This window comes from Podarcis erhardii (genome assembly GCF_964252035.2).
Source record: "Podarcis erhardii genome assembly, chromosome: 15".
NCBI classification, from domain to species: Eukaryota; Metazoa; Chordata; class Lepidosauria; order Squamata; family Lacertidae; genus Podarcis; species Podarcis erhardii.
Genome location: NC_138505.1, coordinates 10,897,725 through 11,039,956, shown reverse-complemented (window position 1 = coordinate 11,039,956; position 142,232 = coordinate 10,897,725). Strand labels below are relative to the sequence as shown.

The window sequence follows — 142,232 nt, the reverse complement described above, 5'->3', positions numbered from 1 at the left end:
AGCAGTAGTTGGAGATCAGGACCAGCTTCCCCACCAGAGCAGAGTGGGGGGGAAGAGTCCCAGGCATCGGGGCCAGTGCTTTCCCCACCAGGGAGAGGAGACGAGGCAGAGCTGACCACGCCTCCCTCGGAGAGTCGGGCGACGGAGGGGAGGTCAGATCCGGCCAGTGTCCCGGAAGAGGGAAGCAGTGACAGAAGTAGTGTAACGGTTAGGAGAAAGGTCACTGGGTTGGCGCGAGAGGCAAGTTCAAATGTACAGGAGCGCGGGACAGCAGAGAATGAGGATTGGGAACCGGGTCCTAAAGCACGCCGGAGGCAGGGGGAGGAGCTAAGCGACTCAGCGTCGGAAGAGTCCAGAAAGGGCAATGCCCCAGCGGGCAGGAGGACCCAGAGGAGGAGAGAGCAGCGGAAAAGGTGGAGCAGGGCTAGGATCTTAAACTGGTGTCAGAGGGGAGGAGACTCAGACGGGACTTCGCCGATCTAGGGGTTAAGACGTAGGGCTGCACGCTGTGGCTTTGAAATGGAAACTGAACTTCAATAAAGACTTTTATACATTACCACAGCCTAGCGTTGGTCCTCTGTGAGCTGGGACCTAGAGGCAGCTCTGACACATACGCTTCAGGTTACATACGCTTCAGGTTACGGACTCCACTAACCCAGAAATATTACCTCGGGTTAAGAACTTTGCTTCAGGATGAGAACAGAAATCGTGCTCCGGCAGCAGGAGGCCCCATTAGCTAAAGTGGTGCTTCAGGTTAAGAACAGTTTCAGGTTAAGAACGGACCTCGGGAATGAATTAAGCACTTAACCTGAGGTACCACTGTATATGCATTTAAAGGGGTTGATGAGATCCCCTAGGTCTTCTTAAAGGCATGGAGTTCTAAAGTTCAGAGGACAGCTGCAATTTAATTTGAAAGTCTTAAAGAAATGATGTGTAATCCTGATAGTTATTCAGACTCAGTTATTTTGCTTCTGGCTCCACCCAGCCCTGGCAAATGGCCCCTGGAAGATCGCCCAGAAGGGAATGTGGCCCTTGGGGTGACATCAATTTCCCCATCAATTAGCCCAAAGTGGTACAGTCCCCTCTCTGGTCTCCCCTTTCCGTGGGCTGTGCAGAGCCTACCCAGCGCTTTGAAAAGCGGAGACGGCTTGAAGAACTCGCTGCACGCTGCTGCCACGCAGGTTCCCTCCGGAGATTTTACGGCCCATATGTTTTCGATCACACATTCGAGATGTCCTGAAGGAGCCTGTGCAGATTCAGTTCTCTGAGCACAGATGGTAGGAAGTAAGAGTGGGACACGGGAGGGCGGCAGGGATGTAGGGGGAGAGGAGGGCAGGAGCCCCTGAACAGATTGTGACAAGGGAGCGCGCGACTCGCAACCAAAACTTTACCAGGGAGATGATGTTAATTAAGAAAATGTGGAATGCATTCTAAATTTAACCTGGGCTGAGTGAAATGGATACAGCCACACTTCTTGTTCATTAAATGGAAGGATAGAAAAGTGTGTGCGCATGTATTCGCTTGCACTTACAATAATAATAAAAATATAGTGGATGCTCGTGTTGTGAACGTGATCTGTGCAGGATGCACATTCGCAACCCGCAGCATTCGCAACCCGTAGTGGTGCGTCTGTGCATGTGCGGGTTGCGATTCGGCGCTCCTGCGCATGCGCAAAGCATAATTTAGCGCTTCTGCACATGAGCAACCGCCGAAACCCAGAAGTAACTCCGGGTTTTGGTGGTCCGGAGCCCAAAAAAATGTGACCTGAAGCATCTGTAACCCAAGGTATGACTGTAATAAATATGTTGTTGTTGTTGTTGTTATATAATACAGTGTGGTCTAGTGTTTAGAGCATTGGACTGGGACCTAGAGACGAGGATCCAAATCCTTCTCTGCTCAGCAAGGAAGCTCAGTGGGCGTGACTTTGGGCCAGTCCCTGCCTCTCAGCCTAACCTACCTCACAGGGTTGTTGTGGTGATTAAATGAAGGGGGAGAACCACCTTGGAAGAAAAAAACCCCGTGGGATATAAATGCAATTAATAAATAAATAGGAAAATAAATATTGTTATTATTTAGTCGCTGTACTCGTGGAAATGACTGAAAGCCACAGAGAAATGCTAAAACCAATTAGGATAAGCAAACAATAAAAAGCTCTAGAGGTCCTGTCCTACTAAAAAAGGCCACAAATACTTAAAAACCCTTAAAATGAAGGGCCAAAAACCTGGCTAAGAAGTATTTGGCTGGTGTCTAAAAATACATAAAGGTGATACCAGGTAAACTTCCCAGGGGAATGTGTTCCACGTACAGGGAGCCACCACTGAAAAAGCTCTGTTCTTGTATTGACACCCTCCAGAACTCCTTTTGATGCTGCAGATGTCAGACTGCAGCTTCAATCATCCCTGATCATTGGACCTGCTGGCTGGGGATGATGGGAGCTGGAGTCTAGTAACATGTAGAGGTTCACAGGTTTCCCACCCTCTCTTTATACCTCTGCAAGTGCAATTAATATGTGATCCCTGATTGGCTGGGGCCTGATTTGTCTGGGATAATAACATATGGATAATAATAATAATAATTTATTATTTATACACCGCCCATCTGGCTGGGTTTCCCCAGCCACTCTGGGCAGCTCCCAACAGAATATTAAAAACACAATAAAACTTCAAACATTAAAACCTTCCATATAGAGGTCTGCCTTCAGATGTCTTCTAAAAGCTGTATAGTTATTTATCTCCTTGACATCTGATGGGAGGGTATTTCACAGGGCGGGTGCCACTACCGAGAAGGCCTGGTTCCCTGCAACCTCACTTCTCGCAGTGAGGGAACCAGCAGAAGGCCTCCAGAGCTGGACCTCAGTGTCCGGGTAGAACGATGGGGGTGGAGACGCTCCTTCAGGTATACTGGTCTGGGGCCGTTTAGGGCTTTAAAGCTCAGCACCAACACTTTGAATTGTGCTCGGAAACATACTGGGAGCCAGTGTAGGCCTTTCAGGACCAGTGTTATATTGTCTTGTTGGAGGACGACAGATGTTACCCATCCATTCTATACCCCAATGGGGCCTCCACTAGAGGTGAGCAGGAAAGGGATCTTGAGGTCATGGGGCTTACTCAAGAGTGCAACTGCAGTGAGCAGATTCCACACCAGGAACTGTAAAGAAAGAAACAGAGAAGTAGACACTCTATTCTGCCTTGGTGAGACCACACCTGGAACACTGTGCCCAGTTCTGGGCACCACAATTTAAGAAGGATTTTGACAAGCTGGAAGGTGTGCAGAGGAGGGCAACCAAGATGATCAAGGCTCTGGAAACCAAGCCGGATGAGGAACGGTTGAAGGAGCTGGGTATGTTTAGCCTGGAAAAGAGGAGACTGAGATACGATGGCCACCTTCAGATATCTCAAGGGCTGTGACATATAAGATGGAGCAAGCTTGTTTTCTCCTCCTGAGGGTAGGACCCGAACCAGTGGCTTCAAGTTACAAGAAAGGAGATTCCGACTAAACATCAGGAAGAACTTTCTTACAGTAAGAGCTGTTCAACAGTGGAACGGTCTTCCTCAGAAGGTGGTGGACTTTCCCTCACTAGAGGTTTTTAAGGTTGGATGGCCAGCTGTCATGGATGCTTCAGTCGAGATGGTTGGACTAGATCAGTGTTTCCCAACCTTGGGCCTCCAGCTGTTTTTGTACTACAATTCCCATCATCCCTGACCACTGGTCTTGCTAGCTAGGGATGATGGGAGTTGTAGTCCAAAAACAGCTGGAGGCCCAAGGTTGGGAAACACTGGACTAGATGACCATTTGGGGAGGGGGTCCATTCCAACTCTACAGTTCTAAGATTCTATATCTGTGGTCTGGCTACATTTGGCATACAGTTCAGTCCCAGTGACCACATTTTGACAAAAGAAGATTGTGGAGCTGGGAAAGTTGCTGAAAAGAAAGACTAGTGGGATTTGTTGTGACAAGATGTGGCAATAGCCATTGGCTTAAGTAAAGGTAAAGGGACCCCTGACCATTAGGTCCAGTCATGACCGACTCTGGGGTTGCGGCGCTCATCTCGCTTTCCTGGCCGAGGGAGCCGGCATACAGCTTCCAGGCCATGTGGCCAGCATGACTAAGCCGCTTCTGGCGAACCAGAGCAGCGCACGGAAACACCGTTTCCCTTCCCACCGGAGCGGTACCTATTTATCTACTTGCACTTTGACGTGCTTTCGAACTGTTAGGTGGGCAATTGGCTTAGATTGTTATTAAAAGCGGGATCGGGCATGATAGGAAAATGGAACTCCCATGGTCAGAGGCAGCTACCCATAAATAACAGGTGCTGGGTATACAAAGGAGGACGCTGCTTCTTTATGCCTTGCTTGTGAGCATCACAGAGTGCTATCTGGTGGCTGGATACATCAATCTCATCCCTATGCATTCCCCTTCCTTGCTTTCCTCTTCCCTCCGCATCCCTTCTTCCTCTTGTATCATCAGAAAACAAAAAGAGCCTGCTGGATCAGGCCAAACACACAAATAGTCCAGCATGGTGTTCTCACACTGGCCAATGTAATTGTGTCTTCTTAGGATGGAAGCCTTTGGGCAAGCTTTCAACATTTTATCTTAGGGGAAGAAATGGAGACGGTGAGAGATTTTACTTTCTTGGGCTCCAGGATCACTGCAGATGGTGACAGCAGTCACGAAATTAAAAGACTCCTGCTTCTTGGGAGAAAAGCAATGACAAACCTAGACAGCATCTTAAAAAGCAGAGACATCACCTTGCCGACAAAGGTCCATACAGTTAAAGCTATGGTTTTCCCAGTAGTGATGTATGGAAGTGAGAGCTGGACCATCAAGAAGGCTGATCGCCGAAGAATGGATGCTTTTGAATTCTGGTGCTGGAGGAGACTCTTGAGAGTCCCATGGACTGCAAGAAGATCAAATGTATCCATTCTTAAGGAAATCAGCCTTGGGTGCTCACTGGAAGGACAGATCCTGAAGCTGAGGCTCCAAGACTTTGGCCACCTCATGAGAAGAGAAGACCCCCCTGGAAAAGACCCTGATGTTGGGAAAGATGGAGGGCACAAGGAGAAGGGGACGACAGAGGACGAGATGGATGGACAATGTTCTCGAAGCTACCAGCATGAGTTTGACTAAACTGCGGGAGGCAGTGGAAGAGAGGAGTGCCTGGCGTGCTCTGGTCCAGGGGGTCACGAAGAGTCGGACTAAACAACAACAACAACAGCATCTTGAAAACTTATCTTAAAAAACAAAACCAGTTTTATTTGAATCATCCAACAAAAAGGATGATACAGATTTTTTAAAAAGACCACACTGCCAAAAAAAATAAAAAATAGGAGAAGCCACAAACTCTTCAACTGCCACATACAGTTTGTTAACTGCTAATAATTGTTTCGACAAAAGAGGGGCGGGGTGAATGGAACTTCCTCGCGCGCATGCGCCCTTAAGAGGACTTCTTACCGAATGTACAGCGGGAACTCCGCCCCTTTGGAACAGCTGCGAGGAAGCAAGGAAAAAAGAGAGAGTGAAATGGATACATTTCCCGCCAATCAGCGCTCAAAGCCCTGAGCGCAGCCACCGTAGCAGCCAATGGGAGGCCGAGGATTGCAGCGCTGAAGGCTTTGAGGACGTGGCTTGGACTTGCGTCTCCCTCCCCCTTCCTTTTGATCCGTCTTCAAGTCTCCCTCCCCCTCCCCCCCCACTTTGATTTCAAGTTGATCACACTTTCAGAAGAGGGGGCCCCGTTTTGCAAACTATCGCGGGGAGCCATGGCTTATCCCCCTGGCTATGGGGGCCCAGGTAAGACCTTGAGGGGGACTCGGAGGGGGGAAACGGAAAGGGGGTAACAGGCCCCAGACGGGGCTTCAATGTTGGGGTGCCGATTCCTTCCCCCAAGCAGTTGTATCCAGACAGTGTGGAAGAGGGGTCTGCTGAGGGGGGGGGCGCTTGCCTCGGGATCAGGGCCTTAGCACCAAAAGACCTTTCTCTCTCCCTGCCCCCGATAATCCTGTTGCTTCCTAAGGGGAGCTAAGTGGAAGGGGCCTGAACTCGGCCGCAGAGCACGTGCTTTTTGGGCTCTTGGACCGTCCTGGGTTCAGTTCCAAAGAGACTTGTAATCATAATTAAAGCATCCTCTTTTTTTTTATATAAATATTTATTAGAGTTTTTAAATACAAATGCACCAATAATAAACAATCTTACTTCTATCACAACGTAGTTTCCTCACTTCTTTGGTCTCCCTCACGTCTCCCGCTCCCATTTACATCGTTAAAAGATTTTTCCAAGCAAATTATCAACTTGTTTACGATCTTATATCCACTCAATCAAGTATAATCTAACAATTCTCCATAAAATTTATGTTTTCTTTAATCTCACTTATCATCAAGTTCAAAATCTAATTTAGTGGTGGCCAATTTTTTATAATCTAGCATCCTTCTTAACATTCAACCAAATTATGTTTTTGTAAATACATCTTAAATTTCTTCCAGTCTTCCTCAATCCTCTCTTCTCCCAGGTCTCGGATTCTGCCAGTCATCTCAGCTAATTGCATGTAGTCCATCAGCTGCATCTGCCACTCTTCCAGTGTGGGTAGATCTTGAGTTTTCCAGTTTTTTGCGATGAGTATCCTTGCTGCCGTTGTTGCATACATGAAAAATGTTCGGTCCTTCTTTAACACCTTCTGGCCGACAATACCCAGAAGGAAGGCCTCTGGTTTCTTAGGGAAGGTATACTTAAATACCTTTTTCAGCTCATTATATATCATTTCCCAGAAAGCCTTCACCTTAGGGCATGTCCACCAGAGGTGAAAGAATGTTCCTTCATTTTCTTTACATTTCCAACATTTATTATCAGACGAATGGTATATTTTGGCAAGTTTAACTGGGGTCATGTACCATCTATATATCATTTTCATTACATTTTCCTTCAGAGCATTACATGCAGTGAAGTTCAGCCCAGTGGTCCATAACCTTTCCCAGTCCTCGAACATAATGTTATACCCAATGTCCTGTGCCAACTTTATCATAGCCGATTTAACCATTTCGTCTTGTGTGTTCCATTTTAACAGCAAGTTATACATTCTAGATAGTACCTTAGTCTTTGGTTCTAACAATTCTGTTTCTAACTTCGATTTCTCCGCCTGGAACCCTAACTTTTTGTCATTTAAAGCATCCTCTTTGCTACGTGTTCTGCCCTCGTGGATAAAAGAGAGAGAGAAAGAGAGATTTAGCCTCTTTCACAAATCCTTAGTAAAAGTAAATAAATGTTGTTGCCTTCGTTTTCTTTCTGGTGTGTTTTAAAATTATTATTACTAGTCCTGGGTTGTATCCCAACTCAGTTCCACTTGGGATTTAACTGCTGAAATTAATGGACCTAAGTTAGTCATGCTTTTTAATTTAAGTGGGTCTATTCCGAACTAGCATTGGATACAGTTTGTTGTTATTGCTAAGTGATGTGTTGTAAAAGTTGTGGGTGGGTGGGTGTTTTCCCTTTTCTGTTTTTAATTGATTTTCATTATATATTTAAACTACCTTGAGTCCCAGTCCCCACCCCTTTTGGAATTGGAAAGGCAGGACACAAATCTCCTTTCAAAAAAAAATCTAGTTTGTTTATTCTAATAAATTAATAAATGGTTTGTAGTAGTAGGCCATAATTTAGTAAAAATGATGAGGATTCCTGTGGAGCTTCTCAATGAGAACTTGGGAGCCCTGTCCAGCCGCTGCTGAACTACAACTCCCATCATCCCTTGCCATCGGTCACGTTGGCTGGGGTTGATGGGAGTTGAAGTCTAACTACAACTACACGGCTGTCAGAGCAAAGCATTGCAAGCTTTACTCTCTCCTCCCCCCACCCCCAGTCTCATATTGTAGAGTTGGAAGGGACCCCAAGGATCATCTAGTCCAACCCCCCACGCAATGCAGGAATGTTTTGACCAATGTGGGGCTCGAACCCACAACCCGGTGATTAAGAGTCTCATGCTCTACCGACCGAGCTATCCCTGTCTCCTCTGCCTTAGGCAAACCTCATCTGCCAAAACAAAAAATTCCTTCCAGTAGCACCTTAAAGACCAACTAAGTTAGTTCTAGGTATGAGCTTTCGTGTGCATGCACACTTCTTCAGATACCATAGTTTTGACTATGGCAGACCAACATGGCTACCTATCTGTAACTCATCTGCCAAGTCGCCTTTCTCTCAAGATTTCTACCCTCAGTCTTCCATCCCTCACCTCCCACTTGGTTCTCGCTTGGAAGACTCTGTCATGCTTAGCAAGAAACCACGTTGCTCCTTTCCTTCCGTACTCTCCACCTTTGGGCTCAGAAGCAGGGTTTCCTCCTGCTGGAGGCCTTCGCAGGAGCATAAACATTCTCGCTGGGCTTGCCTCTCTTGGCGACTGTTTTGTCGTGGCCCCAAAACTCTCCCGTTGGGCAGGGGCAAAGTAGCTTGGCCTCGTATCTAATCGGCAGCCACCTTCTTACAGGGGGATAGTAGTTTCCTTCCTGAAGGCGCTTAGTCCTCCTGAGATTCTTATCTACCATTGTGAAACAGAGCTGAGTGTCCCGTAAGGAAATAAACCATATATTGGCCTTTATAATAATTGTGCTCAGATAAGATCCTTGGGTGAGGGACACGGGTGGCGCTGTGGTCTAAACCACAGAGCCTTGGGCTTGCTGATCAGAAGGTCAGCGGTTCGGATCCCTGCGATGGGGTGAGCTTCCGTTGCTCAGTCCCTGCTCCTGCCAACCTAGCAGTTCGAAAGCATGTCAAAGTGCAAGTAGATAAATAGGTACCACTCCAGTGGGAAGGTAAACAGTGTTTCTGTGCGCTGCTCTGGTTCGCCAGAAGCGGCTTAGTCAAGCTGGCCACATGACCTGGAAGCTGTCTGCGGACAAATGCCGGCTCCCTTGGCCTATAGAGTGAGATGAGCGCTGCAACCCCAGAGTCATCGGCGACTTGACCTAAGGGTCAGGGTTACCTTTACCTAAGATCCTTGGGACGTTATGTAACCCATGGTAGGTGTTTGTTCTTCCAAGCTCTTGTAAGGGTGTTTCTGACCATCTGATATGCCTTCTTTTCTTTAAAAAAATTATCTCTCCTCCCTACTAAAACCCTCTCTCTTGTAGGTTCTAAACACAGGACAAGGATCCCTCCCGTGCCGCAGAACGCAGATGCCCCCCAGCTCTTTGACGACACCAGTGCGGCCTACGGCCCCCAGCAGCCGGGTTACCCGGCCCCAGGCATCGACATGGGTTTCAACCAGATCTTTGCCGACCCAGTGGCCAACGTAGCAATGGCCTACGGCACCACCATCGCATCTCAGGGCAAGGACATCATGCACAAGGAGGTAGGAAGAGGCATTCATCCTATGGACTAGGCTTGTACGTCCAAAACGCTGTTACACCTCTTCATAAACAGTTGTGGCTTCCCCCAAAGGACTCTGGGGACTGTAGTTTAAGTGTGCCGTGAGTCAGTAGCTCCCAGAGTAGTTTAGCAATCAGTCTCTGTTCCCGGGGAAATCTGGGAATTGCAGCTCTGCGAGGAGGCTAAGGGTCTCCGAACGATGTCAAACTACAGTTCCCAGGTCGTCTGGGGGAAGCCTGTATAAAGTGGTACGGTGCTTTTAATGTAGGGTGCACATGGGGCCCTAAAATCATTGTATCATAAGCTTCCATGGCTGCATATTTCCTTCAGTACCCCCAAAGATTCTTGGGAACTGTAGTTCACCTCTTGCAGAGCTACAATTCCAAGCGCCATTAGCAAATAATGGTGGAAGGGGGAAGCCATGACTGGATAAAGTACTTTAAATGTGTAATGCAGGTGGGGCTGAGCTTAGGGTTGGTTCATTCTCCCCTTCTGGGTTTTGTGCGCTTCCTGTGCTCTTAACTAGCTGCAGGTTTTGCCCCCCCCCCCTTCATGCTTTTGGGACCCCCTCTCTAATATAAAACACTTTTTTTGCCAGCATGCTACAAAACTGGTGGAGGGGAGGGATAGGGGAAGAGATATCATTATACAGTGGTACCTTGGGTTACATATGCTTCAGGTTACAGACTCCACTAACCCAGAAATAGTACCTTGGGTTAAGAACTTTGCTTCAGGATAAGAACAGAAATTGTGCTCCGGTGGCGCGGCAGCAGCAGGAGGCCCCATTAGCTAAAGTGCTGCTTCAGGTTAAGAACAGTTTCAGGTTAAGAACGGACCTCCAGAACTAATTAAGTACTTAACCTGAGGTACCACTGTACTTGTCCACACAAAGTCTGCACCTATAAGCAGTGTGTTCATAAGCTGTGATTGTTGTCGTATCTTCCGTCCATTGACTGAAAGGGGCCATAGATTTATATTCCCAGCGCATCAATACCAGTCTTTTGGGTGTAGTAAGGGCACAGTGAATCCATTTATCCTGTCCAGTTGTCAGATTCCTTACGGAATCGTAGAATTGTAGAGAAGGAATGGACCACAAGGGTCATCTGGTCCAACCTTCTGTAATGCAGGAATGTTTTGTCCAAGGTGGGGCTCAAACTCACGACCCTGAGGTTAAGAATCTCACACTCTTATTGGCTGAGCTATCTCCCAGGTATAGTAGGTGTGTAATTCAGAAGAATACTTTCCTCTGAGCTGGATAATTTTTCATTCTCGAATTTTGCTTCCATCAGATCCATCGTTTTATGTCCATGAACAAACTGAAATACTTCTTTGCAGTGGACACCACTTACGTGATGAAGAAACTCGCCCTGTTGGTGTTTCCTTATGTACACCAGGTACGGATAGGGAGGCAGCGCTTTGCCCGCTGTTTCGGTTTGGGGGTCCCGGTTTTATTTATTTACAGCTTTTACACCCCACCCTTCAGCTGGAAAAGGCGCTTCATAGTGGCATACAGTTCTGAGATGGCCCCTCCTTGCCCTCAGGCTAACCACCATAAAAAGATACGTCATGTGAGGAAACAGGGTGGAGGAGGGAGGAGGAAAATAGCAAGCTCAAGCACAGGTTTCCAAAGTTACAGTTCTTTGTCAGTGGCGGTTCTGGCACTCTTGCACTCTGGCACTATCAAGATAAAGAGCCGTGCCGTTCCCATGGATGAAATCCGAGAGCAGAGCAGGTGACAGACATCTAGTTCAGGAGGACGGGGCAGTTTCTGCCACATAGTTCTTTCCTTAGACTGCTAACTTGGCAGCAGTTAGGATAATCACAGGAAGGAACTTAAAAGGGTCATTATAGCAACTTAGAGACTACACTGCTGGATTCCATTCTCTGCTATTGGTGGGTGGGGGAAAGAATCTGGGTGCGTTCAAAAAAGAGAAGACATGTACTCACAGTATTTCCAGGCATGTACAGAGTGCCTTTCTCATGCCATTGGCCTGGGCCTCAGCAAGGGTGGTGGTTGGGGATAATAATAATAATAATAATAATAATAATAATAATAATAATAATAATAATAATTATAGTCAAAACAAAACAAATTCCTTCCAGTAGCACCTTAAAGACCAACTAAGTCAGTTCTTGGTATGAGCTTTCGTGTGCATGCACACTTCTTCAGATATCTTCAGTTCTTGGTATCTGAAGAAGTGTGCATGCACACGAAAGCTCATACCAAGAACTGACTTAGTTGGTCTTTAAGGTGCTACTGGAAGGAATTTGTTTTGTTTTGACTATGGCAGACCAACACGGCTACCTATCTGTAATAATAATTATAATTACTCATACTTTGCCCATCTGACTGGGTTGCCCCAGCCACTCTGGGTGACTTCCAACAAATTAAAAACTCAGCAAAACATCAAACATTAAAAACTAACTGCCCTGTGCAGGGCAGCCTTCAGGCATCTTCTAAAAGTCAGATAGTTGTTTATTGCCTTGACATCTGATGGGAGGGCGTTCCACAGGGCAGGCGCCACTACTGAGAAGGCCCTCTGCCTGGTTCCCTGTAGCTTCACTTCTCGCAATGAGGGAATCTCCAGAAGGCCCTCGGAGCTGGACTTCAGTGTCCAGGCTGAACGACGGGGGTGGAGATGCTCCTTCAGGTATACAGAGCCGAGGTGAAGTTTTACAAAATTATGCATGGTACAGAAGAAGTAGATAGAGGAGTTTTTTCCTCTCTCTTTCATAATAACTGGAAATGGGGGTCTTCCAATGAAGTGAAGTGGGGGTAGATTCAGGACAGATGAGAGGGAGGGCTTCTTCACACGGCGTATGTAGTTAACTATAAGGCAGGTTCCTATGTTTCTAGTTATGTCAGCCATTTATTTCAGAACCATGAGGACTGACATCTTAGAAGGCAGCTTCTTATGCTCCTACATTTTGTTTGAAAGGGACAGCTTGGGTGCAGGATACCTTAAGGATCACTTGAGAGACCTTGTATCCCAGCTCAATCACTGAGATCATTCGGAGGAGAGGGGCTTGCTATTCCCCCGTGTTACAGAGCCTGGCTTCTATTCGAAGTTGAGAATTTGGTTGTCGAACACGCTTCAGTCAGAGATGCGGCAGGCACCCTCGCTGTTGACTTTCAGGAGTCTCTTGAAGACTTTTTAATGCTGTCAGGCCTAGGCAGATGTTTCAAAACAAAATCTGTGGTGCTTTATGTTTTAACAGTGAACGCTGCTCAAATATTCTACAATACAGTGGTACCTCGGGTTACATATGCTTCAGGTTACATACGCTTCAGGTTACACACTCCGCTTGCCCAGAAATAATGCTTCAGGTTAAGAACTTTGCTTCAGGTTAAGCACAGTTTCAGGTTAAGAATGGATCTCTGGAACGAATTAAGTACTTAACCCGAGGTACCACTGTACAGAAAAATAAAAATAAAATATCTGCGCTTTTCCCACCTCATCTTCAGTGCCGTTTGAGAACAAATGTGAACCCCCCTTTAAAAAAATAATAATAGTGTTTTGAAACAGGTTTTGGGCAGCCAGCTCTCACCTGTGCCTATTATTGTTCCTCTACAGAACTGGGAAGTCCGCTACCACAGAGATGTCCCCCTCACGCCACGGCAGGACGTCAACGCTCCAGACCTCTACATTCCTAGTGAGTGGAGGCTCTCTCTTGAAAATAGGAGAGTTTCTTTACTTATTCCTTATTTTACCATTAGTAACAACTCAAAAGTACAGTAGCACAGTGTTTCATCATACTGTATTCAAAGCAAACAAGCAATCAGTAACAAGAGAAAGAAATGATGACACACCAGTATAAATCAGACCATCCTTATTTCCTGAGCTGGCGTGGAGGGTTAATGTTTAGCACTGGAGTACGAAGCACAGGAAATAAAATCTCATCCGATGACAAGAAAGCCTTCTGGATCCTCCACCATCTTTCTGTACCCCCAGAAACACAGTTTATTTTTTCCACAGTAGCCAAGGTCCACAATTTATTTATTTTTAGCACAAATGCGTATTTTTTCCCAAGGTTTTCCATTACTGGGCTGCTGAAATCCTAGCTAACGTCCATGCCAAAATTTATTTAGAGTGGCCAAGTTTTATGTTGCCTGTCCACATATAGTGGTACCTCGGGTTACAAACGCTTCAGGTTAGACGCTTCAGGTTACAGACTCTGCTAACCCAGAAATAGTACCTTGGGTTAAGAACTTGGCTTCAGGATGAGAACAGAAATCGTGCGGCGGCAGCGGGAGGCCCCATTAGCTAAAGTGGTACCTCAGGTTAAGAACAGTTTCAGGTTAAGAACGGACCTCCGAACGAATTAAGTTCTTAACCTGAGGTACCACTGTATTGATAGTTTTTGGGAAAACTGAACAGGTGATTCATAGCTGTGTTTCTTGATGTTCACCTCTGCCCTGGCCTAATACACAGGGGTTGTTAGTTTTAAAAAGCACTTTCTAAAGCAGAGGTTGGGGGTGGTTTTCAGACTGAGGGCCACATTTCTGTGTGCACAGCCTCCTGGGGGCCACATTCAGTTTGTGGGCAGGGCCAGAGGAATAAGTTTATTAGGGTGCTTTCGGAGACATCTCTATTCCTCTCACGGAGCTACAATTCCCAGTGTAGCTTAACAATCAATCCCTTTTCACAGGGAGCGCTGGATATTGCCGCTCTGTGAGGGGAATTGGGGGCGGTGTATTCTAACAACTCTCAGTACCCTTTACAAACTAGGTTTTCCAGGATTTTCTGGGGGACTCCATCACTGTTTAAAGTGCTGTGGTCCTGCTTTAAATGTGCAGCGTAGATGGGACCCAGTTTCCAAAGCAACAGTGTTAAAGAAATCGTTGGTCTTGCTTCAAATTTTTAGTGTATCTCTTAGAGCAGGGACGAGGAGCCTGTGTCTCTGCGGGTGTCATTGGACTCCAGCCCCCATCATCCCAAACCTTTCGTCACCTGGGCTGATGAGAATTACAGGCTCCCCGTTCTTGTTTTAGAGCTAATCTAGACAGGATAGCTAATTATAGTAGAAGCTAACTCTCTACCCTTTTCACCCCCCCCCCGGAAAACTGCAGTTTGTTCCATCAAAGTGGCTAGTTCTTATGAGTGTGATTCTTATTCTTCCCCTCTCTCCAGGTATGGCTTTCATTACGTATATCTTACTTGCTGGGATGGCACTTGGTTTACAGAAAAGGTAAGGAACGAGGTTTCCTCCCCACCCCCACCCTCTTAATTCCCACATCTGGAGGTCACAGATTCCTTATTCCTGCTTCATTTCATAAATTGCCCTCTGTAGTAATGATGCTAAATAATCATAGAGTTGGGAGGGACTACATGACCCTTCCAACTCTATGATTACAAGTAGGCAGAGATGCTCTTGTAAAACTCGACTTCCTTCCTCCTCTTTCTGTGGTTCCTTAAATTTATTTTTATCATTTCCTGCATATTACAAATTAGCTTACTCTTTTCTTCATCTGCTTTAATTATATACTCTTATGAAACTGCATGTTACTGAAGTAATCCTGCCAATGTCCTCATCTGTTTACATTTTGTTTTTTTAAATATTCAATAAACCATTTCCATGCTTTTATAAAAAAGTTTGTTATCTTGATTTCTTATTTTTCCGGTAAGTTTCGCCATTTCTGCATAGTCCATAAGTTTTTGTATCCATTCTTCTTTCGTTGGGACTTCTTTCCATTTTTGGGCAAATAACATTCTTGCCACTGAATAAATTTCTATGCTATTTAGGTACCGTATTTTTCGCCCTATAGGACGCACTTTTTCCCCTCCAAAAATGAAGGGGAAATCTGTGTGCGTCCTATGGCGTGAATACAGGCTTTCGCTGAAGCTTGGAGACCGAGACGGGTCGTGCGCATCGACCCCTCTCGCTCTCCAGGCTTCAGGAAGCTATGAGCTAGCCTGGGGAGCCTGCGGGAGTTCCCGCAGGGCTCCCTAGGCTGCAGATAGCAGCCTGCCGCCCAGCGCGCGGGGCGCCCTGAAGCAGAGTGCCCCTCCCGCCGGGCAGACATCCGCAGCATGGGGAGCCCTGTGGGAGTTCCCACAGGGCTCCCCACGCTGCGGATAGCAGCCTGCCGCCCGGCGCGAGGGGCACCCTGAAGCAGAGCGCCCCTCGCGCTGGGCAGACATCAGCCAGCCCCACAAGCTCGGGGGACAGCGGGGAGGTGGAGCGCCGCCATACCCCCCCCTTTATTTCCCCCCCAAAAAACTAGGTGCGTCCTATGGGACGGAGCGTCCTATGGGACAAAAAATACGGTAGTTCTACCCCTATAATTCCCAGAAGAAAAGCTTCTGTTTTTTTCTGTTTTTTTTTTTTTACAAATGTTACTTTAAACATCTTTTTCAATTCATTATATATCATTTCCCAGTAAGCTTTAACCTTGCCACAAGACCACCACATATGATAAAAAGTACCTTCTTTCTCTTTGCATTTCCAACACTTATTCAATTTTGATTTATACATTTTTGCCAGTTTATTCGGTGATAGATGCCATCGATATAACATTTCCGTATAGTTTTCTCTTAAGCCGTAGCATGCTGTGAATTTTATGTCCGTATTCCACAATCCTTCCTACGCTTCCATATCTATATTATAACTAGTATCTATTGCCCAATGTATAATTGAGGATTTTACTTGCTCGTCCTTTGTCTGATAATCCAATAATATCTTAGACATTTTAGACATTAACATTGCATTCCAACAGCCAGACTCTTCTTACATATTTATGTTCGTTCCTGACGTTCATTCTGTTCTGCTCTTTCCGCCTTGTTCCTTCCTAGGTTTTCACCAGAGGTCCTGGGCATGTGTGCCAGCACGGCGTTCGTGTGGGTCGTGATTGAGGTTCTTGCCCTTTTGCTGGGCCTGTACCTTGTGACGGTCCAGAGCGACCTGGGCACTTTCGACCTGCTTGCTTATTGCGGCTACAAATACGTTGGGTAAGTAGGCCTCTCCCTTCTGCCTTGTGGCCGGCACGCTGTTGGCCTAGCACACTGGGAAGGAACCGTAAGCCCTCTGAATATTGGATGGACTCCAGCTCCTAGCAGCCCAAGCCAGCAAGGCCAGTGGTCAGGAATGATGGCGACTGGGGTCCAGCAACATCAGGAGGGCCACATCTCTGGCCTAGCGGTCCTTGGGACCATAGGAGGCTGTGTTTACATGAGGTCAGACTTCTTGTTGCATGTTTCTCCAACTTGGCTCTTCCACTTGGGGTCTTTAGAGGTGTTTAAACTGACTGTTGTATTTTCTTCGTTGCGGCTTTAATGTGGCTCAGGACCACAATACCTCAAGGATTGCCTCTCCTCACATGAACTGAATCAGACCCTGCAATCACTCTCTGAGGCTCTTCTCTGTGTGTCCCTCTCTGGGATGTCCAGGGGGGGCAACATGGGGACAGGCCTTCACAGGGGACAGGCCTGCTTGTGGAATGTTCTCCCCAACGAGGCTCACCTGGCACCCTCTTTGTCTAGTTATAGGCACCAGGCAATAACTTTAATTTAGTGTGACCTTTTGGCCCTTAATTAGAGTACCTGCGGCCTCTTTTAGCGGAACTGGATCTATAAGACCTATCTTTTGTGTGTGTTTAGTTATGTTTTTCGTTTGTGTTTTGAAGTGTTGTGTTTGCTGTAATTGTTTGTAGTATTTACCTTGTGTTTGTAAGTTGCTTTGGGTCACTTTTGTGAGGAATATACAGAGTATTATCATCATCATCATCATCATCCACCACCAGCACAACTCCCTTTTTGTAATGACTTCACCACACACCTCCATGCAGTGTTGTGATGTGAGATGCAGCCCTCTGAATGTTCTTGGATTCCAGCTCCCATCAGCCTCAGCCAGCAGTGATCAGGGATGATGGGAATTGTAGTCCAGCAACACCTGGAGCACCACCCCCATTCCCCATCCATTCTAGGTCCTGCCACTCTCCAAAAATTCTCTATATTGTGCCTCTGGGCATTTGCCAAATACAGCCATCACCTAATGTCCCATCCATGTTCAGATGGGAAGCAAAGACTTCTGATTCAGAAGGTGAATGTACAGGCAGTCTTTTAAAAACACACGTGCACAGACATATTTATTTGGTTAAATTGGAAATTGTGATATACATTTAAATTTTATAACTGAAAAGATTGTTCTGGGGAAATTTCCCAACACAGTAAGTTAGCATTGATTTTTTTAATGCAAATTATGTGATTGATATTTGCAGTACAGTGGTACCTCAGGTTAAGTACTTAATTCATTCCAGAGGTCCGTACTTAATCTGAAACTGTTCTTAACCTGAAGCACCACTTAAGCTAATGGGGCCTCCTGCAAAGTTCTTAACCTGAGGTACTATTTCTGGGTTAGCGGAGTCTGTAACCTGAAGCGTATGTAACCTGAAGCGTATGTAACCTGAAGCGTATGTAACCTGAGGTACCACTGTATCTATCCAGAGAGTCTATATAGTTATGCTAGAGTTGCCACATTTCAAAAAGTGAAAATCCGGACACAAAAGTTGTTGAGTTCAAAAAAAAAATTGAAGTTTTTGAGCTGTTTTTAAGGAAAGTCGCCAAAATCTTGACTTCAGACATGGGTTTCCATACATCTGGATTTTCCCGGACATTTAAGCAAATTCTGCCCGGACACTGTTTCTGATGGCTGTATTCCGGACTTTGGCAACCCTAAATTATGCATACACATAAATGTCACATATAGGGAAACAGTTCTGCAGTTACCTTGTTTAAAAACTACAGTGGTGCCCCGCAAGACGAACGCCTCGCAAGACGGAAAACCCGCTAGACGAAAGGGTTTTCCGTTTTGGAGGCGCTTCGCAAAACGAATTTCCCTATGGGCTTGCTTCGCAAGACGAAAATGTCTTGTGAGTTCCTGCGGGTTTTTTCCCCCTTTCCCCCCCTTTTCCCCTGATCCGCTGATAAGCCGCTTAACAGCTGATCGCTAAAAGCCGCTAAACCGCTAATAGCGCTAATCTGCTAAGCTGTCAATGGGCTTGCTTCGCAAGACGAAAAAACCGCAATACGAAGAGCCTCACGGAACGGATTAATTTCGTCTTGCGAGGCACCACTGTACCACCATTTGCTTTTACTAATAAACAGAATTTTTGCCTCCCATAATGCTTCCAGTATTACTCCCCCAAAATTTTAAGTTAAACTTGTATGATTCCAGCACCGAATATATTTATGCCAACAATTTTAAGAATCTCCCCCCCCCCTGCCCCACCCTCACGATCACATCATTTCCCCAAAGTTTCTTTTTAATATGCTATGCGTAGGCACCTTTGTGTCCCGGCACCTCGTAAGCTTTAAAAAATTTCTATAAAGCTTTCAGTGCTGAGAACTGACATGCGTCTCGCCTGACTAAAAGGGGGTGATTGGCAGAGATCTTAACAACAGCTGTGAATCTCAGAATGCTGGGTCTGGATGACAGCCTTGACAGGAGGGGATTTAACAGCCATGATCACACTTGCCATTTCCTCCTCCTCCTCCAGGATGATCCTAGCTGTGGTGGGCGGCCTCGTGTTTGGCAGCAATGGCTATTATATCGCCTTGGCTTGGGCTTCCTGCGCTCTTATGTATTTCATGGTGAGTACTGGGATCTGGGCCCTGGCACTCCCAGGGTGCCGTGGGGCCGGAAGTCTCGTCAGCAGGCCTTTCCCGGGGACGTACAGAGTTCCTGGTAGATCAGACCAAAGGGAATGAGGAGCCTGCGAGCTTCTGCAAGCTGCTAGACAACAACAACACTCACATTTAAAACATCTATGGCACCACTTAATAATAATAATAATAATAATATATTATTTGTACCCCGCCCATCTGGCTGGGTTTCCCCAGCCACTCTGGGCAGCTTCCAACAAAGATTAAAAATACATTAGAATGTCACACATTAAAAACTTCCCTGAACAGGGCTGCCTTCAGATGTCTTCTAAATGTTAGGTAGTTGTTTACTTCTTTGACATCTGGTGGGAGGGCGTTCCACAGGGTGGGCGCCACTACCGAGAAGGCCCTCTGCCTGGTTCCCTGTAACTTATTGCAATGAGGAAACCATCAGAAGGCCCTTGGCGCTGGGCCTCAGCGTCCGGGCAGAACGATGAGGGTGGAGACGCTCCTTTAGGTATACTGGATCGAGGCCGTTTAGGGCTTTAAAGGTCAACACCAACACTTTGAAATGTGCTCGGAAATGTACTGGGAGCCAATGCAGGTCTTTCAAGACCGGTGTTATGTGGTCTCGGCGAGTCTAGCTGCCGCATTCTGGATTAGTTGTAGTTTCTGGGTCACCTTCAAAGGTAGCCCCACGTAGAGCTCATTGCAGTAGTACAAGCGGGAGATAACTTTAAACCGTCATGGCTTCCTGCAAAGCATTCTGGGAGCCAAGGACGTCTTAAGCATATGTGGCGCTGGGGTGCAAAGATCTGCCTGGCACCCCCCTCCCAGTTGCCCAGTCCCAGGTGCGCAGGAGGGCAGAGCCGTCCGCCCGCCCATCTCAGCATCTTGCTGGCTCGGTCACTCCCGAACCCGCGGTGCAGAGCTGCCCGCAGTAGAAGAGCCTGCTGTGGTGCTCCGACTGACGGGTGGGCTCTTCCCCGGATTCAACTCTCGGGCCCCGGACTCTCGGCCTGGCGCCCCTGAGAGCCCAGCGCCCGGGTGCCCTGCACCCCTAGCGCCAATGGGTAAGACGGCCCTGCTGGGAGCTGCAGTTTGTGTAAGGGAGCAGAGAGTTATCAGGCGACCCCCCCCCCGCCCCGCCCCTGAGCTTACAGTTATCACACAGAGTGGTTATACAATCTGTCCCTGGGAACTCTGGGAATTGCAGCTCTGAATGGAAAAGGGGGTCTCTCTGCAGAATTAGATAAGACGACAGGAAGGATTTGAAACCTGCGGGACCAGAGATTCTCAGAGGACTGGAATAAATATGTGAACTATTTGAAAAGCAATTGTAAACAACAGATTATGCTAGTAGGAATACAAGAAGTTTTGTACGGAGGGATATATGAAATATTGCAAGGAAGATTATGAAGAGAGTTATTAGTTAAGAAAATTAAAAGTAATAGTGAAATTAAGAAATGTAAATTAAGTGGGAAAGATTGGAAAATTTTCAGATGTGATTGACGGAAGTCAAAAAATTGTATAAGATATGAAATTGTGTTAAATGATTGCTGACAATATGTTAAAAAAATTATATATATATACACACACACACACACACACACACACACACACACACCGTATTTTTCGCTCTATAGGACGCACTTTTTCCCCTCCAAAAATTAAGGTGAAATGTGTGTGCGTCCTATAGAGCGAATGCAGGCTGCGCCGCTAAGCCCAAAGGCAGAACAGGGAGACGGAGCACTGCGGAGCGCTACGTCTCGTCGTTCTAGCTTGGGGACGGCTGTGCGCAAAGCCTCTCCAGGGCAGCGGGGCGCTGTGCTCCAAAGGCTTCAGGGATCTTTGAGGCTGATGGTGGGGGAAAGCAGCACTTCCCTCCACCACCAGCCCCACAAGCTCGGGTGAATGCACCTTGAACGCACCTTGTTTTAGATGGGGAGAACAAGGGAAAAATTTTTTTTCCCCTGTTCTCCCCCTCCTATGGTCCGGTATGTCCTACGGTCCGCTGCGTCCTATAGAGCGAAAAATACGGTGTGTGTGTGTGTGTGTGTGTGTGTGTATATGGAAAAAAGGGTCCATAACACCCCTCAGCGCCTTTAGCAAACTGCAGTTTCCAAGGTTCTCTGGGGGAAGCCGTGAGGGTTTAAAGTGGTATAACAGTGCTTTAAATGTGGCTGTGGCCTACAACTCCCACCATCCCTATTTGCCATGCTGCCTCAGGGCCGATGGGAGTTGAGGAGTCCAGCAACATCGCTCAGCAGCGTCAAGGTTGCAGGTTCAATCCCCGTTAGGGACAGCTGCTTATTCTTTCAGATCAAGGGGACTGGTACTAGATGAGCCCCAGGGTCCCCTTCCGACTCAATATTATTCTGTGAGATAGCAGGGTCACAAGTTTCTAGCTGCATGAACACCTAGGGAGGCTGCAGGTCGCCCACCCTTGCTTTTACAATAAAGGAGTGATTTGTGGGGTGGGGAGAGAGGCAAGTCTTCTTCCTTAACCTCTGATGTGTGGCATATTTCCTCCCTCTGAACCAGGTACGCTCCTTGCGGATGAAGATCCTTCCTTCAATGGTGCAGGAAGGGATGAGCCGGCCTAGCGGGAGAGCGCAGATGTACGTCACCCTCGCAGCCGCCGCCTTCCAGCCTCTGATCCTCTATTGGCTGACTGCACAGCTGGTTCATTAGGCGACGCGGAGGAGATGACCCATCCGTGGCAGCCCCAACGTTTGCCTGGGGGTGGGGCTGGCTTTGCAAGGACCCCTCTCTCTTCCTGCCCTCTTATTTCTCCCACCCACCGGCCCCAAATCCCCTGAAGTACACACTCCACTTTTTCCTGGCCATTCAATCCTGGGCCTTGCGAAGGAGGACGGGGGCTCCGCTGACGCAAGGAATGATGCCGAATAAGGGAGGTGCCACGTCTTCTCGAGGGGCTCCCTGCCCCCTACAAAATCATGAGAGCGGAGGGGAAGTGAGGACTGTCAAAACTATCCAGGCTTGACACTGCCTGCCCCCCCCCCCGCCCCGGGCTTGACTCCCAAATCTGTGGCCTGTTCCATTTCCACTGGTCGTAAACGTCTCCTTGCTTGGGGTGTTCATGGGGGCAGACTCAGATAGATAGGGTGGGGCAGGGTTGTTCCAAACACTTCCCCCCACCCCCTTGGTGCTCCTGGGAGCACTTTTGCTATGCAAAGAATTTTTAAGAACATGACTTCTGGTGTATTATTACCTTCTGGAGCAAAGTACCCTTTTTCCCTCTTCTGAAAATCAGCTGGTTTACTTTAAATGACTTCTCCTGCGTGCCCCCCGACCTGGTGGTCTTTTAACCCCCAGCACCACCAGCTGAGTATTGACAGTGGACCCCCCCCAAAAAACCCCCCCCCACCCTCTGCTGTTGTGTTGTCAGAGAGCGGACGCCCTCACCTCTCAAGGACTGTGTACTACTGGTCATAACACATCAGATGCTGTATTGTTGAGGTACTTTCAAACTCTTCCCCACTTGTTTTCTCATATATATATATAAATATTAACCTTTGCTGGGGGTTTTAAAAAATGTCTATACTGCCACAGATACAAGCCAGCAAAGGGGGGGGGGGAACCTTAACGAAATCTGCAAAGCCACTAAGTTGTGTCTTGTAGCCAACTTTCAGAGGAAAGACTTCGCATTTCAACTTTCCCCCCATCTGTTTATGGGAGAGTTCGTTCTTGGAAGCGATGATAAAAATGTGCTTGACAACTTGTGCGTGTGTTCACATTTCATCCGGCTGGGGGGTGGCTGCCAACTTTCTCCCTCCCCCAGCAAAGCGCCTGTGCTTCTTTATTTTAAGAATGGTGTGTGACTAAATAGGCTTTGCTTGATCTAGTACTGCCGCAAAAAGCAACCCCTCATGGTTTTCTCTTTGGGCACATTCACACCATAAAGTGGCATGATAACACTTTAAACTGTCATGGCATCCCCCAGAGAATTCTGGGAACTCCCATTCTAGGAACTGTAGCCCTGTGAGGAATAGGGAATTGTTAATAATAATAATAATAATAATAATAATAATAATAATATTTATACCCCACCCATCTCACTGGGTTGCCCCAGCCACTCTCGGTGGGTCCCAACAATATACTAAAAACACAGTAAAACAATCATTAAAAACTTCCCCGAAGAGTGCTGAGTATTGTTCACAGACTACCTAGCTCCTCACAGGGCCACAATTCCTAGAGTGATTTAATGGCCAGGGTTACTCTGAAAATTGTAGCTCTGTGAGTGGGGAATATGTAAGTCTATAACAACTCTCAGCACCCTTAACAAACTACATTTCCCAGGATTCTTTGGGTGAAGTCACAGCTGTTTTAAGTGGTACCCTAGTGCTTTTAAATGTGTGGAGCAAATGTGGGCCTTCACTTCACCGCTATCCTCTTAGCTTAGAATAGTTACTCACCTCTGACGCCAGGCGGCAGCAGACGCATCACGGACCAGCTGCAGAGAGACTGCTTTGGTACTTGGCTGTGTGTGGGATGTCTGTGTGCCCGCATGTTTGTTTCTCAGTGGCTTGTCTGAAGGAGCGTTTATTGGAGTGAAGGGGGAAAAAAAATTTGTTCACTGTTTGCAATTACGGGGGAACTTCACAGAGGAGCAGTTTTCTGTTCCCAGGAGGGGGTTGAAGAAGTTCTCTGGCAGCTGCTGGGCCCTGCCTACTCTCCCTTTGGACGTCAATTCACACAGGTGAGATTCAAAAAGGTGAGAGGCCAAAGCCCTCTGCTGCAGGGGGTCATGAGAGGACGCAGCTTTTAAGGAGATTTTCGGTGTTCACTCTTCTTATTTCTTGCGTTGTCAGCAGGTATAATAACTGCATAATGAGCACCAAGCCCGACAGAACTCTCTAGGACATAATTTGTGTGTTGAGTGTATTCACTCTACAGCAGAAGTGGGGAACCTCAGGGCCTCCAAAGTCATTCTCTCATATATATATGCATTTCTATATCTTACTATGTAACAAAATTTCTATATCACTCAACTGTAATAAAAAACCTTATAGCGGTTTACAAAAAAAGTTAAAACATCAAAATTATCCTTTGAAAAGAAGCTTGGCACATATTTGGAGACATTTAAAAGCTAAAGTCAACAATGCACACACACAAAAATGCACACACAAAAATACTTGTCTGTGTTCTTCTACGTGCCTGGATATGTATACCTGCAAGGGTATACAAAGCGGCCTTAGATGTCTGTGTGCCTGTACGCAGCCCTGTGGAGGCTGCATAACTTGCAACGCGAAACTGCGGTGTCCGGATTTAATCTGCCCAAAGCCTCTTTTCCGTACACTCCCTTCCATTCCAAACTCCCAGGCCCAGGGCTTCATCCTTTGCATCTCAAATGCCAGGTGCTCCAAGGCAGAAATTCAAAACCTCTTTAATTTTTGATTTTGCGCAGCGGCTGTTTCTTCGGTCCACGAGCGCAGAAAGCAACGGGGAGGGTGGGCATTGCTTGTGTGGGCAGAGGCGGCACGTTTGCGGCATCGCTAATGAAGTCGGGAGAGAAGGCAGGGGTGCAACAGGTGTACAGACAGCCCTGCTGGAACGGTTGAAGGAGTTGGGTATGTTTAGCCTGGGGAAGAGAAAGCTGGGAGGTGACACGATAGCCATATTCAAATATCTAAAGAGCTGTCACATTGGAAGATAGAGGAAGAGGGTTTCCTGCTGCTCCGTAGAGTGCAGGACCATAACCAATGGATCTAAATCACAAGAGAGTATTGACAACTCTCTCCTGTGGTTTCCAGCAACTGGTGTTCATAGTTGTCATTACTGATTGCATTTGTATCATACCATATCTTTTCCCCCTTATGGTTCTCTCTCCCATAAATACCCTGTGAAGTAGGTTAGGCTGAGAGACAGTGTCTGGCCCAAGGTCACCCCCAGTGTGAGCTTCATTCGTGGCCGAGTGGGGGATTCGAACCCTGGTCTCCCCTAGTCCCAACACCAGGCATAGGCAAACTCGGCTCTCCAGATGTTTTGGGACTACGACTCCCATCATCCCTAGCTAACAGGACCAGTGGTCAGAGACAATGGGAATTGTAGTCTCAAAACATCTGGAGGGCCGAGTTTGCCTATGCCTGCTCTAACCACTATACCAGCATGCACTGGCTCCAGCCATGGATTGGTCTAATCTTTTAAAGCCATCCAGTTTGGTGGCCATCGACTGCCCCCCCAACTGCTCCCCAGTTCAGAACATCACCCCCTTCTCACAAAGGCACATCTGTCCCCAATGTATGCAGGGGACGCAGAACGGTTAGCACGGCGTTTAAAATGAATCACGAAAGGAAACCAAATCATGGAGCACAATTACACTTTTGGCTTGAGGCAGAAGAAGGGGGGGAAATCCTAAGCAACAAGAGGAGAAAGGAAGACTGAAAAGAACTGGCTATGTTTAGCCTCGCAAGCAGAAGGTTAAGGGAGAGAGGGAGGGGAAGTGTGGAAGGATGGAGAGATGGGTCTGCTGACAGCCTTCAAACGGCTTCAGATTACATTTTTTTGCAGCCTGCAAGTGGAGATCTGCACACATTCGTGGATGTGGGGGCGGCTGTTTGTGTGTGTAATAGCGTCTCTATGGGTCCTGTCTTCCCTCCCTCTCGCAGACACCCCATTCACAGTACTTCTTATAAACTATGCCTATACAAAACACACATACGCATTTCACCCCTCTCCCCCAGAATATTCTCAGACACAGTCTAACAGCTGACCCCACTCTGTGCTGGGTTTTGCAGGGAAACAGCAGCCTAGGATTCTTTCGAGAAGAGGCAATGCTCGGGGACAGATCCTGCACCTTTACAAGCTTAGATCCTCAGGAGCCGTTGGTCATTTGCCCTCTTGTCACAATGCAGGTCACAAAAACCATATGTGTGTTTTCTTTTATTTAGGGAACGGTCTCTCAGTCAGTGAACACAGGTTTGCTGTTTAAAAACAGGCTGAGGGGCACTCACCTCACAGCACAATAACTGCTGCTGCAAAACGACAGCGCAGCTCGCCATTAATTCTCCAATTGTTGCTGAATGCCAGGCCTGTGGAACTAACAGAAAACCAATTCCTTTCCCCCCTTGTTCCGCATCCAGAGAGAGAGGCTGTTGCACACAAAAGGGCCCAGCTGCAGTCCTTCATTGTAGCTGCTAGTCACAGGAGACCAGGTGCACGTTTGGGTTGTGTGTGTGGAACAGCGGGACTTTTTCTGCCCTGGGGCAAAGCATCTGGGTTCTGTGAACACGGGAGAAGAGGGACTCACCTGGCTGGACGGAATCAATTTGTGCATTAGTTTCAAATCAAGCAAGAGGCCTCTGCACCGCTGCAGAAAAAGGAACGGCCAGGAGGCAGAGGATGTTTCCAGGTTGGCTGGCTCCTCTGGGGAGGGAAATTCTGCCGGGACTGCCGCTTTTCGAGAGAGTGTTGCTATTTCAAGAGGAATCCAGCTGCAGATGGCTCAAGCTCCATGGGATACATCTGTGAATTGCTCGGGTGAGAACAGTAACAGCCTCTGATGCCCTATAGGAGGGATGGGGTGGGGAGCCTGTGGCCTTCCAGTCTTGGTGTACTCCAGCTCAAATAATCTCTGACCATTGGCCACACTGGCTGGGGTTGATGGGAGCTGGAGCTCCACAACTTGGAGGACCTGATCCATAGTGAATGAGGTCACCTCAAACAGCTGCTGGGACATCCTAAAGGCCAGGTGAGGAAACTTCGGTCCTCCAATTGTTGTTGGACTGCAATTCCCACCAGCTGCAGTGATCTTGGCCAATGGGAGATGATGGGAGTTGTAGTCCACCAACAGCTGGGGTGCTAAAGGATCCCTACCTCTGTCCCAAACAGCCTTAAATTCATCCAGCCTCTAACCAGGGTTGAATAGCAGAAGGAGGCGATTGCACTGAAGGTCCTGCCTGATGGTTTCCTTCTGGAGTTTCGGTCCACTGTAGGAAGTGTGTTGCTGGATTAGAGAGGGAGGCCTTGTGGTCTGAGTCAGCAGGGCTCCGTCTTTCCCTCTTTGTTTTCTTCCAAATCGCTTCTCAAAACTCTTTTTTTTTTCTATTAAGCCCTTTGCCTTCCCTCTGTAATCCTTTCTCCCAAACGAAATGTAGCTTAAGCGCATCTGAGCATTTAAGCACACTGGTTGGTGGTAAGGCACGATGCTTTGCATGCAGAAGGGAGAGGCTGTTGCACTCGGCTTCCGCTTGTGGGCTTCCCATTGGTTGGCCACTGCGAGAACAGGATGCGGCCCCCTTTGGCCTGGTCTAGCTTTTCCTTGTACAGGGAGGCACATTTGGCATTGTGAGTTGGGACATAACTGCAGAGCAGCGATGGGCAACCTCTGACCCTTCAGCTGTTGCTTGGCTACAACTCGTAGCAGCCGTGCTCCCTGGGGACTGAGGGTTGCAGTTTCCCCAGCCTGGATACAAAAGCTGGTTGCTGTGGAAAACTGATCAAGCGGGTGCTTTCACTGCACACAAGCAGGCCTGGCTGGCTTTTCCTGGTCAGTTGGCAAACCACTTTAGAGGAGGGAACAGTGTTTGAAATTAGCCAGGCACATTTTGCACTTGACCAACGGCCAGGATGGTGCCTGACATCTTCACCATCTGGAGGTGAAAGTCTGGGGATCCTTGAACTGCTTTCACACTAATACCCCGTCCTGTAGAATTCTATCAGTTATCTGCACAATTGAAATGAATTTCAGGAACCAAAATTATTTTCCTGTGCAGCCTGAGCCAAGGGCAGTGAACAATGTGAAAGTGAATTGTTGTCGCTTCACATACCCCACCCCACTGCCCTGCTCACAGTTGTGAAGAATATTCTTACATTGTGAATGGTTCATGTCACCATTAAGAAAAAGAGGTCGGAATAGGCTAATATATATGTGGACTGTCCCTGGGTCAAGGAACTTTTCTTCTTTTAAATTCTCAAAGTTCTTAACCGAGCTCAAGATTGTCATCTGAACTAGCCAGATGTTTAACTGAGAATGCGCCAGTCCATCATTTGAAAAAAAAAGACTTTGGCGCCATCTTTAAAAGGTAAAGGGACCCCTGACCATTAGGTCCAGTCATGGCCGACTCTGGGGTTGCAGCGCTCATCTCGCTTTATTGGCCAAGGGAGCCGGTGTACAGCTTCCAGGTCATGTGGCCAGCATGACTAAGCTGCTTCTGGCGAACCAGAGCAGCGCACGGAAACACCGTTTACCTTCCCGCCGGAGCGGTACCTATTAATCTACTTGCACTAGTGTGCTTTCGAACAGCTAGGTTGGCAGGAGCAGGGACCGAGCAACGGGTGTTCACCCCATCGCGGGGATTCGAACCGCCAACCTTCTGATCGGCAAGTCCTAGGCTCTGTGGTTTAACCCACAGCGCCACCCGCATCCCATCTTGCTTGCCCCCAAATGCCAACTAAACATTCCACTTTGGCGACTGTAACCTTGGTTTAAGAATCCATTTGGCGCCTAGCTTATATTTATGAGTTTCTAACCCTGGGAGGGAAATGTGGTGTGCATGAGCCCCCACCCCCCAATATATCAGGATAATGGGACTATTCACCAGCCACAGTCAAATCGTTTCTTTTTTTATTTCCAACAGAATTTCTTTATACAACAGTCCCCTGGGGAGGGGGGGGGTCATCAGGTTTATAAAAGAGCGCAAGGAAGGGAAGGGGCTTAGGAATCAATAGTACCACGGTGAGGTGACCGTTCCCACCACCCCCACCCCCAAATCCTCTAGGACCAGACTTTCCAGATTTCATTTGCTGTCTGTCCCATTTGTTTCTGTTTTGACCACCCCTAAACTGGACACATCATAAGCAGGCTGGATCCAGACAAAAACATTTCTCCCCTAACGAGCTAAGAGGACACCGTCAAGGCAAGAAAATCCAAATAGAAAGCAGGTTGTCACAGGGTTATATCACACACACAAAAATTAACCAGGTCCCAAGAAAGGGTGGTCAACTTAATTAAGTGACAATTGCTCCGAAAACCCAACTTGAACTACAAATGTTAAGAAATGATAATACTCATCAACATGTTCTGGAACACATTCCCTGCTGGTTTCTGAAGGTCAAGCAAGTGTTCGATAAATAAATAAATAAAAATCACAGGAGCAGGCCAGGCCAGGTTTTGGGTTTTGTTTTTTTTAAATATTTTTTTTTTTTAAAACTGCCAAATTGGCAACACCTAAGCCCAGGACTTCCATCCAAGTTTCCATGTGCTGTAAATAATGCCGGCAGGTGGAGCCTCTGAGAACGCACAGAGTGCCTTTCACAGCCTTCACTCTTTCTCACACACAGAGAGAGAGAAAGAGAAAGAGAGAAATTTATGTGGGATTTGATGGAGAGGGTATCCAGATCAGTAATCAAAACTCACACATAAATATATGGATTTGAAAGGCCGTTTCCACCCCTACCAACTTTCTTGGGTGTACAGATCTACCGGGGGGGGGGGCAGGGGAGGCTATTTCGGCAGTTCAGGAAATGACTTTTTGAGAGAGGGCTTGCTCTGTGACAGCTCCCTGAATGGCTGGGCCTCACTCTGCACAGAGAGGTGTGTGTATATGGCATTGTCACTGCACAGCTTCTGCCGTATGCAGCAGAGGCACCTCTGTACCCCGGCCTCTAGCAATTAAAGGTATTTTGTTTTGTTGGATTTCATCTCTTCTGCTCTATTGGGAACAGTTTTGATGGTTAACCGCTTTATCTATTTGTTTGTTTTTTACAATTGTATTGCTGTAACCTGCCCCTGGGACCTTACTGCGGGTGAAGGATGGGTAAGAAATTGAATCAATCCATCAAAATTACTTGCAAGGTGGCCTTGCCACAAAATGCTCATTCCACATTTGTATGAAGTCGGTATTTAAGTGTGCCAGCTTTGGAATTCTCTGCCTATTAGCATCCAGGCAGGCACCTTTTGGGCAACTGCTAAAAACGTTTTTGTTTAGGCAAGCCTAACCAGATGCGTGGAAATGCTGACCTTTAATCTGGTTTTTATCTCATTGTTGATTTTCAATAATTTATTTGAAAAGGTTTTTATTTTATTTTTTTGCTAAGCATTTTATTGTTTTCTTTCTCTAAACTACTTTTGAGGTTTGTTTCTTCTTTTTTTTACAATCAAGCAGTATATAATTTTTTAATGAAAAAAATAAATAAGATGGTGTATTGCAGTACCTCTGGGCTGAGCAACAAACTGGCCTGGCAGACGATGTAACACCCAGCTTTGGTTCTGCTATTTCCACCTCTCGGTGATTACAAATATCATTACTTGTCTGAGGGAAAAATATTTTCCATACGTGTGTGTGTGTAAACACACACACACACAATATATATATATATATATTGTGCGTGTGCGTCTTAGACTAAGAGGTAAGAGTAAGAATAATTACCATGTTCAGGCCTCAATCCAGAAGAAATTATTTGTGTATAAATCTCAATAATTTCAGTAGTGCCTAAGGGTGACTATTTTTTTTTTTATATGGAATTTTTAGGGTAGAAAAACAGCTTCAAGGACTAGGGTATTAAAAACCAGGAAAAAGCCTGGTTTAAATGATTATTCATTAAAAGATTTAGGTATTTTACAAAAAATAATATCTGGATATCATTGATCTTCCACACATTTCACACTGTGGTTCCACACATTTTCGGGGGAGAAATTTTGTCGCAAAATCGCGCCAACCAAACCGGCTGGCACTTTCTCCAGATTAAAAAACTGGATGTCCCTGTTTTTCCCGGGACACTTGTGGGATATGTGAGTTTTGGCCCTATCAATAGGCAGCCCCCCCCCCTTTTCACTTAAACAAGTGCTGAGGACTACTGGGCTGATTTTTCTCTGCTGCTTACTGCTTTAATCTGTATTTTTCATTTAATTACACTTCTTTTAAACTGACTCCTAATCATCATCATCATCATCATCATCATCATCATCATCATAACAATAATTTTATTATTTGTACCCAGCCACTTATCTGATTTTACTGCAGTGGATCAGTTAAGTTTTGGATGAGGATTTTACTGTTTGTAAGCCGTTTTTATTGCAAAGTGGAGTCTTAAGCGCAATAAACAAAAACAAACATTCAAAAGGCTTGTTTAAAAAAATGCCGAATTGATTTTCAATTCAAGACACAGTGAGGGCCTTTAGGAACAGAGGAAGCCGGACCATGGGTTCATCTTAGCTTAGTGTTGTCCACACTGACTAGCAGCAGCTGCCTCTGACAGGAGCCTTACCTGGAGCTGCCAGGACTCAAACCTGAGACTTTCTGCATGCAAAGTAGATGCTCTCCCACTGAGTTATGGTCCTTCCTGGCTCACGTGGGCTTTCTCTTCAGATGGCTTTTAGAAAAGGATGAGGCACATTCTTGAAGGGGGTGGGGGTATAAGTCTATCAACAGCTGTCAGCTAGGATAGGTAATAGAGCCTCCATGTTCAGGAGCAGTTAGCATAAGCTGAGGGCAAGCAACATGAGAAGGCCCTTTCCTTTCCAGCCCTGCTTCCCATAAAACATCTGGCTAGCCACAGTTTGGGACGCTGGATTAAGAAGAACGTGGAGTCTGGCCCAGCAGGGCTATTTTTTTCTTATATAGGTTCTTATTTTGGATTTATCAACACCTGCCTTTAGGGGCAAGTGCTAGCAGAACCTTTTGCACGCAAGGCAGATGTTCTGCCACTGAGTTCATACCCTCCAACACCATGAAGCCAAAATCCAGGATGCCACCGGTTTTTTAAATCACGAGAACATGGCAGCCATTGGGGTTGCTGTGATCTTGCACACATTTTGCACTGTGGTTCCACACTTTTTCAGGGGAGAAACTGTCACAAAATTGCGCCAACCAAAATGGCCGCCACTTTCTCGGATTTTTCCCAGGACACTTGTGGGATATGTGAGTTTTGGCCCTATCCCCTAAAATAAAGGAAGATTCCAGTCCTCGTGGAAAGGCCTGGTTTTAAAAAAGACGCTGCCTTAGACTGAATCAGACCACCATCCATCTAGCTCAGTATTGTCAACACTGGCTTGCAGAAGCTCAAGCGTTTCAGGCAGGGAGTGATTTCTGGCCCTACCGAAAAATAAAATAAAACCAGGGTCCGTCTCCCATGAAAGGGAGGCCTCTCACTCCTCTCCCAGAAAAGCCAGGAGTTGTACCAAAAAGGAAAAGCGCCAGCGGGGAAGATAGGCCCGCGAGTTGCCATGACAACAGAGTGCCTCCACCACTTCCAGTCACAGCATCCCTTCCCCATCTGACAACATTCAGCAATTCAATTCAGAAGGAAATAAAGGAGAAGAAAAGGGAAACTGCGCTTGCTGAATAACCGCTTCCCATAGCAGACTGATTGCTCTTGTTGGAGCAAGAGGAGGGGAAACAAAAGCAGAAGAATTGGGGAGGGGGGCTTCCCCTTCCGAACCCCCGCCCTTGAATCTCCTCCGCTAGCAAGGGTGACAAAATGGCCGCCCAACTTTGCCACTGTGGTTTTGCTGAGGCTTTCCCTCACCTCTCCAGCCCTCCTCCTTCCTTCCACTGTGGAGAAGTTGTTACCGTCACCAAACCTACCAAAAAAATAAGGCGGGGGGGACGCGACATTCAACTATATCTCGAGGAACACCTCCCCAGGAGCTGGGGCCGTGGAAAGAAGTTGGGGAGTGGGGTGAACCACACACAGACCTTCTCCCCAGATTTATTTTTTTTAATATATAAATATCCCAAAGCAGTAGAAGAACACACACATACACACAAAAGGTTCCCTGTCCAGTAAGAGCTGGAGATAAATGCAGCTGGAGAGAGACCCTAATTCTGCTTTACACATAGTGCCCTGCACCCCAATACGGTCTGGACCCCTCAACAGAAAACTCCATTCCGGCTGCGGCCCTCCCTCAATGAGCTCCTTGCAACAGGGAGGTCCATCGGCGAGAGGCCGGCTCCGGCTTCCTTTTCCAAAATATAGAGCCGGCGGTCGTTATTTCTGGGGCTGGGGGGTTTGGTGGTGGTGGTGGTACGGCAGGCCCCCCTATCCGGTATGAGGCAGCAGAGTATCATTGTCCAAGGCAGCCAGGAAAAAGGACAGTCTTGCAGCGTGAATTGGCTTCGGACATGGGAGTGGGGTGGGGGGCCCTCGGGCCTGGCATGGGTCCGTCCCACCCCGCCACACAGTCTTGGCACGTTAACTTCGTAGTCCAGGTGAGGTGGGCGTCCCCCACCCTGCAAAGGGTGTCTGTTAGAAACTCACCAGCGTATAAACCATACTGGAATGCAGGAACATGGAACGAGGAAGGAAGGAGAGAAGAAGCCGTCACCAAAGTCAGGACTAAGACAGCAAAGATCACAGGTGTCCCGTCCCCCCATAATAATAGTAGCTAAGAAGCATTAGGATTAATAAGGAGCAAAAATTACCAAGCGTTAATATCAAGATGTGGAAAATATGGATACAAGAAGGAGAAGCAGGACTAAGATGCGGAGATATGCTCCAGAGATCCAGAAAGAAATTAATAAATACAATTTGGACTATAATTTGATCTTTTTTATTTTAGTTTTTTTAGTTTTTAATTGAAGCATTATGATTGCATATTTATTTGGATGTTTTTATTGGAAAATCAATAAAAACGATTAAAAAAAAAAAGGATTTATAAGGAGCATGGAGCTACCTCGACCCTTTCCCATTTAGTAACAACATTTGGAGGGTCACGGGTTCCAGACCTCTGGTGCGTTATTTTATTGATTCATCTGTAAACTGCTTTGAGGCCATTTATGGTGAAAAGTGCTCCATAAATACTGGAAATGAATTTTTAAAAACTGTATTTCTTCTACACTTGGCTACTTCTTATACACAACTGAACCAGTAACAACGACAATGCTTACAGTGACATAAAAATAATATGAGATTTCTGCCTAAAAATTATTTTTAGTAGCCGTCTTGTCCTCTTCAGGTAGCTGCGGACCTTGGAAGCAGTTTATTTCATCCCCAGTGGGGAAATTAGGCTTTTCTGAACTATAAGTTAAAAGCTGGGGTGGAGCTTGTGGACAAGGCTTTTGAAGCGGCGATTATCTGATGTATCCCTTCAAATGGACAAAGCAGCAACATCCATTTCTAAAATAGCAGCATTGTATAAGAACTCCTTTGGTGCTACCTTCTCATTTTAAGGATTTGCACGGAAACGGAGAGACAGGATCGCCTTTACTAAAGCCCATTTAAATCTGAAGCCCCGTGGATCTCAAAGATTGTGCTCTAAAGATCCTCTATACAGCAGATTGTTACTGTGCATAATGAGTCTGCAGCAGCCCCCCCCCCCCCGCCAACTTCCCAAAGGCAACGCCTCTCTAAAATCAGAGCTGACCACACAAAGCTCACCTGTACAGGTAATAGAAGAATGACACCAGGTAAAAGGCCAGTTTGCACCACGATTCTTTCTGACAGTAGTTTAGGATATCGGCATTCATGATGGAGACGGCGTCGTACATCACTTCTGAGCCATCTGCTGGGCGGTGGAAGTACCTGGAGGGCAGGTGGGGAGGAAAGAGCTGAGTGAAAATGTCCAATCTCTCCCCTAAATTTCCATCTCGTGGAGGTGGTGGTTGTCTTAAAGGAGATTTGCTACATTTGAGCCAGTTAATTGCTTAGATTCATTTACTGAAAACCTCTTGATAAGACATATGCAAAAAAGGTGTTCCCTGATCAGTTAGGAAAGGCATTATTTATTACTACAATTAACCCTGCCTTTCCTCCAAGGCTAGGGGTGAGAAACCTGTCACCTTGCAGGATTCTCAACTGTTGGCCATGCTGGCTGGAGCTGATGGAAGTTGGAGTCCAACAACTTGGAGGGCCCCAAAGTAGATTAATTGTGAGCTAGATGGATTAATAGTCTGGGTATATGTCAGTTTCCTGTTTTCTCAGACCCAGAAACATGGCACAGGTATGGTCTAATGGTACCTAATTTAAATATTTCATTTCTGCTGGCAAAGGGCAATCTTCCTTTCCCTCCTGCTTCCTGCATCCTGCCCCTCCCCCTGCACAAGTTTCTATAAGCATCAATTTCCTGGGCTTCAACTTCAAACCTACAGAGATGTACAGAAATAGACTATAATCTAACTATCCTTACAGGTTTGTCCCAGTGCAGGGAATGAGATGATACCCTAAAGCTATTTATTTATGTTTTGCAAACAGGTCAAGTTTCACAGCTAACACAATTTAAAAACCTGTGTCAGGTTTTATGGTATGTGTGTGTGTATTTTTGTTTTTAATTTCATCCAAACTTCAGTTCAGCACCCAGCACAATAAGTCATGGAATCCAGGTGCTATATTTCAAAAAACGAAAAAGTCAACTTTCCTTTCTTTTAACGTAAGTTATATATCGGCTACAGTTTACATTTGTAATTAATTGCAATTCATCTTGTGTTGTCTGAAACTGCCCAAACTGTCCCTGTGGTTTGCTTGAAATAAGCCAGCTTCAAATTATGATCTCTCAAGCTGGCTTGTTTCAAACAAATCTAAGTTAAAAAATAACCACAGTTTACGGTTTGGATGTACGGTAACACTAAACTGTGGTTAATTGAAAACAGAAGTGAAAGATTTGAGTGTCTTCCTGGCGGCTGTAGAAATTGATTCTGGTGTTAAATTACTTCCCAGTGCTGTAAACCAGGGACGACGAACCTCCAATATATTATTGGCCTCCAATTCCCGTCTCCCCCAGCCAGGATGTCCAACGGTGAGGGCTGGAGGGAATTGCAGTTTGACAACATGTGGAAGGCTACAATCTCCCTGTCGTGAACTGCAGCATGGAAGCACTGGGGCGTGTTTAGGCCGTGTTGGTGCTCAGCCTCACCTCCACAAGTGGTAGAAAAGCAGCGGGATATTAAGTCCCAAAGTCACCCATTCAGCTGCACAGAGAAACATCAGGCAGAAAAGGCCATGGATGGAATATTCGGGAACGACGAGCTGCAAGAGAAACCCTATGGTCAAAAAGTGAGGCTATTTTGGGCACATATTGCACTCAGTGCGACACACAGCAGATAAAAGGAAAAAACCTATTAAAAACAGCCTCCCCCAAAACTTGGTGTCCCACAAATGTTGTTGGGACTACAGTGGTACCTCAGGTTACATGCGCTTCAGGTTACAGACTCCGCCAACCCAGAAATAGTGCTTCAGGTTAAGAACTTTGCTTCAGGATGAGAACAGAAATTGTGCTCTGGCGGCGGCGGAGGCAGCGGGAGGTCCCATTAGCTAAAGTGGTGCTTCAGGTTAAGAACAGTTTCAGGTTAAGTACGGACCTCCGGAACGAATTAAGTGCTTAACCCGAGGTACCACTGTACAACTCCCATCTTCCCAAGCCTGTGGGCCAATTCCTCCCACCCTGCCCGCCAGATTTAGACCCTAAAGACCTTCAAGAAGTCCTTCAAACCTAGAACTGGAAAGTAGGGCACCCTGTCACCCTTCCTTTTGCTACAGCTCTTCTGGAAAGATGGGTGGGTTGTTAAACCACTATGGGAATTGTAGCTCTAGGAAGGGTGTCCTAACAACTCTTAGCAGCCTTAACAAGCAACAGTTCCCAGGGTTCTTTGTGGGGAGGGCATAACTCTTAAAGGAGCATCTCCACCCTCATCATTCTGCCCAGACACTGAGGTCCAGTGCCGAGGGCCTTCTTGGTAGTGGCACCCGCCCTGTGGAAGGCCCTCCCACCAGATGTCAAATAAATAAACAACTATCTGACTTTTAGAAGGCATCTGAAGGCAGCCCTGTTTAGGGAAGCTTTTAATATTTGATGAATTATTGTATTTTAATATTTTGCTGGAAGCCTCCCAGAGTGGCTGGGGAAACCCAGCCAGATGGGCGGGGTATAAATAATAAATTGATGATGATGATGATGATGATGATGATGATGATGATTATGTGGTATCATAGTGCTTTAAATGGGTGTAGGTGTGCCCTTGGTCTGGACAAGTGGGAACTGCATCTAAATGTTGCAGTACAGAGCCCTCCCTATTTTAGATTCCCTAGTCACTACATTCTATTCTCCTTCCATGTTTTTTTCTTTTCCACCTCCCCCCATCAGTCAGCATTCTGTAGCCACTGAATATACTCAGTCCTCACTGGACAGTTTTGGGGGGCTCACCACCCCTTTAGAGTATTCTTCCTAACTTTTTTTTTTGTAATCCTGCAAAGCTCCAGGTTCTTCCCACATATCTGCTGATAACCCCCTTGTTGCATGGGTGGGGCAGTTTTCACAGAGTCACAGAATTGTACAGGTGAAACTCAAAAAATTAGAATATCGTGGAAAAGTTCAGTAATTCAAGTTAAAAGGTGAAACTAATATATGAGATAGACTCATGACATGCAAAGCGACATATGTCAAGCCTTTATTTGTTATAATTGTGACGATCATGGCATACAGCTGACGAAAGCCCCAAATTTCACCTTTTAAGTTGAATTACTGAAATAAATGAACTTTTCCACGATGTTCTAATTTTTCGAGTTTCACCTGTAGAGTTGGAACCACAAGGGTCATTTACGAGGACCCTGTGCAACGCAGGAATCTTCTGCCCAGCATTGGGCTCAAACCCACCACCCTTCGATCAAGAGTCCCGTGCTCTACTGACTGGGCTATTCCAGTTTTGGATACGTAAACAGTAGCATGCATACCAAGAACATCAGAAAGAGGGGGGAGAACGGTAAAGTGGGAGCAATTAGATACTCATCTGATATGGCTCGTCAACTGACACCCTTGGGTGCCAGAGTTAAAGGTGCCTCTGGAGGATCATCCCAGGGTGTGGAAGGGGTGGGGGTAGAAATTTGACTCCATTCGCATTTAAAGTTGAATTACACTAATTAATACTTCCCAATATTTTGCGGCCCAAAACACAGTTCTCTTAACAATGTGTAGGAAAATGCCAACAGTGGTCCCCAAACTGGGCAGTGGCACCCTCTGGCAGGCGGTGGGATTATTTGGGGAGGGTGCTCAGAGGCAAGGGGGCGACAGAGGGGCACTGGAGGTGTGAATGACTACCAGACTTTGAAAAGCTGGTACCACTGAATCCAGCCCATCCATTTTGTTGAATTAATTAAACTAAAGAGTTTTAATCACATTTTGAATAGCTGTGCAAGTAATTGTTATTGTTTTGGATTTTATTGTGTTGTTATCTTCCTTAGTGGGTTGTGCAAACTGCTAGTCTGAATAATGCTTTTTATAGGGTAAGGTAAGGGGTGCCGAAGGGACACGGGTGGCGCTGTGGGTTAGACCACAGAGCCTAGGACTTGCCGATCAGAAGGTTGGCAGTTCGAATTCCCGCGACGGGGTGAGCTCCCGTTGCTCGGTCCCTGCTCCTGCCAGCCTAGCAGTTCGAAAGCACGTCAAAGTGCAAGTAGATAAATAGGTACCGCTCTGGCGGGAAGGTAAATGGCGTTTCCGTGTGCTGCTCTGGTTCGCCAGAAGCGGCTTCCTCATGCTGGCCACATGACCCGGAAGCTGCACGCCGGCTCCCTCGGCCAATAAAGCGAGACAAGCGCCGCAACCCCAGTCGCCCACGGCTGGACCTAATGGTCAGGGGTCCCTTTACCTTTACCTTAAGAGGTGCCAAGGATGAGGTGGGTGTGTGTGTGTGTGTGTGTGTGTACATGAAAATAACATACAAAATGCATTATATCTGGGGAAATACAAACATTATGGAAAACATGCTTTGCAAAAACATGTATAGTAGGCAAAAGTGCAAAAAATGTGCATATAAATGCATATATTAATGAAACTAACGTAGAAAAATGGGCTGTTTTAGGGAGAACTGCTTGCAAGAGCATAGATATATTGAGCAAAATGGCACAGAAAAATGTGTGTATTAGAAGAAAATTTGCACTAAACTTCTGGTGAATTTTCAAGAAATTTGGGGGATGGGGAGGAAATCACAAACTGATGTGGAAATGTGGACTGACCTTAACATCAGAAAGATGAGAAACCGAGAGAAACTGGAATTGACAGGTTTGCCCATCAGGGAGATGAGAGTGTCATACGGTTCTCAAAGGGAAAAGGTTAAAGATACCAGCAAACAAAGAGGCAAAAAGGCACTCACCTTTCTCAAGAGGCAACAGATGCGTTCGATGTTTTTCAACCTCTCTCTCTATGCAGAAGTACAGAAATAAAAAAAAAATGAAATAAACACTAGTCAAATTGCTAGGGGAGCAACTGGGTATGATGGAGGGAGGAGGGGGAAGATATGGGGAGAGTCGATGGATCCTCAGGAATGTAACCAGAGAACATTAAATATCTCTGTAAGGATTTGTATAGGGGGAGGTTGGGGGGGGGGATTTGAACAGCAACAGAATGTTGCAGCGCAAAGTCCTCCTATTGTGGATGCCAGCTAACCAGGCAGATCGGCCCATTTCCTGGATACTCCATTCCGTTCCTCCTCCATTTCCATTCCTAACCCCCAACAGTCAGCATTCCACACCCAGTGAGCCTGCTGATGAGTCCTTATTGGGCAGTGGGTCATGTCCTGTTCCCCATTCCTTTGGTCTTCCCACCCCCCTAAATGTTTTTGTGCTTCTGCTAAGATTGCCCTTCTGATGTGGGGAGTGGCCATAGTTCAGCAGCAGAGAATCTGCTTTGCCTGCAGAAGGCACTGGGTTCAACCCATGGAACTCTCCAAGTCGGGCGGCTGCCAGTCAGTGTCAACAAAACTGAGTTAGATGGACCAGTGGTCTGACTCAGTATAATGCAGCTTCCTGGGCTCCTTTTTAAACCAGCCCACCTAGAACCATGAGAAGGGGAATCTTCCTTTATTTTAGGGGGTGGGCCATAACTCAGCACCACAGCTTCTGCCTCACATGCAGAAGGTTGCAGGTTCAATCCCTGGCATTTCCAGGTCTACTTTTAATATGAGCATTTTAGGTTGGTTTTATCCTTCCTTTTTATCTATTCTTTATCTTTGTTTTCCACAAGTTGCTTAGAGTTTATTTGGGGGGGGGGGGTAAAAAGCAACACACACACACACACACACACACACACACACACACACACATAATGTTGGTCTTATTCAGAGTAGACTCCTATCACTAGGTCTACTGAGAGTAGGGGATATATATACAGTGGTACCTCGGGTTACAGACGCTTCAGGTTACAGACTCCGCTAACCTAGAAATAGTACCTCGGGTTAAGAACTTTACTTCAGGATGAGAACAGAAATTGTGCTCCGGCAGCATGGTGGCAGTGGGAGGCCCCATTAGCTAAAGTGGTACCTCAGGTTAAGAACAGTTTCAGGTTAAGAACAGACCTCCAGAACGAATTAAGTTCTTAACCCGAGGTACCACTCTATACACACACACACACAAACACAAACACACATTTATATCCCCCCTTTTTTCTTCAAGGATCTCAAAGAGGGTTACGTGGGTCTCTTCCTCCTCATTTAATCCCCACAACAGCCCTGTAAGGTAGGCTAGGCTGCCAAGGTGACCCCATGAGCTTCATGGCCAAGTGGGAATCTGAACCCTGGTCTCCCAGGTCCTAGTCTGACACTCTGACCACAGGGATTATATTTTTCCGCTGCCTTTACTCCCAAAGGAATTTAGAACATCATACAACTATCCTTTTCACTTTCTAAATACAGTGGTACCTCGGGTTACAGACGCTTCAGGTTACAGATTCCGCTAACTCAGAAATAGTACCTCGGGTTAAGAACTTTGCTTCAGGATGAGAACAGAAATTGCACAGCCAGTGGTGTGGCAGCAGCGGGAGGCCCCATTAGCTAAAGTGGTACCTCAGGTTAAGAACAGTTTCAGGTTAAGAACGGACCTCCGGAACGAATTAAGTTATTAACCCGAGGTACCACTGTACAAGAAGCCCTAAAGCAACGAGAGGGGGGGGCGGGGCCTGACCAACATGCACAAAATATTTTTTTCAAACCAGAGCAGGCATTTTTAAAATAAAAAAAGAAGAAGAAGAGAGTTGGATCCAGCTATTTTTTCCTCCCACTGCCGGAGCGAAAGATGCAAAGTTCTCCATGCTACATAGGAATCTGACAAGGCTGCTGACCCTCAGAGGCCGAATCCTGGCACCAGCACCGCAATCTGAACCGGAAGTGTGAACAGGCAGCCCATCGGGTTGCTTTTCTCAAAACGCAACACACCGTGTAATCCTCTGGGTGCGTGGGGAATAAATCTGCCAGCAAACGGGGATAATGAACCGTTCAAAAATCGCATTTATCCAGCGCTCTGTCCTTATCTGGTTTGCAGCCCCTTAATCCCAAAATTGTATTTTTTAACTAATTGGTGGTAATTATTTTGTAAGCCCTGGCGGCAGCCCTTCAAATCCTAACCTGCATCGTTTGGGAGGTCAAGAGCAGTGGCTCCACGCAGAGACACCCTTTGGAGCTGACCCATGAACCCTGCCTGAACCCCTTTTTCCGATCTAGCCAGCCAGTTCTGTTCCTGCCGTCTTGTGCTTTGAAAGGGGCTCTGCCGAGACTGATAGTCGGGCCTTGCAGAGGCCTTTTCAAAAAGCCCTCTTGCACAGGGTTTTGCAGGTGCCACCAATCAGCTCATTGCTAGTACTAGCAAACCCTTTGTAGGCCGCGCCATTGTTTTACCTGCCCCACAGCTGATTGTGGGGTGCTTTGCTGAGCCAACTCTCAAATAGCGTATCTTCCAAATGTCAGGTAATTCACATGTGAGGGTCGTGGCCCCCATCCCAAATATTGGCTGGGTGTCCCACTTGCCAAGCCCCGACAATCAGTTGAGGCACAAAAACTGAACCCGGTGTCATTGTGACGTCAGGAATGATTGGCAGTTGGCCGTCCCCACCCACCTGTCCAAATTAGCCCATGAGGCCATTTTGCCCACTTCCCAAAATCCCAGTTTCCTTCCCCTTAGGCCACATGGTGAATCCCAGGAGAGATATGGGACGGGGAACAAGAGATTAGCCTTGGCCTGCGCCATGAGTTCCTCTTCTGGCGCCTGTGACACGTGGAGAGAAATTGAGGTCAAACAAAACTATTTATACTTGCAGGAGGGGAGGGGAGGGGGCAACCCAGAAGATGTGCCACCTTCCTGGCACTGCGCCAGCGCTCTCTCTCTCTGTCTCTCTCTCTCTCTCTCTCTCTCTCTCTCTCGTGTTTGAGAGTTATCAGGAACAGCCCAGGAGCTAACCTAATATTTCCTTCCCTTGCTTCAAAACTTCCACTTTTGTTACCAAGCTGTCCTTGATCTTGCACCTCCTTTTCATAGAATTGTACACTTGGAAGGGACCACAGGGAAAATCCAGTCCAACCCTCTGCTATGCAGGAATCTTTCGCCCAAGGTGGGACTCGAACCCACAATCCTAAGATGAAGAGTCTCACGCTCTACCGACTTGAACTATCCTATGAAGTGGATAGCTCAGAGGATAGTGGACTTTACCCATATAATGCCGTCTCCTGGCCTGCTAGGAACCACTGTCGGTGCCAATTAAACGAGGGCCAAAAATGGCCGCAGAACCTTTGCACCAGGGCTGGGGAGGGGCGGGGGCCGTGGCCTTCCAGATGCTGTTGGACTATGGCTCCCATCATTCCAGGCCACTGGACAAAGCTGGCTGGGGCCATGGGGGTAGCCAGGAATTTTGTTGGGGGGCAGAACCGACGTGATTGGTCAGTTAGTTAAGTATTTCTATTGTTTTACTTGATGAGGGGCAGCTGCCCCCACTGGCAGAGAAAGAGAGGTGATCCCTGCCCCCAGAAAGCACCCCCCGCCCCCTGGATGCGTGCTAGCCCTGCCGCCCCCCCCCCCCGGTGCTGGAGCATGAAGCTCCGCCATTGCTGCCCCCCTGCCCTCCCTTGGCTATGCCCACGGCTTGGGCAGATGGGAGCTGGAGTCTGACAATAGAGAACTCTATCGCCCTCTTTCGTAGGACAATCCCTGCATCGTACCATCCTGTCCTTGCAGAGACACGCACAGGAGTTTGAAGTGTGCAAAGCTCCCATTCTGAAAACGTTAAGTCAACCTTGGGGAATGGTTTTCAGCCCCATGGGCCGCATTGCAACATTCTGGGGGCCACATGCCAATTGTGGGTGGGGCCAGAGGCAAAAAGCAATTAGGTGAAGCAATGGATATAATTTTTACTTTTGCACAGTAGGCAAGTTTCCCAGAGTTCCGATGGAAGAAATATTCATCCATTTATTTTTTAAAGGGTTCCCCACCACTGTACCTCCACCAGCACTATACATTTAAAAAAGCACCATAACACTTTGAACAATCATGGCTTCCCCCAAAGAATTATGGGAGCTGAAGCATGCTGGGAGTTGTTGGGAGGGCCCAATTCACCCTACAGAGCTACAACTCCCAGAGTTCCCTGGGAAGAGGGCTTCATTTTCAAACCACTGTGGAATGTGTAGCTCTGTGAGGGGAACAGGGGCCTCCTAACCACACTCTTCGCGAACTACAGTTCCCAGCATCCTCTGGGGGGGGGGAAACATGACTTTTAAAGCTGCTGAGAGTAGTTAGGAGACCCCTGTTCCCCTCACACAGAGCTATATACAGTGGTACCTCAGGTTAAGTACTTAATTCGTTCCGGAGGTCCGTTCTTAACCTGAAACTGTTCTTAACCTGAGGCACCACTTTAGCTAATGGGGCCTCCTGCTGCTGCCACGCCACCAGAGCACGATTTCTGTTCTCATCCTGAAGCAAAGTTCTTAACCTGAAGCACTATTTCTGGGTTAGCAGTCTGTAACCTGAAGCGTATGTAACCTGAAGCGTATGTAACCTGAGGTACCATTGTATTCCACAGTGGTTTAAAAACTAAGCCCTTTTCCCAGGGGACTCTGGGAACTGTAGCTCTGCGAGGGGAGGAAGCGTCTGCTCCTAACAACTCTCAGCACCCTTGACAAACAACACTTCCCAGAATCCTCTGGGGCTGTTTAAAGTGGTGTGACGCTGCTTTAGATGGAGAGCGCCGATGGAGCCAGATCTGTTGCTGCCATGCCAATGTCCCGCTTGTCCGACTCCCATCCACATCTGGTTGGGGGACACGAGATGCTAGACTGGACGGGCTTTTGGTCTGAGCACCTCCTGATATCTTCCCTCTTCTGATACTTATCTCTGAATGAACAGTGCTGGCACATCCGCCAGCCTGTCTGCGGCAGCGCGAGCGGGGGAGGCAGCGCGAGCGGGGGAGGGGGCAGCGGCTTCCCCCTGCTTCTGCGGGGAGGCTGCTGAGCGACACTTTCAGGGCGGGATTTCAAAGGGTTTCCTATGGCTGAATGTTCCCGACTCCTGCCATTCCTTTGTGCTCTTTCAGCGGCGGATGAAAGCCACCTTTTATCCTCCCAATTGCAGTACAACAGCCCTGCCAGCTTTCAAAAACAGCTCTTTCCTCACCACCCACCCACCTCATCTTCCCCCTCCGCTGCCTCCTTCTCCGGAGGGTCCAATGTCTCTGCTCTGAGAGTTCACCCTACAGACCCAGATTGGAGGGTGGGGGTTATCGAACAAATATATCCTTGTGATTTGATGATGCTTTAAACTGCACAGCTGCTATTTTTTGCTTCACGGTGGCCTTTCCTGTTATTTATTTGAGCGTTTCAGACAGGAGGTCATAGAATTGCAGGGTTGGGAGGGACCCTAGAGGGCAATCTAGTCCAACCCCCCCGCAATGCAGAAATCTAAACTTAAGCATCCATGGCAGATGGCCGGTCTCCCCTAGATCTGCTAGGAGATGCCAGGGGCTGAATCTGGGGCCTTTTCCAGGCATCTCAGCTTTTCTATCCATCCACCAAGATGCAGAATCATAGAACTATAAGGTGGGAAAGGATCAGTTGTCCAGCTAAAGAACCCCTGGCGGTGGCTGACCAACCTCTGCTCAGAAACCTCCAATCAAGGTTTCTGCCTCCTGGGGGAGTCCGTTCCACCGCCTTAAAACTCATACCATCAGAAAGTTCTTGCTAACGTTTAGTCAGAATCTCCTTTCCTGCAATTTGAATCCTCCCCTCCGGGGCAGTGGGAAGCGGGTGGCGCTGTGGGTTAAACCACAGAGCCTAGGACTTGCTGATCAGAAGGTCAGCGGTTTGAATCCCCGTGATGGGGTGAGCTCCCGTTGCTCGGTCCCTGCTCCTGCCAACCTAGCAGTTCGAAAGCACGTCAAAGTGCAAGTAGATAAATAGGTACCACTCCGGTGGGAAGGTAAACGGCGTTTCCGTGTGCTGCTCTGGTTTGCCAGAAGCAGCTTAGTCATGCTGGCCACATGACCCGGAAGCTGTATGCCGGCTCCCTCGGCCAGTAAAGCGAGATGAGCGCCGCAACCCCAGAGTCGGCCATGACTGGACCTAATGGTCAGGGGTCCATTTACCTTTACTTCCAGGGCAGCGGAAAATCAAGCTTGCTCCCTTTCTATGAGGTAGCCCTCCAGGTATTCAAAGACGGCTATCTTACTGCTTCCACTCATCCCCAAACTTTCCAGTGGATTTGCTTTTACTTATTTATTACGTTTATTTCCCACGGCTTTTATCCACTTTCCCTATTGTCCTCACAACCACCCTGTGAGGTGGGTTAGGCTGAGTTTCATGAATGAGGGGGGATCTGAACCACTGTCTCTCCCAATGCTCTAATCATTACTTTCCTGTCACTTTCCTAACCACAAAAAGTCCCGGATTCCCCTTGGGGACAACCAGACTAGGGGCCACAGGCAATGGCAGCCATAGCCAGGACAACACATGTGACTCTCTGTACTCTGTGTGCACTTATTTCCCTTGGAGGATATTCCAGGCTACTCCCTGAATCTCCATCTGTCGCTTCAAATGAAAGACAGTCTTGTCCTACCCCCACAGTTTAAAACCCCAAATTCCAACCTTTTTCTTCAGTCCCTTAGAACATGGTGGCTGGGAGGATAACACAGAGAGGGTGAGTACGCCATACTGAGGTCCGTGGAGGGAAGGTGGGATATAAAAAGCCAAAATAAATCACAATAAATTTAAAGTAGAGAGGCCGACGGGTAAGCTTGGGACCTTCTGAATGCCGAGCTTTACCACTGAGATGCGGGAAAGGACACTCCTAGAGAGGCACCGCCCCCCCCCTGCTCCCCCTGTAGATGCTTCCTGCCTGTCACAATGCCTTGCATTTCGCTGATTTCTGGATGTAAACCGGGTCTGGGTCTGCACAACAAGGGAAAGAGGAAGACAGCCGAAGGATGGGACTGGAGGCAGGGAAAGAGGAACAAATGGGACACAGAGACACCTCTGACACGACATGTATAGACTTACTGCCCTGGCTGGGTTGCCCTGGTCGATGGGGTTCTTGAAGTCCATGTGCAATTCGTCAAAGGCAATTATCTAAATGGAGAGAGAGAGAGAGAGAGAGAGAGAGAGAGAGAGAGAGAGAGAGAGATATTATTGAGAGGACCTGTCAAGCCATGAGATGCAAACATCAAACTGTAGCATCAGCAAGCGCCAACGCAGGTGTTTATGTAAATCAAGGATACGTTCCTGTCATTTATTGAATGGCTTCGCTTATATCCAGGGCTCTGCTTTTCTTCTGCAGTTTCCTTGCACAAGGGAGTTTTTCAATGCGAGGGGAAAGAGGAGATGAAGTAAAGGAGGAAGGACGCAGCTCCCACCAGTTATACATCTGGAGGCTGGGAACCTGCTCAGTCCTTCTCTTTTGAAAATAAAACAAATGTGGCTTCTTCTTTTTTTTACAGTTTTGCACTTGCCAGCGGCTTTATACTCCAGATGCGTTCATCTGCCACAGATTTCACTCTCTTTATTTTTATTCTTCATCTCTGGCATTTTGCGGAACTAGCACTGTTCCAGGTGCTGCATAATACTTGTTCTGCATTGATAAGAATTCAATCTTTTATAGCGTGGCAGCACCCAAAACTTTGGAACTCCCAGCCTCTTGACAACATACAGGCACCTTTGCTGTACTCTGTTCAGTGTTTGCTTAAAACATTTTTGTTTTGGCAACCCTCTCCAGACTTGTAGAAAACTGATGTGCTTTAAATCTGGATTTAGCTTATCGTTAACTTTAATTATTATTTGAATGTGCTAGACAAATGTATTTTTACTGATGATTTTATTGTTTTATTCTTCTTGTAAACTGCTTTGAGGTTTTATTGCAACCAAGCGGTAGATAAATCACGTGAAATAAAGACATTAATAAATATATTTTATGAGCTTGTGAACCGCCCATTGCCTCCTGAGCAATACAGAAAGGTAAATAATAAATAGATGGATTTTGGACATTACATTTTAAAAACAACCACAAGAGCCACCTGGACACTCAGCTGCAAGAAATGTGCATGAACCTGAACTGCCCATAACATTATCATTGTTTTAAAAATCAACTTGTTTTTAATGTCACTATTTTTTTATTAACGGTTTTAATACATATGTTACATTCTTTGCAAACTGCTTAAACATTTTATTGTTTACAGATGAAGCGGGCTGCAAATTTTGTTAAATAAATAGATAATCAATAAGGTAACATTAACATCTGTGTCATAGACCAGGGGTGGGGAACCTTGGGCCCAGGGGCCTAAATGTGGCCCTCTAGACCTTTTTATCAGGCCCTTGGGACTCTCCCCAGGCCACAACCCCTGTCCGGTCTTGCTTTTCACCCTAGGGTGTTTTTTGCCTGGCTGGAATGTGTCCTTGAACTCTGATCATGCATGTGCGCAGAAACTAGCCTCTGCGAGAGGTCCATCCGGAGGGTGGCAACACGAGAACGGGGCCTTTTCTGCGGTGGCTCCCTGCTTGCGGAATGCTTACCTGGTGCCTTTGTTACATATCCTCTTCTCTCAGACCTTTGGCTACTTAAACATTCTATGGGCTTTTATACTGGGGGGGGGGTGCGTGGTGTTACTGTTTTTGTTTGTTACTATGTTGTGCATTTTTGTCTTTTTATATTGTAAACTGCCCAGTGATCCTCGGATGAAGGGTGGTATAGAAATGTTGTTGTTGTTCTTTTTGGTGATGATGATGATGATGACATTGTTGTTGTTGTTGTTGTTGTTATCAGCCAAAGGGGAAATTTGCTTCCGTTGCTCCACCTGCTTTTTCTCTGACTCTTTCCATCACTAGCTTTTGGCCCCAGGAAAGTGGCCCAGAAGGGGGATCCAGTCCCCAGATTGAAAAAGATCAAAGGAAGATTTAGGGGAGCACAACCTGTTCACCCGCATGGGGTGCTGAGGCGAGAGGATGCTGCAGTAGTGATGTAGAACGGAGGGCAAGAGGTGTGAGAGCACCAAATTTTGGTATCACACAGGACGCCCTTGAAATTTGAAGTCCACCAATGCAATTTCCCACCCTCATCAAAGACAGATCTACTCAGTCATTTGCAAACTCTGAAGCACACATGAATCAGCTAGGGCCAGATCAAAGGGTGGAGGTTTCCGATGTGACTGTGTTAATCTCGCCTCTAAAACCACTCTGTTAAAATCTGCGTCCATAATCACACACCGCACACTGTAGTTGTTTTGGAAATTTCTATTTATTACTTCCAGTCTCTCTAATGACTGTGTTTTTCTGTACAATTGTTCACAACTCTTATAGGGGGCTGGGTGGAGATTCAATACAAAAAAAAAAAAAAATGTTTAAGAATAGCTCATAAAAATATCAACACTTGAACATGCAAACCACAGGTAGATTGTCACACAGTAACAGCACATTTGTAATTTTCACGTCCAGCATGTACCCATAGTCATTCATTCATAGAGTCGATTTATTGCATTAGCCGTGTGGCCATAGCATAATATACATAGAAATAACAACATAAAATGGGGGTGGGGAAATAAAAGTGGATGTCGTCCTGGGCAAAATACTTTGAAAAAAATGGGGATAACAGAAGTAACAGGGGATTTAAAACATCAAGTGACAGAGAGTACAAGAACAGGTTCGATTGTGCGGCGTGTCGACTACATCTGTGGTATTAAAGTCAATAAGATGCATATGTGATCTGCACATTGTTTTCTACACAGAGAAATAGCTGTGGTCTTTTTTTACCAGCACCATTCTTTTAATTAAAAAATAAATAACATTAAATTGCTTCTCTCAAATTTCCAGTCACTGGTTGCTACCCTGCCCTCTGGAGCGACGGAGAACAGTTAGCCTCATCTGGCACACAATAGTTCTTGCTGATATTTGGAGGCAGCTATCAGGTCTCCCCTGAATCTTAACACTGGAATTTATAACTACAAAGTCCACCACGCTTAGCCTTGTCTACACCAGGTGTGAGGAACCTTTGGCCCTCCAGATGTTGCTGAACCGCAACTGCCACCATCCCAGGCCACTAGTCTGATGAGGGTTGTAGCTCAGCAACATCTGGAAGAATTTGACATTTGATATTTAAAACAAAAACATGCAAGTAGTCATCAAGGAGAAAACCAGAACTGGGTTAGACTTCCTTACACTCTGCACTCTTCCCCATTTTCCTGCTTTTTTAAAATTACAGTGGTACCTCAGGTTACAGACGCTTCAGGTTACAGACGCTTCAGGTTACAGACTCCGCTAACCCAGAAATATTACCTCAGGTTAAGAACTTTGCTTCAGGATGAGAACAGAAATGGTGTGGCGGAGGCGCAGCAGCAGCGGGAGGCCCCATTAGCTAAAGTGGTACCTCAGGTTAAGAACAGTTTCAGGTTAAGAACAGACCTCCAGAACGAATTAAGTTCTTAACCAGAGGTACCACTGTACTTATTCCCACCTAAACTAGGACAGAGATTTTCAACCCTTCTGAGTCCACGGCTCCCTTGAATAACTACATTCTTCCTGCAGCACCCCTGTGGGGCTCAGGAGCCCAGTTATGTCACCCCTTGCCTGCAATGCTGGCGGCCTCTCACCCTTTTTTGAACCCCCTTCCCTTGTGGAGAGTTTCCTCAGCCTCCTCTCCTTGGACGTCCTCTGGGCAGTCACTGCTGCCACCCATAGTTTCTGAGCTGCCCCCCACCCCAAAGACAGCTGCCTCCTCACACTGCCCCACAGGGGCCTGGGAAGAGGATGCCCCCAGCCATAGTGGTCCAAAGGTAAAGGTAAAGGGACCCTGACCATTAGGTCCAGTCACGAACGACTCTGGGGTTGCGGCGCTCATCTCACTTTATTGGCCGAGGGAGCCAGCGTACAGCTTCCAAGTCATGTGGCCAGCATGACTAAGCCGCTTCTGGCAAACCAGAGCAGCGCACGGAAACACTGTTTACCTTCCCACCGGAGTGGTACCTATTTATCTACTTGCACTTTGACGTGCTTTCGAACTGCTAGGTTGGCAGGAGCAGGGACCAAGCAACGGGAGCTCACCCCGTCACGGGGATTCGAACCGCCGACCTTCTGATCGGCAAGCCCTAGGCTCTGTGGTTTAGACCACAGCACCACCCACATTGGTCCAAAGGAGACTGGCTAAAGGTGAATGTGAGGCCAGCACCTTACCTTGGGAGGCAGCAGTGGCAGCAACAGGTACTGCCAGGCCTGCATGAGGCAAAGGCTCCTCTTCAGCACTGGGCGCTCAGTTCCCAGGCTGGCACTGCACACAGCAAGCGCAAGAAAGGCCAGTGCAGTGCCTGCCTGCCTGCCCTCCCACTAGTCTGTCCATTCCCAACAGCAAGGGCTGGAGGACTGGCTGGCTGGGCTCCCTCGCCTGCTTGCTTGCTTACTCCGAGGTCGCCTCACCTTCTGGCAACCAGCACCCCCTGGCCAGCCCCACAGGCACCATTCGCCTGTGGAGCTTGTAGCCAGGGCTGCTGCAACAAACAGCTGTGCAAGCCTTTGGGAGGCAGAGACGCAAGAGGGCATCAGAGGAGGGAGGGAGGGAAAAAGGGACAGAGGCCAGTGTTGCCTGCGGCACCCCTGACCATAATTTAAGGCACCCCAGGGTGCCATGGCACACTGGTTGAAAACCACAGAACTAGGGGGTGCCCTACTAATGGAGGTTGAAATAATGCAACGAAATCAGATCCTGGATTGTTGAAATACAGTGGTACCTCGGGTTACATACGCTTCAGGTAACAGACGGCTAAGGGAGCTGGGCCTGTTTAGCCTGGAGAAGAGGAGGTTAAGGGGTGATATGATAGCCATGTTCAAATATATAAAAGGATGTCACATAGAGGAGGGAGAAAGGTTGTTTTCTGCTGCTCCAGAGAAGCGGACACGGAGCAGTGGTTCCAAACTACAAGAAAAAAGATTCCACCTAAACATTAGGAAGAACTTCCTGACAGTGAGAGCTGTTCAACAGTGGAATTTGCTGCCCAGGAGTGTGGTGGAGTCTCCTTCTTTGGAGGTCTTTAAGCAGAGGCTTGACAACCATATGTCAGGAGTGCTCTGATGGTGTTTCCTGCTTGGCAGGGGGTTGGACTCGATGGCCCTTGTGGTCTCTTCCAACTCTATGATTCTATTCTATTCTATTCTATGACTCCACTAACCCAGAAATAGTGCTTTAGGTTAAAAACTTTGCTTCAGGATAAGAACAGAACTCGTGCTCCAGCAGCACGGCAGTAGCAGGAGGCCCCATTAGCTAAAGTGGTGCTTCAGGTTAAGAACAGTTTCAGGTTAAGAATGGACCTCCGGAACGAATTAAGTAGTTAACCCGAGGTACCACTGTACATGTTTTATTATTATTGATGGATTCCATGCCCTTAGCTCAGCCAGAAGAGCAGAAGTCTCTTAATCTCAGGGTCGTGGGCCTGAGCCCGTCAGGAAAAAGATTCCTGCATTGCAGCGAATTGGACTACATGACCCTCGTGGTCCCTTCCAACTACCGGTAATTATATTCCAACTGATTCTAATTATATATCTCTACCTAGCTATCAATATTCAGTATATGAAAAACCTCAGAGGAGAACAATGTGCCTGGACACCCTTGATTCACTGTCCCTCCTTCGCGTGAAGCAGACGGGCATCTTTGAGTCAGCTTCAAACTTATTTAGAATTTTGCAGTCAGAAAACAGAGAAAGGAGTTATGGTGGTACCTCGGATTACAAACACCTCAGGTTACAAACACTTCGGGTTACAGACTCTGCTAACCTGGAAGTTGTACCTTGGGTTAAGAACTTCACCTCAGGATGAGAACAGAAATCGTGCGCCGGTGGTGCGGTGGCAGTGGGAGGCCCCATTAGCTGAAGTGGTACCTCAGGTTAAGAACGGTTTCAGGTTAAGAACAGACCTCTGGAAGGAATTAAGTTCATAACCAGAGGTACCACTGTATTTCAATTTAGGCATGCCTATAAGTTTTGTGTCGCTTCATCACAATAAAATGTTGTTTTATGGTTTAGCATTGGTTTTATTTTGAATTATATCTGGGTTGGGGGCGGCGGCACCATAATCTCCTCAGTGCTTAGGGCTTCTAAAGGTCTTTAATCAAACTCCGAGAAAGAGGGCAGTTTTTTCTTTCCATCCGAAGGCCTCATTCTGATCTGTGCTGCCATAACTCAGCATTCTCTGGTTTCCTGCTTCACCCCTCGCTTCCCACTATGCGTAACTCCCCTGCCCTTCAAAATCACAAGATCCTCTGCTCCGACGTTTCTTTTCCAGCATCTCGGAGGAAATTTCCAGACGTCATGCCTCTTTCACAGAGCTCAGGGGGCGGATTTAATTACCCAGAAGGTTCCCTTAACGTGCCGACCCCTGGTGCCTCCATTCCTCTCTTCAGCGCCATATGGTCTCCTACCCAAAGCAGCTTCTCAGGAACAAGGAGGCCTACAGGAAGCAGCCAAACCGGGTGAGTCATCCCAGATCTTCAGAGTGACAAAGTCTCCAGAGCGGGGATGGGGAAGTGGGGGGGGGGAGGATGTTGGCTCAGAGCCCCCAGGGCTCGGTTGGCATGTGCCGAAGCCGCCCACGGGGCTGGGTGTCTCCTCCCCATCATCACTAGCTGAGCGGCAGAGACTTTTCATCGAGGGTCTCTGCCCACCACAGAAAAGGCACCCTGAGAGCTGAGGCTCTTACGCAATTGCAACACCCCCTGGGACTCATTGCCACAAGAGGTGAGCTGCTGATGGCTGCTAGCTTAAGTCAGCGTTGCCGTATTTCAAAAAGTAAAAACCAGGACACCCCAAAAGTTGTTGAGCTAAAAAAATGTGATTTTTAGGGCAAAAGGCAGCCTTTCGGAAATCCCCCCTGGATGTCAATTCCGCCTTTAAAATCCCAGTTATGTCCAGGGAAATCTAGATGCATGGCAGCCCTAGCTTTAGAGGGCTTTTAGAAGGGGGGGGGGTATACAAAGTCAAGACAGCTATTAGCTTCTTGAGAATCTGAAATTAAAAAACGCTAGGTACCGTTAAAGACGTCAGCCTGCATTATCAGTGCTCTCAGAAGCCAGAGGGCTTGCTGAACAATGAGTTCAGTGGTTGGAGAACAGGAACAGGGTCCCAACACCACACACTGCATTAACCCATCATTTACTGCTCTTAAAAATCATTATTGTTCCTTGAAACATTTGGCACGGCCAACTGCTTAGTCTTCCACTGAAACTCTGCCAGAGTCCACATAAATAGAAATGCACGTCTTTCCCCTGGTCACCCTCGCCTCTGTTGTTGTCAGATTTTTGATTGTAAGCTCCTCAGGAGCAGGGACTTGCCTTCTGATCCTTTGTAAAGGCGTTGTGTCCTTTGGAGAGTGGCCCATTAGGGGCCTCAGCCAGCCTCTACCTGCCTGCCTTCTTGCTTACTCTAGGGAGTTGGCCCAGGTGGTCAGCTTCCTCCTTCTTAAGATCAGCGTTGAACTGTTAATTATGACAGCCCCCTTGAGAGTTCTCCTGGCAGCCTGGGCAAAGGAGCCCAACGAAAGCTTTTAGGTTATTTTTAATAACCTAAAGAGGAGGAGGATGGGGATAAAACTAGAATTAGCGAGGTCTGCCTGCCATTGGCTCTGGCGCCACCTGCTGTTGGGCTCCCTGCATTCTGCCGTACCGGTTCCAATGGTCGCCAGCCAACACTGACGATGGAATCAAACATTTATACATGGAATGAGGGCTACAGAAAAACCTGGGGAGGGGGCTGCCTGTGTGAGCTCTGTCTTCTTGGAGGAGCTGTAGCTCAGCGGGAAACCATCTGCCCAATCCCAAGCATCTCCAAGTAGGCCCAAGAAAGTATTACCCTGGAAAAAGTACCCTGGAGAAGGCTAAACCATGGTTTATTAAACTGTGATTTAGGAAACCATGGCTTATTGTTCTGTGTGAACCCAGCCCACCATCTTAACTAAGGTTCATTAATTATGGTTAAAAGCAGCTTGTTAACCGAGGTTTTCTAGTTGGCTTATCAACCATACTTAAGGTTAACCATGGCTTAGCAATACGTGGGGTCACCGACCTTGACCTCTTTAAGGAGCCATCAATGCCCAAAATCTACAGAGCTGTGAGAAAAGGGAGGCAAAAGTTCAGACGTCTCTCAAGGCTTAGTTGCTGTCGCTTTAAAACTATTCTGTGACACAATGAACCAAAGTTTAGGTAATTGTCTGCCAGATGCCTCACCTTTAACCATGGTTTACGTTAACCGTGGTTTAGCGTTAGGTGCAAACTGGACAATATTAAGCCACAGGTATGGATCGTCCAGCTTGGTATAAAGTCACAGCCTATGCTTTTTCCTATAACTAGTGGGGGAATATGGGTTGTATCCAATGTTAGTCCTACCCAGAGTAGACCTATTGAAAGTATTGGAGATGGCTAATGTACAGTGCCAGATTAAACCCGGTGGAGGCCCCTAGACAGTCAAAATCTCGCGGGCCTCTTTGCAAATTATCTCCTAATACATTTTTTATTTTCTTTCAAGATCAAATCAGTATTATTTTGATCCAATGTGGCGGGGCCTCTAAAAGGCAGGAGGCCCATAGGCCAGTGCCTACTCTGTCTGTTTTGTAATCTGGCACTGCTAACATAGGTCCATTAACTTTAATAGGTCTACTCTGGGTAAAACTTTGTTGAACACCCCCACATACACACACAAATTATACCACATGCAAACAAATGTGGGAGTATAGAGGATGATGATACAGATTTTCCTGCTCACAAACATGAAGGTGCACAAACCAACCCTTATCTGCAGCTGAATCAACATGCTTGCCTTGTGCAGCTCACAACTAAGTGGGGCAGCAGCCATGGGGCAGAGCGGCATGGGCCCCTCCCGAGAACAAGCCTGGCCTGCCATCTTTCTCTAGAGTGGAGAGCGTTGGGTTTGGGCCGAGAGGGGCTCTCCTGAGCTCCTTCAAGGGCTCCTTCGCCTCGCTCTGAAACTTGTCCTTGCAGCTGCCGGGTGCGTTAAATGGATTCCTCCTGCTGGGTCAGCTAATGCAATTTGCAAGTAAGTGGGGCAGCTGTGTTGTGGTGCTGGTGCCAGGACTCTCCAGAGACCAGGCCCAGTACAAGTGCCTCACCTATACCCTCCTTGATGGCAGCCCTGAGCATCCACAACAGCGTTCAGCCAGGAAGCTTTAACTAACTCTCATACAGTGGTACCTCGGGTTACAGATGCTTCAGGTTACAGACTCCGCTAGCCCAGAAATAGTACGTGAGGTTAAGAACTTTGCTTCAGGATGAGAACAGAAATCGTGCCGTGGTGGCGCATTGGCAGCGGGAGGCCCCATTAGCTAAAGTCGTATCTCAGGTTAAGAACAGTTTCAGATTAAGAACGGACCTCCAGAACAAATTAAGTACTTGACCGGAGGTACCACTGTATATACATACCAATTGCTGCCTCAATTTGTCTTACCCAAACATATAAACCCCTTTACAGCTTATATGCCCACTCTAAAGAACTAGCCCTGTTCCAGGTGCTGCATAATTCTTGTTCTGCATTTATAAGAAACCAATCTTTTATCGTGTGGCAGCACCCAACACTTTGGAACTCCCTGCCCACTGACATTTAGAAAGGCACCTTCGTTGTACTGCTTTCGGATCCTGCCAAAGGCATTTTTTTTTTAAGGCAGGCCTACCTAGGCATATAGAACATTGCATGTATTTTAATCTGGTTCTTAGCTTATCGTTGATTTCCATTATCTTTGGAATGTTCAAATGGTTGTTTTTAACTTTTTTAACAGATGATTTCATTGGTACAGTGGTACCTCGGGTTACAGACGCTTCAGATTAGACACTTCAGGTTACAGACTCCGCTAACCCAGAAATAGTACCTTGGGTTAAGAACTTTGCTTTTTGTAAACTGCTTTGAAGTCTCTTCTTCTTCTTACAGTCAAATGCAATATGCAATTTTTAGGATGAAGCACACAAATAGCTATCTGAGCGCTAGTCCTCAGGCAGTCAAAATGTTCTGGAGGTGCTGCTGCTATTATTTTATCCTGCTTCCGTTGCATTGCAGCACAAGAGAGCTCCCTCCAGATGGTAATCATAGAACTGTAGAGTTGGATGAGACCCCGAGGGTCATCCAGTCCAGCCCCCTGCAATGCAGGTAACATTATGGGAAGCACCGCAGAACAACTCCAAAGGCAGCATAGTGGATAGAGCAGGGGTAGGCAACCTAAGGCCCGTGGGCCAGATGTGGTCCAATCGCCTTCTCAATCCGGCCCGCAGACGGTCCGGGAATCAGCGTGTTTTTACATGAGTAGAATGTGTCTTTTGATTTAAAATGCATCTCTTTGTTATTTGTGGGGCATAGGAATTCGTTCATTATTTTTTTTCAAAATATAGTCCGGCCCACTGCATGGTCTGAGGGACAGTGGACCGGCCCATGGCTGAAAAAGGTTGCTGACCCCTGGGATAGAGTGTCGGGCTAGCAGCTGGGAGAGACCAAGGTTCAAATCCACAACGTTCACCGGGGTGGCCTTGGGCCAGTCCCTGCCTCTCAGCCTAGCCTACCTCACAGGGTCGTTGTGTGGATCAAACAAGGAGGGGGGGAACCACTTAAGCCACCTTGAGCTCCTGGGAGTGGGGGGAGTAGCGATATAAACACCATCAATAAAATGGAACAATCTGCAAAAATCCTCCCCTAGAAGAGGAAGAAGAGTTTGGATTTGATATCCCGCTTTATCACTACCCGAAGGAGTCGCAAAGCAGCTAACATTCTCCTTTCCCTTCCTCCCCCACAACAAACACTCTGTGAGGTGAGTGGGGCTGAGAGACTTCAGAGAAGTGTGACTAGCCCAAGGTCACCCAGCAGCTGCATGTGGAGGAGCGGGGAAGCGAACCCGGTTCACCAGATTACGAGACTCTTAACCACTACACCACACTGGCTCCCCTATTGCATTATGAGTGTGCCAATCGCATTGTTGCAGAACACACACACATAACCCACTGCCAGTCTGGAGGGACCATCTGAATAGGCCATCCCCCTTTGCAGTGGTTTTCCAGAGTCCGGCTGATGTTCTAAGCTCTGGCCAACAGTGTTCCCCGCACACCTACGGGCCGAGGAGAGAGAACGCCTCCCTGCTTCACTAAGGTCTCCCTCTTCCCTTTTCCGTTCCTCTGACAGCCATGACTGAACCGGCACTCGTCACCTGTCAAAGGCACACCGTGCGCTACAGGCGCCTGTAGTGGGTTGCCTAGCGACACTCGCACGCTGCGTTCTCCTCCATTTGGAACAGGAGAACATTCCACAGCCCTGGGTTCCTTCACTTCCTACCCCAACTTACTCTCCCAGCTTCCTAACCACCTCTGCTTCCTCCCTTTCTCCTTCACTGACCATCAAGTGCCCAAAAATACGGCCGGGGAAATGGGACAGGACAAGGCGAGGAGGGAAAGGCAAGATTCCTGAGGTCATCAGCCTAGACCTTGAAAGGAAATGATATAAAAAAGCCATATTAAGGACAGCAAGTAAGTTAAATGCAGGATCTTGTCCCACCCCCCACAAATCTTACGTTTTCCACATTTCCACATCAGTTTGCACTGGGGGAGGGAGGGGGAAATTCACCAGCATTTTAGTGTGAATTTTCTCTCAGTGTGCACATTTCTGCAACGCCTTAATGTACACATTTGTGCAAGCAATGGTCTCTAAAGCATTTATTTATTTACGCCGTGCCTTTCAACCTACAGTCTTGTTTTCTATATGTCATTTTCATTAATGTATGGATTTATACGCACACGATACCCTAATATGTGTGCTTTCGTACGCGTCGCATGCCTGGAGGACATACAGCTGCAGAATTTGGAGATGTGCAAATCCCAAAGGACGGCTGTTCTCCGGTTCGTTTATTGTTTCAGAAATTAGGAAGGACCGCCTGCTAAATGCCTCAGGTTAAGAACAGTTTCAGGTTAAGAACGGACCTCCAGAACGAATTAAGTTCTTAACCAGAGGTACCACTGTATTTGGATGGCAGGAAGACAGAAGAAGGGTTGTGGCTCAGTGGCTGAGCATCTGCCCTGCATGTAGAAGTTCCGGGTTCAATCCCCAGCATCTCGGGGGGGGGGGTGTTGGAGAGTCCCCTGCCTGAAGTTCTGAAGAGCTGCTGCCAGCCAGTGTAAGCAACACTGAGATAGGTGGGCTAATGGCTTGGGGCTCTGTATAATAAGGCTATAGTAAACGTCTTTGTCTAAAAGGCAACGGCAAGAGGAGAATGTACACAATGCACACCCTTTGCATTGAGTGCGGAGGAATGTGAGAATTGGGAGGGTAGATTAAATCAGGGAAACTGTGGCCCTCCCAGAGAGTGTGGGACTCCAACTCCCATCATCCCCGACCACTGGGTGTGCTGGCTGGGGCTGATGGGCGTTGAAGTCCAACAGCTTCTGAAGGTTCCCCCAAATTTCCCCATCCCTGGATTAAAGAATCCACAAGCCAGAAGGGATGCCAATCAGCATAATATTAGATTGGCAGGGAAAAACCAATTGTGTTTCTAATCGAACCTTGAATTTTGAAGCCCAAATTGCCACGAAACCCAAATATGTTTATCTAAAAGGTTTAATCCTTGGTGATGTTTTGGAAATGGTTATCCTTCTTTTCATTGCTGCTGGGAATAGTAGAGTGACCAGCTTTAGGAGTGGGGAACACGGCACCAAATTATTTGGTTTTTTTAAAAAAAAATACAGACTATAGCTGCCTAAATTGACATACTACAAAAGCAGGTCTGAAGATCAACAGCCAGATGAGTTTAGAGAGCGATGGAGTATTTTTCTGATGTTGTAGAACAATAAATTCCAAGACAATATTCAACCCCATAGTTCTTTTGCCTTATTGTCATTGAAAGAAAAGAACTTTTGTGTTGTGTTCTTGTATTTTTCCTATCCTGGTCCCTTAACGTCCGATGCTTCTTATGTTATTCATAAGTTATTTTTTAAATATCTGTCTATCTGTTTATTTATCCTATCTCCCAAAAAGAGCCCAGGGTGGCAAACACACTTAACGATAGGGCAGTGATTAAAAAAAGAAAGAATCACAATAAAATAAAATAACTGAAATGTTTAAAATACTGTTAAAAAAAACAAAACATTTGAAACAAATTGAAAAACAGATGTAACCAAATCACATGTTTGGATAGACCTCCGCTGAAATAGAAACATTTCCCACAAAAGTCTAAATGGGGATGGGGTCAATCAGCAGTGAGTTCCAAAGGACAGGCCACACTTAAGAAAAAACTCCGTATAAACATGGAATGATCATTGTATGACTCCTGAAGAAGGGCAAAGTCTGCAGATTGAAGTGATCACATCAGTACATATGGGATAGAATCGTAGAATTGCAGAGTTGGAAGGGGAACACAAGGGCCATCTAGTCCAACCCCCTGCAATGCAAAGATAAGGCACTCCCCACAAGTAAATACCTTTTATGGTTGCTCAAAAGCGGCATAAAAATAAAAAATAAAAACCTCCAAAAGCTAAAAAAATAAAATAAAAGAACAGTTCCAGCCACAGGAGAACAGTGCCAAAAATATATGGTTTATACTGATTATTAATACGATTTCCACTATCATTCGTTTTGATATGGGGGATTTAAGAACAATCACGTTGCATCTGTAATATTAGAAGCAGGTTTTGTTTTGTTTTGTTTTTAAGGATTTATTCCTAAAAGAAGAAATATTTTCCCCAAGACCTCACCTGCTGAAGAATTTCGTTTGGAGCTAATGCCATGCATTCTTGATCCTATTTTCTATTTTTATTTTTTTGATATGGTATACTATATTCTTAATGAGATAAGTTTCCTTAAGCTGCAGAGTTTAGAAGGAGAAATCAATTGGGAGCGATGAGACGCTTAAAGAGAGTGCCTTCACTTCATCGACGCCTTCTAATAAGACGACATTTTCGGTTTTGAATTTAATGGAATATTTTTAACAAACAATTTGCAAGAGACAGAGAAAGCCCCCTCCCCACAGGCATGCAGGCGGCGAAAAGGAGCAGTGGTGGTGCTGGCAGAACCTTTAAGCGGCTCTCTGCACTCCAGCGAGAAGGAGCAGCATGGGGCAATGGTCAGAGCGTTGGATTCAGAGTTTCCCGGCACACTCGCCATTTCTGTGATTCACTCGCACCATTTTCTCTCAGACAGCTCCCTCTTCGCCAGCCACAACACTGTCTCCTCACGTTCTCACAGAGAATTGTGGAGCCCAACCCTACAGAGAGGCAGGAATCTTTTGCCCAAGTTGGGGATCAAACCCGTGAGTCTCATGCTCTGCCGAATGAGCTACTCCAACTGTTTTTACACAAGTGGGCCCGGGCACACCAAAATGGAGGTGCCCTGGCCTCCCGTTCTCCTCCTTTTCCTTCACATTTGCACCCCATATAATTCTTACACACACCTCTCTTTTCCTCTTTCTCAACCCAACCTGTGTCTGTTCACACACACTGCCTTTCTCTGCACCTATCTGAAGAAGTGACGGTAGTGTGTCTCTGAGTGAAAGAAATAACTGTATGCATACACACACACACACACACACACACACACACACACACACACACACCGTATTTTTCCGTGTATAACACACCCCTGTGTATAAGACTCTTTTTGGGACTCCAAATTGAGAAAATGGGGGGGGGGGTTGCCCAGACTTGTTGAGCTTTTTTGGAGGAGGGGGTTGCCGAACCTCGCTCACCAGCAGGATCGCCACGGCCAATCGCACAATCGATTGCAGCAGGCGGCAGCAGCCGGCAGACCTTGACATACCCACCAATTCCCTGCAAAAATGGCGCTGACAATCTCCTGCTCGCAGCAGCTACCTCTCTACTATCCGTGTATAAGATGATCCCGAATTTTTAGCATAATTTTTTAAGAATATAACCTTGTCTTATACAGTGGTACCTCGGGTTAAGTACTTATTTCATTTGAGAGGTCCGTTCTTAACCTGAAACTGTTCTTAACCTGAAGCACCACTTTAGCTAATGGGGCCTCCTGCTGCCGCCATTGCACGATTTCTGTTCTTATCCTGAAGCAAAGTTCTTAACCCGAGGTACTATTTCTGGGTTAGCGGAGTCTGTAACCTGAAGCATATGTAACCCGAGGTACCACTGTACGGTGAAAAATATGGTGTGTGCGCATGTATACAGTACGTGTATATGTATGTGTGTATATTTATATGTGCGTGTGTGTGTGTGTGTGTGTGTATGAGAGAGAGAGAGACGCGCTGTGAGGAAACTTTGAATAGGAGGGTGTTGACTGCAAATATGTGTGAGAGATGGAAGAAAACACAGTTATGGATTTGGATGAGGAAAAGAAGCGTTAGGTGTGAGGAGAGACCAGGCACATCATAACACACAAACCCATTCCTTTCTTTCACACATATTTCCCTTTCATTCCTTCTGCCTAAATCCACTCTCAGACCTCTGCTTGTGCAACAGAAACCTCCCTTCCTCTCCCCTGAACATTCCCTCCCCTCAAGATCTGCTCCAGAGGAGCTGGAGGACCCTTGGTGCGGATCTTGACAGTGTGTGCGGAGAGGAACTCGTGTTGCAGGATGGGGAACCTGGTACACACAGGATTTGATACAATCGCTCGGTTCAAATAGGCAGTCACAAAGCTGGCCTTGGGCCAGTTACTATTGCTCAGCCTAGCCTACCTCACAGGGTTGTTGTGGGATAAAAGCAGGGACCACGGCTGTAAAGGAAAAGCAGTAGTTAATTCTTTATTTCTCGTACCCCGTTAAGGTGTTTACACAGTGAGCCACTCTGAGTCCACCTGGTGCAAAAAGGCAGGATGTACGCTTTGAAAGACAAACCAATCAATCCAATAAAATAAATTAGCTCTTGCATAAAAAATATATAAGCTACAGATTATAACAGGTTCTCCAGTCAACACAGTTTAGCAGTTTTGAATGCTGGATTTGGGCACAGAAGGCCATATCCAGTCTAACTCGTACTCAAAGTAGACCTATTGAAATTAATAAACAGGGCTAAGTTATGTCCATTAATTACAGTGGGTCTACTCCCAAGGAGAACTCAGTTGCAGACAACCCAGAGGATGCAAATCTAAATCCCTGCTCAGGGACAAAAGCTCACCAGAGCTTTGGCTGAATTGCTTTCTCTCCACTGAAGCCTACCTCACAGGTTGTTGTCAGGATAATTTGATAGGAGCCCCCTTCGCCATCACACACAGAGTCACCAACATTATTGGAGGAGGGAGAAGACAGAAATGCAGCAAACCAAGAAATCCAGACAGACAAATGATGGTCTGAGACAAGCAGACAGCGGAAGTCAGCAAAGAAATGCTGATCCCACCAAAAAGGAATAGCTCTGGGGCATACAGAAATCAGAGCAGGATGCCAAAAGGAAGCTCTCCCCCCCCCCAGGACTCCAGGGAAAGCAGGACATCAGTCAACCCCCCCCCCCCAAATCATTATGTAGTCACTGGCCCATTTTAACACTGACTACATGCTAAATCAGGGACGCGGGTGGTGCTGTGGTCTAAACCACAGAGCCTAGGGCTTGCCGATCGGAAGGACAGATCATGAAGCTGAGGCTCCAACACTTTGGCCACCTCATGAGAAGAGATGACTCCCTGGAAAAGACCCTGATGCTGGGAAAGATGGAGGGCACAAGGAGAAGGGGACGACAGAGGACAAGATGGTGGGACAGTGTTCTCGAAGCTACCAGCATGAGTTTGACCAAACTGTGGGAGGCAGTGGAAGACAGGGGTGCCTGGCATGCTCTGGTCCATGGGGTCACGAAGAGGCGGACACGACTAAACAACTAAACAACAACAACAACAATAGGCATTCCAGGGATGGGATGTAAAAATTCATTCAAAATTCACCAGGCACATTTTGTAACTTGCTATCAGCCAAGTGAAGATGCCCGTGAGCCAGGATGGCACCTGACTTCTCCACTATCTGGAGAGGATCCTTGGATCTGGACTGTTTTCACACACTACAGCAACACATCCTGCAGGATTCTGTCAGTTATATTTTATCTGCACAATCGGAATGAATTTCAGGAACCAAAAAGTCACATTGAAAAATATGACTCTTGAGCTGTCTGGCCTCCAAATGGCAACTAGGCATTCCGTTTTGGAGACTGCAACCCTGGGTTTAAGGAGCCATTTGGCACCTAGATTATGTATCCACAAGGACGCAGGTGGCGCTGTGGTTTAAACCACAGAGCCTAGGGCTTGCCGATCAGAAGGTCGGCAGTTCGAATCCCCGCGATGGGGTGAGCTCCCGTTGCTCGGTCCCTGCTCCTGCCAACCTAGCAGTTCAAAAGCACGTCAAAGTGCAAGTAGATAAATAGGTACCGCTCCGGCGGGAAGGTAAATGGCGTTTCCGTGCGCTGCTCTGGTTTGCCAGAAGCGGCTTAGTCATGCTGGCCACATGACCCGGAAGCTGTACGCCAGCTCCCTCGGCCAATAAAGCGAGATGAGCGTCGCAACCCCAGAGTCATCTGCAACTGGACCCAACAGTCAGGGGTCCCTTTACCTTTACCTGCTAAATAGTTCAGTCCATTGAGCACGAGACTCTGAATCTCAGGATCATGGGTTTGAGCCCCACGTTGGGCAAAAAGATTCCTGCATTTCAGGGGGTTGGACTAGATGACCGCCCTGAGACCCCCAGGTATAGGGTGGTATATAACTTAAATAAATAACAAACAAATAAATAACCCCTTCCAATTCTACAATTCTATGTTCAGATTAAATGGATTGTATCCAATGTTAGTCCTACTCAGAGTGGACCCGATGAAATTAATCAAGATGACTGACTTAGGTGCATTACTTCCAAGGGGTCTACTCTGAGCAGAATTTAGCTGGATACCACCCACTGATTTTATGTCGTAGTCTTCTACCTCCATCGGAGGATGAACTAAGAGCAGGAAATCACTTGAGCTCCGGCTGCATCTGAAAATTCAGGACTATGGACAGCTCCCCCGTCTATTACTGGAATGGGAGAACGATCAGAAGCTGCCTTAGGAGCCTTAGGCTACGGCTTCACCTAGCTCAGAATTGTTATCAATCATAAATTTATTGCCTGCCCTTCTCTAGCAGGTCCCAGGGCAGGTTAACAAACAATTTAAGATTCACTATTAAAAACAGCCAAAACAAATGACAGAGGAGGCAACCAAAAGGTCATTATACAAGCATTTAATTGGTGACTTATTAGTGGCAGCAAGAATAATATCGACAGCAAGGAACTGGAAAGACGCAAATGTACAAATGTACAAAAAGTACAAAAAATGGTATAATGTAATTTGGGACATAGCACTTCCTGTAAAACTGATGCAAAAACTTTGGTCAAAAACCCCTGAGGGACTGCCCATTTATTTATCACCCACAGAGCCGCTACAAGACAAACTGTACCTGCCTCATTCCGTGATATATGGTTGTGCTAACATTTTCCTTTGTATCAATATTAACAACTTTTGGACCCTATGCATGCCTGTTCCTTTGTAAACTATTGGTATTTCTATTTAAAGCTGAGCAATGTCTTCAGGCTGGGGTGGGTGGGAAAGAGTGGGGTGTTTATGTATTTCGGGCGCTGTGGGTTAAACCACAGAGCCTAAGACTTGCCGATCAGAAGGTTGGCAGTTCGAATCCCCGCGACGGGGTGAGCTCCCGTTGCTCGGTCTCTGCTCCTGCCAACCTAGCAGTTTGAAAGCACGTCAAAGTGCAAGTAGATAAATAGGTAGTTCCTCAATGCTACCACAACACTGTTGTCTAGAGAGGCTATTGCAAAGAAACACAACCTGCAAAACATTTGCGGTGCAGAAAGTTACAGGAGAGACACTGATTTTAAACCAAAATATTCACAGACACCCAAAACTTCCACAGGGAGAAATGTTGTTTTGTAATAGTCTTTATTTATAAAGCCTCGGCAATAAAGACAGATAAACCGCCTGGCTCAAAAGAACCTTCTATTTCCCATTCATTCCCTGTGCAGATATGTATCATTCGCAGAGAGGTGATTTATTTAACAAATCACGCGTAAAAATTGAGATCAATCACAGGCATTAGGTAATGTCACATTCATTGTCTCAGTAGATTACTCCGGAGATTTCCGAGAGTCGACGGAGATGCCCTTGTCCAAGACACAAATACTGTGGAAATGTGGCTTATAACTGCCCTGATACCATCAGGAGCACAAACCATCATGAATGAAAAATAAGAATGGATGCCTGGAAGGGGCCTGGCAGCGCAGAGAAAGGTACTTGCCATCACCTGCTACCTTATGGGAAGGGCCATAGCTTACTGGCAGACCATCTTTGCATGCAGAAGGTCCCTGGTTTGATGCTGGCATCTCCAGGAACGGATGAAAAAGACCCCTTGCCTGAAGCCCCGGAAAGCCACTGCCAGTCAGTGTAGGAAGCGCTGAACTACGTAGTTAGACCCATGGTCTCACTCAGCAGAAGGAATTTTCCTATGTTCTACAAATAGCTCAGGGTGCAAAACCTGCTTCCCAGGAGCCGGATATGCTTTGTGGCTTCCCTCCCTGTGCAACAATTAGGTTACCCCCCCCCCCAAAAAAAACCCCAGAAGGTTCTATAGATGCCCATGAAACTTTCCCACAAGCCTAATAAGCATTCTCCCTTGGGAGAAAAGCAATGGCAATCCTAGACAGCATCTTAAAAAGCAGAGACATCACCTTGCCAACAAAGGTCCGTATAGTTAAAGCCATGGTTTTCCCAGTAGTGATGTATGGAAGTGAGAGCTGGACCATAAAGAAGGCTGATGGCCGAAGAATTGATACTTTTGAATTATAGTGCTGGAGGAGACTCTTGAGAGTCCCATGGACTGCAAGAAGATCAAATGTATCCATTCTGAAGGAAATCAGCCCTGAGTGCCCACTGGAAGGAATGATCTTGAAGCTGAAGCTTCAATACTTTGGCCACCTCATGAGAAGAGAAGACTCCCTGGAAAAGACCCTGATGCTGGGAAAGATGAAGGGCACAAGGAGAAGGGGACAACAGAGGATGAGATGGTTGGACAGTGTTCTCGAAGCTACCAGCATGAGTTTGACCAAACTGTGGGAGGCAATGGAAGACAGGAGTGCCTGGCGTGCTCTGGTCCAGGGGGTCACGAAGAGGCGGACACGACTAAACAACTAAACAACAACAACAACAATAGGCATTCCAGGGATGGGGTGTCAAAATTCATTCAAAATTCACCAGGCACATTTTGTAACTTGCTATCAGCCAAGTGAAGATGCCCGTGAGCCAGGATGGCACCTGACTTCTCCACTATCTGGAGAGGATCCTTGGATCTGGACTGTTTTCACACACTACAGCAACACATCCTGCAGGATTCTGTCAGTTATATTTTATCTGCACAATCGGAATGAATTTCAGGAACCAAAAAGTCACATTGAAAAATATGACTCTTGAGCTGTCTGGCCCCCAAATGGCAACTAGGCATTCCGTTTTGAAGACTGCAACCCTGGGTTTAAGGAGCCATTTGGCACCTAGATTATGTATCCACAAGGACGCAGGTGGCGCTGTGGTTTAAACCACAGAGCCTAGGGCTTGCCGATCAGAAGGTCGGCAGTTCAAATCCCCGCGATGGGGTGAGCTCCCGTTGCTCGGTCCCTGCTCCTGCCAACCTAGCAGTTCAAAAGCACGTCAAACTGCAAGTAGATAAATAGGTACCGCTCCGACGGGAAGGTAAATGGCGTTTCCGTGCGCTGCTCTGGTTTGCCAGAAGCGGCTTAGTCATGCTGGCCACATGACCCGGAAGCTGTACGCCGGCTCCCTCGGCCAATAAAGCGAGATGAGCGCCGCAACCCCAGAGGCGGCCACGACTGGACCTAATGGTCAGGGGTCCCTTTACCTTTATATATCCAAATTTCTAACACTGGGTGTCAGTGGGAAGTCACGTCTGGGGAGGGGAGGGTTAATCAAAGCAGCCGCCTTCCTTGCTATCAGTGGTTGATCCCAACATCTGGTAAATCTGGCAAGCTGGAGGGACAAGATTATTATCTCCATCACACCTCTGAAGGTGAGGAGAGGCTCCATTTTCCTCTAATCACTGCCAAAAGCAGTTGATTCTGCAAAGTTGTCCAAGTCCTTTTTAAAAGGCCATCTCAGGTCGCTGCACTTCATGGACAACAAAGTCCCTAAGCTCATAAAGCATGATTATTTCACATGCTTCAGGAACTTGCATTAAAAGGGAGGGGGAGAACCAAATCCAGACCTTGAAGAGAATGCCCATGAGCCCTCACTCAAACGAAGCCCTGGGCAGAAATTATCTTATTTTTCCTCCCCTTTCCTCTGCAGCTAAGCTAAGCATATTCGCTCAGTTGTGCAGACTAATCAGGATTCCATAACAAACTCTGAAACGCGTCACCAGCCTCCCCACTGTGCACCACCCCCAATATCGGAAGACCAGTTGCTGCGAATCGCAAGGGGCGAGAGAGCGACTGCTGGGCTCAGGGGTCCTGCTTGCAAACATCCCGGTGGAGCATCTGGTCAGACACCGTGAGAGCAGGACGTTGGGTGAGATGGGCCTGATCCAGCTGCCAGACACTTCTGACTTTCTTAGGCCACCCACCCTAGAAAGATGGCTCATGCCACGTCAGAAAACTGGCTCATCTAGCTCAATACTGTCAATGTATGCATTTGAAGTATGCATTTAAAGCACCACTTTGAACAGCAATGGCTTTCTGCCCCCCCAAAAAAATCCTGGGGGGTGTTGTTGTTGGGAGACCCCTATGCCCCTCGCAGAGCTGCAATTCACAGAGTAGTTTAACAACTGGGAAGAGAATAGGGGGCAGCTCTCAGCACCCTCCAATTCCCAGAGTTCTCTGGGAGAAGCCATGGTTGTTTAAAGTGCCATGGTTCTGCTTCAATTGCATGGTGCAGAAGGGGCCTGAGAGGTGGGGGACATTTTGTCAGGCCAAGACCTGCATTGCCTCGTGGCGCACCCCCCCCCCAGGCCTGCCTGTCAGTGATGGGAAGAGCAACAGGTGCTACACTTTCCTTTTTTTAATTGCAGGCTAAGCTGCAGTCGGGACATGGGTGGCGCTGTGGATTAAACCACAGAGCCTAGGACTTGCTGATCAGAAGGTCAGCGGTTCGAATCCCCGTGACAGGGTGAGCTCCCGTTGCTCGGTCCCTGCTCCTGCCAACCTAGCAGTTTGAAAGCATGTCAAAGTGCAAGTAGATAAATAGGTACCACTCCTGCGGGAAAGTAAACGGCATTTCCATGCGCTGCTCTGGTTCGCCAGAAGCGGCTTTGTCATGCTGGCCACATGACCCAGACACTGTACGCCGGCTCCCTCGGCCAATAAAGCGAGATGAGCGCTGCAACCCCAGAGCCGGCCACAACTGGACCTAATGGTCAGGGGTCCCTTTACCTTTACCTTTTAAGCTGCAGCCAGGGGAAAAGCAGTGGTTTCTAAACACTCTCACCCACTGCTTTTCATCCAGGCAAGCAGGGCGTTTTATTACAGTTCAAGGACACAGTCTTCAAAGAGGGTACAAAGCAGGGCTGGAAAGGTGTTGCAGAGGCAAAGTGGGGGGTGCCCTGGGTGCACATTTTTTAGGGGGTGCCTCCGCAACAGGCACAGAGCCCTGGCAGCTGAGGCAGCAGGAGGGTTGGTCTAGTGAGCAGGTGGATGGAGGCAGTGGGCAAGGAGCTTGTTGGAAGTGGGCACCGTTCCCCCTCCCTGGCGTGTACCCCCAACCCCAGTTGCCCAATCCACTGGGGGGGAGCACAACACTTGCCCTGCCCCAGATGCCAGCAACCCATGCTACACCACTGAGGTGTTGTGACCTGGGGAAATTCCAGAGCGCTGGACAGAGAGGCTGGGAGGACAGAATGTGGCCCTTGGTCTTTAAGTTCCCCACCCCTGGTCAACACTGGCTGGCAGCTTGCTCTCCAAGGCTTCAGGCAGGGATCTCTCCCAGTCCTACGTGGAGATGCTGGGAATGAACGCAGGGCCTTCTTGACCTCTCAGCCTGACCTACCTCACAAGGATGATATTAGTATAGAATTTTTTTTGGAGGGGGGAGACACCCATGGACACCACCCAGAGCTCTTTTGTGAAGGCAAGTGTGTCCGACTAAACATTAGGAAAAACGTCCTGGTGGTTAGAACTGTTTGACGGTGGAACGGACTCCCTCAGAAGATGGTGGACTCTCCTTCCTTGGAGATTTCTAAGCAGAGGTTGGGCAGCCACCTGCCAGGAATCGTTGAGCTGCGATACCTGCATTGCAGGGGGTTAGACTAGATGACCACAGGGGTCTCTTCTGACTCTACAGCTCCATGAATAAAATTGACGCAAACAACCCATGAATGACCTCACACTTTCATGAGCAGTTCTACGCACGATTCCCCTTTTGCGTACGACAACCCCGGGAGCAAGTTTTATTATGAATCTCTGAGGCAGCCATTCCACCTCCTGCCTCTCCGGGCTGCCAAAGTTGCACAACCCAAAACCCCTTTGGCATTTCTTTCTTGAAAAGATGTCCCCCGTCATCTCTGCCACTGGTTTTTCAGCATCCGGGCACACAAATTTGCCTAGATACCTGGCATTTACCCCCACAAACCCTTGCTCTTTCCTCGCGAAGAAACCTCTCTCTCTCTCTGTCGTCCCCCTATCACCTCGCCGCTGAGAAATCTGGAGCCAAAGCGACCAAAACCAGGGGCGACGTGTGCCCCACGTATCATTACTTTCAGACTAAGCTGTTCCTCTCTCTCCCCCCCCCCCCCCGCCCCACAGTGAGAACGGATATCAAAGGCCTGGGAGCTCGATTGCTGTTCTACTTCCATCCGCCCCCGTAGAAGCACAGCTCCCCCCTGTTCCCACTGAGACAAGAACCTGCCCCCAATGAGGAAGGAGGGGGGAAGATGATGGAGGAGGGGATGGGGGGGAAATAAATACAGCCGAGTCTTTTTCACCTCAACCGCACAGACCTGGGAGGTATGGTTGGTTGCCAGGGCAACAACAGCTGCCAATTGAGGGGACCCAGCGAGTTAAAACCATACCCAGCGGGCAAGGAGCTCTCCAAGGGCACGTTCACAAGATCATTCCAACATCGATTTGCTACCCATTGCACAAGTACACACACACACACACACACACACACACACACACACACACACACCGAGGCTCTATTTTAAAACACCCTTTCAACAAAGCAGACCCTTCTGTCAAGTGAGATGGGGCAGCTGTTTACGCAGCCTGGCACGCAGGGTGGCAAAGCAAGAGGCTGGCATGGGCCTGACCCACTGCCCCCAACCGCCGCAGGAAATTATCCCACATGGGAAAAGCCCCCAAGTGAGAGCCGACAGAGGGTCTGCCGTTATGTGTTTAGACCTAGGTTTGCACATTTTGGTTTTTCAAGATTTACTGGTTTTTCAAAACAACAAATAAACAAATCCCACCAGATTGTTTCCCCCCTCCGTGGAACAGAAATTAACAATACGTTGGGATTTCCAGCGGAGAATGTTACCCCCCCCCCAAAAAAGGGTACCAAGTTTCAAAGAAATTGTCGGAGTCTTGCTTGCCAGCCAGAGCTCTTATTGTGTTCAAGCATACACACTTTGAACACCCTTTGTGCTTTTGGTCTTGGGACTGCTGGCTTTCTAAAAACCTATTTTTCAAACTGCTGCTGGTGGCGCTAAATATGCCGTATGTTTTTAGTTGCACCTGAGCATAGATGATAATTTATGTTGCATTTCGCGGGGGCCACACTGAGGAGTTTATCACTGGGCTGGCCTGATGCATGGCTTGGCGCAGCTGCTTATAGATGAATTGCTTATGGTGAATTGTATTGGTGCAACAATTTTTGTTTTGTTTTTTAAACGTTGTTTTACGGACATTATGCTGCGTACATGACACTATGTTGTTTACTATGCTACTATGCCGTAAACGGAATGGTGGGCTTTGCGAGGTGGGGGGCAGCCAATAAATTTCTGGAATAAATAGGGAGTCTCGTTTTAAAACGTGAACAAGAGCTGTTCTGGAGCTTCTGGGTACAAGTACTGGGAAAAATGGGTCCAGGACAGTTAAATGGGAGACAGGCGAGAAACCCTACACACCACATACCACGCAGAACACCTTCGTAGAAGATGAAAACACAAGATAAGCAGAGCTTCCTGTGTTCCTGGATCAGACCACGGCTCCATCTAGCTCAGAATTGTCTCTGAGGCTAGCTGTGGTTCTCCAGGGTTTCGTACAAGAGGCATTCCCATGCCTACCTGGAGATGCCGAGGTTTGAACCCGGGACCTTCTGCATGCAAAGCAGGTGCTCCACCCCTGAGCCACGCATGGCCCATCCACAACACAACATAGGAAGCTACCTTATACTGACTCAGGCCGTCGGTTCCACCGCAATGGGCAACCACAGACCTACCTGGACTCTCCTTCCGTGGAGGTTTTTAAGCAGAGGTTGGGTGGCCATCTGCCAGGGATGCTTTAGCCGAGATTCCTGCATTTCAGGGGGTTGGACTAGATGACCCTCGGGGTCCCTTCCAGCTCTGCCATTCTGTGACTCTATGTGTTGAAACCGGATACCTTGGAACCATGGCTAGCTTGTGTATTGTTTCAGGTGCAGACGTCTTGCCACTGTATTCTGCTCTGGTCAGACCTCACCTGGAGTACTGTGTCCAGTTCTGGGCACCACAGTTCAAGAAGGACACTGACAAACTGGAACGTGTCCAGAGGAGGGCAACCAAAATGGTCAAAGGCCTGGAAACGATGCCTTATGAGGAACGGCTAAGGGAGCTGGGCATGTTTAGCCTGGAGAAGAGGAGGTTAAGGGGTGATATGATAGCCATGTTCAAATATATAAAAGGATGTCACATAGAGGAGGGAGAAAGGTTGTTTTCTGCTGCTCCAGAGAAGCGGACACGGAGCAATGGTTCCAAACTACAAGAAAGAAGATTCCACCTAAAGATTAGGAAGAACTTCCTGACAGTAAGAGCTGTTTGACAGTGGAATTTGCTGCCAAGGAGTGTGGTGGAGTCTCCTTCTTTGGAGGTCTTTAAGCAGAGGCTTGACAACCATATGTCAGGAGTGCTCTGATGGTGTTTCCTGCTTGGCAGGGGGTTGGACTCGATGGACCTTGTGGTCTCTTCCAACTCTATGATTCTATGATTCTATGAAACCAGGGTTTGCCACCAAGAATCTGCTTACATTACATTTTCATTCACCCCACTTTTGCTCCAAGGGTTGGGCACACACAGTTCGCCCTTCTTCTTTTTTAAAAATTCTTCCAACCATCCTATGAGGTTGATGATGAGAGAGATCTAGCCGCAAGGTTACCCAGCATGGTTCATGGCTGAAGATGGATTTGCACTTGGTCTTCCAAGACCTAGAGAGACGCTTCTAACAGTCCATCACATCACGTTTGACTTTGTTCCATTACAAGCATGCCTACATGCGATAGATGGGCCTGCAAAACTGTACTTACCACATTCACTAACAAATAATTTTGGTGCCTGCTTAAAGCAGTTTTGCTTAAGCCTATCCAGACAGGCAGCTGATGACCTGTTTTAATCTCCTTTACTTCTAATTATTTTTCACTGCTTTTCACTGTTTTTTATTGATAATTTCAACACCGCTTGCGACCCATTTGGAGGTTTTACTACAATCAAGTAATGTATAAAGCTTCTTAAATAAAATAAAAACAAACATTTCACTCTTCCTTTCATTTTTCTTTCTACACCCAAGAAGAGAAGGTTTTTAAAGAAATCTGCAGAACTGAGACATAAGAGGGAGAGATATCAGCACGCTGGAGGGAACCTTGAGGGCTGAAGGAATGAAAAGAAATATTTAAACAAAGGGGGCAACCCGTCCCCAAAACACCCCAATGAAGAATCGAGCACCCTCATCACTCACAGAACTGGGGGGCGGGGTAGAAGACTGAAAACTCTGGAGGTGGGGGAAACATGCTGGACCAGGACCCGGGAGTCCCGAGTTCCAGTTTCCACGCATCCAAACGATCTTAGGCCAATCACCATCTCTCAGTCTAACCTACCTCACAAGGTCGCTCTAAGGATAACTAGGAGGGGTGAGAACCATATCTATCACCTCGAGGTCCTTGAGGGAAAGGTGAGATACAAATATTGTAATAACAAAAATGTTTGAGCTTATAGCATCCTGCAGGCAGCGGAGGCTGGTTCATAAGGGCAGGTCCGTTCAGTCTGCCCTGGGCCAGCCCTCACCTGCCTGCTCCCTTAGAATCACAGAATTGGAGAGTTGGAAGGGACCCCCACCCCCCAAAGTGCAGGAATCTTTTGCCCCATTGTCCAGAGGGTAGGCACTGTCTGTCACCTTCCTCTTCCTCAGTGTTGCCCCTTGAAGAACTCAACAGGGAGGGGGAGAAAGGGAGGGACTCCACCTGTCACTAGCTCTGGCTCCGCCCCCTTTTGGGCTCCCCTGCCCTCTGCCCCACCAACCCCAATGGGCACCAGCAGCAATGCGGCTTGGCAGGAACCCCAAGCAGAGGGGCTCTTTCTAGGAGGAAAGAACACACCTCAACCTGCTTCCCGCAGACAATGTAAAAAATGGAAATAAAGAAAACAGGGATTGACGGGGAAAGATGCAGATTAGTGAGCTACCTGCACACCTGCAAAAACCCTTAAATATTCCGGCAACGACTGCAGAGTGCAGGCTTCAAAGCTACCCCAATAAGGAAGACGTTTAGAACACATCCTCTGCCCACCCAAGAATCACGGGAACTGTAGTTTGCATCCCTCGCAGAGCTCCAGTTCCCAGCACCCCCTTAACAAACTCCAGTTCCCAGTGTCCTTTGGGGGGGGGAGGCAAGGGCAGGATGTGCTCCAAATGCATGATGTGTATTTGAAACGTAAGGATTTCCCCTACCTACTCATGAGGACTAGGAGCTTAAGGTGGCATTGAACGCTACTAGGCAGCCATTACTGCTTCCGTGGCTTAAAAGTTCAATGTGTGAGTGACGGAAGCAAGTGTTTTTGAAGTGGCAAAGGTATGTACACACGCCCGATGTGGGGGGGGGGTACCAATTGGATTGAGGAGGGGGTGTCTCGTCCATAAGCAGATATCCTTTCCCCGCCTCCCCCCTTTGTTGCCTTATCTGGCCTGCGAAGCAGCCCTCGCTTTCTGTTTCAGAAGCTGAAATCCGGCTTTTCTCGGAGTGTACCAGAGAATGTGAGTCGACTTGCCTGACCCTGTGGCTTGCGGTGAGCCGACTCGCTTGACTCCCAGGGCTCGCAAATCCCGAGAGGCAGCCCATGCTGACTTTGCAAGGGTGGAGAGGAAAAGGAGAGCCCCCGCAGGACACTTGCTCTCACCACCAAGCCAGCCGAGCACATGGCTTTTTCGTTTCTCCCCCTGCAACGTCTGCCAAGCCTCCCCCTTACTGGTGGGTCTAAGGCAAATGTATTGTAAAGAAGCAGGCAGAGGGCTGTGCCCACCACCGCTGCCGCCACCGCTTTATAATTCATTCCCAGACCACGGCACAGATTGCCGCAACTGGCATGTCACCGCGACCCGATGCTCCTCAAAATGAGAAACGGCGGACTTCAAACCCAGCCTCGCACATCGTGTACTCTGAGATGGAGTCCCTCCACAGTAATCACAGATGGGTGGAAAGAGATAGACGCACATAGGAGAGGCAAACCAGCAGTTCCACTGATCCCAGAATTCAGAGGTCCTTTTTCTATTTTTCTTAACGGAGACGGCAGGTCGTCAGCCTCAAAGCCTTTGCATGTCCAGCTAGCTGTCATCCCCGGCTTCACACACGAGGCTCCAAACAGTTCCTGCTTCAACGGGGGGTCGGGGGAGAGTGGGATAGTCTGGGTTGGGGAACCAGTGGCCATCCGGATGCGGCTGGACTTGAACCCGCACCAGCCTCAACCAGCACAGCCAATGGTCAGGGATGAGAGCTGGTGCACTGTTAGTGGGTAGAGTGTCGGGTCAGGACCAGGGTTCGAATCCCCCATTCAGCCATGAACAAAGCTCAAGGGGGAGACCTTGGAGTCAAGCACTGGCTATCAGCCTAATCTACCTCGCAGGGCTGTTGTGGGGATTAAAGGAGGAAAACTGTGCAAGCCAGCCCTGTGCTCCATGCGGAACTGGGGAAGGGGTGTATATTAAATGAATAAATGTCCCAGGAATAAATTGGTCAGAAGACTCGCTTGTGTTGCAACCCCACACACCCAACACACCTTATGCTTTCGGTTCTGCGGAAACAATTGATTTGGCTTACACAAATCACACAAGGCTTGAAGTTCGAAAAGCCCTTTAAGTCTCATCGGCAAACACAGGATGGAACACAGAGGTGTGTCTTATATACAAGGTTAGATTCTGTGACCTTTCAGCCCCCTGTTGTCTATTAGGAACGAAACATTAGTATTGCTTGATTAGAAACGCGGGAAGTTGCCTTAAGGCATCAGGCTATTGAGCAGCCTCTGTAGCTTCATCTAGTCCAGTACTGCCAACTCTGGCCGGCAGTGGCTCTCTAAGGCAGAGAGAGAGAGAGAGAGAGGTCTTCTTCGTCATCTTTCCACTGGAGAGGCCAGTGACTGAATCTGGGATGTTCTGCATGGAGGGCAGTTCTGCTCCCTCCCCCTTAGCAACAGAGGGAGATGCTTTATAATGAGCCAAAACACCAGTCTGTCTAGCTCAGTACTGTTTACACTGACTGGCAGCATCTCTCCAAGGTTTCAGGCAGGGGGCTCTCCCAGCCCTAGCTGAAGGGGCTGCGGCTTGAACCTGGGACCTGAAAGCAGATGCTCTACTGCTGCACTACGGGCCTTCCCTCAGTGGAAAAAGCAAATGCACTCTGCACATGCTCAATTACCCTTGGAACATCCTGCATAGAAAATAGTCTACGGCGCAGTTCTGAGTTAAGCTCCCTCTCCAAACATCCTCAGTGGGGGGAATGGACCAAAGGTGCTCTGCACATGCTTGATTGTACTTTTGCCTTTCAAACTAAGCCTGGCTATGACTTTAAAGCCATGCCAATCAGCTGTGCATATTATACCTGAGTGTAGGAGGCAGAGACAGAGAGGAGGGCGGGCTGGGATGCCATATTGTGGACGGCACACCTGATGCACTTGGTGTAATTTCATCTGAGAGAATCTGGTGCTGTCTGGGAAGGCCTTCTCAAATGCAGCAGGGGGTTGGGGGGTGGGCTGGCTTACCACATTCTGAAGTGTATTAAATAACCCCCACTTTCATCTAAGGAGAACACCAAGCCTCTTACAAGAACATTTAGTCCAGAATCTGAAATCGCCTAACCACATTACTGCCCGCCCACCACACAATTCCACGCACACAAGCACAGAACAAAATCCTGACCACCTATAAGCAGCCCCTAACATGACGGAACGGGACGCGGGTGGCGCTGTGGGTTAAACCACAGAGCCTAGGACTTGCCGATCAGAAGGTCGGCGGTTCGAATCCCCACGACGGGGTGAGCTCCTGTTGCTCGGTCCCTGCTCCTGCCAACCTAGCAGTTCGAAAGCACGTCAAAGTGCAAGTAGATAAATAGGTACCGCTCCGGCGGGAAGGTAAACGGCGTTTCCGTGCGCTGCTCTGGTTTGCCAGAAGCGGCTTAGTCATGCTGGCCACATGACTCAGAAGCTGTACGCCGGCTCCCTCAGCCAATAAAGCGAGATGAGCGCCGCAACCCCAGAGGCGGTCACGACTGGACCTAATGGTCAGGGGTCCCCTTTAACATGACGGAAGGGAGGCTACTCTGGTAGGGCAAAAGGGGGCACAGCCCCACCCCCTATACGAACATAGGAAGTTGCCTTATTATATACCATGCCAACCATTGATCCATATAGTTCAGGATTGCCTACACTGAGTGGCAGCAGCTCTCCTGTGTTTCGGGCAGGGACACTCCCATTTCTACCTGGAGGGGTAGGGAATCAAACCTGGATTTTGCATGCAAAACAGGTGCTCTACCACTAAGCTATGGCCCTTTCCTTTCCCCTCCCATGTTAATGTTTATTAATCCCCTGCAAAGCAGCTATGGCCCTTTCCTGAGCCTGCTCTCAGCCTACCTTCTTACTTACAGCCAGTCCAGAGGGTGGCCTGGACTCTCAGCTTCCTCCTCCTCCCCCCTTAGTCTCAGCGTTGCCCCTTGTATTATTCAGCAGGAAGGAGGAGGGTGGGGGGCAAACCTAGACTCAGCTGGCTCTGCCTGCCATTGGCTCTGGCGCCACCTGCTGGCGGGCTCCCTGCCTGCTGCCCAATCAGCCCCAATGGCAAGCAAACACCCCTGGGGGCTGCCTCCATCCCTAGGCCACTCTGGTAGGGCATAAGAAGACTGATGAAGCTTGAAGCTCCTGACGGTAACTGGACTGTGCTATGTGGTCTTATGCACCAGAGCTGCGGAAGGGTTTGCGCAGGGCGCTCTGTTCTAAACCGCACATATCAGGATTCCTTGCCACAGCTTGTCATTTTTGAGTCTCATTTCCCAAACTATTCCCTAACCTTTCAACGTATTGTTAATAATAAACAACTCTCACCCCACTGTGACTTATCGATGCCAACGAAGGTGTGTTTGTGTGTGGGTGCGCATGGGTGTGTGGGTGGCGGAAGAACACATCCAACGAGCAGAAGAAGGGAGAGGGAGGGAGACACAGGGCTGCAGCAGCCAAGGGGTTAAAAGACAGTAGCATTCGGATTATTAGTAGGGAGCATCATTTTGTAAACATATGTAGTTTCCATGGCAACCAGAGCCAGGTTCCTTGGTTACGGATGGAGGGTGGGGGGGGAGAGAGAAGGGAAAGCAAAATTAGGAGGGGATGGATGGAACAGAGGGAGGAAAATGTGTGTGTGTCCCCCCCCCCCTTTTCTTTTCTGGGATTCCTGGAAGCGTCACCGAAAAGGAAGGAAGGAACAAAAAAAGGGGGGGGTAGAGAGAGAGGACAGGGAGTCAGGTCGTCCCAGAAAAAAGCACATGAGGAATACAAACGGATAGATAACTAAAGCTATTTTAATACGAACCTCCCCTATTTTCTGTCCGACTCTTCAGGCAGAGAAAAATGCAATAATAGGAAGAACGTGTGGGGAGGGGGTGGTGGAGAGGATTCTGAACCCCACAAGAAAAAAAAAAGTGCATATTCCACCACCACCAATCCCAAAAAATTCTTCTACCCTCCTCACCACTGTCTTTCTTCTTCCTCTTTAACAAAAAACCCCCAGTTTTTCAATAACAATGGAATGGGCAAATTTTTTGAGAGGAAGGGTGTTAAATATCAAGCCAGAGGTGCAGTCCTGTGTGAGGTGCACTTCTCCCCAGCCACAACCCCCCCCCATACCTTAATAACTATAGGGAGAGCAAAGAAGATGAAGGAAGGGGAAAGAAACAGCAGGTAGTGGTTGGACTGAGCGAAAGTAGGATCTGCTGGCTTCTGAAATCCTCTCCCACTGTCCCCCTGAATGAGATTCTTTGCCCGGTAACAGCACCCCCCCCCAAAAAAAAAGAGTATCAATTTCCTCCAATAGGCCCAGAAATAATGCTGGATTTTGTAGCACAGAAACACTGGTTCCTGGTATACAGGATGCCGACTGCCCGACTTCCCAACCCAAACCCATGAAAATCTCTAGTGCCATGTTTACGGACCCCCAAACGCAGAGGGATCTCTACCTACCACACCTAATCCCCAACCATCCAAATAAATCCCCCCCCCACTCTTCAGTTTTCTCATCCACATGCTCCCCTCTTTTCAGAAACCCACCTGCGTTCCAGCAGGGAGAAGAAAGAAACCCCACAAACCGTCCCACAAACCCACAAACCAGATTTGCAGATAAGGCAGCTGCTCACAGTGCCCCACATTTGGGGGGCTATTTCTTTGGCTTTTAACCACATTGTCCAGGACCCCTTGCTATTGCCCACCTGAACCATCTACCCCCCTTGCTTTGTGACCCCAGCACCCACTATTTGAGATCAAGCAATTGCTGCCACCCCCATCCCAAAACCCTCTGGGCAACAGCCACTGGGCAACAGCCTTACGGAGTTTAACCCCCCTCTACTTCCTTCCAGACGGCAGACGGCTGGCTCTGGGTTCAAGGGACTGGGGAAGAAGACATGTAGCCAAGCAGGAACTGGGTGAAAACATCACTGCCCCACCACCAACCCTTTCAGAGATGAGCTCTCCCAACTTCCCCATCACCAAGCCTCCCTGTGGGGTTTCCTCCAGCCCCATCTTCACCTTCTCCAATCTCCCCCCACTGCCATCTATCGCCCCCCAACACACTGCCTGCCTGTGCTCCCCTCATTCCATTCCCTAGCCCTCCACTGCTTATCCCTTTTAATTGCCCCAGCTTGACCCCTCTCTCACCCCAATTGCCTCCCTACTCCCCCACCCCACTGCCTGCCCCACTGGAAAACTCTGCTGTCTCATATCACCCCCAACACACTTTGGCAGCTGCTGCCCCCTTCTTTGAGTCCCACTGAGGAGTCCCCTGCCCCCACCTCCCTAATCCCATTTAGTTCCTCAATGCCCCCCAATTTCCCGATCTCTCCACCCCTATTTCCCCCATTTTTGACAACATCCCAACCAACCGCTCATTCCGCACTTGCCACCCCACTGCCTCTTGCCCTCCCCAGAGACCCTGCTCCCTTTCTCCCCCCCCCCCTGGGGTACCCCAGATGTTCCCCTCCACGAACCCCCAGCCCGTCACAGAGCCCCCCCTGCTTGGATCTGCCTCAGCCCCCAGGTGCATTTAACCTCCCACCCCATTCCTGTTGCCTATAAATGCCCCCCACCCCATCCTGCCCCGCTTGGAACATCCCCTCACCCCCCAGCCCTCCCCACACACCCAGCCCAGCTCTTCACCCCCCACCCCACATTCCCCCCCCTTCCAGGGTGGGGGGAAGCCGACGACTCACATGCCAGATGACGAAGAAGATGAGCGAAGCGCAGAGGACCAGGGTGAGCATGTAGCAGAAGGCGGCAAAGGTGAAGGCCATGGCGGGGCGGAGGGGGCGCGCCGTCGGTGGTCGTCCCAGTAGCGGCGGTGCTGTCGAGGGAGGGGGCGGCCCGCGACCTCCCCCCCACTTTGGCAACCTCCTCCTCCCTCCCCCACCCCCCGCCCCCAAGGCAGCAAAGGCGGGCGCGCAGCTACTCCGCCATGGGGCAGAGCGGCAGGCGAGGAAGGTGCGAGGGGGCGGCTAGAGGAGCTGCTGCTGCTGCTGCGAGGTCCGCGACGACGCCCCCTTCATCCTGCTCCTTCGCCGCCGTCTGCCGGGAGAGGGAGAGCGAGGCGCCCTCGCCGACGACGACGGGGAGGAGGAGGAGCTGCAAGCGGCGGCGGGAAGGCAGCGGGGCGGCGCCACCGAAGAGAGTTTTCCTTGGCGGGGCTGCTTCTACCTGGAGGAGCTGCTGCTGCTGCTACTGGAGAAAGAGGGCGGGCGGGGAGGAGGGAGTCGCCCCAGGAAGGGTGCGCGTCCCGATCTCCCCCCCCCCCGGTTGGTGGGGGGGGGTAAGAGGGAGAGTCCCCTGCTCGGCTCCCAGGGAAGGAGGAGCACGTGGCGGGGCTGCGCTGGGGGGGGGGCGGGAGGCGCCCGGAGAGGAGGAGGAGCGAGGGAGCCTCGTGGGGCTCCAGTCGGAATAAGGCAGCGGTGGTGCAGTGGTTAGAGCATAGGAGCCAACTCCTAGGGGCCGGGGTCTCCCCAATAAAATAGTTGAGCATTGCCATTCAAGTGGCGCGCGTGCGCGTGTGTCGTGTGATTGATGGTGCGGGACAGGGCTTCCTTGCCCCACCAGATTTTCTTGGCACTCCTGGAGCTAGAGCATTGCGGGAGGACCGCGGAGAGAACAGGGTTGGGGTCCCCGCCCTCCTCAGCCACCAAGCTTCCATCTTGCGCCTTGCCTTCCCCGCCACTCTTTCAGTTTAACCTACCTCGCAGGGTTGTTGTTGTTGTTGTGGGGATTAAATGAGATGGGGAGGCGGAATGGGAGAAGAACCACGTGCCACGCCAGCCTTGAGCACCTTGGAGGAGTGGGGTGGGGAAAGGGAAAGGAAAGCAGAATATGAATGCAAGCATTAAATAAATAAATAACATGAGATCTGTAATATGGGATCTACAGTGCAATCATAGCGGTGTCTACTCGGAAGTAAGTCCCTGTGGAGCTTACTGTCAGGTATTAATAGCTTACATTCATACCTTTCCTTCAAGGAGCATACCCATGGTTCTCTGAAATTTTTTAGTCCTTCCAACAGCCCTGTGAGGTAGGCTAGGCTGAGAAACAAGCGCCTGGCCAAGTGTCACTCGTTGAATTTCGCGGTGGAGCGGGGATTTGAACCCTGGTCTCCGGCATCCCAGCCCAGCTCCTTAACCACTACACCTTTACACAGGGGGAGAAGGATTTCATACAGTAGCGTGGAGGTAATTAAAGGGGTCTTTCGCCTGCCCTTCGACACTATACATGTAGAGAGAGAGATATATAGGACCCGCTTTTCAAAGTTCTTTTAATGTTGTGTTTTATACCGTAACCCGCCCTGGGACCTTGGGTAATAATAATAATAATAATAATAATAATAATAATAAATGATGCGTAAAAGGAGATGTTAGGGCTGCGGTGCTGCGTTCAAAGGGGTCGAGTCTGCAGAGTGTGCGCGCGTGTGAAAAGGGGGCGTGGCCGTCGGCGATCGCTCGTGGGCGTCAAATGTGAGTCGGAGGAGGCGTGGCTCTGGGTGTCGGAAAGGGGGCGTGGCTTAGGGGGCGCTGCATACAGGCGCGTGTGAAAGCATCGAAGGCAATGTGGTTGCGCGCCAGTGTGTGGAAGCGAGTGTGGAAGAGGTCGTGGTTGTCCATATGGGGGCGGGGGCATGATACCGTATACACAAGCATACACTGAGCAGTAGCCCATCATGTTACATCTACTTAAGTGTAGCCACTTTGGAATAAAAGCTCATTTAGGCCCATTCATTTCAGTGGCTCTGCTTGTGAGAACTTACAGTAGTTGGAACCCGCACTTCCCCATTTATTGCTCTGAGCCCCGGAAAGTTTTATGTAGTGGCTAACAAATATAGATGATAAATGCATAATACAAAAAATGAGAGGGGGGAGGAAGGAAATTGGAGAGAGGTTTTGACTGTGTGGATGCATGAGGGGCTTGTGCGTGCATCAGTGGCGTAGCGTGGGTTGTCAGCACCCGGGGCAAGGCAAGTAATTTGTGCCCCCTAACCCATGGATTTGCGCCCCCTAACCCATGAATTTGCGCCCCCTAACCCTAACCCCCAGATGTTGCGCCCGGTGCGGCCGGCCCCCCCTGCACCCCCCACGCTACGCCACTGGCGTGCATAGAGGAGAGCGAGGGGGCAACTGGCTTGCCTACACGCCATACGCTTAAAGCACATGTCTCCCCACCACCAAATAAACTGGGAACTGTCGTTCGCTAAGGGTGCTGGGAATTGTAGTTCTGTGAGGAATAAGTTGCTGTTCCGAGGATTCTGTCTGTGTTTTAAATGCATTGCAGAGCTGTGTGTGTGTGTGTGCATCAGACAGACAGACAGGGCAGAATGGGGCACATATCCTGTCAGGAAAGAGTGAATGGGAAAGGCTTGTGTAGGAGTGTGGATTATGAGGGAGAAAACATGAAAGGGAAATGTGAGGAAGGAGTGTGTTTGTGCTACGATGTACCAGGCTCTTCCTCACACCTCATTCTTCTCTTTCCCGCCCAAATCCATTCCTATGTCTCCTCCTGCCTCTCACCCGTATTTTCAGTCAGCTCCCTCATAGTCACGGTTTCCTCGCAACGTCTCTCTCCTGTATGCAGTTGTTTCTTTCGTCTCTCTCTTATGGATGCAGTTCTTTCTTTCACTTGCAAGCTCTCTCTCTCTCACACACACACTCAGTGCCTTCACCACAGGCAGGACGTGTGAACAGACAAGGGTTGGGGTGGAAAACAAGAGGGGGTGTGCTTGCGTGTGTAAGAATCGCACGGGGTCTCCGTGTGAAGGAAAAGGGAGCCGAATGGGAGGCCAGGGCAGCTCCATTTTGGTGTGCATGGGCACACTTGTGTAAAAACATGAGGGAGACAGTGTTGTGGCTGGCAGGGAGGGAGGGAGGGAAAGTGGTGCAACTGATTGACAGAAGCGCAGTGTGTGAGAGGAATGTGTGGTGTGTTAGGACTGAAAGATGTTATGAGAACCCTTTTTTTAGTCAACAGATTTTTAATCCAACAAATATGTATGCATAAGATAGGTACACGGCGTGTTTTATTCAAGAATTCCTACATAGAAGTGTCTTCTGTAAGGTACAAGGGCAGCCAACATGATGCTGACTGGATGCTGTTGGACTAAAACTCCCACCAGCCCCAGCCAGCACAACCAGTGGGGATGGTAGCTTATTTAGGGGTAAACTACAGTTCCCGGGATTGTCAGGAGGAAATAATGTGTGTTCATATATGGAGCGTCCGCAGCCCTGGTCACTGTGTCTGTCTCTCAGTGTGTCCTTTCCCCCCATAACTCTTAAAAAAGACAGACGGCTCTTAATATACACATTCAGAGCTTCTTTCCTCACTTGCTGATGAAATCTGACAAAATGTTCTATTCTGTCAGAAGCATCGATCAGTTGTCAACAGGAGCTGCCAAAGCAAGCTGTTGGATCCCTTTTTGGAGATTTGTGTGTTTTTTTAATGGGGTGGTAGTGTCTGAGTGTTTGTGCACCCCCCCTCCTTCAACAGAACTTCAATAATGCATGGTATTCTAATTAAGATTATTGCTCCAATGAATCAGTGGGTAGTTACACACAATAATGAATATTTTATTCATTTAAGTTGTGATTGGAATGTGTGTGCCTGTGTGTCTCTCAAGGATATTCCAGGCTCCTTCCTGAACGTTTATATTCCATTCTAAACAAAAGACAAAAGCCTTGTCCTACCACAGTTTAAAATTCCAAATCACAACTTTTTAAAGTGGAGGCAGCCTTAAGAGGTATGTGGTATAGTGGTTAGAGCGCTGGACTCACAACCCCAACTTTGACCAGGGTTCAAATCTGCATCCAGCCCATGATTGTGGGCCATTCACTGTACTTCAGCCTAACCTACCTCACAGGGTTGTTGTGAGGATAACATGGGGAAGGGGGAGCCATGTACACCACCTTGAGCACCTTGAATGAAAGGTGGGGGCTATAAATGTTATAATAACTGAGGGCTCCTTCAAGATGCAGTTCTTTATTCCATTTATACCCCATCTTTGGAGCTCAAGGTTGTTCTCTCCATACCCACGTCTTTTACCCTTCAATCTTCCCAACAGTCTTGTGAGGTAGGTTAGGCAGAGAGTTGGTGCCTGGCCTGGGATCACCCAATGAGCTTTGTGGCTGAGCGGGGATTTGAACCCAGGTCTCCCTAATCCTATTTTGACCATTCCAGCCACCTGCCTCAGAACCAGGGTGATGCTATCGCCACATTTTAATAAATGGGGATGAAGCTTATTTCAGGGAGGCCATTTTGGTTCTGGTGTGTTACAGTCAAAAAGAATGGGAAATAGGAGGAGTATCCCCTGCAGCAGGCATGTCCAACAGGTAGATTGTGATCTGCTGGTAGATCACTGGACATCTGTGGTAGATCACTGGTCGATCACTGGCTCCCCCCAAAGAAGCCCATCAACTTTGGCTCCCCTAAAAAAAGCCCTCCCTCCTAAAAGAAGCTCAACAACTTTGACCTGAACCCCAAAAAGGGGGTAGATCACTGTCAGTTTTTAACTCTGTGAGTAGATCGCAGTCCCTTGGGAGTTGGCCATCCCTGCCCTACAGTAATGTGCATCAGCTTCTGCATTTCACTTGTACCTTCTCACACTTCTTTCCAGTACCAGGTTTCTAGAGAACGTTTGGACAAGACCCCATGGCCTGTCTCCTTCAGTGAGCCACTCCTTTACAGCAAGCCTTGCTCGGACTTCAGCCTTTGCAACTGGAACCTCAGCGTTCCTGAGGACTAGAAACCTGCTTTGAAAAACAAAATACCCAGCCATACCAACCATTGGTGCCAGCCTTGCAGCACTCCATTATATCAAAAAGCTACATTTACAGCTTGGGACCAGGATACCTGAAAGATTATATACCCAATCGATCACTGTGTGCAGTAGGAGAAGGCCTCTGGCAGATATCATCTTTTGATATAGGAATTGGGCCTGTGTTGTGTTGTGTTTTGTGGTAGCTACCCCTTTGGATCTCCCTCCCATTAATTATGGTCTCTCTTGCCATTCCAGCAGCTGCTGAAGACCTTTTAACAAGCCTTTTAATGTAAGATCTTTCCCAGTCTGCATCTGTACAGTACTGGAATTGTTTCGAAGGTGTTTGCTGCCCTGGACTCCTTCAGGAGGAAGGACCAGATGTAAACTTAAATAATAACAATAGAATCTCCCTCTTTTAAAGGCTTAGAAATGGATTCAGATTTTCTGCATGTGTGGGTTCAGATATTGCAAATGTTTCATCACAATAACAACAGCACTAATATATATATATTGGTTTGGGTGGTACACATGTGCATTTAGCTTTATTAACTGATTGATTAGCTGCAAGTGATCCAAATTAAGTCAGCCCAAAAAATGCCCTAATCAGTTGACAGGCCAGGGAGGTGGGGTAGGGCACACAGAAGAAGATGCAGTTTTCGGCAGATAACATACCTTACAAAAATATCAGCTCTAAACCCCATGCAAATCCCTGGAATCTGGGCTTTGTATTCTGGAGGCTTTGTCTACTTGTTGTTGTTGTTGTTCAATTTGTCAGAAACACATTGGGGCTCCCCCCCCCTTCCCCCAAATCCCTCAGTATTGTTAATTCAATTTTGAGCCGTTCTTTCACGCAGGTTTTAAAGGAACTAATCCCATCTCTTGGATTACACGATGCAAGAACAACATCGAGATCCACCCACCAGCCCCTTCTCTCTGCCCAGAGCGCCAAAGTGAGGTAAGAACCTTAGGGAAACAGCAGTCGCTGTGTGATCCTGGCTTTAAGACCATGTCACTAACCGAAAAGCGATGGGGTTGGGGGAGAGGAGGCTCGGTTTAGGTTGCCCAGGCAACTGAAATCCTCGACTTTGCAACCTTTATAATCTCACAGGCTTTGTTCACGCAGCCAAGTTCGTGCGGATGCATCCGATGTAAACAATGGTGGCTGGTGTGTCATGGGGACTTGTGGGGCAGAAGGCAGGGAGCCCCAAAGCAGGTGGAGCCAGAGCCAAGGACAGGCAGAGCCAGCTAATTCTAGCATTGCTCACAGCCTCCTCTTCGCTGAGCAATACAAGGGGCAACACTAAGACTAAGGAGGAGGAGGAAGGCGGCAGGCAGGACCCACCATCTTAGGGACTCCGGTTTCTGTAGGGTTTACTCCTTAGCCCAGAGGTTTTCAACCTTTTTAAGTCCACGGCTCCCTTGAATAACTACATTCTTCCTGCGGCACCCCTGTGGGGCTCAGGAGCCCAGTTATGTCACCCCTTGCCTGCAATGCTGGCAGTCTCTCGTCCTTTTTTGCACACCCTTCCCTTGTAGAGTTTCCTCAGTCTCCTCTCCCCTCTTATTGGGAGTCCTCTGGGCAGCAGCTGTTGCTGCTGCCGCCGCCTCTGGTCTCTGATCTTAAAGGTAGAGGGACCCCTGACCATTAGGTCCAGTCGTGACTGACTCTGGGGTTGCGGCGCTCATCTCACTTTATTGGCCGAGGGAGCCGGCGTACAGCTTCCGGGTCATGTGGCCAGCATGACTAAGCCGCTTCTGGCAAACCAGAACAGCGCACGGAAACGCCGTTTACCTTCCCGCCAGAGCGGTCCCATTATCTACTTGCACTTTTACATGCTTTCGAATGGCTAGGTTGGCAAGAGCTGGGACCGAGCAACGGGAGCTCACCCCGTCGCCGGGATTCGAACCGCCAATCTTCTGATCGGCAAGTCCTAGGCTCTATGGTTTAACCCACTGCGCCACCCACGCCCCTGTCTCTGATCTTACCCCACCCCAAAGAGATGTGGTGTTATGTATTCAGTGGTCTGTGTTTGCCTGAGCTTGAGTCTGGACTAAGGAATCTGAGCTCCTGTGTTCTGATTTGATACATTATGTCCAATTACAGAACATTTCAGGATTTGGGCCTCTTCCATTGGCCCTTGAAGTCATGATTTGCAGCTTGGAAGTTTAGTCAGCCAATCACATTGTGAGTGGGAGTGGCCCAGGCTTTTAGAAATGTATATAAGTGGTTGGGACACGGGTGGCGCTGTGGGTAAAAGCCTCAGCGCCTAGGGCTTGCCGATCGAAAGGTCGGCGGTTCGAATCCCCGCGGCGGGGTGCGCTCCCGCTGCTCGGTCCCAGCGCCTGCCAACCTAGCAGTTCGAAAGCACCCCCGGGTGCAAGTAGATAAATAGGGACCGCTTACTGGCGGGAAGGTAAACGGTGTTTCCATGTGCTGCGCTGGCTCGCCAGATGCAGCTTTGTCACGCTGGCCACGTAACCCGGAAGTGTCTCCGGACAGCGCTGGCCCCCGGCCTCTTGAGTGAGATGGGCGCACCAACTCCAGAGTCTGTCAAGACTGGCCCGTGCGGGCAGGGGTACCTTTACCTTTACTATAAGTGGTTGCTTTGCCCATTTCCCAGTTATGTAGTTCAATAAAGGCTCTTGCTGTTATCACTGTGTCTTGCCTTGTGGGAACCCACCTGCACTTCACATGCCTCACACTGTCCATTCCCAACAGCAACGGCTGGAGGACTGGCTGGCTGGGTTCCCTTGACTGCCTGCCTGCCTGCTTGCTTGCTTACTCCGAGGCTGCCTCACCTTCTGGCAGCCAGCACCCCCTGGCCAGCCCCAGAGGCACTATCCCCTTTGGAGCTTGTAGCCAGGGCCACTGCAACAAAGAGCTGTGCAAGCCTTGGGGAGGCAGAGATATGAGATGGCATCAGAAGAGGGAGGGGAAAAGGGACAGAGGCCTGTGTTGCCTGTGGCATCCCTGACCATCATTCAAGGCACCCCAGGGTGCCACAACACACTGGTTGAAAACAACTGCCTTACCCTTTTCTTCTCCCAAAGATATCTCGCAAGAGTCAGAGTTTTCCTTTTCCTAGATGGGCTACCTTCCCAGCCCCATCTGCCCCCCACTTCCCTCTACCATATTGGGCACCACATTGGCTACTCTAGAAGGAGTATCATGCTTCCCATCTGTATTCTTCTCTCAAGTGTCCAAAGCACTTCTCATGCCCAGGAGATGTTGTGCAGCAACACTTTCAGAGCCAAAGGTTCCCCAGCCCTGATAAGCACTGTGCCTGTTGATAACAGTAGTTGTATTGCTTTCAATCTTTCTAGTTTTGTTGCCATTAACATCCATAGCAGCTTCACTTATTTCATGGAAAATCTGCTGGGACTCTCGTAGCACCTTTACTTTTTTTAAAAAAAACAGCCAATGCTCTGGAACGTTATGCAGATACATAAGCACTGGCACTCAAGAGAACTGCTTATTAGCGCATATTACAGTATTCATTAGGGAACAACTGAAGTAGCAGTGCAGGGACGCGGGTGGCGCTGTGGGCAAAACCTCAGCGCCTAGGGCTTGCCGATTGCATGGTCGGCGGTTTGAATCCCCGCGGCGGGGTGAGCTCCCGTCTTTTGGTCCCAGCTCCTGCCCACCTAGCAGTTCGAAAGCACCCTTAAGTGCAAATAGATAAATAGGTACCGCTTTATAGCGGGAAGGTAAACAGCGTTTCTGTGTGCTGCGCTGGTGCTGGCTCGCCAGAGCAGCTTCGTCACGCTGGCCACGTGACCCGGAGGTGTCTCTGGACAGCGCTGGCCCCTGGCCTCTTAAGTGAGATGGGCGCACAACCCTGGAGTCGGATACGACTGGCCTGTATGGGCAGGGGTACCTTTAATGAAGAGGGAAAACACAGCTCTGGGACTACTTCTCCCCACCCGAGGAGCAAATGGTGTCACCTGCTGGTTGGAGTACTGGCAGTGTTAAATACCTTTTCTTCTTCTGGCAAGTGAGTGAAGTGTTAACAAAGCTTTCAAATTTGTAACAGATTAGAAGGAAACAAGAGGCTAGACACCTCTTTCCTTTCCTTTGATGAGGTTCCAGCTTCATGCCAGCAGTTTAGATAATAACGTCTATTTGCATTTCTAATTAAAAGCTAGAGGTTGCATTTCAGTGGGATGAAGACCTTTAAAAGATGCCTGCTTCATAAGCTGAACCCATTCAGTCAGAACTAACCAACTAACCAACACTCCTAAGAAGCTATTCATAGGATTGCAGTTGTTCTCATCCTAATAATGACTATATGGGCTACCAGAATAAGCACCTGCAATTCAAAATTTACCACTATGCCCTCCATCACTGCCTGATTGCTCAAGGTAAAGAAGGCAGCTACATAATATTCTTTCTAACAAATGTCCAGCTACTTGTTTAGTATTAGCTGGCATAGTTATAATCTGTAACAGAGGATTTTCCTACTATGCTACAGTCTAAATTTCCATATGGTAGTTTTTCTGGTTTGGTATTCTAACTGTTATATTACAATGTCATTAGACCATCATGAAAGTTGTTCTAAATGTTGTTTTTAATGATGGGACCTTAGAGTGAAAGGCAGGTAATAAATGAACAATAAGAAGTATTTATATACCTGCTAAACGAGGATAACCCTTTATGCAAACTGCTACATAAGCTTTTGCCATCAGAAGCATCTGTTATTTTTTAAGCTGCTACAAAACTTTTAATTAGTTTTGCTGTAATTCCTCTAGAAGGTTTTGCCTTGCAGGGTATGGTGTGTTTTGAGGGTACAGAAAATATAGTGTGGGCATCACTGTGGACATGTAGACTTTTCCCCTGTGTAGAAATGCTTTGCTGAGTCTGCTCCCATTGCCTTGAACTGACCTTAATACTTGCCGGCTGAGGGCTTAAAATAGAGACTTGGGGAGAAACAGGACAATAGCATATAGATCATTCACACTACCAAAGGCAGCAGAAACAGCCTGCTCCGCGGCGGCCCAGTCCCTCGCCGGCTGTTCTGAGCCACCCTGGCACAGGTCGGGCAGGCTGGAGGTTGCTGAGCAAAGCAAATTCTTATTCTCTCCCATATTCAGCTTTGTTTCCTACCCGAGAGCAAATTGGGTTCACAATGGGGCAATTAAGATTTGGTTGGAAAACGTTGCTGGTGGGTCAGCACCCTCTAGTGGCTCCTTTGGGGACAGCTTAGGACAACTAAGGCTGTGTACACACTGTACCTTTAAAGCACATTCCCGCCCCCCTCAAAGAATTCTGGGTGCTGTAGTTTATTAAGGGTTGCTAGGAATTGTAAGTTTGGGAGGAGAAAATTACAGTGCCCAGAATTCTATGAGGGAAAGTCTATGTTTCAAATGTGCTTTTAATGCCAGTGTGTACAAAGCCTATATACTGTTACAAAGGTTGCACACCACCCCAGTCGCTGCCAAGCGGTAGCAAATTTCCAGGGGGTTCCAGGCGCTTACCCAGGGTCCTGTTTCCGTTAGGAATTCAGGCATGTAAGAGACTGTAGCATTTTAAGATATATGGTTTTACACCTCTATACACCTGGATCTAGGTAGAGGAAGAGAGTTCACAGCATGGGGGGGGGGCTTGTTCCCCACAACAGCACATCATTGGAGCTCATGTCATCCGGCACACCATTTCCATGCCTTTTTCTCAGCCTGCCAATATGGTTCTGCCCCACCTGGAGCTCTGGCACCTCCTTCTCCTTCCCAATAACACTTGCTAAGCAGCCTCTCTGTTTTAAAAGGGGCACATTTTTCCTGTGTGGCAACTGCCCAAATCTCCTGTCTCTGTCCACTCCTCAGAGCAGGAGGGAAGGGTAGCTTTTTGCATTGCCAATGGCCCTTAATAACCCAGTACCTGACTCTCCATTGTTTCTCAAGGACTCTGCATTTAGCTAGCCCAGCAAGGCTCGTTTGCGTAAACTAACCCAGGAACTTCTATGTGTGGCCCATTTCAGGAGAACTGCTGCAGCCTGCATTTTCCCTTCAGTATCCCAAATAGTATCTAAATTCTACCATTTTACTAATTTCTGACATTCACTAACTCTTAGCAGTTATGAGTGCACTTGCATCCCTAAGCTCTGTTACCCCTAAATCTGTACTAATACATTAGGAGCTTTGTGGTACCCTAAAGGCTTTGGTCGCCTCCACACCATATATTTAAAGCCCATGGCTTCCCCCAAAGAACCCTGGGAACTTTACCTCCCACAGAGCTAAGTTCCTAGCACCCGTAACAAACTACAGTTCCCTCTAACTGAAGGCATGTGCAATAAACTTGGATTTAAGGGTAGTTCAACAACAGCACTCCAATGAAGGCTGATATAGTGCAATTGTTGCCTAGTCTAGGGGTGTCCAAAATCGTCCCTGAAGAAATCTAAGCCCAAGGTGATCCATTTGGTCAGAAACCCTGAAGGCGTTGCCATGTCGTCCTCTCAGTTCTAAGCATGGCCAATTTCTTCCAACACCCTGGCTGCTTCCATGAGATTCTCCTCAGCTACTTGGATGGCACAGAGCATTATGGCTCCTGGTTTGAGGACACCAAAGTCTGACTCGGCTGCAAGGAGGAGCTGGAGGTTTCCCATGCCACCTATGATGAGCTACATGAGGACCTGGAGGACTGTGCGGCACGACTGAGTGCCTTCCTGGATTCCACTTGGAGGCATTGCAGATTCATTAATGGTACACGCATCTCTCATGAGATGATCGATACAAGCAAGTGCCCGTTCATGAGGAAAGGCATTGCTGGAGACTGGAGGAACCACTTCTCCTGCCCACTGCAGGCTGAGCTCTTCAACAAGAAGCACCAACAGGTAACAGGAGACCACTGCCTAAATTTCATTGACAGCTGCATGATCAAGGAGTTTGACAAGTGGCTGGAGGTTCCCAGTGTGTTCTGACAGCCACATCCTGGACAACAAAATTTGCCAGAAGAGCAAACCCATTGTATGGAGGCTTTGAAAGCACCTTTTCCCATGCCTGATGACAGGTAAGTCCATGGCCCACATAACCAGAAACAGTCTACTTCATCCTTTCCTAGGCTGGTGTGCTCCAGATGTTTTGGACTGCGGATTTCATCAGCCCCAGCCAGCATAACCATTGGTGTCAATAAGGGTTGTGGTCCAGGGCTTCTGGATGGCACCGTGTGGAGCAGGGGTGGGGGGGGAGCCTACAATTTTTCTCTCGTTCACACACACAGGTTTGACATAGCTTTGAAGTCTTCCCAGCCCCCCAAATCCATTATACCACATTGGCTACAGCAATTCTAGGGTGCGACCTGGAGAATGGGCAGTGAGAACCTGAGCTCTCTTAATCCCACTTCATGAAAGGCCAGGCGCCAGCACAGTCAGCCTGAGCCACAGTTAAAAAGATAACCAGGTTTCGTTAGCAAAAGCCACAAATCTACAGATAACCTGGAAGTGTTTGCCTAATCCATCTTGCACAATCAGGCTTCCTGTGTTCTGCTTTTCAGTAGTTCTGTGGAATCATGAAAGAAAGCCCCAAGCCCCACCCTGGAGTATCAACTCTGCCTTGCACAATAAGATCACAGATGGAGGCTGCTTTTACCAGCCAGGATGAGGCACAAAAGCAGGCACAGCACTGGCTACAACAAGCTAAAAATGAACATTAAAAACTAGTGACCCTCAGCCGGAAGGCAAATCTGATTTTTCCTGACTGAACCAAGAAAGGGACACAAGACTCTTGTCTGGCATGCTCTTTCAGCTGACACTTATTTCCCTGCAGCCAGAAATGAGATGGCGACATTTTTTCAAATTCAGTTGATGGCTTTTCATCAGGGCAGCGAAAGGAAAGAAGAGGAGATGCCTGGGATTACCAGCATAGCTGTGGGAGTTAAGACCATTAACATCCGCCACTCCTTGGGTGCAACATTTCAAGAGTGCACCACCCCACCAATCCACAAGCACAGCTCAACCCTTTTGCATCCCTTGCAGGAAGGAAGATAAGGACTACACAGCCAAGCCTGAAAATCCCTCATTTTGCAGAGGCTGGTTATGTTTTATTGGATTTTTTTTCTCTTTTCCTCTCATTTGTGTTTTTTTAAATTTCACTTGTGGAAAAAGAAGAAGCTGACGAACAAAACCACCTTCCACCCACTTCCTGGCCCAGTGGGGTCCCTGACGTTCCTTAAATAAAGTGGGGGAAGGGGAAAGACAATGGGATGAATGTAGTAGTGAAGCAATATGGAAAATGCAGCTTCCTGGTGCTAAAAAAAAAAAAAAAAAAGACGATACAGCATTCTTGGGAGCCAGAGCCCAAAACCGGGGGTAGTAGGGGCGACAGGGTGGGACGGATGGGCCTTGGTTTGGTCATGATCCAGGGAAGGAAGGTGGGTGGGTGGAAAAGAATAGGGTTTGGCTACACGGACCTGCAATATCAACAAGGGAATCAATGGGTGGCGTGGGAGGAAGGTCAGGGCCAAAGCATGCCAAGATGGCCACAGGTGAGCGGGGCCCTGCTCAGACCACACCTGAAGCAGACTCACAGAGTTTGCCCAGCTGTCCAAAAGATACATTCATCGACTGTGGAATGCAGGAGCTGGGAAGCCCCCCGCGACCCACCTTCCTTCCTCCCAGTTCAGTCTTGAGGAAGGATTAAATTAGATCAATAAACCACCCGCCACTTGGGCAAGGGGAAGCAGCAGCAGCAGCGCTAGTGATGGAGGGAGGCCATATTACACATTTCTCCTCCCGCTAGAGGCCAGCATGTCTGTTCCTAGAGCAGGCTGGGGAAAATGGGGCACAGGAGGGAGACGACAGCTAGGAAAACGAGGGACTGTGAGACAGGGTGCCCTGAGAGGAAAGGTTTTAGGAGTGGCCGGGGCGGAAAGGATGTGGTGGTAGAAAAAATGGCAAGGAAGCAAGGGACACCAAGCCCTGCCCCAGGCAGAAAAAGAAAGCAGTTGCCACATGCAGGGGAATGAGTGCGGTGGGCCACACAGCAACTTGCCCAAATGGGGCCTGGAGACAAGGGGGGAGATGCACAGACACTTCAGCCCTTTGCCAGCTAAAACCTGCCTGCTGACAAACCAGTCAAATGCCAGTAAGAAGGACAGGACACAGGAACTCAGGCTTGCACTAGCAAAGTCCAAAGACTCATGGGGGCAGGAAGCAAAGGGAGACTGAAGCGAAAGATAACCAACGCTCTGCCCCAGATTAGAAACACAGTTTTGGAGGTGGGGGAAGAGAAGGGAGGGCAGCGTAACGAAACCAGCAAAGAGAACCATTGCCCAGGCCTTGCCTACCTTGGGGGGTGCGGAGGGGAAGGAGGGCCCCAAGGCAGACGGACATGTCATCACCCCCCACTTCCCCATGTTGTAGGGAAGCTTGCAACCTGTACAGAGCCCACCCTCAGCCCAACCCACTGCCTCCCGCAACCCCAATACCCCTCCCACACAAAATCCCCTACAGAGTTAAGTGACAAAACAAAACAAAACCCCAAAACCAAAATAAACAGGCCGAGGATACTCAACAGCACTTGGAGCAGCTGAGCTGGAAGGGGAGGGAGGTCCCGTCCCCCTCCGGCGAGGTATCATCCGGGAAAGCCACCTTCGGAGAAGAAAAAGAAGGAGGTGGGGCTGGACCAGAAAGGGAAGGGCAGGCCTCCTCTCCCCACAGCCTGCCCCCCAGGCTGCCCCCCGCCCCCCACCCACGCTATCCTCATGTCCCTCCTCCTCAGCAGCAGCCGCCGCCTCCTTGTTTGACCGGAGTGCTGTCGATTTTCAGGTTGGGTCTGTCGCCGCCAGCTGTGGCACCCGGGCCCATGCGTTTCTTGATCTCAGCCGCCATAGTCATGAACGACTGCTCCACATTGGTGGCATTCTTGGCGCTGGTCTCCAGGAAGGGGATCCCAAGTGAGTCTGCGAATTCCTGCATGAAGAAAAGAGAGAGGGAAGGTTAGGAAGGAGCAAAGAGTCCCGGGTTTTATTATATAGGTCAGAGGCTCCTTGCAGGACCTCAACTGCAAGGCCAGCAGCTGAACCATCTCCCATAATCCACGTGTACACTGAGATTGTTGCCTGAGGCCTTTCTTCACATTCTCCTTCAATTTGTTGATTTAATTTGCTGTATTTATACTACTACTACTATTATTATTACAATGTACTTTGCTTCTTACTATTATTGTTAGCTGCCCTTGGACAGTTCTTTGTTACAGTTCTTTTCCTCCAAGGAGAGTCAGGTAGCGTACATGCTTCTCTTCCGCCTCGTGTTATCCTCACAACAACCCTTTGGGGCAGGTTAGGCTGAGCATGTTTTGCTGAGCAGGGATCTGAACCCTGCTCTCCCAGGTCCTAATCCAACACTCTAACCACCATATCACCACTGGCTTTAGGTTGAAGGTGTGGGATATAAATAATGTAAATCAGCAGTAGCCAACATGGTGCCATCGATACATTGCTATACTACAACTCCCACCATCCTTAGCCTTGCTCACTGGGGCTGATGTGCTACAGTCTGGAGAGCACAATGTTGGCTATCCCTGATGCAAGCAAATGTTCCAGAGAAGGGCCGGGAGGTTCCCAAGGCATTCTGACATTCAAAGATATGATCTAGACACCTGTCTGTGCCATAAGATCAAGTATAGTTTGAAAAGCTAAAATAAACAGATCACTGCCTCTATTTGGAGCATCTGAAAGGCAAAAGTAAATAATAATTAATTTGCTGATCCAGGACAGCTGTTTACAATGGGGCGTTTGAACTGAATTGCTTTCCCTTCCTTCGCTGAAGTGTTACATGCAAGAGCCAAGCCTATAAAGAATTCTGTGTTTTTAAAAACATCTCCCCCACTAAACTATGCCTATGGCTGCTAGGTGTTTTGTTTTTCGTTAAAGACTATTTGTGCCTAAGCTGCCTGCAGGGTTATGCTGAAGGCCTTTCAACAACATTGTACTCTGTCACATGCAGACCAGGCCTTATGATGCAGTGGGGAACTTCAGGCCTGGAGTCAAATGTGCCTCTCCAGGTCATCTACCTGCACCACTGAATTCTCCCTAGGCTACACTTCTCTCACATCTTCCTGGAGTGCTTTTGCCTGGCTGGAATTGTGTCAAACTCTGATCACACTTGTTTGGATTGAGGATAAAGGAGGGAGAGTGCCTTGAGGATGAGAGAGAAAAGGTTGCTGGTTTGCAGGGCTTTCTTGCGCCTGCCTGAAGAACCTAAGAAAAGCCTGAAGAGCATAAGAAGAGCCAGGGTGCTAGATCAGGTCAGTGGTTCATTTAGTCCAGTGTCCTTTTCTACCAGTGGCCAACCAGATGCCTGTGGGAAGCCCTAAAGCACAACAGCCAACTTGCTATTCTTCCCAGCCACTGACATCTGCCTTGCCTTCGGCGGCTCACCTTGGCAGTTGTGTAGTCCACCACTTTTTTTGTGGTCAAGTCGCACTTGTTGCCCACGAGAAGCTTGTTGACATTTTCACTGGCGTAGCGCTCGATTTCCTGCAGCCACTGCTTCACGTTGTTGTAGGATTCCTGAAAGGTGGGAGCCCACAAGAGGGAAGAGGATGAGAGGCAGCAGAGCTCAGACTTCCAAGCCTGGCCACCAACCTGATTATCCCTTGGCGCTGGAAAGGGCCGCAGGCAGACTAGACAGCTTCATCAATGGAAAGAATCTCACAGAATACTTAGTGCAAAACTCAGGGCCCCCCAAGAACTTCAGCCTTAAGGAGAACTTAGGAAATTCTGAGCTCTCCGAAATTATGGCCCTAGGGTTGTAGGCAACTTTAGTCCTGTTCAGAGAATATCCACTGAAATTGATGAGCATGACAAACTTAGGTCCATTCATTTCAATGGGTTTACTCCAAGTAGGACATCATTGGATCCAACTCATGCATCAATTCACAAAATACATGAAGAAGAGAGGTAAAAATGTGCCGGAATGGAGCTTTGCTCACTCACTCCAGTTATAACTGTTCTGCTTTCATCATTTTGGGCGTTTTGACATTGCTCCTGTTAATCGGGGATAGAGATAATTGCTTCTCATGGTCTCTAGTTAGGCAGAGCTGCCTTTTGATTCAAGACACCGCTACCAACATAACCTCTGGAAATGGGAGCATTTGGTCCACCCTTCTGAACAGATGTCAGCCATAGACCATCTTCTGTAGAAATGAGGTGGGTGATTGCCTTTTGCACTCATGGTCCCTCTTTCCCACTGTTCCTCCTCACCCCCAGAGCTGGATGTCCTAAACAGACACACACAGATTTTTTCATCTTCCCCTACCCCATCTCCCACCCCTGCTCTAACCACCACAATGCAGCCGTTACTCTACCTGATCCGTTACGTCATACACCACAATTATTCCATGTGCCCCTCGGTAGTAACTGGAGGTGATGGTTCGAAACCGTTCCTGCCCGGCCGTGTCCCACTGGAGAGGGAAGAGATGATAACAGTTGTGGCTCAGCACCATTAGTTTACAACCCATGGATGAAACTGTGGACCTTGCAAAACTTTTAGACAGAGCTATAGGAATGTGATTCATCTTCTCCACAGAGGAATCAATCAACAACCCAGAATTCTGGGATTAGTTCCCACATCCAAAACTCCTCTAAAGACACTTTTGAAACCAAGAGATTTACAGACTCACAATTTGCAGCTTGATAGTTTTGCCATCCAACTCGATGGTGCGGATTTTGAAGTCCACCCCAATGGTGCTAATGTAGCTTTCTGTATAGGTGTCATCCTAGGAAAGAGAGTGTTTCATCAACAATAAGAAGTTGCAGACAGAAGTCACCGTTCCTGTTCTCAATTCTCTTTTTTCGGGTGGGGGAAAGGTGTATCAAAATGCAACCAACAATTCTAACACTCAAGATGTTCACACACATGAAACAAAAGCAGTGTACATTTTAGGTAACGGCATTCATATCCAACCAACCTCAGCCAGCACATCCATGCTGGGTGGGGTTATTGGGAGTTGTTGTAATCCAAAACATGTGAAGGGCACAGGGTTGGGGAAGGCTGGCATATGCCTAGAATGCCAACTGGCAAGGAACAACTGTAGTGTGAGACCACTGTATAAACCACACATTACACAGTAGAAGGGAAGGGGAGAAATCCACCAAACCAACTTTCCCCTTGTCTTCCTGCACAGTCTAGACCAATGATTTCTTGCCCCAGGACTGTTCCAAGTTCAGAGGTTCTTCAAGGTCCCATTATGGTTTCTCAATGGGAATAAGTTCAGCAGCAAGAACATCATAGTTAATAAAGGTTTTCTTGTGGCTTTCGACAATCAGTGTCTGAGTCTGAAGGCTGGGGAGGACTGCAGGCAGCTAGTACTGAAACTGCCACCCAACTCCAGTGCAATGGCTATTCATCCTGGCTTTCCCCAGTTTGATTCTCCTCCTGTTTTATTTCTACCTTCTGGCTGTAAGCCTGCAGGCAAGGCGGTATGTCTAATACAGCACTCAGAAATGGGAGATCTCTTGCTGGTAGTAGTACCATTGTGGTTGCCTTTAAATGTTTTTAGATAATTTTTCAAATGTTTCAAATAGATTGTTTTAAATTGCATTGTTTAAACTGTTTGATGTTTGCCACCCTGTGCTTCTTTGGCAGGAAGGGTGGGATAGAAATTTAATAAATAATACTCAGAATTTTTAGGCTCATGACAACTACTCGGTTGTGGGGGGAGTCTGTTTCTTAATCTGTGCTCAGCTCATGTGAGCAATGCATTTAGCAAAACTCTCTACACTGCAAACTAGGGTTCCTTGGCAGAACCAAGGGATTTCCTAAAGACCAGAAAAGTTTAAAAACTGTATCGCTATAGCTGCTCATCCTGAGGGGCAAACAGAGAAAACAAAGCTTCCTCACAATGAATGTTGTATTTTTGTGTGTGTTAAGGGGGGGGGGGGAGTGAGATAAGAGATTCCAAGGGGATTAGTCACAGGTCTTGTGCCTCTTCCGTTGGCTCAAATCTCCTGAAAAGCTTTAAGAAAACTCATCACCAAGAGGCAGCTCCAATCAGTTGCTTTCTCTTAGGCTCACTAACGATAGGCTAGGGCAAGGGTTGGGGAAACCCTGAGGACTGCATTCCCTTCTGGTAAAGCTTTTGAGGGTGACATGCCAGTGACGGGTGGGGAGAAAGGCCAAAGTGAGCAGAGTAGCCTCCATCCAGAAAAGAAAGAGGGATGTGCAGAGTCAGGGGTGGCCCATCCCATTTCACCACCTGAGGAGAAACAGGAAAGTGTCCTACTACTCCCCCTGCTGAAGCCTCAAACTCAGGTTCAAACTCAGATATATAAGCTAGGCGCCAAATGGCTCCTTAAATCAGGGTTACAGCCCCCAAAATGGAATGTCTAGTTGCTATTTTGAGGCCAGATGGCTTGAAAGTCATATTATTCAATACAAATTGTGTAGATAAAATATCATGGATAGAATATCATGGATATAATTCTACAAGATGCGTGTGAAAACAGGCAAGATCCAAGGATCCCCAGGCGTGCATCTTCAGATGGTGGAGATGTCAGGCGCCATCCTGGTGCCTTGGCATCTTCACTTGGTCGCAAGTGGCCAGTAGCCAGGTGCAAAATGCACTGCTGGTGAAGCTACCAGTGAGATCCTGCAGGGCTCTTGTGAGATCTTGCTGGAAGCTGTGGTAGTCAGCACAACTCTTCTCCCATGGTGGGGCACCACCACTGGAGAAACAAGGAGAAGAAGCAGTGGCTTCCGGCTAAATCTTGTGAACCTCTCAAAATGCAGCATTTGAAATTCGCCACACGCCAGGTGCATTTTGAGAGGTCACTGGCTCTTCTCCTTGTTTCTCCAGCGGTGGTGCCCCACCATGGGAGAAGAGTTGCGCTGACTACCACAGCTTCCAACAAGATTTCGCAAGAGCCCTGCAAGATCTCACCAGAAGCTGCAGCTTCTCCACCAGCAGTAGGCAAGGCACCATGCAACACCCATAGTGCCACCACATAGATTCTGCCACTTGAGGCAGCTGCCTCAAGGAGGATGTTATAGACCAGACAGGGAGCCCTGGAGGGTTGCATTTGCTCCCCAGGCTAGGAAGAAAGGTTGCCACTTAGGACAAAAGTAAATACTTACAGCAAACCGCAATAAGAGACATGACTTCCCCACACCGGAGTCACCAATCAGAAGCAGTTTGAACAGGTAGTCACTGGAAAATAGAAAGAGGAGAATAGACAAGTTTTGTATGGGTAGAAAAAGTAACCTCATCATCATCTGGACTAATTTGTTTCCTCTCCAGACACTGTACCTGACTCGGCAGAGTGAGGACATTCTTACATTAAGCTTGAATATTCTGAATATTACAGTAATATAGCACAGGATCTGGCTGCCCCAGAAATTCTAGTTCTCTTGTGAAATTGCTCGAGGGAGGTAAAAAAACATCTTGATTGTTATCTACTGAAGAAATCAGAAGCCAGAGCAGGCCAAAGCAGAAACCGTTATGTCCCAAGTGGTACTGCCCCCCACCCCCAATTAATCAGCCTCCTCACTGTTCAAGCTCATGTCCTTGATCATCCAACAGGAAATAGAAATCTGTCTTATACCAAGTCATGCCACTGGTCCACAGGGCTCAGTAGCATCTACACTGCCTGGAGACAGGTCTCCAAAGTTTCAGGCAAGGGAACGTTCCCAGCACTATCTAGAGATGTCAGGGATTAGACCAGGGACTTTCTGCATAAGAAGCAGATGCTCTAGCACTGAGATATGGATAAACCCCAGATTATCTGTGGCCGGCAGGTATTCTGTAAAGGAGCACCTCTACACAAAGTGAAACATGTATTTGACATGCAGCAAATTGCATTAAATACCCCACCACATTTGTTTCTTTGACAAGGTTATCATTTAGATGAGTTTGCTGTGTATGCACAAGCCTTGAGCAATGTTTGAATGTTCTGTTTGATTGTTCAGGTCTGACTTCACTATCCAAATAAATCATCTTTGTAGGAACTGTCACAATGCACTACTCATCGAAAGCAGATACTTCCTTGGAAAGTCATAGGGTAGGGCTCGGTGTATACACCATGATTATGTACTCTGCTGGGTTTTAGAAATGTTGCTTGGCCTCAGCAGTCACCAGAGACCCAGCCCTGCCCTTATCCCAAGGTGTGGGTTAAGGTCTCCACTCCAATTTTCCAGTGAGCATTGGAGGACCTGGGAAGGAGGAGGGGGACTTATAATGCTAGTTTCAGAAGTGCTTAGAACAGGGCAGGGAGCCTGTGTACTCCAACCCCCATCAGCCCCAGCCAGCATAGACAGTGGTCAGGGATGATGGGAGTTGTAGGCCACAACATCTGGTTTGACAAGGATGGGTTGTGGCGGAGGCACTAAAAAAGCAGTAAGAAGTTTCACTACTTTCTGAGAGACTGAACTCCTTCCCTTTTCCAGATTCGACAAGAGGGGTAGAGCCCCTTGCCCAATTAAAAGATGCAGTCGCCAGTGACAAATACAGCAGTGGATCTCTGGCACTATGTCTAATAATTCCTATGAATCAGTATGGTTAACTGGCACTAGGGACAGTAAGGCCCAGTAGAAACATAATTCTCTCAATCTCTTACTCATGGTTAAGCAACAGGGAGTGAGTCAGTGATTCATGCACTCTCCTCCCCACACACCCTAGTGAAAATTTATCCCTGCCTTGCTTCACTTTTGTCAGAGCTAACCTACAGCGACATCAACTCTAACCATGGTTAGCTTTAACCAGTGTTTGCAAACTGTTTCAAACACAGGCTCAATTTTAAATCATGGCTAACTTCTGCCACCTGGAGCAGCCTCCTCTAACCCGATGCCCTCCAGAAATGTTGGACTACAATGTTCTGGCTGGGGCTGATGGGAGTTGTGGTCCAAAATGTCTGGAGGGCACCAGGTTAGAAGATGCTGGCCTAGAGGTTTTACAACACAACTTCTACCACCTTATCTTCATCCTTTTCTAAAACAATACTGTTAAGCCTCCATAACAATTAAGAATGGCCATCTTTGGGAGGTGCTCACGCTAGTGTTTAAACCAACTTGGGCCCCAAATATATGAAAGATTGCTTCCTTCCATACAGACCTTCTCAGGTGTGAAGATCAGCAGAGGGGGTATTAAGAGTAGATCCTCTGCCCTCAGAAGCTCAGGATAGGGATGACCTGGGAGCCCCTAAGCGGCGGAACTCCCTCCACAGAGAGACATATCTAGCACCATCACTATACATCTTTCATTTGTGGGCTGAAGATGCCTGGCCTTTTTGCATTTGAGATATAGATATTTTATGACCCACACCTGTTGTGCTTGTAAATTGTTTTAAACTGTTTTCAATATTGTATTTTACATTGCTGTGACCTGCCCTGGGATTTTTTGATGAAGAGTGCATAATATATCTAAGCACCATCATGCTCCCAGCTGAGTCGCTGGGCCTTAGAATCAGAGAATTGTAGAGTTGGAACGGGACATCTAGCATCCATGACAGATGGTCATGCAACCTCTGCTTAAAAACCTCCAATGAAGGAGAGTCCACAGAGGGAGACAGTTCCACTGTCTTACTCAGGCCCTTTGTCTTACATCGTTCCTGTTCCGAAAAGCCCCAGAATCACTTCCCATTATCCCCCAACTCATCTGAAGTTGCAGCTCAGGGGACTACCACAGAAACCTTCTGGAATCTGTTTCACAACACCACCCCTTTGCCACACCACCAGCACTGCTGCCAAGGATCCCCCTACTCCAAAAGCACAACAGGGCACTTGACTATCAGGCTGTTCTCTCCCATGTACCAAACTGTAAGTATAGCCAACAGTCAGAAGGAAGGAAGTTTCTTAATTGGAGTGTTTGACTAGTGTGCGGGAGAGGTGACAGGAAGCAGGCGAGTCACGAGATGGTGTGCTGGCACTTTTCCTGATTAAGCACAGAGGGAAGGGACTATCCCTAATCTTGGGGGGTGGGGGAGGCAATGCCATTCACAAAGCAAATGCATGCCAATAAAATCTAAAGTCCCAAGCCTCAGTCATGGACTCAGGTGACCTTAGGAATGCCACCAATTCCCAGCTGTTCCTCACTCACTGCAGGTTTGAGAAAGGAAGGGCAAGATATATACAAGTCCTGGGCCCAAAGGGACAAACAGCTGCAAAACAGACTTCAAAAGGTTTTAGCCTGAGCTAGAGGTAGCCCCAATTCTGTTGAACCTAAATTCAGATTAAAAGCATCTGACCCAGATCACATGCTTCTGATCTATTTGCCAGATTGCACCACAACCTAGAACGCATCTGTTTTTTCCCAGCCAACTCACAGCTACCAGGGCAGGGGACTCAGCAGCTGCTAAAGAGGCAGTCAACAAACTTGAACTGTGAAGACCAAGGTGTCCTAAAAAGTTAAGGGCAGCCAGACAGCAAATCCATTCTGCCAGGAAAGGATGGCACATGATCTTCAGGTCATTTCTTTGAACACTTCCCATGAAAGAAGACCCTGGAACTTAAAAGAGACCTCAAGACTGTTTTTCAGAGTAGTTATGACAATCCAACCATCTTGTTGACACTTTATATACACTTATCTCCCCCTGCAAGACCGAAGACGATTTCTCTTTTCTCCTTATTTTAAAACTACACCCCTTTGCTTCAGAACACCAGACCTCTATAGGACGTAACCAACATCCTTTCAAGGCTAGAAACCTCTACCTGTTTAAGAAATAGGTCTGTACAAAGCCAAAACCACCACTATAGTTCTTAAGGTGCCATCCACAATAAATGTTTACAGACCTAAGGGTCGAAGAACCCAAGATTTCTGCCAGTGCAGCATCATGTTCCACCTTTACCCCTAAAAACAGGAGGTTCCTGTTGTAATGCAGGTTTACCAGCAGAATTGATGCTTTCTGGATTTGTGCAGCCAAGCACTTAATGTGATGATTAGCATGTAGAAAGTGCTACACAGACATCTTATCAGTAATGTATACATCAGTCCTGTAAGGTAGATCAATATGATTATGATTCCCCACATTGCAGCTGGAAGGCTGAGACTGTCTTAGCTTAACCCCAATGAGTTAACAGAAGAGGCAAGATTTGAATTGGGAACTTCTTGTTTCCATAGCTCAGTTTCTTAGCCACTATGCTAGGTTAGCTCTCCACCACAGTAAACTATATAGCCTGGGCTCAGCACTGAGAAAAGATACTGCTGTCCTTGGCGCCAATGAAACAAAGTCTGGCCACTGAGTCTGCAGCCACTACGAGTTGTAACTTTGCTAACACATCATCTCAATGGTAATGGCATTCGTGACCAGCTAAGAGCTGATAGAGAAGAAACTCCTGTTTTTTAAACCAAAGGTACCAAAGCTGACCCGACAAGCTACAGTAGCCTCTGCAGAGGCTATGGCAACCACAGTCAACCCTGGATAATGAGGGTGAATGTTTCTGGGGATGGCTCAGAGTAGCCATTCCCAGAAGGTGCAGCAGATCATCCTGATGGGTAGCTGTTAATCCTTTGCAAACAAAGTCCACAGAAGAAACTGGCCCAAAGAAGGCTGTTCTAGCCTGCTTGCCCACACTGGAAAACCAAGAGCTTAGAATAAAACATATGCAGGGAACCTGTGGCACTCCAGATGTTGCTGAGCTACAATTCTTTTCAACCCTAACCATTGTTTGGGGCTGATAGGCCACAGGCTCCCCATCCCTGGAATGAATGTAAAACCAGTGATCTCCTGGTTGATCTCATGGAAGCATTATTTATTCTCTACAGAACATCAGGCAAGTAATTTTTTACAAGTCAGAACTAGCCAGAGATGCAGCAGAAAGGACCAAAGGTCCCAAAACTATAGTGGCCTCAGGCCCACTATTGCTGGGCCCCAAGATTTCATGAGCCCATTTTGAGATTCATGAGTCTCCCGTGCTACATACAATGGCCAGAACTCTGTATCTCCAAGAAAGTGTGCCTTTGAGCACCTGCATAATGCTTTCCCTTCACACTCAGTGACTAAAAGCCCAACTACTTGACATCTGGGAATTAAACAACAGCATATTCTGCTCAGAGTCTTAAAGGGATGTCGCTCAATAGTTAAGTACATGCTTTGCATGCAAAAGATCCTAGGCTGCCTGGGAAAGACTTCAGTCTGAAGAGCCGCTGCCAGTCAGCCTGGACAAAATTGAGCTGGGTGGACAAATGATCTGAGCTAGTTTATAAGGCAGCTTCTTATGTTCTATGTATGTTCTTGTGTCCATCCTTGGTCCAATGTTGGTCGTATACAGTAATGCCAATGGGTCTACTCTGTGTAGCTAAAACAGACAGCTAAAACAGGGTTTGAAATGTGATTGTGCTAGCCCATAAAAGAATAGCTTTCAAGCCAGTGCCTCTGCACACACAAAGTAGTGTGTTAAGGAGATCTCCCATTCTGAGCAGATGGGAATACAGATGCTCTTAGATACCTGTGCTTACTTGGTACACAGTTTGAAATTACTGTTTTTACAAACTACCTCAGTTTAACAAAACTTGTTTCAAGTTCTTAACAGTTTGAAAGAAGCAGGAGTTTGAGTTAATGCCCGAATCCCTGCTTGCTTGCTTGCTCATGAACTTTACTTGTAAAAGCCCCCCGCTCTTTTCTACCACGGCTGTAGGACTATTTACACAGCAGGAAAAGTTACCAGAAACAACTTTGGGATAACCTCGCAAGGCCTCAATGAATGTGGTCAGATGAACAGTGTCAACTACAGAAGTTAGGCCAGGCCACCTAAATAGCTTCTACAGAAGACAAACTCCAGCAAACACAAAGCATCTTGCAGCACCTTAAAGACCTTAATTGTTCACTGTGGCATAAGACTTCCTAGGTCAGAAACCACATAATGTGGCAAGTGGTCACTTAAGTGGGCAGGTATATAATATAGGAGGATCTAACAGCAGATTTGTAAACAACTACTCACCTGATGGGTGGATACTTTCCTGTACAAAGTAAAAAACACACGACAATATAGTGGGAGCACATGATGGAGTTGGAAGATGTTTATATGAACTTGAAGACTATTCCACTGAACAGAAAGTGAGATAGACACAGGAATTTACATCCTGATTCTATGCTTCTTTACTTGGAAGCAAGTGTCACTGAGTAAAACAGTCAACTCTCAAGTAAGGGTGAATAGGATTACAGATTTTTTTTCCTTTGCAGGGGTGTATAAGAACAGACTCTTCTTAGTTAATGAGGACATACACAGTAGCTTAACTTTATATGGGGTAGGGATCCTACAGCCCTCCAGATGTCAATAGACTCCAACTCCCAGCAGCCTGCATCGTCAATGGCCAGGGGTGATGGGAGTTGTAGTCCAGCAAAATCTGGAGGGCCAGATTCTCCATCCCTGCTTTACACACACACACACACACACACACACGTACACCTGTATATAACATTTATGTATGCCTCACTTAATCAGTGAATCGACCTTTCGTCTTCCTCTTCCACCATCTGTTTGTCTATCATACATCTTAAGGAAACACTATCTGCTTTCAAATACCCTGTGAAGACTCGGTCCTTAAAAACAGGCTAAATCTCTCTTTTCTTAACTGCACGCACTGTTTTAGATATTTCATGAAATAAGTGAACTAAATGCATTATAAGCAAAACAGAGTGGTATGCAGGTGTGTAAAAAAGAAATGGAAAGGGGGAAATCATGAACATTGGGGGTGGGAATAATAGCACAAGAGGCTAGTAGTTGCAAGGGGAGGGCGGAAGCAGAGGAGTGGTTGCGGGAAAACACAGCAGAAAGTTAGGGAAAGAGAGACAAGGCAAGTGGGCAATTTGGGGTCAGGAGGAAGAATGGCACAAGACCAATGTGGGGTGAAGAAGACTAGCAGGAGACACATAGTGGGAAGTTGGGGACAGACATAAAAAGCCACCATGGAGGAGGCACCATAGCGCAACGGAGCTAAACAGTTCATGGGAGAGGAAGGGGCTGGCACAAGAGTCCAGTTTCAGCCGTTCCCTCCAACCAGTTATATGTATACTACTCCCCACACCTATAAGGAATGGGCTGAGGTGTATGTGCATGCGTATGTGTGTATATATATATATGTATATATTATATGTATATATATTCAGCCTCTTCTCCCCCACTCGACACCGACTGTCACCGGCGCCCTTAGGAGAACCGGGGGAGGGAGTCTATCTAGGCCTCATATGGGGGGGGAAGGAAGAAGAGAGCCCGGAACTTCAGCCCCTCCCCTTCCCCAAAGTAGAAGCCAGTCCGCCCCCTCCCTCCGGCCAGGCCCAGCAGAGAAACACTCACTACTCGGGGTTCATGGCGGCTCCTCCGCGGTGGTGGGTCGGCGGCTGACTAGCTGCTTCCCTCCCTCCTTCCTTCCTTCCTGGCTAAGCTGGTCCGGTCTCTCCCTCACGCAAGATGGCGGCCGCTCCCTCCTCCCCTCTTTCCCTCAGGTGCGACTTCTCACCGCGCAGGCGCCCGCGCGTAGAGCACGCCGGGAGATGTAGTCTTTCCCCCCCCCGCTCTCCAGAGGAGTTTTCGAGGCGCTTTTGCTCCCGCAGCCCCACCCGTCGCCCTCCTGGCCCCGCGAGGCATTGTGGGAAAGGGAGTTTTAGGCCGTTCGCATGCTACGTCAGCCTCCCTCTCGCGCACGCCCCGCCTCGAGTCGGCTTTCACACCGCGTGACCTGGGCTCGCCCCTTGCCTGCGCAAACGTGTCTGGGAGATGTAGTTCGCGCTGCAACGCTCACCTGGACAAAAGTGCAGCAGACTCTCTTTCTGGGAGTGCAGAGTTGAAATTATTTGACCTTCCAAACGCAGTACTAAGAATGTCTACTCATACATTTCTGGAACTGGAAAATATAACAAATATAGGCATGCAGTTATCAAAATAAAAAAATGGGGGTGTTGGTAGACAAACAATCTCTGCTCCAGTACATGTAAAATAATTCAGATATTGGCTGCACTGCCCTTTTGATTTTTTGCAATAATTGCTGTTGTCTAGTTACATGCTGTATATTGACTCTGCTGCATCTGCAGTCTACTCTCCTAGTTATAACAGCTTATTTTCATCCACTAGAACCCTTTCAGTTGGGAGGGATCATCTGTGACTCATCTAGCTTGTGCATTGGGGTAGAACTGATTTAATTATCCTTAAATATCACTGATAGATGGGTGTCAAGAGAGAGAGCTCTGCTTTGAATCTCTGCAGAGTTGCTATCCAGAAGTGCCCTTGGCAATTTGTCCCACTGCCTGTCACCAAGTGCTTTTGTCACGTTCAATATGGTTTTTTTTGTGTGTGTTTTTTGTGGTATGAAGGACTCCAGTCTTGTAGGCTTGTTTATAACATTGTAAATAATATCCTTTCCTTGATGTAGGGCAGTGTATCACTTCCAAATTGCAGAGCCCAACTGATTTCATTTGGGTCTATCCCATGGGAAGGCAAACTAAGGCCTGGGGGCCGGATCCGGCCCAATCGCCTTCTAAATCTGGCCTGTGGACGGTCCAGGAATCAGCATGTTTTTACATGAGTAGAATGTGTCCTTTTATTTAAAATGCATCTCTGGTTTATTTGTGGGGCCTGCCTGGTGTTTTCACAAGAGTAGAATGTGTGCTTTTATTTAAAATGCATCTCTGGGTTATTTGTGGGGCATAGGAATTTGTTCTTTTTTTCCCCTTCAAAATATAGTCCGGCCCCCCACAATATGTGAGGGACAGTGGACTGGCCCCCTGCTGAAAAAGTTTGCTGACCCCTGGCTAGCCTATGCATAGGTGTCTAAAGGATAATGTTTTAATGATATATAATGAGAATGAGTAATTCAGAAACTGGATTTTCTGTGCCCAACTGGCTAGATGATATGAGTGTTCTTTAAGTTAGTTTTAACATTGTTCATAAGTAGGTTGTTTGAGAAACATATAGCTACCACCAACATCTCAGCTTTGTTGGTACGGACATGTTCTGGAAGCAGCTATGCAATTCCAAATGAAACAAACGAGAATTCTGGAAAAGCATGTAAGCACACACAAAAAAAGGGGTACCTAATGCGGCTGAAGGCAGAATCGGGATTCAAGATGACCTTAGATTGGAGACCTGGGCCCAAGCTATCAAAATGAATTTCAGTGGGGACAAATGTAAGGTTTGTTAAGTTGTGGGTGAACATATCAGACGACACAGTGATTCTTCAAACAGCTCTTGTTTATTCATAGGCCAGAACAGAACTGAGCTGAAGGGTTCAACCAACCTGCTTATATAGAGCTCAACTACAAAGCAACCACTTTCTGTAACTCACCAATCACTGAACATCACTTTCAATTCCTTATTTGCATATGTGGACCTGAGAGAAAACTATCTACAGTATCCCCCTGCTGGCCCAGGGTGAGAACTTCAGTGCATAGCAAGGTTCTACACTTAGGCAGGAATAACCAGCTGCACAGATATACAGTAAGATAGTAGACACCTGGCTTGCCAGTAGTACATGTGAAAAGGATGTTATATTGTTTGTGAAAGAAATGAATCATTGTGTCTTGTGGGAAAGGTTGCTGGCTCTCAAGTTAAAAGACAACATAGGAATCTAGATAGGAAGCTGGCCTTATATCATAGCAAACCACTATTATCTACCCCACTATTATCAACACTGGTATCAGCAGCAGTTCTGCAGGGTTTCAGACAGAGAAGATACCTATTCCTACCTAGAGATGCTGGGGAGTGAACTGGGACCTCCTGCTTGTAAAACAGATTGCCTAATGCTGTGTTATCAACATCCCTGAACCTGGGAGATGTGCGTTTCAAATTGTATTTAAAAGGAGATTGGGGTGGTAACTTCTCTCAGAAATCAGGATTATCTGAAATGGAGATATGAATATGAATAGAGATGTTTCAACAAGGTGTTTCAGACAGACTATCAGGTGCCTCAAAGTTCTGAAGAAGCATCAAGACTGAGGAGCAGTTGGGTTGTCAAGGTAACAGTGACCTGCCCTCCTTTGTGACATCTCTTTGAATTCTGGCTTAAAAGTCACAAACCAAATCACAAACCAGAGGTGTCCAGTCCAGGAGTCAGGAGTGGTAGGAGCAGTGTGAGAGTGTGTCTGTGGGTGTGTGAGAGAGGATAAGAGGATTTATATTTTGTTTTGGTACTTACACATTTTCATTGATATTTTTATATAATGCTTTCCATAGCTTTGTATATTTTTAGACTGATATTTAGGGGTAAGGGTTGGAGTAGCTTAGGTGGGTTTTAGGGAGGTAGAAAACATAGGTGCTGGTTGTGTGTTTTAAATTACCTTTCTACAGAGAAACTTCAAAATGTTAACTTCAAAATGTAAGTAGAAAGAAAATGTAAGTAGAAGAAACTTCAAAATGTAAGTAGGATTTCTTCTACTGCTACTCAAAACTTGGCGTGAAAGGACAGGGGTCACCCATGTTGCCTTGGCTCTCTCTTGGCCAGTTGCTCAAATGTGATACTGAGGCCAGACTTCATTTAATGGAGAGCTTTCCAAGGTGTATGCTGCAAGAAATTAGTGTGTCGGCGTGTCATACAAACGCTCGCTTGCTCGTCCTGGGGCTGGAAATGGGTTAGTTTAACCTCCAGTTTGCTAGTAAATCTGAATTACTGTGTCATGAAATGACGCATATCTAAAAAGTGTGTCACCAACATGAAAAGTTTGGATAGCTCTGATTTAATGATTCACATGAGGCCTGTCTGCACCACCTACTGAGCTACAGAGACCAGTAGAATTATCCTGCCATCTTTTTATTTGAGATCCAGACAAGACATATAGAGTGAGATAGTCTATCTGCCTGAGGCGGACCTCCCAAGTCACAGGGTCCTCAAATCCCAACCCTGTCACAGAGCTGTTTCTCTGAGGAAGCCTCCACAGCCAACCTCAGGTGTGGAATCTGTATTCACCACCCCCCAGTGTAAAACCCAAACCTTAAAGGCTCATTTATTGATGCCATATGGCCAGTGACACTCCTGGCCCCTTGCTAAGTCCAGGTTGGCATCAGGCTTAAACAGACCCTTGGCAAAGTGGTGCTTTGGGCCCCCAACCCTATCACGCAGTTGCTCCCACCACCACCAATCAAACAAACGCTGGATGGAAAAGTAGGTGCTGGGGTGAAGGTGCTGCCACATTTTCTTTCCCAAAATGCAGTCTCAACATCACGGTCAGGCACTGCATCTTGCTGGCTGCAAATGGTAGAGGCCAGCAGCCATTGCTGGAGGGCACCTGCTAATCTGATAACAGTGATGCCCGGGGTTAGTGGGCCCAGGGGGGTCATTTTCAACCCAGCAGCTGCCTGCAGAGTCTGGGCTTGACTAAGGTCAAATACAATTTCTGAACATTTGGTTTTAATTTTATGTATTTTTTATGTATTTTTATTCTGAGACCTTTGAGTGAAGGCCAGAACATACATATGGTAAATAATTGAATAAAGCTGATATAATTCAGTCTCTTTTTCTTATATCCAGAGGAAATACTGTTCAAAAACACTGAAGATTATGATGAGATCTGAATCTGACCAAAGTGGATCCTAATGTTATATTTGCGTGGCTGTGATAAAGAAGAAACAATCGCCTGTTTGTTGTTTGCCCGCCAGGGGGTGCTGCACCCTCCCAACAGGCAGTCAACATCTTGAAATTATATACCACACACACAATTACCTATCCCTTTATTCTAAGAGTGTATTATCCCCAAGTACTGGTAGGTTTATATATAAATGAAAGAATAAATGAGCAGCTTAAAAAGGTGGAAGCCAAAATGTTTTGCTATAGAATTTAAAAAGTCTGTTTTGTTAGTCATCATGTAAAATAAGCATCACGCTATAATCCTATAATATCCTTATAAAGGATAATGGGTTGCTTGCAAAATCAATTTTAGCAACAACAAAACACCTCCCTTCATAGTCTTATTAAATTTTAATTAAATTATCACACAATGTCTTAATTTCACTTGTAAGAAAGGGGTGAAATAATGTCCAAGAGTTAAGATTCCTTGCTTTGAAATTCTGAATAATGAAAAAGAACCCAGAACAAAGGTGTGCAAGCCCTTATATAGACTTTTGAAAGTGCCCACCCTGTAGCTCAAGACCACCCCCAAAAACATCATACATACATCACAGAAGAAGGATACATCTACAACAGAAATCCTATGTGCCAGGATACCTGACAATGGCCAGTGACTGCTTACTTTGGCAGCCCGGCCATTCTTTTGTGATGGTAAATATTTTAATTCCTGAATCCAGGTCACAGGCTCACCCTATTCATATGCAAAGATGCCCTAAAGACAGGTAAGCAAAAGACAATGGAGAGGCTTTCCCATTTCCTTCCTCCTTGCAGAGAAACATTTGAAGTCAATTTGGAAGAGTCAAAATGGTTTCAGGATTGTTCTCCTGTACTATTTCAGACACGTGGTTTACATACTTATGTGTTTGGCTTGTAAATTTATGAACATTTAATTTATATATTTTAGACCTTAAATTCTAATAACATCAGTGTCTCTTTAAGATGAATGGAATATTAAGAGGAAGCCTGTCAGTTAATCTCTAACTGAACAGGCTAAGTGCAGCTGGTGGATGTTGCACATAGACGGGTGTTTACTTGTTAAGATATCTATTTAAAATTACTACTTTGAATCTGGGACTTCATGTTGAAAGCAACACATGGTACCGGGAGTGAAATACACAAGGAACTACGGTAAACAGCAGAGATGGATACAACAGAGAAGCCAGCACCAAAAAAGCTAGAACAGCAGAGCCTTTCCCAACTCTCTTGTCACTGTACTCTAATTTTTTTCAACCACTTTTCCTCTCTGTCCCTCCCTTCTCCCTCCCATGCTGTGACCACTGCTCTGGTGCAACCTGCCATATTTTTTCCTCTGCTAACCTGCCCTGACTTCACGCAAATCTAGGATTGTGATGCAGCGCTACAGATGTTCTAGTGGGGGCTGTGTGATGGCACTCATATATTTATTATATATATTTTTAAAATCTCATTAGCACAGTAGGATATGCACCACCTTTAAATAAATAATACTTAGATCCCACTCTTCCTTCAGCAGTTCAAAGCAGCTTTCAAAGAAGTCTCACATCTGGAATATAATTTTAAAAAGGGCAGTGCTAAAGACCATTGTACCATTTCAAGTTGAAAGTGAGGAATGCCTTTTTAAAATCTACCATCTACAATGCACGCATGTCCTTGTATTTTATCTTCTGGGGCTGAGACAGATGCAGACTGGGGAAGATCTCATTTTAAAGGTTTTCTGAAAGAAGGAGGTCTTCAGAAGTTTCCGGATAGTTTGCTTAGGCATGAGATGGATGCCAACACTCAACCTCAATTGTATAACCCAAATTTAGTTGGTCTATCCTCCTTTTTAATCTTCTACCGCCACCAATTTACTCAGAATGTTTTCAAAACCTCTTAGGAGCGTCTTTATTGTTATGATTATTATATTCCATCTTTCCTCCCAAAGGAGACAAGATGTCATTAAAACAATAAAAATATATTTAAAGCAACTCCAGTACAAATGCAAACTGGGAAAGCTCTCAGTTTAGATTTGTTGAGCGAAGAAGGTCTTCAGGTGGGTGCTTGGGCATGAGATGGATGCCAACCCTAGAGCCAGGATGAACTTTTAAGATTGTTGGCTTAGTGAAGGGATACTGTATACATAAGGGAATACTTATATTTACATTGGGGTGTTAGAGATGCTTGACAACAGTTTCTATAGACTCCACTGTTGCCCCTAAGTGGCATTTACCTCAGGCCAAATCCCCTAAACCTCCACCCAGCCAGTAACTCCCACAAACTGTTACCAGCCAAGCATTAACAACACACTGAGCACTAATATATTATTAATTTTCAATTATTAATCCATCCACCCCACCCCGCTCAGCCGTTGTCTGGTTGTATTCCCTCACATTTCCCTCCTCAACCACTTTATTCCCACCGACTCATCAACTGTCAAAATCCCAACGGTCTCTCTCAGTTAAAGCCCAACTGACTGGAGGCTTCAGCCAATCAAAGAGTCTGTGGACACCCAGACCGAATTTACCTGATTCAGACCCTGCCTAATAAATTATTTGAAGTCCCTTTGGGTTATTCTTTGAGAAAAGCGACTAACAAATTTAATAATAGTGCAATAGTCTCTCTCTCTCTCTCTCTCCCCCCTGTCAGAATTGGTCACCAAGAACTACTGCCACGTAGGCTTGCAATGTTGTTATGAAGGAAGTGAGGACAGGTGACCCCCACCTAGGCCCGAAGTCCCCCCCCCCCGCAAAGCAGGCTCAAAAGCTTCTCAAAGCTTTTCAAAATCATTTTCTCAGCAGCTAAGCATCTGCTCATTTGCTCTGCTGTTGCAAGGCAAAATGTTATTCTTTTATCAGTACAAGAGAGCTTCAAAAAGGCTAATGAATAGACTCTGTCAGAGCAGGCCTGAGAACTGACTTTTATCTCATTCTGTTGTAACACCTTTGGACATGCTGAACTGCTCTCATTCCCCTTTCCTGGGAAGGGTGCCAAGAGTCCCCAAAGAGTCCCAACATAGGAGCTTTCTGTTCATGCTCAGAGGAACTGATGGGGCAGGACTCCTGAGGGAGGAGAAAGGGGAGGGAACTGGAAGGGGAATATATATTCTGTGCAAATGACTGTGAACTTGTGCATGTTTTTGTGAGTTATCACACTTGCTCCTTCTACCAGTTCATGGATGGTAGAAATAAAGCTTTTTCTCCGAAACTATTCCTTGAGTGTCTGTTGACTCCCATCTCCCTTTCCCGGGCGCAATATTTTTCCCACCCGAGGGCAAAACCTCATAAGGCTACAGTTAGAGTACAAGGCCTCAAACTCGGTCATGGAACATTTCCCCCCTTATGAACACAAGAATAAGAAGAGATATTTGTGTGTGTGTGTGTGCGCGCACATACATACACGTAACTCTCAACTTATATGGGGGTTATGTCCCAGGGATAGCAAATTCAGCCAAAATTACATATAGTCAAAACATATTGGGTGCAATGCCAGGTGGGATTGCAGTTCCCCCCCATCCCAGATGCCCACCACCTTTTATTTTTTATCAATTGCCAAGCACATAAAGCTGAATGTGCACGAGTTAAATGTGCATAAGTTGAGAGTTCCCTGTACACATAGACACACACACTTCCTTGCCCAAAGGGTGCAATTCTATACATAATTCCAAATACCATAGTTCACCTGGGATTAAGCCTCAGTATTTGCAATAGGACTTAAAAATGGGAAAGGGGTGGGGTTCTACAAAAGCTTTGGAGGCACTAGATAAAGACTCCTAGCTCAGCAACCCACCCCACTATGAGTACATCCCACTTTTCTACAGGACTTTTAACACCCAAAATTTAACACTCAATGTAAACTAAGGTGTATAGTCACTGTCAACCGATATAACTCATGGCTTGCTTTTCTCTAGAATCATCCAGTTTATCTCTCCCCTCACTCCTTTGTCAGCTTCTTTGCTGTAAGCTACTCGGAGGCACACACCTCCAACTAAGTCTTCCTCAGGGCAGCTGATCCTTGTTGGCAGCCGTTCCTTGTTGGCATCCACCTGTCATGGGAAGCAATGGAAGAGGGTGCCTTCAAGTGTGAAGCCAAACTGTTGGGAGAGTTACAGCGCCTGTTGTTGATGTAGAGACCCAATACATGAGAGACATGTTTTGTTGCAGGTTAGGCAGATGAAGGCATCCAGTTCTTCTGATGCGGGTGCAATATGGCGTTTCTTCTTTCTGCACTCCTCCCAGTGGTCATTCCTCTTCTGCTCACTGCTATGGACACACAACCTGTCTGTCTCCAGGCGCTGTGGTCAACTGCAAGGGATTCCCACACGGCAGGGCTAACGTTGCCAGCCTTTGTGTCACGTTTGCAGACATCTTTGGAAGCAGTTGGGTCTGCCAACAGGCTTGGTGGCTGAAGCCAGCTCCCCACAGAGCATGTCCCTGGGGATCCTGCCATCTTCCATTTTGTGGACGTGACTGAGTCAGCAAAGACATTGCTGAGACAGGAGTGTGAACATGCTGGGAATGTGAAACAGTGATGGCTTTTACAATAGCGATAAAGGTCACACCCACACATAGTTTATAGCAATCTTGTATCATGGCTTCTTCCCCCAAAGAATCCTGGGAGCAGTAATTTGTTAAGAGTTTTGACCTTCCAGAGCTACTGTACTTACTCAGCACACTTAAACTACAGTTCCAAGGAGTCTCCATGACACTTAAAAGTAGAATAATAGTGCTTTAACTGTATGGTGTGGATGTGACCTGAAAAGAATGGGGCAAAGTTGACTACCAGAGAAGCAGGAAAGAGAAAACCAGGTACAGTAAGGAGCTTTCATTTTTTTATTATTATGTTTTCTACAGCAACATCATTAAATACAGAGCAAAATTTGCCCCATCCCATTTATTCCCTTCATCTCAGCCCATCCCACCCCAGAGCAGCTATCGGTTATCCACCCCCACCCCCCTCACTCAATGTTAAGTCGCTCTGGGCCCTGCCCATTTGTATGTACTTTCCTGAAAGAGAGGGATACAGTCAGGTGAGAGGGCCTGGTTGTATTATTGTCTGTTTTGTTGGTTTAAATAACATTTTCTCGCTTAAATACTGAGCTAAGAGAGCAACTAATGAAGAGGCAAAGGAAAGTCGCCAGCTTTAAACTGCAAGGACCCCCACCCATGCTTTTTAATAGCTGTGCAGGAAGGTGCAATGCCAGCCAAGTTTGCCTCCCGACCGAGGCAGAATGGAGAATTTGCAACCACTGAAATGCTTACCTCTTAAAACAGCTACTAAAAGGCACACAGATCCTGGCCTAGAAACTCTAGGATAGCAGCAGACTCAAAGGAGAATGCTCTCCTGGAGGGGTGGGTCAATTTAGAACAGAAGTGGTGATCTCCCCCCAAGCACTGCTGGACTCCCATTTCCCCATCAGCAAGTCCAATGGTCGGGGATGACTGGGGTTGAAGTCCAACGTCACATGGAGGAGGCAAGCTTGGCTGCCACTGAGAGAATGGCTCAAATTCCGTACTCTTCCGCCACACATGCCAGGTTGCAGCTGCAGCTTAAAACCTTCACCAGGAAACAAGGCAGCTCCATTTATAGTGCTTACAGGTCTAACGTGATTTTTAATAAGGTCACACGATAGTGAGGGGTTGGGCTAATATTTTCCAGCACTGATTTATGGGGATTATTACAAGGAAGAACTTCAAAATCCACCGTCCATCACCCATACCTTTATGCTCCCAATGCCATACTCCTCCCAGCAGACGGAAAATGCCTGGAATCCAAAGTCCCCTACACTGCACTCCTGTGCATCCGTCTGATAGAAACAGAGACAAACATTCCAGGGAAATTTGTTGTCCAGTGTAGAATGACCCAGAAAGTGCAACGTCCAGCACTGAACGCCAGCCATTCCTGCTTCACAATGCCTTGCTATTGCTCAGTCCAGAAGGAAGAAGAAACAGCAAATGCCATGTGGTCAAGTTTTGTTGATAGAAGAGAGTGGGTGGTGGTTTTGTTGGTGTGACATCACCAGCCTCTATGACACAGGAAACTGTGGAGATAGACTCCACAGCTGCCTTCTTCCCCTGGCCCTAAACTATTTTAGGGGGGGTGGAGAGGGAAAGGGCAAAACTGGCAACATCTGTTCTGGGCACAAATGACACAGCCCCGACCCGGCAAAACAGCTATGGAAAGTGAAAGATTTCTTAAGAGGCTGCTGTACATAAGCAGAGTAGAGACTGGGGAGGTTGGGTAGAGAAGAAGAGAAGAGAAAAAAATGGCGGAAAAGAAGTGCATAGGTGGGGGTTGGGACTTCGAAAAGGAACAGCAATTCCCTGAGGCCAAAACAAGAATGCAAAGCAAAGAGATGAGGAGAAGACCACAGCGGGAAAAGGAAAGAGACTTCACATGGCGAAGGGTAACTATAGGTGCCCTGGGAACTGCAATTCTTCCTCTTCTGGGGACAAGCAAATCAAACTGAATTGTTGGGTAATTCAGCCCAGGCACAGTTTTCTCAGAGGTTTGCTATAGTAGGGCGTAGCATTGCTTATTTAGGAAGCACTGTAAGAATCCTCTCTTTGCCCATTCTTTTTTGTTGGCGGGGGGGGGGGGTTCTGAAAGACAGATTCCTCCTCCCCACCAAAAGAGATACATTCTTAGCATTCACAGGAAGGGGGCAGTTGAAAAACATATAGTGCATACAGTATATGCATGAGGAGTGCAGCGTAGGGGTTTCTTGGAGCAGGTGGGATCATCTTATCCTTTACAAGAAGCTAAACTGCTGGCAGAGGAGAGGGACAGATGGCAGAGTTAAGAGCCACACTCACCCTAGCAAACTACAGTTTCTTTTCCAGTAGCAAAGTACAACGACGAGGGTGACAGCAGCATGCTGCAGTGGAGAAGAAGACATTGGCTGTGTGTGTGTGTGTGTGTGTGTGTGTGTGTGTGTGCATGCACACGTGTGAGAAAGTGCACACTGCTCCACACAGGGCAAATTGTGACGGGACATCCCTGTAACCAGGGGGTGGGCGATTCTTCTGCTGCTAGACATGGGGGCAAGTGGTGACAGGCAGAGCAGCAGAGAGAGAGAGAGAGAGAGAGAGAGAGAGAGAGAGAGACAAGGCAGAAGGTCGGACGTGGCCCAGGTCTTCAACAATGCAACGTAGGTGCAGGCCAAGCTGATCCTCATGCCAGCAGAGAGTTCCGCCGAGAGAGGTCTACGTTGCTGGCACTAAGGCCACGGCTGTCAGATAGACTACTAGATGCCTGGAAAAGGGAAAGGGAGACAACCGTCAACATGTCAGAGCAGGGATGGGGGACCTTTTTCAGCCAGAGGGCTGCACTGCCTTGTGGGCAACCATTCATAGGGACAACAACACATGGCAGTGGTGGGGAGGGCCAGGAGAAAAAGTGGGTGGAGCTATGGGTGCAAGGCATACTTTTGTAGAATAGGCCAGCCACTCAAAAGCCAGGGCTTTATAAACATCATCCCTGACCCTTGGCTATGTTGACTGAGGCTGATTGGAGCTGTATTCCCACATCTGGAGAACACTGCATTGGCTACCTCTGCCTTGAAGGATTTAAAGCAGGGGTCAGCAAAATTTTTCAGCAGGGGGCTGGTCCACTGTCCCTCAGACCCTGTGGGGGACTGGACTATATTTTAGGGGGGGGTGAGCAAATTCCTATGCCCCACAAATAATCCAGAGATACATTTTAACCCAGAGATACATTTTAAATAAAAGGGCACATTCTACTCATGTGGAAACACTAGGCAGGCCCCACAAATAACCCAGATATGCATTTTAAATAAAAGGACACATTCTACTCATGCAAAAACATACTGATTCCCAGAGCGTCTGCAGGCTGGATTTAGAAGGCGATTGGGCCAGATCCGGCCCCTGGGCCTTAGTTTGCCTACCCATGATCTAAAGCACCCAGTCTTGGGTGGATGAGTCTGTTTTCTGTGCCTCTGCATGATCTTTTGATCTGAATGTGCCTTCTCCCAATCAGCCTCTGCTAGGGGTGGACAATTCTGTGGCGCATCTGCACTGGGTTTCATTACAGAGATGCAACATAAATTACTATCCCTTGTATATGAGGTTGCCGTTGTGCTTCTGGATGGGTCCCTGCTCTGCCCTTTCAATCAGGGCTTTGGAAGTGGTTGGGAAAGAGCATCCTGTGATTTCTCAGTAACCACAATTCCTTCCCCTACCCAACAGAGAAACAACTCAGAAGGGAGAGAGAGGCAGGCTGGGTTTTGCAGTCTGTGTGTATACCTGGCTTGCCTCCTCTTCCACGCTCTTGTTGAGGAAGTTGAGAGAACTGGCCCGCTTCATCCTGCAGGGAGACAAAAAAATAAGTGCCAAAGGAGTTAGGCCTTTTGGTCACTGATCTATGGCCTTCTCTAGGGTTTCATGCATGTGATATTCCCAGGCCTGCCTGAAGATACCAGGGATTGAACCTGTGACCTTCTGCATGCAAGGCAGTTGAGACACAGCCCCTTTTGATATTCACTAAGGGTGTTGCCTTCATGCCCTGGTTGTGAGTTTTCCCAGAGACATGCAGCTAGCTATATACCGCTGAAACAATGATAAAAAATATTGGGCTGGCTAGACCTTGGGTCTGCAGCAGATCCTGCCCGCCCCAGGTCCCAAAGCAGAGCCACCAGACGGAAGACTTACCCTGGGTTCCGGGGCTCCTGTGGGCTGCTCCCCTGCAGCTTCTTCACCAGCATCTCGCTGCTTCGTCGCAGGGCGTCACGCAGCTTCCCAAAGGAGCCGCTGCGTTGCAAGGCTCCGGAGCCAGCCTGGGAAGGTGGGGAGAAAAGCAGAAAAGGGATCAGCACCAAATGTCTAAATCAGCATCCTGCTCCAAGAGAGGCCAAGAACATCCTTGAAGGGAAGCCTAAACACAGGGCCCGTGCGCCAAAGACTCCCCACACCTTGTTGGATAGGATTACACTGAAGTGTCCTCCATTTTAGGATTAAATTGTAAAGTTTTGCTGCTTCTTACCCCGGACCACTCAGCCGCTCTGTCTTCCGGGTCAATCCCGTTTTCACACTTGTTGGAGCTGAGGACCCCCTCGCAGTTTGATCGGTGCTCGGAGCGGTTCCCATCCTTCAGTAGTTCTACAACCTTGCTCTGGTTAATAGCGTCCATGCCCTAGTTGGAATACAGAGATTATCTACTGGGGCATCCAAAAGCCAGATGGCCTATTTAAGCCAGCAGGCGGGAGCAGAATTTTTTTTAATATCCTCCAGCACACACTTCCGTCCCACTGCTGGACCAACACTGCCTATCCTCAGGGGCAGTGTGTGTGAAACGATAAGTGCTGTTTTGCCTTGCTTCTGCTGCCACTGCCCGCTCTGTCGCCACTGCACACCCTGCCGCATCAAAATAGCACCACCATCAGCGCTGATTTGGGGCGAGATCTCACCCAAAATCACTCGAGAACTTGCGGAGCACACAAGATCTCGAATGAGTTTGGGTGAGATCTCATTCCAAATGGCTGCGATCTTGCCCCAAATCAGTACTGATGGCAGCAGGGCACCAGTGAGCGTTCCACCTGGGGGTTTTCTTCTGTCTGAAGCAGCGGCCTCACCCTGCCTAACAGCTGGGCAGGTTCTGCCTATCCTTCTACCACTAACCACCATGATGCAGCACTTGCCTGCTTGCGGGTTTTCTGGGCACACTCCTCCAGCGTCTCGGCAGCCTCCAATTTTCCCTGGCGCCGGTAGAGAGCACCCAAGCTTTTCAGAGTCGTGTTGACTGTGGGGCTGTGGGTGGAAAGGAGAATGCAAAGACAGATAGGTCAAGAGCATTCTTTATACCCCTTGCACTTTTGCTGTCCTCTTAAGGAACTTTTCACAAAATAAAGTTTCCATTAAATGGTCAAATTCATGTCTTTAAAAAAAACAAAAATCAATCAATTGTCATTTATGCATCTTATAACTGTTCTAATATAATTACAGTTAAATTAGTTAAAGCTACTGTGTTAAGACAGACACACTGGGCTAAAATATGGTCTCAGTTTAAACCACTGGATTGCTTTGCCCAGCAGTAGGTCACCAATGCTGTTCCTAGACTTTGCTCCAGCCTTTTCTCTGCATTACTGTTGCCAATACTGTTATACTTGTGTTGGTTCTTATATGCAGAAACTATCTTAAATGATAAGTTGTAAAAGCCACCTGTTACATCACACAGATAAATAACAGTTGCTGGAAACCACAGGAACAGCGACGGCTCTTGTGCTCGGATCCTGCTTATGGGTTTCCCATGGGCATTTCACTGACCACTGTGAGAACAGAATACCGTATTTTTCGCTCTATAACACGCACCTGACCATAACACGCACGTAGTTTTTAGAGGAGGAAAACAAGAAAAAAAAATTCTAAACGAAACAGCGGATATATGATTTTTGTGGTTCATGCTGTGGCCACAGACGTGATCTGACGGTGAGTTTGGGGTAGCCCAATGCAAAAATCCTGAGGATCCATGTGGATCCATGCTTTGTAACCACGTTTTTGCGCCATTGTAGCCCCATGAAACATTGGGTGCGTGTGTGTTTTTTGGTGCAGGCTGTAGCCATGGATATGCTATGTGATCTGATGGTGAACTTGGGGTGACCCAGTGCAAAAATCCTGAGGATCCATCTGGATCCATGCTTTGTAACCACGTTTTAAGTGGGGAGGGAAGGAAAAGTATTCAAGGGACAAGGAACACGCATGGGGTGTGTGGAGAAGGATGCTGCTAATGATGCAGAAGAGGGGTTTAAGGGGAGAAGGAACACGCATGGGGTGTGTGGAGAAGGATGCTGCTAATGATGCAGAAGAGGGGTTTAAGGGGAGAAGGAGCTCGCGTGGGGTGTGTGTGGAAAAGGAGCTTTTCGGTGAGCTGAGTGGGGGAGGGGGGAGGGAAAGAGCACTGTTGCTTTAAAGGAGCCAACCGGACAGCAGCCACTTACAGCAGTGTAAGCAGCTCCTTTCCTCTCCCGCTTTGCGCCTTCTCTCCCTCTTTGCTGCTTTATGCAGCTAATGGCGAATCCCCTGCAACCCAAGTCCTGCTCAGCGGATCAGCTGAGACGCTGGGAGAATCGTAATTTCCCCCTCTCCCTCATCCCGTGCCATCCTGTCCCCAGCAGCCTTTTTAAAAACTTTTTTACTGGTTTTCACTGCGCTCGTGGCTCAGAGCCCTCCTGTGTCCTGCCGTTCCTCTGCAGCCTCATTGCTCTGTTTAGAGAGCGCACGGACCTTTGCTAGCTGAGGCTGCAGCAGCTGTTGCTGGCTACGCAGCGCTTTTTCCGGCTCGCTATGGCTGCCCGCTTTGCTGCTATGGCTCTCCTTCCCTCCCTCCTCCTCGGCTCCTCCCCTTCCTCCTGGCTGTAAAGCAAGCAAAGCTAGAGCCGTGCAAAGCCCTGCAAGCGGCTCCCGCTTTGCTTGACTGACGGCAGCCATGGCTCCAGTCGAGTGCATTCGCTCCGTAACATGCACAGGCATTTCCCCTTACTTTCTAGGAGCAAAAAAGTGCGTGTTTTGGAGCGAAAATTACGGTATTGGACTAGATGAGCCACTGACCTAATCCAGCAGAGCTCTTCCTATGTACTTAAGTTCACTCGTCTTATCAAGACAGTCAATGAATCCTAACCATTGTGAAATAAGGAAACTACGTCAGCCTTAACTTGCAGCAGCAGCAATTTCACTCTTCTTCTTCTTCTTAAGCCTCTGGCTTCTCTTTCATTTCAAGCTCCTAGCCCCAACTCAAAGTCAGGAGGAACCTTTTAAAAACCTTTTAAAAAAGAAAAGGGGGGCTACCCCTTACCTGTCCACCTTGCAGGCTTTGTACCAGCTGCCATACTCCCCATAGGGGGCGCTGTCTTTCTCCTTGCGCTTCTCCTAAGGGGGAGGCAAGGTTAAAGGTTAAAGGGCAGGGGGTGTGTCAGACGGCTTGGATCCAACCTCAAGGAAAAGTCGAGTTCCCTTCTCCCTCCCAATGCAGAGGTACCTTGCTTTCCTCTCGCTCTTCTGCATGCATCCAGATTGGCTTATTCTCTCCTACAAAGAACGGTGGTTGGGGGAGAACAGAAAAGAACTTAAAGCAGTGAAGAACATGCCTTGAACCAGAGCAGACCATCAGTCCACCTTGTGGGACTCCTCAGGACATTTAAAATATTTCTTGTACATTTGCATAATTATAAATAAAAGTTTGACATAAATTTGTTATAAACAAAACTCGGGGGGGGGGGTTATGAAATATCCACATTTCAACGCACCAACCAATTTGCCAGTCACGCTCTCTCAGCCTAACCCACCTCACAGGGTTGCTGTGAGGAAAAAGGGGGAGAAAGGGGAGAACTGTGTATGCCAGGTTGAGCTCCTTAGAGGAAAGATGGGATAGAAATGTAATAACAAAAAAAATCATTAAAACCATGTGGGCAAAGGCACAGTGATTTGCCAGCCCTGCCAATCAGCTGATGGTCAGTGCTAGCAAAGGGTATGCTTTTAGAGGTGCCCCTGATCAGCTGATTGATAACAGCCACAACCCCCATTTTGTCCCAGCTGTGTCTTTTCCTGCCCCACACCTGAAATGCATAAAAGGAAGCAACCCTTCTCTGTACACATGAGGTCCCACCACCTGTTTCTGCACTCACCATTGACTGAGCCGAACTCTCTCTCGTGTGCTCGGGTCAGGATCTCCTTGTAGAGGGCCTCAGCGTCCTTGTATTTGCCTTGTTTGAGGTAGCAGGAGGCCTGTGGGGGCATATTCTGAGGTCAGAGGAACAGGCTGTGGCAACAGGGATCAGGAAGCATCGATGCCTAGCAAAAGCTGGATGTTACATACACCAGGATTCTCTACTAGCAGCATAACTCTATGAAGTGCTGTCCTTTCTCTTGCAGAGAGAAGAGGCAGACTGCACAGACCATTATTCAACCCAGGTGGTCAGTCAGGGGATTAACCTGTCTTCCAGTGGCATGGCTAATGATTGCAAAGTAAAACAGCAGAAAGGCACCAATCAGGAGTAGGCAGGGGAGGAGGATGGAAGGGCTCCAGGGGCACCTGGAAGTTGCCTTCCTGCCTCCCTTCTTCCCCCCAGCACAAAGGCACTGATGTAACTGATGAGCACTGTGCAAATCAGGGGCTACAGAAGCTGCCATTGTCTAGAAGACATTGAACTAAAACTCCCATCACCCCCTGCTGGCTGGGATTGCTGGGAGTTGTAGTCCAACAACATCCAGAGGGCTGCAGTGCCCCGGTCCCTACAGTAAACATCATACTGTTAAATGTCACAAAGTTAATACGAACTTTAAAGCATTTAATGCAAACTTTATAGCATGCTATCAGTGTTCTTCAGCCTTGGGCCCCCTGTTGTTGGGACTAAAGCTCCCATCATCCCTAAACATTGGCTAAGGTGTCGGGGGATGATGGGAGTTGTAGTCCCACCAAAATCTGGCATGGAAGAAAACTGCTTAGCATAGATTCCACCCCCCGCTTAAACCATCCCCACACCCCCAAAGGTTTCTCTTGGACTTTTCCAATCAGCCCCTCTCACCAGGTTGTTTTTAGTTTTGGCCACATTGGGGTCGTCTGGCCCAAGGCGAGACTCGTAGATCTCCAGGGCGCGGCGGTAGTAGTACTGAACCTCCTCGTACTTGCCCTGGTTCTGGCAAAGGAGAGCCAAGTTGTTGAGCTGCTTGGCCACATCTGGGTGGTACTTCCCCAGCACCTGGGAGGTTGGGAAGAGGAGACACTGATCACTTAAAAAGAAAGAAAGCAAAGTTTGTCCATTTTATTGCCAAATCCCAGTTCCCAGTGCTGATCGCCCAAACCATCAATTTCACATGGGAAATTACTTTAAATCAGATCAAGCTATTCATCCCATCTGACTGGCAGCAGGGGTTATTCCCTGACAATGCCACTGAGGATTGAACCTGGGACCTTCTGCATGCAAAGCAGATGCTCTGCCACTGAGATATGGCCACTCTTCCAAACAAGATTCTAGTCCTCAGTGATCTGAATAAAGGAGGACAACAGACAGTGAAGAGCAGGGTGGGGGTGGGAAAACAGACAGCCTGGAAGAGACAGGGTTAAATAGAAGCAACTTGTTTAACAAGCGTAGTGCATGTATTTTAATTTTTGTCAAGGGAATATGACTTTGAGCAAAAGGGTGGGGATGAAGATCCCTGACAACAGAACAGCAACAAAGGTGTGTGGAGTGGGGAGGTGAAACCATAGCCCACAGGCAATGGCTCTGCAGGCCACGGACTTATCAGATCTTCCAGCATTTTGTTTTGTTTAATAGTATTGTTTTGTTTCATGTTTTATTTGTTTATATCCTGAACATTTTCCCCACGCAGATCAGGGTAACTTGCATCAGAAAATTTTCAGTTTGCATTGGGGAGCCATTACGATATCCTAGAAAGTGATCTAATTTACCATGTTCATTTTACTTGAATTTAGTACAAGCTAAAAACTTGATCACTGAGAAGCTTGCCTTATATTGTGCTCATAGTTAGCATCCATGCATTGTAACTGATGAACTTTGGAAACTGCAAATTTTATGCAGAAAAAGAAAGCACCGGGGTGGGTGGGATATGCCCCAAGTATTGCTGCCTGTAGCGGCCTTCTTTAAGTACCTTCTCTCGGATCTCCAGAGCCCTCTTGCACAGCGGTTCCGCCTCCTTATACTTGCCCCGCTTACCATACAGCACAGCCAGATTGTTGAGGGTAGCAGCCACCTAAGGATGAAAAAGTACATTGTACAACTCAAAACTCTAGGGTATGAATGCTGCATGAACCTCAGAAGTCTACTTCAAAACAGGATATCACAGCAGGCTAGCAGATTCAGAATCAAAGGTGATCCATTGAAGAAAAAGGAGGCGAAGAGAAGATCTAAGGTGCTAGTCCTCATGGTTATCGGGGGGGGGCAGGGGAACCTCAAGCATCCAGATGGTTTCTGCTAGAGGCTCTGGAATGATTTATTTATCTAATAAAATTTATACACCACTTGATTGTTTTAAAAAAAGACCTCAAAGTCTTTTTGAGGGCTCCTCTGCACTTCCGCTTATCCCTTGCAGAGAAAGCATGGGTCCAAGCAGTTTTCCATTTGCCCAGCCGCTTCCCCCAGGGAAACCTGCTCTTTACTGCTGAATCGGAGCAAACGGCAATCCATGGAAAACCCAACTGACATTTGCTCCAATTCAGCGGTAACAATAATATTTCTCCAGGGGAGGGGAGGGGAGGGGACGAGCCCTTGGAAAGGAAATCTGGGTGAGTTCAGTCAAGTGAATGGAACTCCCACTCAGCAAATTTGCCTGCAAGCCCACCTCCCCACTCACGATCTCCTTCTATATGGCCCTCCGCCAAAACTTTAAATCACTTAATAAGGCCCTGCTTCAAGTTCAGTCTTCCATAGGATCTAGCTTGGCTTTTATAAGAAGCAGGGCCTTCTCAGTGGTTGCCCCAGAATTCCTTTCTACGGGCCCTCTCTTATGGCACTCCTGAAACAGGTTCGGAATATCTTACTCTGCTGTGGTTTGGGGGAATTAACCCTTAGCAACAGTATTTTATTGTTGCATTGTTGCCTGTGTTATGGATTTGGTTACTTCAGTTCTTAGGTTATTTTAACAACCTAAAATGCTTTTATATACACTGTTTTGAGTGTATCTGCTGATAAAGCAGTGTACAAGTTTAATAATAATATAAAAAAGAACAGGGAACATGTGTAGGACTCTGTCCACTGCATGTGTGGCCCTCGCCCTGACATTGCTAGCGCCCAAAATATTCCAACGTTCTTGAGAGGGAGAGAGCATCTGTGGAATTGCAAACATAACGAACAAATGAGATATAAACTTATCCCATTTGCTCTTGATGCATAATTTCTTCCACCTGCAGAACATGAAAATGCTTCCGAGTGCAGAGAACCAAGATTCAATGTGGGTGCTTACGGCAGGGTGGTCCTTTCCCAAGGTCTTCTCCCGGATGGCCAAGGCATCATTGAGAAGATGAGCAGCCTCCTTGTACTTATTTTGGTCCCTAGCAGGAAGAAAAATAAGTTATTATTTTGGCCAGAGAGAATTCCAAAGCAAGGAGTGCCTATTACCAGTTTAGGCTGGTGCACCAACTATGCCTTTCCTGGACAGAGGTAGCTTAGCCATTGTGATTTAATGCGTTAGGAACCTCATGACTGGACTACTGTAATGAGCTCTATCTGGGGCTTCCCATGAGATTGGTCCGGAAGCTGCAGTTGGTGCAGAAGGCTGTGGCCAGGGAGCTGAGTGACTTTCCCTGACCCATAAAACTGGGCCCATTTTTATGTAACTGAATGCTCTGAATTTTTGTTTCATTTGTTTTTAATATGCTTTTACAAGTCTTTAAACTGCTGTATTTTTGGTTTCAGGTTGTACTTTTGTTCTGATTATATTTTTCATTTTTATACTGTATAGATTTTTTAAAAAAATATTAAGCTGTTTATAAATGCTGTTATAAATGCTATTAAGAACACAAAGTAAATTATAAAAGACTACATCTGAATGTACAGTACACGAAAGGCATGGGGTACAGTCCTTTCTGTCCTGCACCATGTCAGGCTAGGGGGTGGCTTCTGATCACGTCTGAATACTGTTCTCTGAATACTGGAAAGCTAGTCATCTTCCAGACAAGCTAACTTTCCAAAAGCAGCGAGCTTTTCTGAGTTTCTTTTCTTCCAGCTTAAGAGAGCCTGCAAATAAGCAATTCAGTAACGGCAGCCTAAAGTGATACAGTCTCAGCAGGGCAGCTCCACACGCTTTCTCTGCATGTCCAAGTTAGATCTAAGGTCAAAAAGCATTCCCCTGCCCTCAGCCCAAGTCAGCCAAGCCTCACACCTGTAAACCAGAGCAAGAATATTCAGCATGGTAGCCACATCAGGGTGGTCGTGTCCTGAGGTCTTCTCAAGATCCTCCAGTGCTTGCTTGCAGAGTGGTACAGCCACCTCGTAGCGCCCCTGGGAAGCATATTGGATCACCAGGTTGTGGAGTGTCCGCAGCCGTGCTGGAATCTCATAACCACCATGTTGGGCTGCTGCATCTCCACTACCATGTGTCTGCCCTGCAGAAATACATTGACATCATCAAAAGGGGTGGGATCTGCTGCCCACACCCTCCACAAAGCAGTTCTTCAGTATGCTATACATACACACTCAAAGCAGGTGTATATACACCTGCAAACACAAACACCTACACACACTTAAAATGAATAGGCAGCAGGCTCAGGACAGAGAGCTAGCAGACTTCTCCACATAATGCACCATCATCCTATGGAATTTATATAACCACAGTGTTTCATGGCTGGAATTAAGAGCTATGTAAGGGAAGAGAAGTCAGCCTAAGAATTTGGTAAATGCACGGGACAAGGGGCCTTAGTTTGTATATTCTCCTCCCCTCCCCCCTTTTCACTTTGTGTTGGGTCTTTTAATGCTGTACACATGAGGGGAAGGGATTGTCTTGTTTGCTACTGATATGTAAACTGCTCTAGCAGCCTTTTCAGACGAAGCGCAGGGCAAAACTGCTTTCAACTAAATAAATGATCATTCCTTTCTTCTGTCAGAGTATATTAACCAACCTATTTGTGGTTGAGATACTGAAAAGTATTTATGTTTGCTAGACATGGGGTGATGCCCAACTAAGTTTTACTCAGAGTAGACCTACTGGAATTAACAGGCCTAAGTTAGTCATGTCTCTTAATTTCAATGGGTCTACCCCAAGCAGGACTAGCACTGCCTACAACCCTGAACATTTTTAGTTTCCTCAAATTTTGGTGGACTTCCAACAACTTTAGGGTTTCTCCATGTTTACTTTTTACTCCAGTACCTGTGATCATCTAACTTGAGGGGGGGGGGACTCCTGACCTTCTAGATGTTCCCTCCCTTCTAGTCCTCATGCAGTTATTGACAGCTTAGACTAAAATGCTGCAATCTGAAGGCCACTATCTCTAGTATTCTGACTCCTTGCCGTACGAACTGACTTGCTGGATCAGAATGGTCTACTTAACCCAAGGTCTACTTAACCCACCTTGTCCCTGGTCATCATCGTTTGGGAACAGATCATCTAAGGAGTCTTTGCCCGTCTCCCCATTCTTCTCATCCTGGGCAGAAAGAAAAAAGACAATCAGGGATTGAAACTCTCCTACCATTTCGAAGGCAAAAGGAAATGGCAAGAATGCCCAGCACCATCCTAATCACCAAAGCTGACACCTCTGATTCAGTCCTTGGGGATTGCTGAACCTGCAGTGTTCCACTCCCAATTTGCTGACGTTTATGTATAGCAAGGATGGGGGAACCTTTGGCCCTCTATATATTACCGGACTACAACGCCCATAATCCTTAATCATTGTCCATGCTGGCTGGGGCTGATGGGAGTCTGACAACATCCAGACAGCCCCAGGTTCCTCGACCCCTGATTCAAGGTAGATGCTACTGTTGAGAGGGCTGAAGCGGAACTTCTCTTTACCCATTTTCTCCACTCCATGCCTAATTTTATATACCTCTATTATGTCTTCTCCTACTCGCCTTTTCTCTAAACTTAAAAAGCCCTGAACGTTGTAGCCTTTTCTCACAGGGGAGTTGCTCCAACCTGTTGATCATTTCCGTTGCCATTTTTCTGAACCTTTTCCAGCTCTACAATATTCTTGGTGAGGTGAGCAGAACTGTACACAGATACCGGGCTCTCTCAGGTACAAGGAGGAAGAACACAGCCACTGTGACTTTTATTTTATTTATTAATTACATTTTTATACTACCCTTCATCCAAGGATCACAGGGTGGTTTACAATATAAAAACACAACAGTAAAGAACATAGTAAACAAAAACAATACTCCCCCACCCCCCACCCCCAGTTTAAAAGCCAAAGGCCTGGGAGAAGAGGTATGGTTTTGCCTGGTAACCTTATCGTTCACAAATCTGTCTGCCTGTGTTTGTTTCTGGATCCAATTCAAGGTGCTCATATTAATATTTAAAGCCCTACATAACTTAGGCCCCAAATACCTGTAATACCGCCTCCTTCCCTACAGATCTCTCTCGGCTGCTGAAAATGGCAAAGGGGGCCACCTTGGCAAATCCTCTGCCCTCAGAGGTTTAGGGGCCTTTGACACTTGAGTTCTGTGCTTTTAAGACATACCTTATTTGTATAATGTTAAATTGTTTTAAATTGCTCTTGTGTTTTAGTGCTGCAATCTGCCTTGGGACCTTCGGGCAAAGGGCAGGAAACAAACAACCAATCACCCGCTTTTAAAGCCATCTAGGTTGGTGGACATGGTAAGTGCAGCTCATTCTCTAAATATGGAGGGTCACGAGTAGGAGAGCGTAGGGTTGAGAGAAATCAGAAGAAAAAGAGAAGGCTCACCGATGGCGAAACATCATCATCAAATTTCTTAATCTGGTTCATGAACTCCAGGTGCTTCTTCTCCTCCTCCAGCTGGGCCACGGACTGCTCGCTCCGCTGCAACTTCTGCTGGGTCCCAGCCAGCTCATCGCGCAGCCACTGGTTCTCCTGCACCAGGCGCCTCACCTGAGCCCGCAGCTTCTGCTTCTCCGACTCCACCGCGCTCAGGTGACTGGAGAGGGCAATGATCACCTGTAACCGGAGACTTAGTGTGAACACAGGCCTGTGAAATTCCAACTAGGAAAGGGAACACAGGTGACAAAGCCCCAGGAACCCTTGTGTTAGCGGCACTCTGGCCCTCCAGATACTGCTGGGACTCCCATCAACCCCAGTCAGCTCAGCAGGCACCGAGTGATCCAGTAAGTCACTCAGTTGAAAGTTGGCGTTAACTCTTTATTAGTAAAAACATGATCTTTGCAGACTTGGCTAAGTGCCAGGCCTAACGAGTGCAGCCATTCATTCCCTCTAGGCCTTACTCCACGAAACTAAAGGTCTCCACCTCCCCACAGCCATCTAGATCTCCTCCTCTCCAGGGCTTTTCCCAAACAATCGGAGACTGCGCCTGCGTGCAGCCAACCTCTCCACGCTTTTCATGACTCTTCTGGTTCTGGGAGACAAGGGGGGAGGGGAGCTTGTCACAGCAGGTGGGAGGGACACCTGTGACTCTTCACCAGCCTGACTTATCTCTGCCTCTTGGCCTCCCTCATCCCACTTTCCTGCTTCAGCTTCTGTCTCTGATTCTGAGCTTCTCTCTGCCACAGACTCTCCCAGCTCACTAAGCCCTGTTACCTTCTTCAGCTCTTCCCAGTCCTCTTCCTCTGACCACTCATCGTTATGCCGCCATCACTTCCCAGCCTCTCAGCCTCCTTCCCCCTAGCTGGTTCCTCCCACCATTTCTCTGCATCCAAACATCCAAAGGGCCCACAGGGTTCCTCATCCCTGAGCTAGTGGCTGTTACCTGAGCCTCCCCAAGACCCAGCTCGATGGCTTCCAGAGATTTGCGCAAGAGGCTGGCCTTCTCCTGGGCAGCGCTTGTTTCATGCTGCTGCTCCAGGCGGTTGACGGTGTCGAGAAGGGCAGCCAGCAGCGAGTGATGCTCAGTGCGCAGTGTCTCCAGGCCTTGCACCACTGCCTTGGTGCCCAACACAATCTCATCCTGGCTCATCTTCTCCAGCTTCTCCTCACGGGGGTACAACATGGTCGCCATCACTGAGCCTTCACAAAGCGAGAGAGAGAAAGAAAAGAATATGGTGGAGTTGGAATAGGTCCACTAAACCAGGCTTGTTTTATTTGTTTTAATAATGATGGCTCTATCACACTCTTCCTCAAAGTAGGTCAAGGTAGCACACATGGCCCCTCCTGACAACAATCCTGTGAGGTAGGTTAGACTGAAAAAGAAAGCGCAGAAGCATTGCACAAGTTGGTTTTCTTGTCTTAGAGGAAATACATGACTTTTGCTGGTATACAAGTGCATGTGAACAAGTGAATTTTTATGGATTAAGGAATTCTTAAAGTAAAGGTAAAGGTACCCCTGCCCATACGGGCCAGTCGTGACCAACTCTGGGGTTGTGTGCCCATCTCGCTTAAGAGGCCGGGGGCCAGCGCTGTCCAAAGACACTTCCGGGTGATGTGGCCAGCGTGATGAAGCTGCTTTGGCGAGCCTGCACCATCACAGCACACGGAAACGCCGTTTACCTTCCCGCTATAAAGCGGTACCTATTTATCTACTTGCACTTAAGGGTGCTTTCGAACTGCTAGGTTGGCAGGAGCTGGGACCGAACGACGGGAGCTCACCCCGCCGCGGGGATTCGAACCGCTGACCATACGATTGGCAAGTCCGAGGCGCTGAGGTTTTACCCACAGCGCCACCCGTGTCCCTCTTCCGAATATATTTCAAGTCGTCATGGCGGGGTATTGGGAAAAGTTTTCAATTAGCAATAATCGCGCCTCGGATTAACCTCATTGGCTACAATACTGCCACTACGCAAAGTAATTCTTATTATTAATTAAATTCACATCCCACCCTTCCACCGCAAGGAGCCCATGGTGGCAAACAGACAAGCAATAAAACAATGAGAACGTCTTAAAAACAGTTCTAATACAGATGGAAACGGGGATCTTAATCTCTATTTAAAAGGCTTGTTGGAAGGTCATCCCTAGCTAGCAGGATGAGTGGTCAGTGATGATGGGAGTTGTAGTTCAAAAACAGCCAAGTTGGGGAAACCCTGCTCTAAAGCCTAGGCACATGAGAAAGAACATTACTACCTGCTATTCCCACATGGGGGAGCCACTCGTACCCTTCGGCAGCAATCCTAAAACATACTTACAAGGGAGCAACCCTACCATCAAACAACCACAGTGGGATTTGACTTCAGGAGTGCAAAGGACTGTGCTCTAAGTGACCCAGATGACACCTGAGCTTTGCATACCTGCGGCGAGGATGTGGCACAGGGTGGTGTTTAATTTGAGGCCAGGCTGAGCACCAGAACCTGTTAGGTATGCTCAAGTTCAACTTTGGAATGGTAGTTACAACACGGGGGCGATGAGTCACAGCCCCATCATGAATGAGGAAAAAGGTCTGGCAGAAGGTAAGGTGCAGTTGCCCCCCCCCCAGTATTTCAGGAATCAAAGAACATCAGAACCTGTTGGATCAGGACAATGGCCCATCTAGTCCAGCATCCTGTTCTCACAGTGGCTGCCCAGATGCCTATGGGAAACCTGCAAGCAGGACCTGAGAACAAGTGCACTCTCTCCCGCAACTGGTATTCAGAAGAATCACAGCCTTTGACTCTAGCAGGGGTCAGCAAACCTTTTCAGCAGGAGGCCGGTCCACTGTCCCTCAGACCTTGTGGGGGGCCAGATTATATTTTGAAGGGGGGAGGAATGAACGAATTCCTATGCCCCATAAATAACCCAGAGATGCATTTTAAATAAAAGCACACATTCTACTCATGTAAAAACACGCTGATTCCCGGACCGTTCGTGGGCCAGATTTAGAAGGTGATTGGGCCAGGTCCGACCCCCGGGCCTTAGCTAGCCTGCTCATGCTCTACAGCAGGGGTCAGCAAACTTTTTCAGCAGGGGGCCGGTCCACCGTCCCTCAGACCTTGTGGGGGGCCGGACTATATTTTTGGGGGGGAAATGAATGAATTCCTATGCCCCACAAATAACCCAGAGATGCATTTTAAATAAAAGCACACATTCTGCTCATGTAAAAACACCAGGCAGGCCCCACAAATAACCCAGAGATGCATTTTAAATAGAAGGGCACATTCTACTTATGTAAAAACATGCTGATTCCCAGACCATCTACGGGCTGGATTTACAAGGCGATTGGGCCGGATATGGCCCCCGGGCCTTAGTTTGCCTACCCATAGAGGCAGAGCATAGCCTCCATTGCTAGCAGCCTCGGATAGCCCTCTCCTCCATGAAGTTATCCAATCTTCTTTCAAAGCGACCCAAGTTGGTTGCCACGCCTGCCTCCTGGGGGAGCGAGTACCACAGTTCCACTATGTGCTGCGTGAAAGAGGACTTTCTTTTCCCCAAACTGAACATTCAGCATCATTGGATATCCACAAATTCTAGTGTTATGAGAGAAGGAGAAAAACTTTTCTCCGTCCACTTTTCTAAACTTCTATCGTGCCACCTCTTCCTCGGCTTTTTTCTCCAACTCGAAAACGTCCCAAATGCTGCATCTTTCCTCATAGGGGAGTCACTTCACCCCCCCTTGATCTTCTCAGTTGGCCTCTTCTGAACCTTTTCTATTTCTACCATTTTTGAGATGAGGGAAAGGAAAAGCGGGAGGGGCAGGGAGAGAAGAGGGGCAGCGAATCCCCCCCCCCTTTTTCCTCCTGTCCGGCTGTCATTGCATTTCCCGGCTCCCCCAGTAGGTGGCTGGCTCAGGCCCCAGCAACTGAGACGCAATGCGGCGTGGAGTCCCGTGCCCAGCAAACCAAACCGAAGCCGCAGCGCAATAGGGATCGCTTTAACCTCTCCCACGCACACGCAGGATAGAACCAGACACACTTCTTTTCCCTTTAAGTTACCAGACTGCCATTTCTAATAACTCACTTTGCCCATCTCTACTTGATCTGAAAAAGAGCTGAAACTCAGAAGTCCTTGTATCCAAATGATGAGAACTGCACTGACCCCTGCCCAAATATGAACAAAGTGTGCTCTGTGTCCCCCACCCAGTCATATTTGTTTATAAAAGGATTTCTCCCTCTCAGCCTACCCTTTCATTTTCAATCTCCTTTCCATTGCCCTTTTAACATTCTCTTTATCAAGAGGAGAGGGGAAAGGATGAATGATGGACTGGTGCAATGTAACATCCCCGCCCCTTGAAATAAGGAAGGAAATGCTTTCGGCCAGAGGTTTCAGAATATTTCAAGGAACTTTGGGCAGTATCTCCCATTTTATAGGATTTGCTATTTACCCAGGGCAGATACAGAAGCAAAAAAAAAAGGAGAGGGGGACACAAGAAATATCCACCCATCCACTCCACATCACAAAGGGCAGGGAAGCTTTGCATATCTGTTCTTTTGCACAAACCCACCCACCTCAGTTGTAAAGTATTCTGCAGATTTGATTTTCTACTCTGGGGCTTTTTTTAGAGCAAAAGTAGAGACCTCTGTACTCTTTACATCTTTGATTTTGTTTAAAGGAAATACCTCTTTACCAACAAACAAGCATGTCCGTCATTTCAAGAAACTGGATAGTCAGGATTTCTGATGAAGATCACAACAAAGAAAAAAAGGAAGAAGCAAGACCTGAACTTCTGAACAGATGGCCCTTCCTTGCTGTACGATCACACAGGCTCAAGGTGCACATATATACATATACATACACACACACGTTAGGCCCACACAACTGTAGAGAAGCACCTCCAAAATCAAGTGTAAGATGCAAGGGAGATATAGCCAAGTCCTCAAGAGCCTCCTATGTGCCTTTTCCAGAATTCTTGGCCTATAAAAACACCTCTTGTCCAGAAACTCTTCCTTTTAGCTTTGGATTATTTCTGGAAATTGGGGGACATGGGACTACTTTGTCATTCCACCCTCTCAAACTTCTCCCCTTATACTTGAGTTCTTTCCACAGCATTGAAATGGTACTGACTCTGAGGCCTTCACAGATTTTTTTTTAAAGAGGTTCCACTCCCCCTAACCCAGCTTGTTTCTGTCCTCTGATGTTCAAGGGACGATCCTAATTCATTCAATATTTTCTGCTTCATCTTATCCCCATCTCCAATCAGACTGGGTTGTCTCCCTAGCCTGATCTTCAGTCTGGTAGTCTTCATGAATTATGAGGTTCACCCCTCTCACCTATTCCAACCACCCCTTAAACCTTTAGGAGGATAATCTCATTGATTGAGTTACCTCCTCTATGCCTTTGAGGCGCTGCAGAATCCCTCCAATTTATGGGGAGGGGGGTGTTTCAATCTTCCTGCTTTTCACCCTTTCTTTTCCCAACTTCTTAACCAACCCACTATGCCTCCTTTTCTCTCAGCAGTCTTTGCCCAACCAGTTAGCAACATGCCTCCTTCCTCCTCTGTGCTCCTTCAAGGTACATCAAGTCTCTCCTCTCTTTGATCATACTGAAGGTAGGGTACTACCTTAACCTCTATTTTAACTTTGTGGAGATCCTAATGATGCCTCCCACCCTCTTATGGTAAGGCAGGAAGGAGGGCGATTCCCTTCTCCTTCATCACCTCCCTAGACACCTGTCTCACTTTTTGAAAGGGAACTCCTTGCTCTTTTCTTTATTTTTATTTAGGAGTATTTATACCTGCCTACTAACCCAAGTTCCCAAGGTGGTTTATATTATATATTCAAAAAATAATTAAAATAGACGGAAGATACAAGAGTCACTACAGCAGAACAATGATGTATACAACTCTCCATTCCTCTTCTCTGGTGGCCCAGCAAATGCCCTTCTGCAGGTGGATCTCCTGCTATTCAAATATCTTCTCACCTTCACACATCACCTATATAACACACCCCCCCCCCTCCTGGGAGCCTCCATCTCTTCTTTCTGGGGTAAAAGTTTCTGAAACTCCACCATCTTAAAGGGGATTCTCTACTTCAACTCCAAGAAGCATTTTCATCCATGCTTACTTTGTGGCGGGGGGGGGGGGAGTGCCACACTTTACGTCCATCACCCTTTCCTTGAAGGGGGGTTGTCTCAAATCAACCCACAAGTATCCTCACTCTCACTCCCCCCCCCCCCCCGAAGATACACACAATACATTAGGTCCCATATTTTGGACACTCTGCAGCCACTTGCTACAATAGTGACCCTCCACTCTCTTTTTATCGAGAGAACTCTAACAACTTCTATCTTCCTCTACTCTATTCCTGCTAGCTGAAGATTTGCAAAAGCCTCTTCTGACATTTCAGTGTTTATGAGGGACTTAGGGGGTCCCCTCTTCTACCTACCCAACTACCTTCCTTTTGGGGAATGATGCTCTCCTTTTCTTGAGTACCTCTTGTCTTGAGAGGACTCACCTCTTGACCAACTCCTCATCCAGCTGGTGGAAGGAACCCCTTTTGGTTTAGAGAGGCCCTCATCCTTTCAAAAGTGTGTCTAATTAGCTCCCCCCAACTTCTAAATACCCAACCCTGTTTTGGCTCCCCTCTAACCACATTCCTCATTCTTCTGCCTTGAGAAAACTCATCCCTCCATTTAAGGAGGTTTTGTCCTTGCCCACTTCATCCCACCCCCCATCTTTTTGGAAATGCAAAGGAACATCTATCTTAGGTCCCTCTCTTTCGTCTGGGATAACTCATCCCCCCGCTAACCCCCCCCCACTCATAATGTGTGTTTCTGCGGGCACCTTTATGAAATTGGTGGGGGTCTCCTCTGCCTGCCCCATTGGCTTCTTCTTGAGAAGCCCTTATAACAAGCTGAAGGAACTCGCCCACCAGTCCTCCGCCTGACCACTGTTGGAGGAAGCTTTGAGAAGGAAGGACCACAATTTACTTATGGGGGGGGTAGCAACACCATACATTCCTCTGCTGTGGGAATTCGCTCACCCACCTGGCCGCCCCCTCATCTCCATCTTCTGCAAGGGGCAGTTTTTGCTCAAGTATCCCACCAGTCACTCTGCATTTCATCCTGGGGAGGGGGGGCTGTCTGACAGGCCACATCTCACTTATATCCTGGGCAGCCACCCTCCCTCCTTTTCACCCTAAGCGGGGGGGGGCCCTCTCGGCATGACCCCCCCACCCCTTGTTTCCACCCTATTGGCGTGGGGGGAGGAAGAGACTTTTACATGGCAGAAGGGAGAATCCCTGCCCAACCAACCAACCAGCCACTCAGGTAGCCTTTTGCTGGGGGGGGGGACGACTCGACGAACGACCACCCACCCACCCACCCACCCCTCATTTTCATCCTATAGGGAGCTTTTACTTGGGGGGAGGATGACTCCTTACCTGACCCCCCCTCCCCTCACTTACTCTCGGCGCGAACACCCACCCCCTCGTTTCCACCATATATGGGGGGCTCTGCCGACCGAGGAGGCCCACCGCCCACCACCTCACTCAGCACCACAGCCGACACGACGCGACGCAACGCACCTGCGCGCCGCCGCCGCCGCCGCCGCCGCTTCTGCTCTTTCTCCAGCCACCGGCGGCCTCACATCCTTCCCGGCAGGCACTGCGGCACCGGCAGCCGCGAGGCCCCGCCCCAAAACAAGCGCCTTAAAGGGGAGGGGGCAACCTGGCCGGCCGGGGAAATGGGGCCGGAGGACAAATAAGGAGGAGCGCCGCCGCCGGTCCTGCCTTCCCGCCTTAAAGGGGATGGGAAGGATGCCTTGGGTTCTCTTTCCGAAGTTGTTACCAGTTTACTTGGGGCTTTCCCTTTCGTATCTTTAATAAGTAAGTCCTGTTACAGATAGGTAGCCGTGTTGGTCTGCCATAGTCAAAACGAAACAAATTCCTTCCAGTAGTACCTTAAAGACCAACTAAGTCAGTTCTTGGTATGAGCTTTCGTGTGCATGCACACTTCTTCAGATACACTGAAACAGAAGTCACCAGACCCTTCTATATAGTGAGAAGGTGGGGAGGGGTATTACTCAGAAGGGTGGTGGGAATGGGTGATTGGCAGATAGCTGCGATGAGCCTGTTGACGACTCTTAACGACTGCAATAGGTCTTACAGGAAAAAGCAAGGGGTGAAAAGGTGAAAAATGGCTTGGTCATGTATAATGAGATAAGAATCCAAGGTCTTTGTTCAGACCAGGTTTCTCCATGGTTTTAAGTTTGGTGATAAGTTGTAATTCAGCAGCTTCTCTTTCCAGTCTATTTCTGAAATTCCTTTGTAGTAAAACAGCTACTTTGAGATCTTGTATAGAATGTCCTGGGAGATTGAAGTGTTCTCCTACTGGTTTCTCTGTCTTGTGATTCCTGATGTCCGATTTATGTCCGTTTATTCTTTGGCGTAAGGTCTGGCCTGTTTGTCCAATATAGAGAGCTGAAGGACACTGTTGGCATTTTATGGCATACACAATGTTAGACGATGAGCAATTAAATAGTCCCAAGATGGTATGTGTGATGTTGTTGGGGCCAGTAATGGTGTTGTCCGGGTGTATGTGGCAGCAAAGTTGGCATCTGGGTTTATTGCAGGCTCTGGTGCCAGTGTCCGTGTTAGGTCTGGTTGTAGTATTATTGTGGGTTAGGAGTTGTTTAAGACTGGGTGGCTGTCTGTAGGCAATGAAAGGTCTTCCTCCCAGAGCTTGAGAAAGAGAACTGTCATTGTCCAGGAGAGGTTGCAGATCTCTGATGATGCGTTGTACTGTTTTAACTTGGGAAGTAAGTCCTGGCACGTGTTTTTATATGTCAGTAAATGCGGCCGGGTGGGGCAACGGGCCCCTCCGCCTGGAGGGGTGATCCCCCCCCCTTTTGTTAAATGAGCGGGAAACGGCGCGTGTTTACGAAGAAAAGTTTAAAGGGCCGGGGGGGGGCTCTCATTTAATTATTCGCTACATTTTATCGTTATCGCCTCATATCAGGAGTTCTCTGGAGCAGCAACAACAAAATGCAAACAGAACACAATTCTCAAATTAATTCTTAAAACGGTGAGCCGCCCGGCCGCAGGGCGATCCTAGGCAAGTTTGCTCCGAAACAAATCTTCGTGCGCGATGCGGTTTAGCGCCCTGCTAACGGTGCATAGATCGCCTCCTCCTTGGCGTGCAAAAAGGTCTCCTCCCAAGTCCCCTCTTTTTTCGGGGGAAGGGAGCCTTTTCTTCCATTTGGCTATGTTGCGGGGAGGACACTTACTCTGGCGTCCGGTTGACCCCCCTCCATTAGGAATTGGTTTCTTAGAAGGCGTGGGGGCAGGGATTGCATGATCCTAGCGCAGAGAGACCGATTCCGTAGGTCGGCTGATTTACTGTAGTTACAATTGCTTTTGGTTAAGTTTTCCCTATGAAGATCAAGTGATTGTTAAGCCACTCTGAAAAGTGTCATTCTGGGAGGGGAATAAGGTCTCCTAACAATTTTCAGCACCCTTAAACTACAGCTCCCAGAAATGCTTGAGGGAACCCATGGCTGCTTAAAGTGGCATCATAGTGCTTTACATGTACAGTGTGAATGCGGCCACGTATGCTGAGAGAACTGGCTGGCCCAAGGTCACAATGAATTTCATGAAAGGTTAGTGGGGTTTTAAACCTGGGTACCCCCTGGTCCTAGCCCAGTGCTTTAACCACGACACCACACTAGCTTCCATGTACCAGTTTTCCCCTGTCTTCACTCCCTCAATGTATACCTGAATGAGTACAGCAACCAATTTAAATATCTTCTTGGTTCACAAAAAATGTGCAGTCTTTTTCTTTTCCCAAACCGTAAAGTCTTTTTTACATTTGATGTGAGACATTATACAGAATAAGGTGGGAGAAGCAGGAGGGGAGAGAGAATGGGGAGAAAGGATTGTGGTGGCAATATTTAGTATGTTTGTGGGTGAGCCTGCACTTAAAGTGGGTAAGAACTTAGTGCTTTTCCTCCATTTCTTTTAGCTGCCTACTGCTGTTGCCCCCCATTTCTTTTTATTTGCTCAGTGGCAGCCCCCCAGGATGGGATTTCTCTTTTTAGAGATACCAAAGACAATAATGCCATACACACTAACAAGAGAATCAGTTTCGTTGAACTCTGAGAGGTTTGCTGCTTGCATAAACGTTTGTGGGATTATGCTGCAAGTTCCTCTCCTCCTATGCTTATTATGTGGGAAGTTTAAATAAATTTTCTCTTCAATAGAAGCTCCTAATATCTACACAGCAGGACCAGTTTGTTACTCAATTAGAAAACTTTCTTATAATCTTTAGTAGACAAGTGTTTTAAGTCTTTGTACTGAAATAATTATCCCAGAAATCCCATAGGGCACCTGCAATTTTAAAAAAGGCAATCCCATTCTTTCATGGGTGTGAGGAGGAGTGTCAGGATAACGTATGTATATGTTGCTAAAGGAATTATTCAGCACTGTACACTCTTTCCTACAGTAGTTTTATTTGTGTGCCTTGTTAGCTAACCCAACGTGAGTTTTATAACAGGATATAAACTTAGCAGCAGCAGTAATGCATAACACTTCTTCCAAAGGAGCCCAGAATGGCAAACAAACCAGCAATAAAAACAATGTAAAATTCATTTAGATAATGGACCTAGCAACGTGGTTTAATATTGCATATCTTTTATGTATTTATCTAGATTGCTTTATGGCCATGTTTATGGCTTTCTGACCATATTAAAGATAAGGATAGTTTTTGACTGACGTGTCATGAAAAGTAGTTGAGAAGCAGCTGAAGGAACATTTGTGTCTTGCGGAAGCATACAACCATGAGCTCTCCTCATCTGGGCTGAGGTTGTACAGCCAAGGGGCAACACTGGCCTCTGTCCCTTTTTCCCTCCCTCCCTCCTCTGATGCCCTCTTGCATCTCTGCCTCCCAAAGGCTTGCACAGCTGTTTGTTGCAGAGGCCCTGGCTACAAGCTCCACAGGCAAATGGTGCCTCTTGACTGGCCAGGGGGTGCTTCCCAGACCCTTGTGGGACAGTGGGAGAAGGCACCTCTCTTTGGGGTGGGGGGGGGAAAGCTCGGAGACCAGGGGCAGCAGCTGTAACTGCCCAGAGGACTCCCAAGGAGAGGGGAAAGGAGGGGAGGCTGAGGGAACACTCCACAAGGGAGGGTATTTGAAAAAGGGTGAGAGACTGCCAGCTCTGCAGGCTAGGGTGACATAATTGGGCTCCTAAGCCCCACAGGGGTGCTGCAGAAAAATGTAGTGTGTCAAGGGAGCAGTGGACTCAAAAAGGTTGGGAACCTCTGGTATAAGGTATAGGAGAGCTTTAAATTCCACACTGCTG

At 47.6% G+C, this 142,232-nt stretch overlaps 4 protein-coding genes and 2 long non-coding RNA genes across 7 annotated transcripts; 2 read left to right on the top strand and 4 right to left on the bottom strand.

Moving 5' to 3' along the window:
• Nucleotides 1–5,591: 5,591 nt before the first annotated feature.
• Nucleotides 5,592–22,692, top strand: YIF1A (Yip1 interacting factor homolog A, membrane trafficking protein). The gene is made up of 8 exons (XM_081841351.1): nt 5,592–5,790; nt 9,111–9,331; nt 10,638–10,742; nt 12,924–13,002; nt 14,481–14,538; nt 16,143–16,298; nt 18,845–18,938; nt 21,495–22,692. Exons 1-8 carry the CDS (start codon nt 5,760–5,762, stop codon nt 21,642–21,644), a joined length of 894 nt encoding a protein of 297 aa, XP_081697477.1. The 5' UTR covers nt 5,592–5,759; the 3' UTR covers nt 21,645–22,692.
• A 7,368-nt stretch (nt 22,693–30,060) lies between these two features.
• On the bottom strand, nt 30,061–80,414 carry CNIH2 (cornichon family AMPA receptor auxiliary protein 2). The gene is made up of 6 exons (XM_081841450.1): nt 79,986–80,414; nt 46,148–46,216; nt 38,996–39,043; nt 35,764–35,876; nt 34,293–34,436; nt 30,061–33,189 (listed from the first exon to the last, which is right to left on the bottom strand). The coding sequence occupies exons 1-6, from the start codon at nt 80,064–80,066 to the stop codon at nt 33,162–33,164; spliced, it is 483 nt and encodes a 160-aa protein (XP_081697576.1). The 5' UTR covers nt 80,067–80,414; the 3' UTR covers nt 30,061–33,161.
• Nucleotides 80,415–81,838: 1,424 nt separating this feature from the next.
• LOC309330147 lies at nt 81,839–90,836 on the top strand. 2 transcript variants are annotated; one of them, XR_014151312.1, is made up of 5 exons: nt 81,839–82,045; nt 83,918–84,037; nt 84,911–84,962; nt 85,909–86,009; nt 89,215–90,836. It is a non-coding gene; the product is annotated as an uncharacterized lncRNA (long non-coding RNA). The 2 variants fall into 2 exon arrangements; XR_014151311.1 differs by lacking the exon at nt 84,911–84,962.
• On the bottom strand, nt 85,565–87,577 carry LOC309330207. Its single transcript, XR_014151377.1, has 2 exons — nt 87,021–87,577; nt 85,565–86,661 (listed from the first exon to the last, which is right to left on the bottom strand). It is a non-coding gene; the product is annotated as an uncharacterized lncRNA (long non-coding RNA).
• A 2,215-nt stretch (nt 90,837–93,051) lies between the features above and the next one.
• On the bottom strand, nt 93,052–107,431 carry RAB1B (RAB1B, member RAS oncogene family). Its single transcript, XM_081841423.1, has 6 exons — nt 107,275–107,431; nt 100,123–100,195; nt 97,670–97,765; nt 97,355–97,450; nt 96,426–96,557; nt 93,052–94,956 (listed from the first exon to the last, which is right to left on the bottom strand). The coding sequence occupies exons 1-6, from the start codon at nt 107,286–107,288 to the stop codon at nt 94,762–94,764; spliced, it is 606 nt and encodes a 201-aa protein (XP_081697549.1). The 5' UTR covers nt 107,289–107,431; the 3' UTR covers nt 93,052–94,761.
• Nucleotides 107,432–118,076: 10,645 nt separating this feature from the next.
• On the bottom strand, nt 118,077–138,404 carry KLC2 (kinesin light chain 2). The gene is made up of 16 exons (XM_081841003.1): nt 138,362–138,404; nt 131,847–132,103; nt 130,850–131,080; nt 129,520–129,592; nt 128,335–128,557; nt 127,417–127,504; nt 126,106–126,207; nt 125,022–125,195; nt 124,122–124,221; nt 123,476–123,525; nt 123,293–123,366; nt 121,143–121,251; nt 120,488–120,637; nt 120,157–120,281; nt 119,752–119,812; nt 118,077–118,741 (listed from the first exon to the last, which is right to left on the bottom strand). The coding sequence occupies exons 2-16, from the start codon at nt 132,093–132,095 to the stop codon at nt 118,661–118,663; spliced, it is 1,890 nt and encodes a 629-aa protein (XP_081697129.1). The 5' UTR covers nt 132,096–132,103; nt 138,362–138,404; the 3' UTR covers nt 118,077–118,660.
• Between the last annotated feature and the right edge of the window lie 3,828 nt (nt 138,405–142,232).

Excerpts from the sequence above, each read along its gene's own strand:
- YIF1A (XM_081841351.1), top strand. The coding sequence starts at position 5,760 with ATGGCTTATCCCCCTGGCTATGGGGGCCCAG. Across the intron at positions 9,332-10,637 it reads AGGACATCATGCACAAGGAG|ATCCATCGTTTTATGTCCAT; the intron begins GTAGGAAGAGGC and ends TGCTTCCATCAG. Across the intron at positions 10,743-12,923 it reads TGTTTCCTTATGTACACCAG|AACTGGGAAGTCCGCTACCA; the intron begins GTACGGATAGGG and ends GTTCCTCTACAG.
- RAB1B (XM_081841423.1), bottom strand. Across the intron at positions 97,451-97,669 it reads AAACTATCAAGCTGCAAATT|TGGGACACGGCCGGGCAGGA; the intron begins GTGAGTCTGTAA and ends TTCCCTCTCCAG. Across the intron at positions 96,558-97,354 it reads TGTATGACGTAACGGATCAG|GAATCCTACAACAACGTGAA; the intron begins GTAGAGTAACGG and ends CCCACCTTTCAG.
- CNIH2 (XM_081841450.1), bottom strand. The coding sequence starts at position 80,066 with ATGGCCTTCACCTTTGCCGCCTTCTGCTACATGCTCACCCTGGTCCTC. Across the intron at positions 46,217-79,985 it reads TCTTCTTCGTCATCTGGCAT|ATAATTGCCTTTGACGAATT; the intron begins GTGAGTCGTCGG and ends CTCTCCATTTAG. Across the intron at positions 34,437-35,763 it reads CTTTTCTACCACTTGTGGAG|GTACTTCCACCGCCCAGCAG; the intron begins GTGAGGCTGAGC and ends CCTGCCCTCCAG.
- KLC2 (XM_081841003.1), bottom strand. The coding sequence starts at position 132,095 with ATGGCGACCATGTTGTACCCCCGTGAGGAGAAGCTGGAGAAGATGAGC. Across the intron at positions 123,526-124,121 it reads AGAGTTCGGCTCAGTCAATG|GAGAGAATAAGCCAATCTGG; the intron begins GTGAGTGCAGAA and ends CGTTCTTTGTAG. Across the intron at positions 119,813-120,156 it reads CAGGAGCCCCGGAACCCAGG|GATGAAGCGGGCCAGTTCTC; the intron begins GTAAGTCTTCCG and ends GTCTCCCTGCAG.